The 144,179-nt window shown below is 40.5% G+C and overlaps 2 protein-coding genes across 3 annotated transcripts; one reads left to right on the top strand and one right to left on the bottom strand.

The window, feature by feature from the left end:
- Nucleotides 1-41,873: 41,873 nt before the first annotated feature.
- GPR12 (G protein-coupled receptor 12) lies at nt 41,874-43,786 on the top strand. The gene is made up of 2 exons (XM_054271894.1): nt 41,874-41,925; nt 42,511-43,786. Exon 2 carries the CDS (start codon nt 42,523-42,525, stop codon nt 43,525-43,527), a length of 1,005 nt encoding a protein of 334 aa, XP_054127869.1. The 5' UTR covers nt 41,874-41,925; nt 42,511-42,522; the 3' UTR covers nt 43,528-43,786.
- Nucleotides 43,787-76,338: 32,552 nt separating this feature from the next.
- On the bottom strand, nt 76,339-140,077 carry WASF3 (WASP family member 3). Of its 2 annotated transcripts, none has more exons than XM_054271584.1 (10): nt 140,017-140,077; nt 121,295-121,385; nt 97,618-97,760; nt 91,450-91,584; nt 87,951-88,104; nt 87,406-87,523; nt 82,737-82,912; nt 79,868-80,131; nt 77,895-78,250; nt 76,339-77,210 (listed from the first exon to the last, which is right to left on the bottom strand). In XM_054271584.1, exons 3-10 carry the CDS (start codon nt 97,748-97,750, stop codon nt 77,053-77,055), a joined length of 1,494 nt encoding a protein of 497 aa, XP_054127559.1. In that variant the 5' UTR covers nt 97,751-97,760; nt 121,295-121,385; nt 140,017-140,077; the 3' UTR covers nt 76,339-77,052. The 2 variants fall into 2 exon arrangements, with proteins under 2 accessions (XP_054127559.1, XP_054127560.1); XM_054271585.1 differs by lacking the exon at nt 82,737-82,912 and adding an exon at nt 80,803-80,969.
- Between the last annotated feature and the right edge of the window lie 4,102 nt (nt 140,078-144,179).

Raw genomic sequence — 144,179 nt, 5'->3', positions numbered from 1 at the left:
GGACCAAGGACAACTGATCCAAATCTCAGGCCCAAGAGCATAAATAATGGTGGGCTGAAAAGAGAAAAACAAGAAGAATGGGATTCAATCACCTGAAACTGTAACTGGACAATTAACTCCAATATGCAAATGGACCAAAACTTATAAAAGTGAGACCTCGTGACTGGTTTGTCCATTTTTGTGACCATTTTGGATTTCATCTTTGGTGTAGCCCTGGCTGGGCTCTTGTACTGCCTAAGTTGTATCCACTGAGGCCTTTTAAAAAATATCTACTTTATTCTTTAACTCTGTCTAGTCTCTGTTCTAGGTCAGCCTTCTCGAGGCATCACAGGCAGTGAGATTTTCCACAGCTCTAAGGAAGATCAAAGCCAAAGAGACATTTCTTCAAGGATTAGTAAATACAAAGGCATCACTCCTGGCTCAAGAAGTCAATGCAGGTCTGACTCCTGCTATCCACATCACCACACCTCTGGTTTGGTGATTACACAGTCATGGCTGTGCCTCAGAGCTCTAGGTTCCAGAGGAGATAAGAGATGTTAGAGAAGATGACTTGCAGCATCTGGTTCTACACTATCAGCCTCTGACAGATAAGCAAAGCTTCAGGCTGGCACAAAACCAGTGGGTGCAAATTAACCCGTTCCAGACTTCTGAAGAAGCAGAGTGCTTCAGGGGAGCACCTGACACCATGATGACTATTTTTAGTCTGAGCTAGGATCACTCAAGCAGGATTTACTGTATCCTTGAACCACAGACTCAGCTGCGCTGGTCAAACAAGATCTGTGAAGTCACCTGGCTGAACAAAACATGTGCAAAGTCAAAATTTCTTTCTGTCAAAAGAAACAAACTGTTTTCTTTAAAAAGCGTCTTTTCATGTATCTTTCCAAGCCATAGAAGCCAAAAACAAGGCAACCAGACCACCCTGGAGAGCTGAAATTCCTCCAGGTGCAGGAGGCCCCTAACTGCCCTGCTGCCAAGGGATGTGTGATGAGGAACAGCCCCCTCCTTGTATTACAACTCCTTACTCTTTTCTGGTCTGCACTGCTGTATTTTCCACACTGCTTTCTAGATCCTTAATACCCAAGAACACATCTGCTGGTTTTGTTATTCAAAACCAGATCCGAGAAAAAGCAAAAACCTCTTTTATTGAACTGCCTGCTATTTGATTGAGAAACATAACACTCAGAGATGAGATATTGGCTCAATTGTCTCTCAGGAAATGTGTGCTCTTGGTGCCAGACTGAGTGTGCAGCTGATGGTGCATAGCACATTTGTACAGCTCTCTCAACATCTGGAGTCTGATTTTTTGCAGGTCCTCCAGCTTGCCTTCCACATGTGTTACAGATGCCCCCCAACTTCCTGCTCCCCACAGCTTGCAGAACACCAGAAAATGCAGTCTGACATGGTTTAAATTTTCATCTCTGTGGTTTGCTTTTCTTAATTATGTAATGGATAGATTTAAGAGCCCTGGTGCTGTGAATATGAAGCAAACCTTTGAGGCAGCCCCCACAGTTCGTGGCATAGCTGCTGTAACACCGTGTCAATCACTCCAGCTCCGAGCACAGAAGGCTGCAGTGGCACTGTTACATTTCAAATAAAGATCATTCATGGGGGAACTGGGTAATTTCTCTGCATGGAGCTGTCTATTTCAGATGCCTGGAAGAGAAAATGGCACTAAATATCTTTCATTATGTTTAACTCATCTGATTTTTAAAAGAGGACATTTGCTTCAAAATGGCTTTAAAGCTCTCCCCTCTGGAACTCTGGGTATTTCAGTCACCTGAGGCTGGGAGGGAAGCTATTTGCTTTCCTGTCTTCAATTTCAATTTCATTGCTAAATGGTGAGATGCAATTAAAAATGTCTCCATGTGAAGACACTGCCATAGCTGTGAACCTCCCTGTGTCACACACAGGTTCAGCACAAATGAGCACAGACCATCTTGCCTCATCCAGGCAAGCTCTGTAGAAGTGCTCTGCTGAGCCAAGAAGATGCCTTATCTGCAAAGGCTGGATATTCCCCTAAGAATCTGTCTCCTGGCATAACATTAAGTATTCAGGATTTTTCTGAAAGGTTTGGTTTACTATATATGCTGCATTTGTAATGACCCCCTGGGAATTGTGTCTGATATCAGAAAGATATGTCAAATACCTGGCTGTGCAATAATTTTGCAATAATGCAAATAATTGCACCTTCTAAGGCAGGGAACCTAAGTGGCTATTGAAAACTTTCATTTTCGTTTCATTTAAATCAGTAAAGTTAATTGCCTGTCCATAACAAATGAAAAAGAAATTCATACTTTGGAAAATGGCCACAGGCCTCCAGTTGATATTAACTGAATGTGTTTTTACACATTTCAGAGTAAAATTTTATTTCAGTACTTCATTGAGTATTCTAGGAATTCCTTGACAACATACCACAGGGAAATTGGGTTAATCACACGTTCCTACAAAAGGCACAGGAAGGCCAAGTTTGGAGTCAGAAAGGTGCACATCACCATCCCATGGCAAAGGCACTATTTACTTCTTGGGTTTATTAAAATAACATAATATAGAAAAATAAACATCAAATGTTTATTTAATTAGTAACTAAAAATTACTATTATAACCTTTATAACCCAGCTATGTGCAGAGAAAAATAGATACCAGTTTTTATTTCTCTACCATTCCTCAGAGTGCTGAGACTTTTTGCAGGAAAAAAAACCAAAATCCTGCTCAGCTGAGTATGAACTAGAAGGTCAGGTCAAATTTAAGTGTTACAAGGTAGTGAATCTCCTGTCACTTTCACTCACTAAAACACGTAATCTCTGATTTTAGGTGGTTGCAGGAGAACAGCCTTACACTCAGGAAATGAACTTGTCAAAACCATTTTTGGCTTGAGAGGATCACGAGTCTTGGCTTTTGACCAGATTTTTACTACCCTTTGGGTTTAGCTGAACTGAAAATATTCTTAGAAAAGGAGATAATCTGAATCTCTGCAATCACTGGTTCAAGCAAAGCCAGAACATTCAGAGGGAGGCTGAAGCAAGATGAGAGAGCAGAGGGCTTTGATTTGAATAAAAATGTATTTAACTCAAATATTTGTCACGTTTGAGAAAAAAATTAATTGTATTATAATACTGCTTCACTACTTGGCAAGGTACACACACTCAGGTAGTACAAAGCTGCATCAAAGAACTTTTCTGACAGTGGAACAGCACATATGGAAGCCATGAAGAAGGTGACCTGGGCTTGCACCAGTGTTTTCAGTTGAACCTGTCTTCTCTATGTCACCTGGATGCTCAAGCTGTGAAAGCCTCCTTGATGCTACTTACTAAATTCTGCCTTTAAATGAGCACACACAAAATAGAACAGCCAAAGATCAGGAAATACTCTGGGACTTGGAATTTTGCTTTCCATCCCTGGGGAAGTGTTTTTCCTGCCCTTTGTTTCAGTGCTTCCTTTGTGGAATATAAATCTTGCTACTTCAACCAGCTAGTAAGCCCCAGATATATGCATCCCATCCAACAGGACATGGCACCTCTTTGCATGTGTCCACCTCCTCTCAGGATGAAGCTCTGTAAGAATTAAGTCCTCAGAAGATCATGCTAATATGTAATTGAGTCATGGAGATGGATGAATCACACAAGCTGCATGCCCAAAATGATCACTTTTCATCATGTGATTTCATAAAGGGGAGCTTGGTTGTAACAGAGCGAAAAAGTTGTTCCTGATTCCGAATTATGTCACCCCAGTCCAGCCTATTGAAATTGCATGGGTGAAACCAGAAGGGGGAAAGATTATCCAGCTGAAACCAAGTCCCTCCATTCTGCAATGAACAATCTCTGATTACAGCACTGGTGTCCATAATTAACTAGAATCTACCAAGCTAGACCATTTCAATATTTCTAATTTTATCATTTGGCAATTAATCTATTTTTGATGGTACAGTGTTTACTGCAAAAAGAAACTACTGCCTGCTTTCAAGCCTTGCTAGATGGAGAAGGACCTCAAAAATAGATGAGAAAAGGTGTATACTGTATATGTATTTTTCAGCAGTTGAGAACACTGCAAGGAAGAGCAGGTGTGCAGCACAGGTAAGTATTCCCAGTCACCTGAAATGTCTGGTTATTCATTTATAATAATGTCATTCATAATCAATGACACTCATCATCTCAGGAGGATTTTGCATATCATGAATGCTTACTTAGGTTCTGTTTTGCACAGTACCTATCACAGGGCTCCATTTATGGGCTTTTGAAGAACTATTATGCCAATAGAAATAATAGTGATTGTTATTAGTGGCAGAAGGAAGGGATGACACTCAAAGATCGGATAGCAGTGAAGCAAAAATGAGTTCATCCACCACAGCAATCTCTCAGATACAAGACTGTCCCTAGAAAATTGTTTCATCATCTCTTCAGAATCGGTGGCTTTAAGTCCATTCACTATGCCCACTGCAGTAGCTTCTCCTGAGCTTGCCAAAGATCAGAGTTGTGGTTGCAGAGTGCACAGATGGTGTCGGTACTTGACAAAGAGGGTTTGCTTATTGCCCGTTCAACGTCATATGGAGAAGATGGGAAAGATGCAGTCTAGCCAAGGCTGGGCAATACCCACTCCACCCCAGCTCACAATCCCAGCTCAGCCAAGCCTGACCCACACATCCCTGACAGACACATGGAGCTCAGCCCCTGTACTGGGGATTGTGCACAGGAAGAAAACCTCTCAATGGCTGGCCTGTAACTGGAACTCAGGCACAGAAAGGTTTTCAGCTCACCATTGCTCAACAATAACCTCAGGGACTTGACTCAGAGATCTAAAGGGCAGGCTTTAAATGACTAGTTTTCTTCATGCCACAAGCAATCCCCATAGAGAGTTTTCATGTAACCATCCTGTTTTGGAAGCTGAAAGAATTTATTGGGATAATTTCCAAGTTGATTTAAGTTCCAGAGAACCATCTTCAACCTGTTTAATTTTGGAGCTTAGATGAAGCTAAAATGTCCTGCTGTATTCTCACTTCCAAAAACCATGGCCATAGAAAGGAAAAAAATTTCTCTTTTTCAGTTCAACAGTTCTTTTATTACAATATATTTTAAATATACCTTTGAGCCAGCAGGTTTTCTAAGATTGTCACCTTTTTCTTTTTTCCTTCTGCTTTTAGGTCTCGGATTCCTTTTCCATAGAAGCTATTAGCTTTGCACTGAGAAATAAAAGGGGAATGTTTCAATGACAGCAAGATGCAGCACTAGGTGCAATGCTATATTCTGAGTAAATGATACCATTCAAAGGGCAAGCAGAGCATGAATAGCATTGATTTCCAGAAGAGCTATTTCAGTACTTAGCAAAGTTTGATAAGACTGCTCTCCTTCTCTCCCTGAGTTGTTAAGAGGCTGTGTCCCACACCAGGAGGCAGCAATATAGTCTGAGCTAAATGTAACTCATCACCTCCTGTGGGGCTGTCAGCATTAAACTGTGCCTGGGCTCACCACCCCAGCCTCGTGGAAAACTCAAGAGCATCCCACAGTGCCACTGTGTGCTAAGGCAGGAGTGCCCAAGCTGCACTTTGCACTCTAGAAAGGCTCACAAAGCAGTTTTGTATCATCAAAGCACTCAGTGACCTACTCCAGGGGTATCTGAAATGGCCGGGCATCCAAGGATGAAGGCCTGACTGGTGGCTGAGAGCCCCCAAGGGTGAAGCTGAGAAGGAGGAGACCCTTTGGAACCAGCCCAAGCCAATGGGATGCTCTTTAAAAACTTCAAAACCAAAAGCAGCAGCATCACTTCAGAGAACCATTAGATTCCCTAATGGGTTTCATCTACCTCAAAGTGAACTACAACCTGAGAGTGCTGCCTTCTTTGCTTTAAGTGGGGTCTGGAAAACCAGCTCAAGTGCAAAAAAAGTACATCCACAGGTTTGAATACGTAAAGCCATCTCCAAGCAAGGAGTTGCACTTTGCACAGCCATACAAATAGCTGCAATAAAACCAAAAGGTTTGCTGCCAAAATCCATAAATTTATATAACTTTTCAGGGCAAGTTATATGAAATTGAAGTAAAAAAGTTCTTCAGGTGATGTGAAAAGAGAAAATAACCTAATTTTTGCTCAAACAACCTATTTTGTTACTGCATAAGATTTATTTTTTAACAAATTTTGAAGTTCCATATAGTATCTTACTTCAGCTAAAATACCTCTGGTTTTGAAAGCTTTTTGAAAATAACTTTCAGCTACTTTACAAGCATAAATGTGTCAATATGATGTTGTCTTGTTAGAATGCCCTTCAACCACCTGAATAACTCAATACTGGCAGCAGTTCAGACCACACATCTTGGCAGGCAAACAACCTGGCTATAAATCCAAAGCTATCACTGAGCACACTTTCTGTGGCATGCCAACCTTGAGTACCTTGAAAGTGTATGAGTATTTTAAGAAGGTTAAAATGTTGTTGTCAGTTTGTCAATTATATAATTTCACCAATTACCACAGCTTCAACAAATCCTTAGATGTCATAGGTCTCCTGAAGCTGCTGCCAAATAAGAAAAGGGAGAGGGATGGATCAGCAGAGCCATTGAGGGAGTGAGAGTCCGTGTGTCACCATGTCTGGAGGTTAGAGGCTTGTTTACTTCAGTTTTAGCCTGTTTACTGAACATTGAACTGGGAATCTTGATTGCTCCTGAGGAAATAAATAGAAATTGTTGTCTTTTTGAAGTTCCAAATTCTTCATGCAGTGCTGTGGAAATTGACATTGTGAGCAGGAGAGGATTGTGATGGGATTGATCTTTCCAAAGATAAATTGGTTGTAAAATCACGTTCCTAAACTTCTTGTTGCTTCTCCAGCTCTCCTTCTTCATGGCCCACCTTATCCACCCACAGCTCACACTGTGGGAGCTATCAGGCCCTGGGCAGGTGTTTACAATCACAGCAGTTATCAAAGCACCTCTGATATCAGGATCTGGCTCATGCCTCCCACCATTTCCAATCCATCACTCCTTCTTCCATGCTCTCCCACTGTTCCTCTCAGCTAACCCTCAGACATACACAAGGTCATTACTCCAGAGGAGGAGCCTCCCTAGAGACAACCTTTCCCTTACACATCACCCCTTCTGCTAATGTTTCACCTACATCTTTGCTGTCCTGCTCATCACCCAGCACTTCCCCTGCATTGCCCCTGGATGTTCACCTCCTCCTTGCCTCTCTGATAACTGGGCAGCCAGCAAAAGCAGCAGCAGGCCAGTTAGAGTTTATGTTGTCCAGTCAAATCTCAAATCATGTACTTCCAATCCCAGCTGGTTCCTTCAAGGAGAAACAAAACAAAACAAACTGGAACAGAGAAGCATGAAAATGCCTTTGCAAAGTTTGAACACTGATGTTCAGTTTCTTGACATGATGAATTTACCCAGAAAAGCTGTATCTCAAGCATGCAGGAATCTGTTAAGGAAAAGGCACTGCAAGTAGCTGGCAGGCAGCAAGACATTGTGTCAATGACCATTACCTTTCTCGGGTAATATCCTTGTCAAAGACAATAGGACTATACTGCACACATCAGATGCAGAAGCAGCCACTGAGCAGGCAAATTCCAACTCATTTCACCAGCCATAAAATAAATCCTGAGTCCATCAGTGCTTGTGTAGAAATGAAAGCAGCTTTATGACCAAAGCATAAGAAGAAAGCCCTTCAAATGCCCACTTCAAAGTCTAAAGCTTTCTTATACTTCTGACACTTTCAATCTCTTTAGCTTTTTGCTGCGAGTGCAGTTTTAGCAACAACAGGAACAAGAAAATAACACCACCAAATTGGCTTAGCACCACGTGTGAATTCTTATTTACAAGCTACCGATAGCAGCATTTTTATCCCTGGCTCAGCTCTAGCTGCACAAGCGAGTCAGAAAGCAGCTGCAGAGCTCAGGCTGACAGCAAGAAGGGCACTGCCCCAGCCCAACCCTGCTGCTCTCTGCTGAGGCCCCACACCACTGAGGTGATCAGGTATTGCTATCCAAGTGCTCCTGTGTCACTGGGGGATCAGGGACTCGCTATGCACCAGTGTGACCTACTGCTGCCCAGAGCCCTTCTTTTCTATTTCTGACCTTCTCATTTTCTCACCTCACACAAAAAGGGCTGCTCTTATTGACCTTCACACCATTTTTTTTTCTGCTCCGCAGGGTAGCAAATGGTAGCAAATTTAATGGTGCCTGAAAGAAGAGCAGCCACAATAAAGACTGAGCATGAGTCTGTGCCCAGGAGTCAAGGCACCCAGGAAGGAAATAGAGGTCCTGATTCCCCCTCTCCAGAGCATTTTGTTCTACCAAGAACAGGAGCTCCGGACTCATCTTTGCCCCTGTATTACTCACAGCTCCTGGGCCTCTTTATCTATTCCACTTATGCACAGCTGGTTATAAATATTGCCACATGAAATAAAGCAGTTTGGGGCTTTTTATCTAGCTGACATTCCTCATGTTTTCCCGCATTTCTTATGGCATGTGGTAGGGGAGGAGATCCCACAAAATCCATTATCCTTTTTCATGGATTTTCAGGCGGTGAGGCAATAATTAAGACCTCAAATCTACATTTTGGCAAGGTTTTCAGTGGATTAATTTGAAATACATAACAAGATAATGATATCTTAATGCTTTTTTCAGGTTATTATATAAATCACACCACTCTCTCCAGAATGATGGAGGGTTCTATTTATTACTCCCTCTTCAGTTTCCATCACTCCTTGTTGCCCCAAAACATTTAGAGCTGTTGTAATATCTCTTCCCAATGTACTAAGATACAATTTTCCTGTTGCTATTGCAAGACACCAAAGACCAGATGAAACTGGGTTTTTTGTTTGAATCTAGGAAGGAAAGTTGCAGGAACATAACAGTAAGTTATATGTAACATCCATTCTGGTGCACCTGACAATTGCAAGCCATAAAAAACCAAAAAGGGCTATAACATGGTCCAACTAATTTAAGATCTTTCATCTAAAAGACTAAAGGCCTCAGATATGACAATGTGCATGCACATAAAAAAAGTCAAACAAAAACCAAAACACTCCACCCAAAACCACAGAAGAAATGAAAATAATAATTTTCCTCATGCTTCTGTAGGAACACAGAGTCTACTACAGAACAGAGCTGAGATGACCCTAAAAAGACTCTAAGCCGTAAAAAGAAAAATTGATGGTGCTTGCTAGTTTGACCTGAAGATAAAATACTTCCTGGTCTTAAACCTCCTGACCTCCTGGATCCAGGGGGCTGTGTCTATCTCCATTTCAGCCCTGCTGCATGGTAGGATTTTTTTAGCACAAGTATTTTGTCCATAATGTGAATCAGGTATGTAGATCCATCCTACCCTAGGAAAGCTGCTCTCTATTTGCTTAAACTAAGGAAACTTGACAGTGTGACTGAGACTCTCAAATATGTTTAATTTTACTGTGAGAGTCATTATTAGCATGTAGAAGTCCTAAACTAGCCTGTTAAAATTGGTACAGCCCCTGCCCTGTGATGTGCATATGAGACACAAGAGGCAGGTACAGCTGGACAGAAGGAAAGAGCAGAATGAAACAAGCAGCACTGATTTATTTTAAATGCCCCAGCAGGGAAGATTTTACTGGGGAATCAGAATGCAAGCAGTGAGGGAACTTTGCCACTATTTATCTGGAGTTCCTCTACACACTTAGGGAGACATTCAGCAAGTAAACTTTCATGGATAAGTTCACAAGTTCTCTCACACCTTCTCTTAAGCCAGAGGAGAAAATGTAAAGTTATTTGCAGGAGTAGTTTATCCAAGCTGTCGGACATCCATGGAACAAAATCAAACTGAACTTTGGCAAGACCAAGGGATTTTTCAGAGTTGTATTTATTTCAAGAAACCTGGAAGAAGTCCAAGTAGGGCTGTTTTACTAAAAGCCAGAGTGAGAAAGACCTCATCTGACCCGCAAAATCGGAGTGCTCCTTGTGCATCCTGAATGCCAAAACTGAAATGGCCTGTGGATGCCGTGCCAGAGAGAACTCAGTTTTCAGCCCAGAATAGCCAGTACCCCTTGTGGTCGATGCAAAGGCTGAGTTCCAGCCCTGCTTGTTGCTGAATCAGGGAAGCAGTGACACCTCTACACGTCGCATCCCAACAGAGCACCCTCATCTTTACACCTCTCATCATCCTTAGTGAATGTATTTTGAAAGGCTTGCAGCTTCATTTTGACACAAAATAAAAATGGATTTTGGAATTGCAACATCTCTTCATGGGATAGAGCCCTTTTTTTCCAGCCCAACTGAGCTTTAAGCTTTAGTTTTCAATGCCTAATGCAAATAATTTGAAATTGGAATACTGAAAGGCCTGTATGCATTCTAAGCCCTAGTATTACAAATCAGTAAGCATAAAACATATTTTAAATTCACTCATATTTCATTAATCTAAACTTCATAGGAAGTAAAGTAGAAATCATCCTACAAATTCAAAAGCAAACCACTTTCCAATCTCCCTTCATCTGTTCAAATTATGCTGACTGCCATAGAAAGCATACCCTTTAGAAATAACAGATGATTAAACAGCCTGCTTCACCTGTAAATAAGCATGGAATTTGGTGTGTTAGAAATGTTATTTGCTTTGCACCTACTAGTCAAGCTCAAGTCTTGTGACTATTTATCTACCAGAGAACCTCCAGGATTTTTTCATTTGAAAGAAATGCCAAACGACAAATTGCTTTTGACTCCAGAGATTTGGAAACCGAAGTGCTGCCACACATGTAAGCTTATTGCTGGGGAGCCATCTGCAAGGCAAACACAAAACTCTAACATTATTATTCCAACCCAACATGAAATACTGCAAAATACAAACTCAGCCTCCAGATTCACTCCTACTAATATGCACACAAGACTCAAAAATGTTCAGCTGTGAAAATTCATGGGTCATTCTTAACTCCGTTGTGTTTAGAGACTTAGTACACCTATGGCTGCTTCTCATCCTCCAAACAGACAACACAGAAAGACTTTTTTGTGCCAATCAGATACCAGCATCTGCAAGACAGAAAGAACATGGCAAAGGTGCACAAAATATAGGAAGAGGTTTGCTGGTGCTTGCTGCATTTCAAATGGATATTTAAAAAATATGAATAGTTTTACTGGTTGCAGGATATACTTTCAAGAATCATCAAATTTCTTACAGATTTCTTATGTGTGGTAGTCTAACTTGCACTGTCATGTCTCTAGCCAAAACTGCAGCAAGGTGCCAGTGGGCCCCAGAAATCTCTGATGTTTCAGTTGTGTTTCTCCACCTATGGACATTGGGCAAATCATGCAGTTCTGTCACACAGTTTTCTCTGAAGACATAGGAAAAATCTTTCTGAACTTCCTCATTAGGAAAAAGCACTCCCTGGCAAATCCAACATGCTTATGTTATTAATGGAAATTAAGAAGAAATCATGCCTCTCACTAGCCTTTCAGACACTAAAGTAAACATTCATTACTATATCTCTGAGCATAACTTGACAAATTGCATAAGCTCTGCTGGAAAAGATGTGTAGTAATGAAATAAACTAGTGCAAATGTGATCTGAGCAGTAAAAATTAATTCTAAAAGCAATACATGATTGCCTTTACTAAACAATTACAGTACTGACAAAAATAATGGTTACAACAGCTCAGCTGTCAAAACTATTTCTTAAGGCACCACCATATGCATTAAAGATGTTGCAAAACAACAAATTTTGAAAAACTGAATGTACGCTAAAAAACAGAATCTGAATTCAGAGATGAATCAAGAGAGGAAAGTCTGTGTTTTAACAGCTGCTCTTTCCCACTGATTTGGATGTAAATACTGTCCTGGAGGACACAAGTGTCAAGACACTGCCAGTAAACATGTATCTGATATAATTAAGAAGTAGTGACATAGACAATTTCTCCCATGTCTGACCATGAATGTTGTTCACAGTGGCTCAGATACACTAATTATGATTCAGGGAGGAGACACCAAGACTATCCATACCCTCCACCAGAAGTTTTACATCTAAGCTTTATTGCTACCAGGCACTTCTACAAACCTTTGCAATTCTACTGGATTCAGGGAATCTTTTAGAAGGTTTTCCAAAGAGAAATGCAAAGCTCTCAGTGTGATTCTAGTAGGATTTTTTCCACTTGTCACTGACTCACAGCTGAAGACACCACAAAAATCTGAGGATATGTTTGTCCAAGGCACTGGCAAGGTCCCCATCACTAAATGGGATTATCCAAATGTCTCATGAATTAACATCTTCTAACAATTTGAACATGTTTGACCTCATATTACCCCCACTGTTTCACAGAACATTATTCATATGAGGAATTACAGCACAAAGAGGCCAATGCTTAGATCCTGGGAAAGGACACTGACAATAATTTACCATTATGTGCCATTGCAATGCCCAGTTTTCAGCATCCTTGTTCTCCTGATGGAATATGGACCTCTGATGGTCTGATCACTTGGATACTTCGTGCTGGGGGGCACCCAAGGCAGCAGGGAACTGCACAGGGCAAGGACTAGCAACCTATTCAAATCCTGCCATCCTTCTACGGCAGCAGAGAGGCACCCCCAAGCTGCCCTGAAGGTGATGATGGATACACACTGAAGAGAAATAGCAAGAGATCTCCATAACAGTAAGCTGCAAAGATGGGCAGCCTTTCAGGGAGCTGTAGAGAGCAGTGTTTTGACAGATCCACCAACCTGGTAGCAAAGCAAGAGTGGTGTAGTCATGTCATCTTGTGTGTCATTTGAAGATGGTATTGTCATGTTTTAGGAGGAGAAGAGATCTTTATGGAGTAAAAGCAAGTTGTTCCTTGACCATGCAGCTAGACTCATGCCTTTAAACAGGTATTTAGTATTGTCCTTCAACATTTTCCTCAAGAGTTTAATATTGCAAATAGGAGCACATTTTAGGACAAAAGGAACTGTTAGATACTCAGATGTGCATTACCTTGTTTATCATAACTTCTAGGGGTTTTTTCCCCATGATTACCCCTGCAATTAGCCCAAAGTTTAATTTTGTTTTAAGGAAATATTAGGACCCAGACAAACTGTCAGTGACATTAAAACAGCCATGCATGGCAGAGCAATGGTCCATCCAGTCCTGTGCTCCATCCCCCTTCCTTGTCTGGATCAAATGCAGGTGTCCAGGGCCAGTGTTTGACAACAATGCAAGCACCCATCAGCACCTGCCCTGCCTATGCCCCTGGTTGTATTCAGGTTGTGACTCTGGGACCTCCTGGACCAGGCAAAGCATAAACAAACAAGTGATAAAGATCAACATCAAGTGAGCATCCAGGACTAAAAATGCCCTTTATATTTCTCATTCTAAAGCATTACCTTCAGAAAAAGTATGTGACCTTTTCATAATTTCTGCGAATTTTTTTTTAATGTATAAACTGGGTGCAGCCTTTGAGTACTAATCCTCTCAATGCTAAGTACAGAATTTAGCTCCCTTTTGACTCAGAAATATTTCAGCTATGTATCTTATGAGCATTTTTTGCTGTAGCACAAAACTAGAATTTCATATTCAGGTACACAGTCACTGGAATTCTTAAGCTTTAATCAGCACCACTGTTTTTCTATGAAAAGCATTGGTTTGATTACACTGAAATAAAAACTTCATGTAACAAGGCCTACTTATCCAGCACTCCAGACTTCTCTGTAGGTCTGCCTCCTTATCTCTGCAGGTCTTTCTACAGTCTTTGTGTGACTTGTAAGTTTTCTTCTGGCTTTGAGTTCAGTACCAAAAATATTGAGTAGTGCTGGTATTTGTATGGAGCCTTGAAGACTTTCATGAGACACACTTTAATCTGGCAATGACTTCCTATGACAAGCTTCTAGACTTACACAAATTCAAGACAATTCCAGGTGTTCTTAGGAATATTGCTCCAAAAATATATCTTATATGCTACTCATATCTTGCTTTCTATGAGCAATCCAGAGCTGTGTGCTGCAGAGTCTGTCTTTAAGTATGGCTGTCACAAAACAAGAATGGACTGGGTTTGAGATGTATCAAAATAAAGTGAGCAGGAGTTGAACAGGGTGGGAGTGAGAGCTTTTACACATCCAGTGAGCACCAATTAACAGACATCAGAAGTTTGTGTCAGTGTGAGGCAGGCACTCCCAGCCCCCCCACCCATCACAGGCTCTGCTCTGCAGGGAGTCTTTACAAATGTGAGCCAGAAGCAGTTGGGGCTGTGGACACAAGGGAGTGCCAACCTGAGACTATCAGGAATAGGAAAAGACAGTAATTAGAATGGTGGGATCGATTTGGGATTCTGGTCTGTGAACATGGGGTGAGAAAAGAGGATGGAACTTCATATCCAAGCATTTAAAGGATGGGTGATGTGGGAAGCACCGCTTTGAGGATGTGGCACAGCAGGAGTGGGACCTCCTAGTATTCAAATCTAAAAGCTTTTTCTCATAAATATTTATAAGTCTTTCTCCCGTCCTTATTTTTTTTTTAATAAATATGATTCTTTTTCACTTCCACCAATTAGCTGGACACTAATCTGTTAAATGTATATATTCTTGGTAATGTAAGGGTACATTTGCAATCCAAACATCAAGTGGCAGATACAAATGCCTCTCAAAATTTAAAGAAAATGCACGTGCTCTGTTTCTTTCATGTGCAACATTTATAATCTCAGCAAAAATGAAAGCAGATTTGCCCGACGAGATGCAGCATGAAACATTGAAATCCCCTATTGCCCTGGCTTGCCAGCCAAATAAATCACAGACCACTTCGTTGAGTCCCTGTCTGAATACATAAACATGACAGGACAGCTTTGGGAACATCTAGTAAATCTCATTAAACACTTCCACTGATAGAATAATAACATGCTAAGCATATTCTAGCTGCCACACTGCACTGAGAATCAGAGTGCCTCTCTCCTGCTTTTTGTAATGCTGAGCCTTGCTTCCATAAAAAGAAAGATACTATCATAGTTTTGTTTTAAAATACTGGCTCACCCTGCAGGTTGTATATTTTCAAAACTCAGCTTTTCTCACTCTCATTTTTGGGACACATCATTTGTTAACCTTGGACTGCTCTCCTGACAAGGTGAAAACTCATTAACCACCTCTGTATAATTTAAACACACAGCTTTGTTACTATGCTGGCACCAGCCCACAGGGATGGCTGGGTTCCTGTAGAATAGCTTGTTCTCATGGCAGGTACGTCCTCAATAGCTTTCTCTGGGACAGAAGATAATTATCTGCCCAGTAAAAGAATCACAGTGCCAGAAAATCCACAAAAATGCTGTATGAACTTGCAGAAGGCCAGATCACCTCGCCCAAGGCTGTCATAGAGCAGAAAAAAATAATGCTGCTCTTGAGTTTCCCTTTTCATGTCATCTGAACAGTCCCCATGGGAATGATTCCTCTCGTTGTCTCTCCCAGTACCTGATGGTACGAGAGAGAGAGAGAGAGGCACACACAAACACTTTCAGCTCTCATGTCAAACACTTTTCTTCCCTCAGCAGCCATTTCAGTGGTAGGCAGCTTTTCCAAAATGATTGTTCTTAATAATAGCCCAGGAGAACAATTTCAATGCTGGGTATCTCTAATACTTTATATCACTGTCCCCTGTAACAGGCAAAGAAACACTAACATTGCTGCAGGGACTTCAGGGAAGTGGCAAATGGATCCAAGCGCAGGGGAATGGCCCCACCAGTTTGGAGCCACCTTCCTCAGCACCAAGGCTACATTCAGATGATTTCTAGTTATATTTGCTTAGTGTGGGCTCCTTGTGATTACCTGTCACCCCTCTGCCAACCTCCCAAGTGTTGTTCAAAGCCTCATGGCACCAGGGATAAAGGCTCCTTCAGTGAGGATCGCTGATTTACATTCACTTTACAGAACAGGTTTTTATGCTTGCTCATTGCTCCAGGGACTGGGTGCATCCAGCGCCAGCAGACTTCCAGAGTCACCAGAGACCCACCAGGCTTCAAAGGCTTGTGGTAGCAATTATCTGACAGCAAAATCAAGACTGCATCACCTAATTTACGATAGTGTGGGAAATGGAAGAGAAGCAGCTTAGCATGGTAGGCACTGGCTGAAGGCATTAGCAAATGAAAGCCACTGGAACCCTTATGTCAGATTTCCCTACATACATTTATTTCTGGGCTGAATGCTAAGCAGGATCTGTCTACTTTCCAATTTCAGTTTGAATGATGCCAAAATCTTTTGAGCACAACACAAGGAAGTCAAAGTGGCAGATACTCATTTCACGAAAGAAAAAATAGTCTAGGAAGCTTTCTAGAGTAAATAAAGGCCCACACACAGAGAGCTCTGAGATGTGGTTTGGCATTCACATTGCAGAGGGCTTCTGCCATTTGGCAAGTCCCCCACACTGCCACTTCCCATGTCTCAGGTGCCACCTAGAGCTGCTTGCTATCCACTCAGAGGAAGAGACAGTGACAGTCCAGGGGCAACAGCAAGAAAGCAAGAAGAGAAAAGAAAATTTAGTCTCTCATTTAAAGAGCCAAATTAATGAAATTTTTCTCAACATACTTAAAATGGCATGAGACAATTTTGAAGAGATCAAACGAACTTTTTTACCCCTCATATCTTTCTTAATTCCATTCTCATATTTTTCCACCACGGAACAACTGAGGCCTTGCAAGTCCTTGCCTTTCCACCAGAACCTTTCCTGACTTTTCTTTCCTGATCCTTCAGATCAGGACCTGACCACCTGCTAAAGGGCTGTCAAGATAGAAGTAAGGTTTGCAACCCCTAGGAACCTAATTTCTCACCACGTTTGCCTGTGTGTAAGGCTCTGGGTGGGAATAAATCCACAGTTCTGGCCCACACCTGGAGCACTGCACCAGCCCCAAGAGCAGCACAGCCTGTGGTCCAGGGAGATACCTGGGCCTGACTCAAACCTCCACAAGTTAGTGGCAGCACTCCCATTGACCCAGATGGAGTCTGGATCAGCACTACAGTGGGACAATTACAGAGATAATCTAACTGGAAGACTCCAAGTAAATGACTCCCAATGAATGAGGAGCTGATGAGCAGAAGGGAGAGATTCTGGCAGGAGGGGAAAATTTTAACAGAAGGATCAACCAGTCAACAGTGGTAAAGTAGAATAAACAAAATTCCTACAGGATGGTACATAGATAACTTCTCACGGATTTCTCTCTGTAACCCCCTCCTTGCAAATCTCTTTTATTCACAAATAGTTTACATGGGCACTAATTTTACCTCCAAATCTGAACTAATACAGTTCAGATCCATGCAGCAAGCACATTTCATAGCATAGACAATAGAAAGAAAAGTCTCTTTCTCCCTCCCTGTTCCTTCCCAATTCACATTTGTGTGGATCCTTCTCCCTCTTTGGGATAACAAAAGCTGTCTCTATAGTCACAGCAGCAACTTTGAAATTAATTCTTAAGGAAGTATTTAGTGCTGTTTATTTGGCATCAATTTAGAAACTGCCCTTTTATAGGAAGGTGACCAAAATCCTAGGCATAAAATGCCAGTGAGGCCTTTTATAGCGAATCAGTGCACAGAAACTGCTGGTGGATCTACATTGAGGCTAATGCCAGAGATGTATTCCCCAGATCCAGCTGTCGACACTTAAAGGAAGAGGCTGGAAACCTACAGTCCAAGGAGAAGGAAAGAGAACTCCAAAGGCATCCTAGACTGGGTTGAGCCCTCTCACAAAGTACCTGCCTCCTTCCCTCACGGTGGAAACCAAATTTTGCCTAATACAGACCTGTGTTTAGAGGAGACCTGGAAATGGATCTTGTGAAATGGACTGGCTGCTCAGGTAACACGAGACTGAGCAGATGAAACCACTGGGATCATTTTTCCTTTTAATCATCTAGTTCTGTGGTGTTGGAAATAGTTGATGTGGGCAGTTGCTCATGCAGGGAAACAGGGAAAACTTTGGAGGGCAGCAGGGTCAACCAAGCACCCAGGTTATCCAGCAGGTTTGTCATGATGGGGCAGGTCCTGCAGGTCAGGACCACGCTCCACAGAGGCACCCAGGATCAGAACTGCCCTGGGATGGCCAAAGCTGTGGAGAGCTGGAGACCTGCACTGCTGCTGCATGGCCAGGGCAGGGGCTGGAATGGTGCCCTGGCCCATGGGCAGGATGGGGGGAGGTCCTAGAGGAGGTCAGGCACGGCCATCAGGGCCTGTTAGTGCACTCAGGACCCTGGCAGTAGCTTGGCTGTCAATGTTCAAGGACTCCAGCTTTATCAGATTTCATTAAAACTAATGGGATGAATGATACCTATTCATAATGTGTCTTGCCCTCCTTTTTTAAAATTTAAAAGTCTCTCACTGTAAGCAGAGCCTTGAGAACAGCTGCAAAAATGGCTTGTTACAAGGAACCCAACTTGCAGTGCTACTGCAGTTGCCTAAATCTTTACTACTGGCACAAATTACTCCTGTTTGTCAATGGCCCATCCTCTCCAATCCACAATATGTTGTTATCATTGCCTTTGCATTTGAATATTCCACAATGCTGCATTTGTTGCAGAAGGAATTTATTAAAAAACATGAAATTTAGAGAAGACTTTTGATTACAGATAGCCTGTAATACTACATTAACACTCATCAGTCTTCACTAATTTATTCTTGCTGCCTTGTAATATGCGTGCAGACATTGTGTAAACAGGAGCTCTATCAGAATGAATGATGCAGTTTCATTCCTCAAGCGCAGTAGACAGATTCTTACTCCATAAATTGTTCCACTTGTAAATTATCCTATAGGTTAATAGATTTTAGAGCCCAAAGGGACTTCTAGCATCATCTAGCCTGTATTAACTCTTGCATAACCACTGCATGTATCAGGTGTATCATTTTATCCAGTGACTCCTAGCAAAGAAGAAATTACTCTCCCAAACAGTGCAGCTGGGGATCTCTGAGGAGAAAACTATGAATGAGATAAATAATCTTTTGCCCTTAAAAATGATTTCAAAAATTATATTTCCTTGGTATATAAATCACCAGTAGTTATAGGCAGATTACACTTATAATAAATGATAGATGTTAGATGTTATCAAAGTGATTTCAGGCTTCATTCCACAAAGGCACTTAAGACTGAATAGCTTTAAACTCGTGAATTGCCTTGTAGGTGTCTGTGGGATCACTCCTGGGCTTGCAACAGAACCTGCATGCAAGAGCTTGCTAGAATAACTCTTGCAAATGCTGACTGAATACATCTATAAAACAGCACCAGGTGAGCTTCAGTGTGAACTAAGACTCCAGACTCGAATAGCTGCACTGCAGCAAAATGTCTTCAAGGCAGGTCTGGAAACATTATGGTGTCTATATATCACACCCAGCTGATTTCAACTTCTCTGTGAGCATGGTGATATCCCATTTTAAAAAATCAACCCTGGTACATGACACTCAGGCTTGAAAATCTTGGGTTTTGCTATCAGTAATCACAAAATGATGCTCATTTCTGCAGCATATATCAAGAAATAGTTGCTGTCTGTGGTACATACTGAACAAAGACTGGCTTTTAAATGGAGACTACAGCAGCTGTGGATGTTTGTTTAGCTGAAGCCACCTTCATTTACCTGCCTTTCAAGAAGCCAGTATTGTCACAACAGCTGTGTCATGTCATAAACTCAACTTCAAAACAACAATAATTGGAATCCATGGGAAGCACCTGATACTTTCAGGAAAACACAAAATTGTGTCAAAGCACATCAAAGTAAGTTGTACAACAAGAAAGATGTCAAAGTAATATCGATATAGACAACTAAGAAGGTGAAAGATTAAATGCAACAAACATTATTGCCAGCTTTTGGAAATAACTTCAGAATATCCAGGTGACTGAAAAAAATTAATTGGGACACCGGGAAAAGAACAAATTAGCTCACTGGGTATGAGCAATGGAACTAACTAAAACTAACAAGACTGAGTAATACTGCTTCAAGGTGTACTTTATAGAATCTATACAACAGCGAGCTGATTTTGGGATATCTTCAGGTAGACCATTATCCATTCTATATCTTAAAGAACATCCTTTATTTCCTTGATTTTTTTCCACAGGTCCCCACCTCTGATGCTAAAGATTCTTTTATCATGAGCTCTGAATCAACTACTTAAGCCTCTAAAGAGCTCCACTCAGAGCAGACCCTGAAATAAAACTATAGTACCTTAGCAGTACCAATGACAAAGCTCCTCCAAAACCAATAGAGCTATTTGTATTACCTCATCTCCTAAGGTGGCAGTGAATGGTATACTTGCACTAAAAATTATGAAGCAGAATTCTCATTTAAGACTTTATCGGCTATGGTACTTCCCTATACCTTTGTTTTTGTGGTTATAACTTGAAAAGAAATTATGTTCCAAATGTCTAGAAAGGTTTTTTAGTGGCTATGAAGACAATAAAGTGATACCTACAGTTGGCATACTGAGGAGCAAAAGGAATGCCTTCACTGAGTGAAACAGCTCCATGCCACCTGCACAAGCCACCTACACTCCACAAGCAGCAGCAGGGCACAGGGTGCTCCAGAAAGGCATCTTTGGTTTGGTTAAATTTGAAGGGCATTCAATCTGTGTGCTCCAAGACCAATTTTTGATGTGAACCAAAGCATGCTAAGGGGGCAATTGCTGCTAATGCACACTCTTACTTTGCACGAAAATATCACTGGCACATTGCCTGCGGGCACCAGCCTGCTCTGCTGGGTTCAGAAGCTGAGCAGCAAGTTAATGCTTCTGGCAGGACTTGAAAACAGGTTTACTAAGGCTCTTTGGGATTTCTAATGTAAGTTCAATACTCAGAGGGAAGGATTAGGCCTTCAGGTGTTTTACTGTAGCGAGCTGCTGTTGAGTTCTGAGTGCCAAGGTAGGCACAGAAGATTTCTGCAATATCTTTGAAACTAGAAAAAGAAATCAATCCCCTTCAAGTTTTGTACAGAGACTGAAAGTCTCATAAATTATCTGAGGTGAAAAATTTCAAAAATGAGGATGGAGACAAGAGTGTGAGATTGAAGTACACGAGCAAACAAAATATTAGGAAAACTGAGGAAACCACTGCAAGAGCTCACTTTCTCACTATAAAATGCAGCAGAATTTGAAGGACTGAAATCTTTGGCTGAAGGATACAAACACAGTGAAGACCAGAGGTGCAAAAAACCATGATTGACCTGGTTTGAACTTTGAATTCCAAAAGGGAAATCAGCAATACAGAACGGAAACTTCTCTAGTAACAGTAGGTCCTGCAATCTTCTTGGTCCTCATCTGTTTCCTGCTGTTCATTTCTGTTCTGGCACTGAAGCATTCCAACTGCCCAAACAATTGTTTTTTGCAGGTACAATCTAGACACAAAGAGAGTTATAAACGTTTTGGGGTTTTGTCATTTGGTTGCCTCTAAGAATTATTTTCCTGGCTTAGCAAAGACTAGTCCATGTCCAAACAGGTGGCACATAGAGTAAAAAAGACAGAGCAAGTTACATACAGAGCAATATCACATCAGTCCCTCTTGTCTGCCTTGTCCTGTACAGTTTCCTGTACCGGGACTGATACCCCACATGCTCTGTGCAGCAGGATCAGACCAGCACATTTATGCAGTGGGTTTCTAGCTGCAGTTCTCTGAGACGCTGTGTTTTCAGGACATGTTTTTAGATACAAACATCTCTCTCCTACATGGTTAACTCAAATGTACCTTAGCAACATGGCCAAAAATGAGAAGCCTCAGGCATACAGACAAGTTACCAGGCAGTGACAAGTCGCTGTGTGTCAGCTACCCTGCAGTGACTATCTGCACTGATGCTGTTCAATGTCTGCAAGGAAAGACTTGTGGCTGTGATTTGCTTCTGCCACAGACTGTGTGCACAGTTGCAGCACATCAGCTGATAGGAGGTCACTTCTTTCCCACTTTCATCCTGCCTGTGCTGCCTGTAGTATTTTGCTGGCTGATTTGACAGGCCTGTGCAGACACAGGCTGTGGATGGCTGGAAGCTTGTTTCTATAATTTGCCACTTTGCTCCTGTTTGAAGGACAGCCTGGCAGGGTGTATACACAGGCGTGGGTCTGGCAGAGGGCCCAGGGAAGCACCCATGGAGTGGGAAGAAAACATTGGCTATGAATTAGTGGTTGGGCAGAGGTAGGGAAGAAGGCATAGAGAGAAAAATTATGCAGATATTTCTCCATGGAGTGAGGACAACGAGGTTTCATAGAGGATGAAAGATAATAGCTGATAGAGTGATTGTGGTTCTGAGGGCATTGACTCAAAACAAAGTAAAAAGGTGTCATGTCAAGCAAGACCCTTGCCTCACTCCTTACAAAAGCATAAAGATATTGGGAAGAGAGAAACAAAACCTGCTTGTTCTGTTCTGTTTTCTTCTTTTTCTCTGAAGGCTGGTACAGTACAATAGGAAATTTAGAAGCACACTGAAAAAAGATTTCAGCAAAATGCCTTCTCTGAGAGCAACCTGTGAATTAACTTCAAGACTGAAGTTCAAAACTACTTTACTGCTATATCTTTTTTTACACCAAAGGCATCCTACAACTACTCAGTGTTTCAAATCAGCTTATTTCATAGCTTACAGTATTACCTTGTTACAGTTCCCATTTGAGCCTAGTTAATGTTTGCAACAATAAGAAAATAAATTGTTTCAGTGAGAAAATAGCTACTGCAGATATTTGCTTGCATTGTAAAAATGATTGGGTCAAAGAACAACTTCCCCAGAGGGAAAAAAATAAAGAGATCCAAATAAAACCAGAGACATAAACAGAAACATGCATCACATCTCTATCCTGGCAACCAGCATGAGGGTTCAACAAATCTGCACCAAATGACATCCAGTTCAAGGTCCAGCATTTTGCCTTTATTATTTAGCTTTTTTGATTAAAGCGTTGGAGTTTTTTCACTGTCACCTTTTCAGTGATTGAGACATGCCTTTCACAAATTAAAATGTCCCTTTTTTCTTAAAAATGCTGGGGTTTGATTGCTGGCAGGTCACATGTATTTCAACAGAAAAACTGGCACTCTTTTCTTGCTCAAGTTGACTATATAAAACAGCACAGATCAAACCAAGCAAAGTCCCATGGGAACAATATACAGGGAAACACACACTCCAGAATTTGCTGGATTATTTATAAATTATGATGACTTTAAATAGGTGGTTTCTGTAGCAGTTCATGGATCCTCTGTATACCTGAGATTCATGTTGTTACTTTTTTTTTCCCCCATTTTATCTCCTGGATTTCTTAAAATATAAATTGGATATTTCTGGTTGTTTGCATTCCCTCCCCAAACACCAACAAAATTTCTGGAATTGGCACTAGCACTCTGGATGCATAAAGAAGCAACTTTTCAAATTAAACCATGCACAATTTAATTTCTCTTGGGGTCTTAATAACCACAATATCTTTCAAACATAAGATACAAAGCTTAATTTCAAAAAAAGAAGAAAAAAGGCTTCAATTTGTACACGTCTGCCTTATTCCCCTACTAAAGACAAGATCTCATATTCTCAAAGCAACAAAGGTAGAGGCAGCTATTTAGTCATCTGAATTTATCATCATTGTTTACTATTTATATCCCAGTGGCATTGTATTATACACAGTGCAGTATAGATGAAGACAGTCCTCTGCATCACACAGCTTACAGAGACAACAGTAGCTAATAAGAAAAAGGAAGAGCAGGATGATCTCAATCTCTCAGCCTTTGGTGTTCATCATCTTTAAAAGAATGGCATTTGTGCTCAGAATTTTTGGTCATGCGTCTACCATGGAAAAAAGTGATAGTAAAATATTTAAGCAGCTAGACACTTTTACAGACTTCAATGCAGACCTAATTTCAGCACTTCTAGCTTCCCTGTTGTATGTGGAAAACACAGAACACTGGTTACAAATGTGGGCAGCATGTTTGTGGGAATCCTAAAGGCTGAAAGACAGTGGAAAAATAAGACAATCACATTTTATTAATAAATAAACTGGAAAGTATCTTGTATTATGAAGGCTGTTCTCACAAACTTTAGATGTACAAGTCATGATTTCAAATATTTGAGGTTGCAGGCTTTGCCCCTGCATTTTTTACTGCTGCCTGTGAGTAGAGCAGCAGTCTCATCATTAGCACAGCTTTATGTTATTCTGCAATATGTCAAGAGCTGTATTCTTAAAACCTGCAGATTTGGGAGTATGAATCAGCAAAATTCTCACCTTTTACTGTTAGAGAATGGCTAAACAAACCACAAGCGTAATCCAAAAAAACCCAGACTATAAACACTCAATTGAACTGGTTGGTTTCTGGTTTACAGGCTCTTACATTCTGCTCCCAGCAGCTGGAGGATCAGATAGGGCATAGATAAAAAAAATTATTTGGAAAAATAATTCACAGTTTATTTATGGAGGGAATCGTTTGTTTTTTACCCCTCAGGAGAAAGGTTGCTTAAACAAAAGAGGAACAATTCTTCTGGATATAGGAAGATATTCCCTTTTTACCTTTGCTATGTACCACTCTGTCTTGTGGGCTGCTATTTTGGTAAGAGATTATAGATATACTTTGCTGCAGAATACACTACTATGAGGAAAAGCCACATGAACACTAACTGTGTGGAAGAGAGGACTGAAGAAAAGCAACTCAGAGTCAAGCTGTGTAATGAATCTCCATGGGAAACATATGTAATTAATTAAACATTGAACGAGAAGAGTAAAAGCTGCCAGCTGGGTCATCAAGTGACAATAAAAAACCAATAAAACAATAAAAAAAGATCCAAGAGGGCAACTCACCAACTCAGTGATTGAGGGCAGCTTCTCTGTTCAGCTAAACCAGAAATAACTTTCACTGCAACCCAATACATCTCAAGAATTTTCAGGATAAAATCTGCTCAAAAGCTTAATTCCCCCTCCTGTCAGAACTTTCTCAGATTCTGCCTTTCATATATGAACTGGTTCCTCCCTCACCAAGCCACTGTGGCCTTAAATGCCTCCAGACTGAGCTCTATTATGTACTGTAGCCGAGCATACCTAGTAAACAGATACATGAGCCAAACTAATGATCAGGTTTATAAAAACCTGCTGCACTGTCATCTCCTCCCTTCTCACGCATACCACCTGTTCTCCAGCTCATCTGGTTTGGAGTGTTTTTTCCCCCATCCATCTGTTATGCCTTCCACTGTCTTCACTGGTAAGCCCTGTGCTGCATCACTGTATAGTAAGCAGCACAAAATCATACTTGCCAGAACTATTAATTAAGTTAGCAGTAGTGGGATAATAACATGACCCTGGCTCAGTACAATTTTCACCTGAACCAGCTGAACACGTTTATCTAAAGGAAACAAAGGCTGCTCTTCCGGCCTTTTATGTATTCACAATTTTTATTCATGGCACAATTAACCATTTCTACCATTACATACAGTGCTGGACAGTTTTATTTCAACAGCAGTCTGTTTTTCCTGCACTGAGCAGTAAAGCACTGACATCTTGGTAAGGAACAGCAGACAGGCTTGCTTTTGCTCTATAGTGCCAACAGCTCCCTGCAATGCTGCAATAAGTAGGCTGTGACAACCAGTAATGACACCAGCCAGAACACATCTGAAACATACTGCAGTATTGTTGAAGTGAACAAAATATTTAACTCTGCAATTTCTTTACAGAAAACCTGGCATTGAACCCAGATCAGCTGCTTGCTGAGAGCAGGAGCCTGTGCAGCAGCAGAGGGCTGGATTGGGACAGTGACCACTTGGGTGTGCAAAGAATTGTGTGTAAAGACTGGGGGTTTTGGTTCCTCCTAGAAAGCAGAAGACTGTCCCTTGCATGCCACACATGATGTATGCTTGCACAGGTATGTATTAAAATATGTATGCATAAAGAAACCTGCCTTTGTCCATCTCTCCCAGTCAAGAGAGATGGAGAACGTGTGTTCATCACACAGCCAAGGTGCCAAGTAAGCAAGTGGAGTATTTGTAACCCTCCTTTTTTATCTAAAAATGCTTAAGCTATGCAGATTTTCTTTGTTTTATACTTCAATGCTACATTTGCAGGGAGGAATTTCTCCTTCCCTGTGTCTGGAAATCTTGATTTATGAAGGAATTAACAATTTCTCTTAACTTTGACCTTAATTCTAAAGCAATCTGACTGTTTGAACAGGGGTTGAAAAAGGCTAACAAGGAAAACACAGGAGCTTTCTAGAACCTGTGTCCATCCAAACATTTCACTCAGCACTGGCAATTGTCACAGCCAAGTAAATCCCAGTTACCTACTCCCTTACCAGCTCAAGAATGTATCCTACAAAAGATCTATAATCAGGAAAATAACAAACTGCTATGTTTAATCTCCCCATACATACACTTTGTACATACTTATCCAAGGCACTGAATCCCAAGAACCTTAAAGTTAAAAACTACTTCTTGATTTCTGGGTTTGATGTCTAAGGCTTCTTCATCAGGAACCTGCTCAAAATTATATAAACAGAGGGAATAAAACAGAGGGCCTCCAGACTCCAAAGACTGGTTGAATTCTCCCTTACAGCAAATTTGTGATCCATGTTTACATTTTTCATACAGAGCTACTGGCACTTTTGGAAGTTCAGTTTATATCTTGACAGCTCCAGCTGTCAGGTCAGTGCTACAGAATTTGAGAGGGTCAGGGCCTTCTCTCCAAGTCTTGGTTGTTTCAAAAAGTCTGTAGCTAGTTATACAGAAACAGAATGCTCCCTTCATGAAATACAGCAGTACAGATCATTTCCTCTTAATTAGTGAGGACATACAGACTTTTGACACTTTCTTTCTCGTATATTCCATCCTGTTTGTATCAGAGATTTCTGTTACTTTTCACAGGGCTCTCACTCAAGCTTTTCAGACTTCTTTAATTCTCAGTGTAAAGACAGAAGAGCAGATTTCTCCGTAGGAAAATGCACGTGAAATAAAATGTGCTTTCCCTGAAGCACACAGCTTGATCCATGGGGAAAAAAGCTAAATGCCTCTGCACTGCCAATAGGTGCCTAACACAAAGCAAAGCATGCAAAAGAGAAGTAACCTGCTCTACAAACTGCTGGCACAGATGCAAGTATTACTCTGTGCAGGTATCCAAAGTGCAATGCTAGAGTCAAACACATATCAGCCTGCAGCTTTGCCAGAGTCACAACAGCAATGCTTTTGTCTCCTCTGCTTTCTTTAATTAGTGTCACATCCATTACTGAGCTGCAGCAAAACTGACATTTCGGGAAACAATGTCTGGCTCTTGCTAATCAGAAGGAGAGCTGTAAATCTTACAAGGAGAGTGGTTTTAATTTGTGCCTATGGGATTCTGATATTGAAATACTGGCCTTAAATATCTGCTCTGTGGGGAGTTACTGCTACACATTAATTCTGAACTTACCAGTTGCTGAGCTGCAATAAGAACAAAAAAAAAGAGTGATGAGTGACATAACAACACTAAGTGACATGGCACCAGAAATGCTGTAGCAAATGCAGGAGTGCACTCACCCATGAAGCACACCACACCAATATTCAGCCCCTACACACAGCCTGTACTATCCACTTGGGGAAGGAATTAGCTTCAGACAGCCCAGCTTCACCAGAGATCCAGTCCTACATACACAGAGAGACAGTTACATGGACCAGCACACAGCCCATCAGAGAGACTTGGGAGGTCACCATCCAATGTGCCACTTCATGCCTTATTTTCTTTCTTTGCCTATAATGATTCATAGCGGGGCATTTCATTGAGTCATCTTCCATGCAGCCTGCTACCAGAAAAAAAAAAAAAGAAAAAAAAAAAGAAAGAAAGTCAGACTAACTTGGGAAAGTTTTCTGAAGTGCCTCTCTCCAACTTAAAACGCTTTTTGATTATGCAGCTTCCTATTGTTTCTGTGAGGTGACATGAGATCATCATGATTCATTCAAGTTGTCCATGTTTCACTACATTTATTGCTGGAAATGGCACTCCAGAATGCAGATGCCCTTCAAATTCCACAATCAAAGGAAAAACTTCTGCACCATATTTAGCATGTCTCAAATCCCTCTTTGCTGTGGCCCTTCATAGAGGAACTTTTCCCAGGGATGGCTGCAAAATGTATTGCTGCTTATTTTTGAAGGTGCAATAAGACAGTTTAAGGATCTGTCCATTCTTTAGAAGTCTTGGTAATATACATACCATTACATTTTTGCTTTTAAATAAGCCTGTAAAAATATGCAAAAATTCAGATTTCCCACATTTTATATGCAAAGTCTTTCTAATATCAAATGGTAGCAAAAATATATTTGGTAAATGCAAAATTACAAAGATGTCTCAATTAGATGGAGACAGAAGCTCTCCTTTTTGCATGAGATAAATATTTATATTCATATAAGCTTCTATTATGATTCATAAACATCTCAGATTTTTTTGCATCCTTGTGGCAGCTTCCTGAGGCACAGTAATGCTGCTATGTCTGCTTCAGAGAGGAGGAGCTGAAACACTGAGGTTCATCTCATAGAACTTCTAGTTTCTTAATCTGAATTATTAACCTGAGTTCCTCTCATCACAAAGCAAAAGAGAGCAATCACTTTCAGAGTGACTGGTCCTTCCTAAAGTAAGCCAATTGAAATTACACTCAGACATTATCTCACCCTAAACTACATACATGGAGAAACTGGAGGGCTAAAGGATATAAGACAATAATTTTGCTCCTGTGCATAGGGACTTTGTTAACAAAGAAATTATGCAACAAAACATTATTTTGACTTCATATTTCTCAAAAGTCAAGCCCACGTCTTAACTATTGAGTAACATAAAATAGTGGGCAAGACAATAAAATAAGCATTTGCTAAAATTCTTCTTTGATGGATGTGATGCAACAAGGAAATTACAAGATTAGTTTAACCTAACAATAATTCCATAGCACGGCTATTACAGATGCAGACCAAAGTAGCTTGTTTGAAAATGCTTTATAGGTACAATGATGTATGAAAATATTATTACATATGAGAATGGTAATCTAGTGACAGGGCTGAATACCACAAACAACTCAAAATTGCATGCAGCAAGTCATCAAACACATAGATGGATCATGCAGTTGTTTTTTCTTTTGAATCCACTAGAACAGGAAATTAAGCAGTGAAGTCAAAAACCAGTCTGGATTTCTGGACTAAAATGTACCAACAAATCAACTAAAAATGCGGATTTAAGGAACCATGTTGTTCATTTGTCAAACATAATTTTATTTGTTTTTCTTTACTTTGTTTCTATTTCCTTGAAATATTCCCCTGTCACAAATTTTTCCTGGAACTTCAGCATTGAAATATGTCAGCTTTCAAGTAATACAAGGGCAGGAGAAATAAGCTAGCATTCAAAGAGAAAGGAGAATGAAGCCACAAGAGCATAGTTGAGTTTTAAGTGTGTTACAGTCATCTTATAAAATACTCATCAGTTTGGCTAGTTGCACTGTAGTTTTTCCCCAAGATTTCTTTTCCAGAAGAAATGAAGTGTGATACTGTGGGTTGTGTTCAAAGTCAACTGCTATCACTGATTTCAGTAGAGCTGTTCAGAGTCTAAAGCTAAGTGCAGAATTGTGGTCCATCTTGTATAGCTAAATGAAAACAGGTGTTTAGAGGAGACAGAAAAAGGGTGGCCAAACCATAGGTCTATTCAAACTAGTATTAAATGTATTCCACATTTTGGAAGCTGAGCCACAGCCAAAGTGTTTTGGGTTTGACATAGTGAGTGATTCTATTTATTTCACTTCTATAATGATTTGACAATAACCAAGGTAATCAATTATGAATTTCAGGCAAAATTCTGGTTTCTGCTGGACTTGTTTTTGTATGCTGTGGTACAGCTGAGAAACACAATGAGGAACACTCCGTCTTTTTCTTTACCAAACCTGGCTGGTTTTCAACATTTGTACTTATTCTGAAATCAATTCAGATCAATTCACTTCTAATGAGCCTGTTCCTATGTCTACAATTTTAAAGAGGAACCAAAATTCTTTAAAATAAATGTATTCCAAACCTTCCTTACTCTGGTAACCAGGGTTTATATAGTGCACAGGCAAGGAAATTTCAAAGCACTGAAATAAAAGACCAAAGAAGTCACTCTGTAGAACGGATACACAACTGCACCACAGCAGCTACAGAATCAAAAAAAAAAAAAAGGCATTGCAGAGTGTTCCTATGGTTTAGACAAGTTGTTCCAGGCAGCCTGTCAATATACTGGCTGTAATATCTCTTGCACTCTTTCTACGTGATGGAAAGGCACACATGAATATTTAGGTCAAATACATAATACATATCTCAGAAATGTATTATTTCATACACAGCAGTGGGTGTGTCCTTGGAGGTTTCAGTTTAGTGGACAACATTTGTATCTTGAAAATGGATGCAAGTGTGCTTTGACCTTTTGTATCAAGATGTGCTGGTTTGGGCTGGGATAAAGTTAATTTTCTTCACAGCAGCTGGTGCTGGGCTGTGTTTTGGATTTGTGCTGTAATAACATGGGGATGTTTTGGTTGCTGCTGAGCAGGGCTTACACAGAGTCAAGGCCCTTTCTGCCTCTCACCCCACCCCACCAGTGACTGGGCTGGGGGTGCACATGGAGCTGGGAGGGGACACAGCAGGGACAGCTGACCCCAGCTGACCAACGGGATATCCCAGACACTAGAGGGAAAGTTGGCTGGAGGCTGCTGCTCAGGGACTGACTGGGCACTGGTCATTGTTTTTTATTTGCATCACTTATCTCTCTAGGGTTTTATTAATATCTTTTTTTTATTATCTTCTTATTCCTTACAAGTTATCAATATTAATATTATTATTTTATTTCATTTCAATTATTAAACCATTCTTATCTCAGTCCAGTCGTTTTCTCACTTTTCAAGTCTCCTCCCCACCATCCTTCTGGCAAGGGTGGAGATTGAGGGACCAGCTGTGTGGTGCTTAGTTGCCAGCTGGGGTTAAACAACAACACAAGAGCCCTGGTGATTTAGTGATTTATATAGTGTTCCTCTTTTTTTTTTTTTTTTAATATCCATATCCAGAAGGACGCACCTAGCAAAACAAAACAAACAAAACAACAACCAAAAAAATAACAAAAACAATCAACCAAAAAGAGCCAAAGGAAAAAAAAAGAGAAAAAATAAAAAAACAAACAGGAAAATAAAAATCAAGGAGACACATTCCAGGCATAAATGAAAATATACTGAGTCAGTTACTGGTTGCTAGATAATTTTCTCTCATAAATAAGTCTCTTACCTGCTATTGTCTAGCTACTGAGTAGTCCAGAATTTTCCTCTTTCATTTGCACAGGTTTGAATTCTGAAATATAGACTAAAATTAGGACTATAAGATTAATCATTTATAGAAGGGTACACAAAATCATAGCAAATTAGAAATCAAAATACAGACAGAGATGTGAAACCCTCCTGAGACCAACAACTGTGCATTCCAGCTTCTATTATAATATGTATTTATTTTTTCTTTACATCACATCACACATTTTTGTATTCATTATCCACCAGCTACTATCAGGGATGACCATGTGATCTCTAACTCACTGCTTTGCTTAATAATGCACTTGCTATATCTTCTTGTCTCACTTACTACACTTGTCACATTTCCAAGCACCCATTTCAAGCAGCTAATTACAGTCATAATTGGGGCACTTTCAGACCAGCCTATATGCCTCGTGTTTGCCAGATGGTGGATCTAGATCTCCCTGTCTTGTGTGTACTCAGCAAACAGATATAACCACAGCCCAACATTTTGGAAACCTGTTTTAGATCAATGTTGCATCAGTATGTCACTGAGAACTGACTTGGCCTACATCTACAGAAGGTAGTTCTGCTTAACCTGTTTCATACTGAATTTCCCCAAGAGCTGCTGTGATACTAAAAGACATTTAACAAAATATTACAAAGATTCTAACCCCCAGAAGGTGTAATCTTCTGCACCTTGCCTGAATTTTAAGAGTGCTATGACAACTAAGGGCAATAACAATTTCAAGGTCCTGTCATTGGATGCATATGCAGCTCAGAGTATCACAGCTTTTGTACTCACAGCTTGTCCTGCTCAGCACAGAAGTAATAATGCAATGACAAGCTAATATCAAGCTGACAACAAATAGCCATAGAATTAATCAAAAACATCTAAGAAGAAGAAGAAATATTTAAGCTAGAATGCTTACAGTTCATGGCTTGGAGCATTTCTGCCACAGGAACTTTCCAGTTGCAAGGATGTAAGCACAGGTATATTTACTTTTTCCATACAATAGCCACCACACAGGAGTTCAGAAACTTCTCATGTTACAGTTGGTCAGCATTTTACTCCTTCTTCTGGCCACTTAGCTAGCTTCTGTCCTGTTCCATGTGCTATAAACCATCCCTGTGCCACAGAGCTTTAGGAAGAAAGATGGAAAGAAGAAATGTACCAGTCACTGCACCCATAAATGAGGACAGAGTATTGTTATAGCTTCTGGTCGGGCCATTTCTGCAGTGGTTATTGGCACATACAGCAGTTCTCCTGGAAACAGCTGAAACCTGCAGGATTGCAGCAGTCTTTGTGGCAAGACTGTTAAAAACAGAGCTAAACAAAGCAATAAAGATACAAATAGCAAGGCTAGATTCTTCAGTGCTGGGAATGAGTTTGCTACAGTGTTAAGCTATGAGTATGCACTAATTTTACACAAAGGCACTGGAACAGCATTACTTTAGATTCAGAAGTGGTGCTTTACTTGGGGAAGGCTCCCAGGAGAATCATTTCCAATGGTTTTTGTCCCACCCCCCTTTCCTCTCAACCCTGTGAAGAAACGCTGTATTTCCACCCTTGCCAGAGAGAGAAAAATGAGAGAAAAATCATTCTACCAGGCTCGAAATCCCCAAATGCTTTTAGTGGTTGTAATTTCCCCAGTGAGCAATTTTTAGCAGAATGAGCAGATAAAATTACACTGCAAACCATCAGACTGAAGGATAGAAACTTCATCATAATCAGGCATAATTCTAGCAACCGTTTCATCTCAGGAATTCCTTGCATATTCATCCCTCTTAAAGGCAAGGGGACAGAGATGTCTGAATAGATGCTGTAGTCAGGAGTTCCTCCTATATTTTATTGCAACAGAAACAGTGGCTGTATTTACAGGGACTGTATTTGCTGTTCCAGGAGGGCAATCCAAGGCAGCCCAGTGTTCCCAGTGGACAGTTGCACTGTTTGCACCATCGCTGCACCAGCCCTGGGTTCCCAACCAGGACTGTGGGATTATTAAATACCAGTCAGGCACTGACCCCAAATATGTACAGGTGACATCGAGCAGTTACAGATTTGCAATCATGTAAATGAAATCATGATGAACCACCAGCTCTGTCCATCACACTTTTCCTCCTGGTCCTCAATCTGTCTTTCAAGTACCATTTTTTATTTCATACGACTGCTGTGAAAAATGATTGCTCTTATAAATCTTCACAGGTTCAGATACTTAATCACACACCTCCGGCATCTATGACCAGGGTGGCAGCTCTATGGACCTGGATTTATAATGCCACATTTCAATTATCAGCTCTATGGTCATTTATTTTACCATTCCTCTTTCCTTCACAGTTTCTAAATGTCAGAGGTATAAAATATTTGACATTTAGGGAAACACCAGCATTATAACAAATATGACAATATGCTAATTTTCAGACAATACATGCTAGTAAGCATGTAGTTTCCAAGACTTAATTTCAACCCTAGTATGCATATTTTAAAATCACCGATTTTAAAATTTAAATTAAAACAATTGCAAATATAAAAAAATTAATTATAAGGATGATCACTGAACCAAAAATAGGAGTGAGTTACAATTAGCATGCCAGCATATAAATGCCATAGTAGGAACTGATACTGGTTACAAATAATTGATTTGTGAATAGATATGTTCTTTGTGAACTTCAGAAATCTGTAACTCAGAATTATTCTCATTACAGAAACTGGTCGTCTTAGGTGAAAGTACTTCTATGGATGAATGATCCAAGAAAATCAATCACTTTTATGGCCACAGAAAGAGGTTGTTCTGGGTCACTGTCCGGATAGTAAAATATTAGAAGCCTGTGATCTAGTTTATAATTCATGATAGGCTATAGTTAGGCCTACAGATATTAAAAAACCCTTTATTCTCCTGAAACAGAAATTGCTCTAGAGACCTCTGCAGCTTTCATAGTTTAAACACCCTGTTTAATGATTTCGTTAATATGTGTCTGTAAATCACAAAATTTTTGAAGAAATTGTTTATTCGTATTTCAGATGGGCATCCCAAAAGAAAACAAACCTAACTCTTAAAATTTCAGTATTGCTGTATTGTCTAAAAAGTACAATGGTAACTTTATTCTATCACTATTTGTTTAACAGAAGAGTGGGAGTGAATGTAAGATGAGTCAATAGCAAACACAGGCTCAAATTTTTACCACAGCTTTGTTTCAAAAGGGAATTCTGAAAGCAATCAAAAAGAAGCCCATGTGTTGATGTTTCGTTATGTGTCACTAGGATCATGTCTAATATCCAGCACCAGCAATAACAGTAATATTATTTTTTTTCTGTGTATAAATTTGGTCTGTATTAGCCAAATGGAAAGACGCTGCATAGTCAGATCAGTAGCAAAAGCAGTCTAAGGAGCAGAAGAATTCTGAAGAGGCTATTTCTTTAGATAGCACATAATTTAATTGAAAAATACAGAAAGGGCTCATTAAATACCTGTTTTATACAAAATAAGAACACTTTTAGAAACATGATACACAGAAGTAAAATGTAACAAGTATACCCAGCTACTTACATGACACAGAGCACACACAGCACAAAGATCGAATAAAACTCAGAAATCATTGAGATTCCTAACACTGAGAACCAAAGTGCATCTTTGAATCAATAAGTCTGACCTCTGTAAGAGCACATCTAATAATTCTTACATTTGAATTAATCAGTCAACAGCTTAAACAGCCATTTGAAGGCGGATAATGAGGCGGTTACAAAGATGTTTTACAGGACACACATGCCAAGGGTCAAAGCAGGTGATCAATAGGTAGCAGAGGATGGCTCCAGAAGCTCATTACAGGTGGTGAACACATCTCAATACTAAATTTAACGTTTCCTGAAGGGTATTGGAAGCACATACTTCATATTTGAATATAACTTCATATTTCAAGTTTGAGAGGCCACAGTCAATGGAAGGTTGTTAAAAGAGCATTAAATTGTTAAAAGCACTGCTCTAGGTAAGTGGCCTCTGCAAGGAGAACTTTGGAGGGATATCAGCTGGAGAAGGCTCCATTTGTTGAGGTTGGATAGAATCGTGCTTCAGTGATGAGGGACTGGGCAAGACATCACCATGCAGGGGGTCAAGAAAGGCAGTGTCATAATCTAAAAGACACAGCTTGAGTCTGAATGCAAAGAGACAGGGCTGAGTTGGAGAATAACCTATGAAAAATAAGTAGGGTGGTGACCACTAACCAAGGCAGGAAATTACTTGGAAAGTCAGGTAAAGAGGTGAGACAAGCCATGCCACTCTAGGGAAGTTTCATAACATGACTAGATGTGTTCCCTTTTAATAAAGTGGGGTGAATAGCTCCTGCTCCTGCTGGAATGCTTTCTTTCACTCATGCATTCCCTACGGAATACACACACACACACACACACACACACACACGTACACATATTTCTTTTTTCTGAAGATGACTGGCTGAAAAAAAAAGCAATTTTTAGCTTGCCTTTGTTGTGATGTCTTGATAGAAAACTTAGAAGCGGTTCTGCTACTGCTACTTTATAGACATGGTCAAATGTGGTACCCATTGTTAGTATTTCAGATTTGAGAGGTCTGGCTAAGAAGCTGATAGTAACTAAAATAATATTCCTTTCAAGTAAAAAACTAACAGTGATGGTTTCCAGCTCCCCATTTTTCCACATCATTAACTATGATCACAGATAATGAAACTTCTCTCCGACCTGTCCTAAATTGCACTTGCATTACTACACACTTGGATTCTCCAGATTTCTGACACTATTATTTACAAATAAACAATTCAGAAAGGTGCTGTTATTCAGGATGGAACTGCAAGACTTTTCTTTTGGTGGATTTTTCCTAGGGGGGAAAAAACCTCTACCTTTAATTGATTACACAGATTGGAGTGAAGCATCACGTCTATGGAAGTGATAATTCTATGAAAGACATGTTGGATCCACAAAGAATTACTGACATTTTCTGCTTTGACACAGAAGAGGAAGTCAAACTCTTCCATTCAGTGGATTTTGCCACCAGCCAAGCTCACAGCTAAGCCCCTCCCACTGAACATCCCATGTAATACAAAGCAACAATCAGACAATGAAGCTAATGTTTCTGCAGGAGGAGTGCATGTTGCTGGACATGTAAGGGTCTACATCCAGCCTCCTCACACAGCTAACATTTCCCATGTCATGCACAGAAACACCTCTGACTTCAATAATTTTTAATGACATTTGTAAACTTGATAACATATCTTTAAGCCTTATTACCACAATTTCCACCAAGGTGCAAGCATGAACATTCAAATAATCACTTACCCTTCAGAGAACTATCTAGTATAACTGGAAATGCATTTCAGATTACTCCCAGAAATACGCTCCATGCTTTTAAGAGCCATGATGCCCATTATCTCCTTATAAAATAAGCAGAATAATCAACGTGCCTCAAACAATTTTCCACTTTGGGATACTACTTTGCTGGCCAACAGAGCAACCAAATATAGCTGCAAGCCAGCCCTTCTACATAAGCATGGTCAATATAGGAGTTTTTAGCATTAACTTTTTCCAGGACAACATACACCTTTCAGTATCTTTAATAAGCTGCCTTATTTTCTCTTCCCTGATGTCCTCTGTGGTCTTTTGAAGAACTCCAAGTACTTTGTGGGGCTCTAAAAAAGCTCAGTGCTTCTCACTCATTCACCCCATTCTTTATGCCCGATGAGTAAATGAAGACTGTAATGAAAACAGGTTTTGTAAAGAAAAACTAGCAAAAAGCTGCTTATAAAAGTGCACTTTCTTCAGTTCCAGAATAATCCACCCATGACAAATCACCACACCTCCCCCACCCCCCCCCCCCCCCCAAAAAAAAAGAGAGAAGGAAGTTATTTAAAGTACCTAAGAGAAGGAGAAAAACAGTTTGTTGTGTTAAAGGGAGCAGGAAAGAGACACTAGATACCAAGAAAAACATGAGATAGATTTGCAGGGAAACATGCCCCCAAGACAGACAATTTTTAGGACCGTTTTTTCAGCCATTATAAATTTTCAGCCATTTATCAGACATGGGCAAAGAGCCCATCAGGATAGGACAACTCCTCAGAGCAGTTCTCAGAGCAGCCCAGGCTACTGAGAACCCAAGGGAAAAGGGTTTGTTTGCAAACATCTCAGACCATCAGAGGACTGTGTTCTTTCATCTGAAGAGAACAAACGGTGAGTTATAAGAAATTTCTCCTTGCTATAATGGCCCATGAAAAGGAAAAATAGGAAATTACTACTAATTCACTCTCTTTTCTCAGTACTTTTCAAAACACACTGGCCTGGGCTGTACAAAGTTTTCAAAGATTGATTTCATCAGTTCCCTGTCCAGAAGAAATAATTATTTCCCTGCTTCTGATCATGATTCTCCTTTTATCACAGCAGCCCTCTGTCACAGCTCTGCTTTGGGAACTTATCTACAACCAGCTACTTCCCTTTCACAGTCAATTCTGTCCTGTACTTGGACCCAATAATGTAGGAATGATTAAATCATTTTTTTTTTTAGATACACAGTTATGCTTATAGCTGTATATATTAAAAAATAAATTGCCTGAACAAGCTGTGTGACAAAAGCTCTCCCCTCATCCCGAATCCTCTGCTGTCTTCTTTGTTTACCATGATGCCCACCTGTCTTTGTAACATGTCCATTCTTTGCCTGTTCTGGGGGTTATGGAGTAAGTGCAAGTCTGGCATAGGCTCTGTTGGAAGCTGGTGTTTTAAGAGGTTGTAAGAAAACAGGTATTAATATCCTTCACAAGAATTTTAATGAAAATTGGCACTTCTGTTATAATGGCATATAAGACAAGTGCCTTTCAAAAATCTGTTGCATCTGTGGAGGAATAAAATATGTCTTCCCATTGTAATAATATCTGTGTGACAAGACTTATTTTCTTTTAAATTGATATAAATTGGCAAGTATTTTTTTATGCTCCATTCTCTTTCTTTCCTTTGGAAATGGGCAAAGACTGATTTAGAATAAACCTAAAATATTCTCTATATAACCCCTGCTGTAGTTATGCTCTTAATTATCCCCAACTTGCCAAGCAATTCAGAAAAATAAGTGAAGATTTCAACACTTGAATCACTTGGGAGGGAAAAAAAGAGAAAGTTAAAATAAAAAAAAACAAAGGTTAAATGGGCTGTGTGGTGCCCAGTGTATGCTGGTTCAAAGATTGTGAAAAATCTGTAATAACTGCACAGTTCTGCACATGGGAAGAATTTGGTTCATTACATGGTCTGAGTGTCTAAATGACATTCATGTAACACTAAAGATTAAATCAATGTGAAGATGAAATCTCCTGAAAAGAAATTCTAACAAAAGCCATTTCTACAATGCACACAGCCTGCTGTCATATATTTAGGGGTTTCACACTTCTTTTGTACAGCAAACCATCACTATCTGCAAGAGTTGTTACCAGAATATAAACTTTGTTTTCTTAATTTTATTTAAATTACTGTAAGACTACAAATGGGGAAAAATAAAATCCAAAGGAAAAATAATTCCAGGTAATGAGGACTCACACTTGAGTAGGTGCTCCTTCAGGGTGGTTTTGATTATATGGATGAAAGACTAGGAGTCAAAACACAGAGATTAAGAATAGAGAGAAGATGTTTAGGAAGGAATAAGGGAGGCATGGGACCCTGTTGGATTTCCTGAAGGGAGGCCTGCTAGATGGTAGAGACCCAGACGAAAAATATGTCAATGTGTTATTTCGGGATGATTTTTCTATTTGAACAGTACTGTTTAGTTTCTGTGGATAGCTCTATAATTTATTGGCTGGTAACTCAGGATGCATCCCAAAGCCTGATGCTCCTACTGTTCAGACCAGTAGGCAGTGCAGCAGATGGCATTTTTCATCCCTCAGCTGTATGAAGAGGCTCCCCATCCATGGCACATGGGGTGCTGGAAGCAGACTGGTCCCTCAGGACACGGCTGGGGCATGACCCTGGAGAGGAGATTGCCATGTATTGCCAGTCACAAATACCTGAAGGAAAGAAGGGCATGTCCCTGAATTCACACCCAAACCTCCTGGACACAGCAGGTCACTGCCTGCCTGAAGAGTGAGAAACTTCCAGACTGTGACCAAGACAGATAAGAGCACTAGACTCCACAGGTATATTTTTCCACACAGGCATATATATTCCTCAGAAAATGCCATTATTATGCAAAGTCGTGTTGTGTTACCTGAGCTGGGCCAGACTACCTTTGTACGTCACCATGGCAGTCACAGTGTCACACACAGAGCCCAGGATCCTGGGCCCAAAGCCAGCACAGCCCGACCTCTGCTTCCAGTTCCAGCACTAGGCTGTTCTGTGCCAGCTTGAGGGTCAGCAAACATCCCTATCAGCAGCTTCATGAGAGACAGAAATAAACGGCAAGGTAGTGGCACAAAAGCTCTTTAGCTATGACCTATCACTAATTTTTGCATCTGGTAATCTTCATATTGCCTAAAGAGAGATTTTCCTCTAAGTGACAAGTGTTCTGTTTCACTGGGTGAAATCCATGCCAATGCCATTTGCCCTAATGACGACAGTCCACCATCTCAGGAAAAAGTGACAAACTGGCAATATCCTGCAATACAGGATACAAACATTAGCTTGTTTATAATGTGTTATAATTGGAATGGAAATCATTCACAAATTAAATAAGTGAATAAACACAGCTCTCCAAAGTCCTAAATTAAAACACTCAATTGAAACGCTTGTCTTTGCCATTTGTGAAACAAATGTTAAAACATTTGAAGAAAAGCTTTTGCATTTTTATTGCAACTGCTCTAAATGGAAGAGTGACAGATGATGAAACACACCAAACATATTCAGTCCAGATCACAGGAAAGTATTTGTCACACTGTCATATAAGAAATCATTGCATAAAACTAGAAGACAATGATCAGCAGCAAGGTGATATCCATTTTTAGTCCTTGTTATAAAGCAGGAGGGGCACCAGAAATATGAATGAATCATCTTGACTCATCCAGCAAAGTTTCACAAGGCTTAGCACAGTGACTGAGGTTGATCTGAATGAAGGATGGCACCATGCAGACTTGCTGAGTCCATAACTCAACAAGGGAGAAGGAAATCATCCATCCAGATTCCAATGATTCCCCAGGGCCTGATCTTCCAGAGGGTTTTAGGTGTATTGTGGTGTAAATGAGGACAAAGTATGTTTTCCTAAAATTTCCCAGGCTCCTCTGTAGACCGACTTATCCCACTGTTTTGACATGCCCTGGAGGACACACTTCTCTCCACTGACTGCACAGAGGACCTTGGGAGACTATTTTCTGTGCAGGAACCATCTGTATCTGGCATTTAAAGCTGTTTGGAGTGGCTCCTCTGACCTAGTGGCCTATATCTGAGTTTAGTTCCAACTCCAAGTCCCACTGGCCTGCCTGCACTTCTCAGTATCTAACACCTTTGTAAATATGCCCGTGTATCCCTAATGTCACCATCCAGAGATGGCAGGCATCCCCATGCCCATGCTACCCCAGCAGGCTCCCTGTACAAGCAGAAGCTCCTGCTTTAGACCAGACACTGGGCATCACTCTTTTAAATCTTTTAAACCATACTTTCATTTTCATGTGGTTGTAGACCACAGAATCAAAGAATGGCTGAGGCCCCAGGGTGCCTCTGGGGGGGGGTCTGGTCCAGCCCCACTTCCCAAAGCAGGGGCAGTTAGAGGAGGTCATTCAGGACATATGGGAAAGGGGGTTGTAGCCAGGTGGGGGTCGGCCTCTTCTCCCAGGTGACAAGGATGAGAGGACATAGTCTTAAGCTGTGCCAGGGGGAGGCTTAGGGGAGGCTTAGGTTGGACATGAAAAGGAATTTCTTCAGAGAAAGAGTGATTTAACATTGGAATGGGCTGCCCAGGGAGGCGGTGGCATTGCCGTCCCTGGAGCTGTTTAAGGACAGACTGGCTGTGGCACTCAGTGCCATGGTCTGGGTGACATGGTGGTGTTCGGTCATGGCTTGAACTCAAGGATCTCAGAGGTTTTTCCAACCTAATTGATTCTAGCATTCCATGATTCTAGCAACCATTTCCATATGGTTGTAGAGCAGATCACAGCAAGGTTAGGCTCCAGGGTGCCTCTGGTGATGGTCTGCTCCAGCCCCACTGCTCAAAGCACTGCCAATTAGAACAGTTGATTCAGGACCGCAGAATCACAGAACTCGAAAATGGTTTGGGTGGTAACTTTAAAGACCATCTAGTTTCAAATGTCCTGCCATGGGAAGGGATGCCACCCACTGGATCAAGTCACTCAGGACCCTACCCAGCCTCGAACAGTACCAGGGACGGCGATGTCATCAGCTTTCGAGTTACCTCCAGAGGCAGGGACACCACAACCCCTCCGGGCGTGCCGCCGGCACTTGACCAGCCCCACAGTACGGGGATAATTTTCATTTTAATAATTTCAGGCGGCTCCTGCGGCAATGGAAAAGCCGGGGGTGGCCGGGGGCCGCAGGGCCGGGCGCGGCGGTCCCTCGGGGGCGGAGGAGGAGCGGGCCGGGGGCGTCCGCCCCCTTTTCCCCCTCACCGCCTCCCACGCGCGCACCTGCGCAGGCGCGCGGGCACGAGGCGCGCCCCCGCCCCCTCACTCCCTCACTCGCAGCCAGGCGCACGCACACGCCCTGCGCGCGCGCGCGCGGGGGGCGCGCACCTGCGCTGCGCCCTCAGCTCTCCCCCCCCGCCCCCCCCCACCGCGCGCGCGGCGCCGGCCCCGCTGGCGCCTGGAAGGGACCGCGGCGACCCCTCCGAGCCTCCTCCTCCTCCTTCCTTCATCCATCCTGCCTCCGAGCCGCCGGGGGACAGCACAGGTGATCCGCCGCTGGGGGTGCGTGGGGATCTGTCTGTGTGTGTCTGTGTCTGTGTGTGGTGTCCGCGTCGAGTTTGTAAGTTCTCGGCGGATACCGCCCTGCTCTCCCCCCAGCCCGGGCGGGGTTTCCTCACTGGGGGTCGGTGAAAGATATTCCGCCTGCTCTGCTCCTTCCCCATGCTGTCCGCTCCCTCCGTGCCCGATAGAGCCCGCGCTGGAACCACCAGCGGCTGCAGGCTGGCGGGGTTTGCACCTCCCGCAGCCGCCCCCACCCCGAATTGCGGCGCTTGGAGCGGCTTTGGCTGCTCTGGGGGCTGCCTCCCCTGCCGCCCTCCCTGGGCAGGTTACCCTCAGGAGCGCTCAGCCCCCGTGCATCGGCCCCTTGGAGGATAATCTCGGGCAGTTTTAAATAGCCTCCCCCCTCCCCCGCTTTTTTGTTTTTATTTTCTATTGTCACATTTATGTAACAAGTGCCTGCCCGCACATCAGGCTGGTGTTGCTGTCTAGGGCGTTGCATGCTCCGGGGGGGGCGATGTATCCAGTGCTGTGGCTGAACATTAAAAACAATGTCTTTCTGTTGAAGAAGACAGGGGTTAAAATGAATGAAGATCTGAAGGTTAATTTGAGCTGGCTGCCTCAGGATCATGTAGAAGCCAGCTCTACAGAGAATGCCTCAGCTGCAGGCTCCTCCCTGGTTCCTGCCGTTGACCCTGAGCCAGAGCTTTTGGTAAACCCCTGGGACATTGTCTTGTGTACTTCAGGGACCCTTATCTCCTGCGAAAATGCCATTGTGGTTCTGATCATTTTCCATAATCCCAGTCTTCGCGCCCCCATGTTCCTCCTGATAGGCAGCCTGGCGCTGGCAGATCTCTTAGCAGGCATTGGATTGATCATCAATTTTGTTTTTGCCTACCTTCTGCAGTCAGAAGCTACGAAACTGGTTACGATTGGACTGATTGTTGCCTCTTTCTCAGCATCTGTTGGCAGCTTGCTGGCTATCACTGTTGATCGTTACCTCTCCCTGTATTATGCTCTGACTTACAATTCAGAGAGGACTGTCACTTTTACCTATGTCATGCTTATATTGCTCTGGGGAGCATCTATCTGTATTGGACTGCTGCCTGTGATGGGCTGGAACTGCCTCAGAGATGAATCCACCTGCAGTGTTATCAGACCACTCACTAAAAATAATGCAGCTGTCCTTTCGGTCTCTTTCTTGCTCATGTTTGCCCTCATGCTGCAGCTCTACATTCAGATCTGTAAAATCGTGATGCGCCATGCCCATCAGATTGCCTTGCAACACCATTTCCTGGCCACTTCCCACTATGTGACCACCCGAAAAGGAGTGTCTACTTTGGCCATTATTTTGGGGACCTTTGCAGCTTGCTGGATGCCTTTTACTCTCTATTCTTTAATAGCAGATTACACCTATCCTTCTATATACACCTATGCCACCCTCCTGCCAGCCACCTACAATTCCATCATCAATCCTGTGATATATGCTTTTAGAAACCAGGAGATACAGAAAGCACTTTGGCTCGTCTGTTGTGGCTGTATTCCTTCTAACCTGTCTCAGAGGGCAAGATCACCCAGTGATGTCTGATTGGCAGCCACGAGGACGCTCCTTAACATGTTACTTTCCAGACATTCTGTCTTTGGTTTAGATGCATTCATTAAATGGTGTGTGATGGGTTCACATAAAAACCGCAGGATGGACTGACCTTTTTGTAAACAGGAAACCCCAGCGACCGAAATCAATCGAGTGGTTTGAGGAAGATTTCCAAAATCAAAATAATCAGTGTTCTTAACAGATTTATAATGTTGCTCAGGGTCTTTTTGTCATATTACCCAGACTTTGCCATGTTTGCCATGATTTTGCATTAAGTTTTCTAATTAAAATTAGATTGAAACAACATACTTCTTTAAAATTGTTTATGTGATTGACTTTAGTCATACTGCATGTTACAATCAGTTGTTTGGATTTTTTTTTCTCTTTAATTTTTTTTTAAACAGAAAAAATAACCCCAAACCAAGTCCTGTTACCCCATCTGTATATCATCAGAATACTCTTCAAAATAATGGCCAATTGTACTGATTTATATGGAATTTATTGTAATGATATCAGTGCAATGAATTTGCTCGAAGTGAGAAAGTACTTGTGCAGCTTTTTATTTTACATCTCAGCATGAACGAGGTTGACAGTTGTGTTCAAGAGTTACCTGTTCTCTCACGTGTTCTGGCTGGATGTTAAAGCAAGAGATATGCATTGATTTCCTTTTCAAAAATCAGACATACGTTTTCACTTGCATGTGGGACATTGGAGCTGTGCTGTTGATTTCAAAACTGACAGGGGTGTCTTTGAAATTGATGAAACAATATGGCCTCTTTCAGCTATGCATTTGTAATAGATTGAAAACTAGGTTTCTCAGACAAGTTTATCTTTTCAGAACAGTATGAGAAATGTTTCATAAAACAATCTGTAGATTGCTCACAGCAGATATTTAGCACTACATCAAATGGTTCCCCTACATTTTTTACCAAGTCAATACTATTACCATTTGTTTTCGCTGTTCTCCGATGCAATTTTAAATACTGACATTTATAAATTCTCAAAGCATATCTGGTTCATAATTGTATGCAACCAGGACTGCAAGATGAAACAGTGTTTTCTCCTTTTCTGGCAGTTTCATTCTTTGCACTGTACACGTGTCAGTTCACTTCATTATAGAACTTCATTATAGTTCTGGTCTAGAAAGCTGAGCTTCCTCTCGTGAATGGTTAAATTTCAAACTGCTTCTAACCTTCCACTGAAGCCACATTAAAATGCACTAGAAATAAAGCATTGTTTTCTGATTTGAAGACTACTTGATTGTCAGAGAGAAAATCTTCCTGGCATTTGTCTTCATGAAACTTACAGTGTACCCTCATGACAGTGCATGGGATTTAGAGTACTGCTTCCATTAGTGTTGATGGGAGCTCAAAGTGTTCATGCCCTGGCATCAGCAGGAGGTTATGCTCCCTTGAATGTCAAAGTCAGCATATTGTATTATTGCTTCAGTACCTTCCATTAAAAAAAATAATTCCAAAACTCAAGTGTAAAAATAGCAATATTTACAGTTCAATAAAAAAATATACCTGTGTAGTAGAGATAGTAGAGACAACTGCGCTGCTGGTCTGGACTTTCCCAAATGGAATCTGTCCTTTCCACGTGGACGTTTGGATGACTGTAGCTTTTTGTGGCAAAGTTTCTGTGATGTTAAGAATCATATGCTATACACAAAGCTGAATCTCAAATGTGAGTTGTCTGTAAACAAGGCTCTGTAGAGATTTTTATGAGCAATAATTAATTTTAGTTGCAATGCTGGGCTTAAATTCCATTATTTATTTGGTTCAGCCTTCATGATACTTGGTTCTTACTTGGTAATCTGATTAGTTTAATAATAATTGCATGGCATGACCCAGTAGAGCTGTGAATTTGAAGCTCCCCTGGCTTCCCTGTGATTTACAGATGCTCAGCAAGTTAGACTATGACCTCTGCTCAGTGTAGGGTATGGGTGTTCTTTATCTGAATGTTGCTGAAACTCTAGTCATTGAATTTTCTTACAATTTTTTGTATAAGAAATACTCACTTCATAAATATCCATGATACATGTGTGTGCAGTTTTGCAAGTATGCAAACTATTGGGAAATAATGGCAGTAAAAGTCATGAGATTAATAATGAAGACAGGCTGAATATGTAGGATGGCACTTTAAAAAAAAAAGTTGAAGTCATGCAAACTTTGCTCCCCCTGCTTTTTCCCATGTTTGTTCTTCTGTATCAAATTGCTAAAAGTGTGATGAAGATGAGCAGCTACAACTGTGACCAAAATTCAGTCCTGAGGGCAACTGTTGTTTTCCTTATGCAGATGTGTTCTCATGCTCTTGGATAACCTCACAGGCATTAGTGCTTTTCTCTAGGCAACACCTGTGTGGTAGGGAAGCCAGAGAAAAACAGCACAGGGGGAGATAGTGTCATTCCCTCTTCTCATGTGGTTTCACCTCGTGTCCTTGTCATCTTCCTCACTCCACAGACTGCTCAATTCTGCAGAGGCTCTCCAGTGTGCCGGGGGAGCCGACCTCTTCCATGTGCCAGAGCAGAGAGATTTGTAATTGGAAGCTTCTCTCCTGAGGAGCAGAGCAAGTCAAACGGAGGAAAGAAGGATTAATTATAGCAATCCCACAAAGCTGGCTCATAGGGATGTGATTTGCCCTTGTTTGAGGAGTTGTGCATGGTTACCTTCCACCACAAACAGATGAGGAACATGATTCTGCCTCCAAAGATGCTGCTGTGACCTTCAGTAAGGATTTTATCTCTTCCATAAATATGTTCCAAAACTGAGGCTGTGCAGCATAGGCTGGAAAATCCTACTGAGCATAGGTTTGCCTGCAGCTGTCAGGCCAAACTTTCCTATAGTTTACAGCACCAGGATGGGTGCTACATAACACACCTCTGAATGAGCTCTGGGAAATGGGGGCAGAGCTGTGGGTGCACAGCTGCCTACCTCACTCACACAGAATTGCTTGACAGGCAGCCACCTTTCAGACCCTGCAGAGCTAAGCAGCTCTCTGCTGTCCCCTCAGAATGACAGTGGCCCCTGTGCTGTGTGGTGAGGTGCCAGTATCCATCCAAGGTTCTCCTGCAACTGGCAGAAATCCAGCCAACTTGCTGTTTCTCATATTTTGTTGTCCCATCAAACGACAGCAGTGCATAAAGACCAGGGGGTTAGATTCACCATTCTGTGTACAGTGAAGGACTTTTCATATCTCCATTGTAATGACAAAAGGTGGTTTTTCCTTAAGACATAATTTAGTTTAAAGAATTGAAGTTCATGTTTATTTATTAACACACTTGACCCAAAGCTAGTAACAGGTTGTATCCTGATGGGAAAAATGTGTTGTGGTCAGTTTTTTTCATACATTCATCCTCAAAGCATAGGAGAAGATTTTTTGTATCATCTTCTTTTTTTTCTTTTTTTTTCTTCTGTTTTTTTCCTAACCATTTCCCCCAATAGTGGTATTTCAGCAATAAGGAGAAATATGTTTTTAGCACAAGAGCAATAAAATCCTCCATGATGTGGATACTATAAACTGCTGAGTAAACTCAGAGCAATAGAGAGGAAGCAATATATACTTTAGACAAAAAAAAAGTAACTTGCATAAGGACTTTTAGTAAGCATAAGTCTTCCTTTGTTAAGCAGATACTATCAGACCAATGTAAGACATTATTTCTGATTGATTTGTTTTATAATCATTGAATTCCTGAATAGAATTACACAGCAATAACATTTTACCTAAATTCTTGGATCCTGAATTTGTGCTATTTGCTGGAAGAATTATGTACTGCATTGGGGAGTTTTATTCTTTTCATTGTTTGGCATTTAGTTGTACAGCACTCTGTGGATAAATGAATAGTGTTCAAGATTTCCAGTTATAACTTGATCCCGAGAATCCCTGAATTGGTCATGCTCATCAGGGTGACTGAGAAATGGTGCAAGCCTGTTCTGAAGGCAGCTTGATTATGATACCAGTGAGGAACACCCCTGCCAATAGCCAGGCTCTTTGGAAGCAAGCTCTAAGGACTGATACTGCTTCTGTGTCTCCCTACCATGGACACTCAGTGACAAAAGCAGTTGCACCCATCCTTTAGTGTTCAGGGACCAGCCTTGAGGCATCTTGGGGTTGCTAAAACTCCTCCATGGACAGCAGTGAACTTTGGCAGAGACCAGTGCTCATGCTGTCCCCAAAGAGCTACTATTCTCTTGCCTTGTTTTCTTAGGGATTTTTTAGCTTTTAAAAATAAAATAGATGTGACTTCATTTCCCCAAGGTCATAAGCAACCTTATAAAGCAAGTGTGACTGGAAGTTGGGATAAAATAGCATTGCTACAAATCAAGCCCATGAAGCATAACTACACACTCATTACTTGAAAAGAAAAAAAGTGATTCTTTAACATTCAGAACAATGTTTCCAAAATGCTGGCCCTGACTTTTATGACAAGAAACTAGCGTCCGTTTTTTCTATGTAGGGTCTGTTTTTTCTATATACAATAAATAAATAAAAATAAGAATTGAACAGAGCAGTTGCTATTTAAAAACCCAGCAGCAATCCTGTCAGTTTATCTGAGGTACAATCCTGTCACTTTATCTGAGGTACTGAATGGTTCTAGATTGGCTTAGTGATAGTCCAGAGATGTTCCGTGGAAAAAAAATAAGATCTCTCAATCTCTGCTTATAGAGAGCTAAAAGGAAGGAACTATAAGGAGTGGTATAATTTATATCTCATGAATAAGCAATAGGTCAGGAAAGATAAATTAGGCATATGTATCTCCCTCATCTGTCAGTAGAAGAATGATGGTACTCCCAATAAACTTGAGAGGTCTCCTGACTGGGAATACTTCTTTGGTACAGGAGGAAATTACCCCTTAAAAGTGGGTGCTGCTGTCTGTCTTCTTCAGTTCAAGAAAATGCAGTTCCTTATAATGGATCAGAAATCTGAATGAGCTGCAGGGATGTCTACTTTCATATTAAGTGGATGATGAAAGATGAAGGATGGAAGTCTTTATAGTTTGGTGAATCGGCCAGATTCAATCACTCGGCACTTGAGCTTGGCTGGGAAGGGTGCTTGAATAAATGCACCCCCTGTAGGAAGGGTGTTTAGAACTGTTCTAAACTGCCCATTTGGAGCCTTACTCCAGGAACACAGAGCCCCCAGGAGGGCCCTGGGGCTGTGGTGCAGCAGTTCCCTGTCCCTGGGGCTGGCAGTGTGGCTGCCCCTCGTGAGTGCTGTTCAGAGAGCAGAGAGGAGGAGATATGATCAGAAGTGAGGTATCCCTGCCTTGAAAATGTTGCCCCATATTTTATACTGATTATTACTTGTCTTGTTGGCACAGTCTTGGGTGGCCCCACTTGAAATCAGAAGAGGGTTTTTGTGGAAGAATATTGAAAATTCAAAGTAGGACCACCAGAAGATTATTTTACAGTAAGTCATTATGTATTTCTGTTCCTTTTGGGGAGCAGCTAAGCCTGTAACTTTGTAGTATACGTTTCTTTGAAAACAGCATGCGTTTGCTCTAAAAAAGTCCATGCTGTGGTTTATTCACAAAATTGTTGTGACCTTGTAAGCCCCACAAGAAGAAAGAGTTGCACATTTCACTGTTATACAAACTTCTTATAGAAGAGAAGGGAAAAATCCAAACTTGAATGTAGGTTAGATGAAACCATATTGCAGTTCATTAGTGTGTCACTGCTGTGATGCAGACTAATTCAGTGCCCCTTGGAAAGGATGGGGGAGATTTTTTTTATTATTATTATTTTAACTGATGGCCATAGGATTACAGGTTGGGTTATTTTCTTTTTCTCCTTCACCTCCCCACCACCCCAGCCCCCAAGATGTCTGGTACAGGTCTTTTTGCTTCAAGGCAAACATTGGTTTGCAGTTGGACTCAATGATCCTAAAGGTTTTGTTCAACCTAAATGATTCTAAATACCTGTCTCTCATAAGTACAGTGGTGCATTCCTAGGTAAAAGCTGATTTACAAAGTTTTTAATAGTTTATTATAACCATTTCAAACATATCAGCAGCCCTTTTTCATTGAACCACTTCAGTGAGTATTTCCCTTATATAGGAAACGTCTGATTCACCTGTGGGGAGGGAAAGCAAGTGTACTGGTATTGGTAATATTCTTTTTCCTCTAACCACTTGATCCCAACCATATGATCTACCATGATGCCCAAGCACAGGCCTAGTCCTGGTTTCTCAAGGAAAAAATAAGCCAATACCAACTGCACATGCTGAAGACTGCATCCTGCAATGATTTACCTTAGAAAATGGAGGGGGCTTTCCCTTTTAAGAAATAGATACCAACAAAATAGATTTTTTAATTTTTTCTTTTAAGTGTAAATTCATTCTTAAAAGGAAATACCTATGTTGAGGTTTAACATACTACTTATATTACATGCTGAATAGAGAAACGGTTTCTTGGAGTATTTCAGTGTGCCATTAACTTGATTAAGTGTGATGAGCTATCATTTTTAAATAGCATAATTTCATACCTAAATATTATATATGTATATATATATACATATATATATATATACACATATACATAATTATTACAATTATTTAATTTAGATTCTATATGTATGACATGCCATGTATCATGCTCTATACCTTCACTGTGGATGTGGTTAAAGTGTAACTTCTTTGCTCAGCAGTTTCTTATAATCAAAGAAAAATATTGCCCAACTTGTATGAGTCTTGCAAATACTGAAAGATTCAGCAGTAATTGATATTTCAGCAAACAAAGAGAGGCAAGAGGTTTTGGAAGGGAAGAAAATTCTCATGTCTTTAATTTGGACAAATCCCGCTGCCATCTTTGAGATTACAGGAATGTTTTCCATGACCACAGACGGTACAGAATGCAGGAAGGGTACTTGCATGGGCCTATAAAGCAGTTATAACTTTTCCCACACACTGCTCCCTTTTCTCTCTTGCTCTTTTTCTGTCTTCTGTAGGTGCTTTGGTAACAGGACTGCACAGATCGTGGTTCCACACAGTCGTGGGACACACGTGGACATTTTGCACTGGCTGATGTTAACCTAGGGAATGTTATAATACCTAAAAGAATTTATGCATTCATTTTTAAAGGGCACATAAAATACATATATGCTTCAGAGGTTTTCTGGGAAAAGACTAGGACCTCTAAGATTTAGAGCCAAGGCATAGAATTCTAATGCATTGACTGCTTATGGTCACCATAGAATTTTCCTCTTACTTCAGTGTTCACTAAGATTAAACCCATCAAAATAATGAGGAATTTGGCTTCCCCTGCTTTCAGGGGAGAGATATTTTATAGTATGCAAATGAAAGCAGCAGGACCTGGCCCTTCGAAAATTGAAATACCCACATCCAGAAAAGGACAGAAGTGTTGTGTCCCCATGGAGTGTGGGCAGTTATGCCCCATCCATGGGTTTTTGTGTTGCCACTCTTTGGTTGCCCTCTGACTATGTAGTCCCTCAATATATGATCAACACTCAGTCCACCTTGTGGTGCCTCTGCCCCAGAGGGCTCAGGAGAAAAGAGCACAGAGCTGAGGCTTTTCTGATGGGTTTGGAAGGGAGCTCTGCTCTCAGCACAGAGCTTTCTGCAGACGTGGTAGAAAACAGGGAGCCTTCTTCAATCCCATTCCAGCCAAATCTTTCCTTTAGTATAGCCCTCTCAGTGTAAGCAGAGACTTTCCCTGGTCCAGGGGGGGGGAGCGAGAGTGGTTGCTGGGAGTTGGCACGCTCCAGCACACAGCTTATTACACAGCAGCTCTCCCAGAGCTGAGCAGCTGAAGGTGCAGAAATCTGGTGCTGAACTCAGGCTGGTCCCTCTAGGAGGAAAATGCACTTTTCCAGAATGCAGGAACAGCGTGTGTGATTTGTGCCAAAAGTGTGGAATGAGTATTGCAGCTGAAGAGGCAGGTAAATTGCCTGGATTACACATAAGCAAAATAGTCAGGCAGTCTCTAGGGTTACTTGCATGTGCTCAAATATATTTTTTGTTGAAGCTGATAGTAGTCCCATATATGTATGGAGAAGAAGGATATGGACTTTCCTGTTGGGCCTCAGCCCGAGGCAACCAAAGGAAATGGGCATTCTTGGTTTTGTCATTGTTTCTGGAGAGAGACACATTACACCTCTGTGCATTTTCATGTCTATAGCTTTTTACTCTCTAGGGCTAAAGCCCTCCTTTGGTCTGAGCTTTACTGTCACAGCCAAAATCTACAAAAGTTGATTGTAAATGTGTTTACAAATGGAATTTCATAGGATAAGTGCTATAAGTGTGCCTCTGAAGTAAAGCTGTAAACTCTGTCTTTAATTTCAGGCCATGAAATTTGGAATTCCTGGGCTAGTAGAACCACTTGTAATTTTCTAGATTTACTAACTAGACCCCCACATTTTTTGTTGCCAAATGCAATTAAAAATAACTTGTAGTTTACCGTGTTCATGTCATCAAATCCTCAGAGAGAACTTTTCCTAGGAAACATTGTACATTTCAGGTAGACACCTGATACTACTGACTGCAGTGTAGTTCCATTCTGAATTCTAAAAGCTTTAGCAAAAGCCTCTGCATGGAGGATGATTCTCATGCTGTACATCCCACTAGGAGCCAGGTGGATTGAAATCCTGCATGTTGTGCTTTTCATATGAGAACCAGTTACTGGTTTCATACATAAAGGCCTGTGGTAATTTTTGATACTAATTTAGGATTTTGTTGTTTGTTTTGGTTTTTTTTTTAATTTAACTGTGGTTGATGTTTGAACCATGGCTTGACAGTGTATGAAGTGATTTTTAAAGGAAGTAAAACATCTTTGCCTCAGTTTCCCTTAAGCTTAAAGCTTTGAATTGCAACTACAGAGCTTCTTGTTGTATACAAGATAGTTATTTAATGCACTTTATTTAAAAAAGGCACAAATTATTTTCTTTATAAAATGTTACAATTGCACTATGCTGTAAGAATTGGTTATTAAATATAAACTGTACAGTTTTGTAGTCAACATTGTGTTTAGTCATAAATGATTGAAACAATTACATGTTTCAGTTAAATGTTAATTTTATATGTGGTGTGTGTAGCCATAAATAAATTTTCCTTTTTAAAAAAAGAATGGTTGTTTGTTTCATTTCTTTGAATTCCCCATTCTGTTTCAAATAACAAAATTATATCCTTCTACAAATGGAAGATTTAAGCGTGTTCCAGTGCAAAGAGATGACGGATGACACTGACTAAACTTGGGGGATTCAATTCAGATGTGCAAACTGAAGTTGAATTTCTGTAGATCCCCTGCATTTACAACACTGCAGAAGGAAATACCAGGCAAAAACTCTGAAAGAAGATCTGAAAGGAGTTCTTGAACACAGAGTTCCAAGAAGCCAGAGTAGCCTTCCAAGGCTACTTTTCTTATTCAAGTTAATTTATCTATACTCCACTCCCTTCTGACACGCTGCCTTTTATTATCATTGTACACACTCAGTTTTGGGGAACAAAATGCACTATGGATTATAAGAGGGTCTGCATTTGGTCATGCTAAATGGGTCTAAATATTTGTGTTAGCAGTTATTAACTGGAGAGGAGAGGTAAAAGTTACTATGGAAGTAAGCAGCTGTGTTAACCTAGGTTTTTTTTTTAGAAGTTTGGTCCTAATCCTTGAATTAAGTAACTGAAAAATCAGATGCATGATCACAGTTCTGTATTTCCAATTTGACGGTTTTAGACAGGCTAAAAGAAAACAGTGGATTGTCTCATTTTCCAAATTAAATTTTTATATAAAATGTACAACTTAATTCCTCTGAATAGTTTTCTTGCACACCCATCTTATTTTCCGGGCACATAAATTGATGGAATGAGTTACATCTCTAACCATAGGAGTGACTGTTGTACACCATAGCCATTGAAATGTGGCTTTTGAAGGAAATGGGACAGTGACTGACAGATATCCAGGAGGACATCTTGGGGGTGTTTACTTCCACCAGATACAGCTGTACTCTCCACCTCTTACATCAGCATTAGGCACCACCTGTTTTGTCTAGAGAAGAAGAAACTGCTGTCATGGTGCAGGAGTAGACCCAGTTTGTTTCTCTGAGGTTAAACTATATCCAAAAGGACTGCAGCACAGTGGTGACCAGGATGTATTTGATAAAAGTAACAGAATTATGAATAATGCATATGCAACCTATGTGGCCAGTAATAAATGGTCACTGTACTTATAAGGATGAAACAGTTGAAAGCTGTCAGGACATGGAATAATTTCCATGTTACAGTAAGCAACACAAAGTTTCATTGTATGAGGCCCACAAGTGGAAATTAAAAAGTGTAGTTTCAGTGTCCTTCACTTGAAGAATCCTTGAGTGCATCATTCCAGGTGTGCATGCCTGTTCTTAGGCTCATTTAAGTGTCTGTAAGTCACACCAGAGATGAGCTGCTGAGTTGGACAGACTTTTGGACACATCTTACCTTCTTACTAAATTCTTATGAATTGTCTTAGTTACAGCAGGATGTCAGAGAGTGTCTACTACCTCACCACTGTCCTCTACCATGAATCTTTGCTGTCCATGCAAAGTGTGAGGCCAGTGCAGTTTATGGAGATTTTACATTTATTGCTGAAAACAATAGGAGAAATCATCAGTCTGGCATGTATGACGAAGAAAACTCAATTTGCAGATATTTTAAAAATCCTCCATTTTAAAGTTATTTTGAAATTATCTATAATCATACACATCCAAGTATTTTTTCTCTAAAATTGCTTTTAAAATTAGCAGCTCAAATCTAATTTTTCTTTTTAGTTTTTTTTTTTTAAATTGAAATGTCATCCTCATAACAAAAATGCTCCATAGGGTTGGTACTACTTTGCATTCTTCTAATGTGGATGTGAGCTGAGCAACCCCACTGCTGTACAGAACGTTCCAGGCAACACTTGGTTGCTGCATGCAGATCAGCTGTTACCTGAGCACAATCTGCTTGTGAGTTTTATTGGGATTTTCTTTCATATCTGCAAAAGCCTTTCATCCCCATATTTTGCACTAATTGTGAAGCTGGTGGCCCTTCAATGCAGACATTCTTTATCTGACAACAAAAGATATTTTAATGTAACCAGGACACTGCCTTCCCACCAGTGGCCTAGCAGAGTTGTTTTCACCTTCATTGTTATCATGATGTATGGCATTTAAATGGTGCTTGACTGAAAGCCTATATAAACACATTTTCTAAGATACATGGAGTTTGCCATCATCATCATTTTGAGCTGTCAAGCTCAAAAACACACGATTTCCAGAACAACATTCCAAATCATTCAGCTTGCAAGGGGAATACAGAGGATATAGCAAACCAAAGAACTCCAGTTTCAGGCATTAGACAGGTCTAAATGGCGACAGAAGATTCCAAAATCTCAAACTAACCTCAAGATTTCCTTCACTCCCTAGGCTATTCCTACTCTTTCCCCTTTGCATGAGGGATGACAAAGAGGGGGCTGGTTCTTGTTCCCCCTACCCCCCCTTCACACAGCATCAGTTACTGCAGCCTCCAGTTCCACTTTTGTTTTTTCCAAGGGCTGGAATTCCTCAGCGGTGCCACTGGTGATGCAGTGAAGGACTTACATGGAAATTACTGTTAACATGGCAAACCATGAATCTGCGAGGGCATGAGGCTGGAGAAGGAAGTATTTGCTATTTGCCAGTTTAGCCCAACCAAAAAAACACTCCCTGACATCCAAGCAGGTCGGATAGCCCCACTGCTTTCAGTGCTTTTCCCACTGGCCCTGGCCTAGAGGCAGGGCCTGTTGGGGTGGAGGGGCTGGTCCCTGCCCAGCCTGCAGACACTCCCTTTGCTCCATTGCTGTGCAGATTCCCTGCCTGCCACGGTAGGATACATTACACTGAGCCAGGGCCACATGGCTGCAGCTCCCTTGATGCTTTGGATCTTTCTGCAGCTTTGTTTCTTGCTCAGATGGGCTCCAGGATTTATTGTCAATGCTGGATTCCCAATCTCTCCTCAGCATTTTGTGGGAACTAATAAAAGAGATCTGGTTTTTGTTGTTTAATTAACCAGCCTATATTAGTGTCCCTGGAGCTCTCTGTGCTGAGGTTGGTTTTGGTTTAGGTTTTTACCCTCTCCTAGGAAGATGTCACAGAAAAATTGTGAGGTTTCTTAATGTTCAATCCGTTTTGTTCATCACTCCTGTTCTGGGAAGTGTTTGTTTGCCTTCCACCCAGCCACAGCTTGTGCAGAGCCTTTACAAAAACACAGTCAGCCTTACCAATAGATGAGTCTGGTGTTAGATCTGCAGAGCCCTGTGTCTGCCATCACAGGGTCCTTCAGGCTGGCTCCCCTTCAGCAGCTGCGTGTCAGCTGTGGAATCGCGCTCAGAAGCCGCCCCCTTCCCCAGGAGTAGCAGCCGGAGCAGCCACCTGCCTCTGCTAAAATCAGGTGTTTCTGCTGGCAGAAGGAGCAGCCAGAGAGTGTTCCTTGGTGTGCTGTTTGCTGCTGCTGTGGTCACCACATCCCTGGGGCCTGGGGAGGGTGGGTGTGAAGGACAGAGAGCAACAGGCAGTGCTCAGGGAGGCTGATTTCCTTCCCTGGTGATCCCAGGTTGTGAGCAGCTGTAGGAACAGACATTTACCTGTCCAGGATATGTTTGCTGCTCAGCCATCGGTGGTGCACCTTCCCTCTAAGACTCACCTGGCTGGCTGGCTGGGTGCTGATAGCCACCAGCCCTGCCCTGTGGACGTGCACTGAGGCTGTGCTGTAGGAGTGTGTGCGCTGCAGACCCACAGCAGCTTGTTGGCTTCCATATCAATTCAATGTATTTCCTTGCCTTACCAAGGAATGTTGTATTCTTCTTCAGAGATGACATAACACATTCCTCAGAGCTCGGTACTTTCCCTTCAGTGTTTTTCTGCTTCTCCTTGATTCTGTTAGAGGCTGTTTTAGGGAGCAGTCATTGATCACACACATCTGTCTCCAGAGATCTAAACAGCAGAATCTCCATGATTTCCTGTGCTTCACAAAATGATACAATGTTTCATTAAAGACAAGTTAAAAACAGAACAAAATGCTGCTCTATGTCCCTTTCAATCACCTCACCTTCAGCAGTCATTTGCAAAAAGGCTGTTCCTTCTTCCTCTGCTTAGAAGTTATTTTTTATACCATTTAAATGACAGCTTAATCATATGATAAAAGGACTTCCCTGAGCACAGGTCTTCCTCTTGTGTCAAAACATCAGTGGATTCCATATTTAACACCAGACACAACTGCATTGCAGCCGTAGTTAAAGTTTCCCCTGTGAATAGCTTGCATGATATTACATCACTGTGGAGAGTGCTTCCTGTTGGAAAGCTGTTCAGAGACAAAAGTCAGCAGGGCTCCAGCCCCCATAGTAGAAATCAGCAGCAAAAATCCTGAGCAGCGCCTAAGTATGGTGTAAAGATGTCCCTGTTCCTGGAAAGATGTGGCCATGTATAGAATAATTCAGACCTTTTATGATAAAGTAGCAGTATTGTTTTGAAAGATACAGAAGGCTTGACAAACACCCACAAAGTGCTTCACAACAGATGGCAACTTGAGCACAAAGAGGTCATATCAAGCATGTGGCAAACACAAATATCTGCTGCTCTTCCTTCTTGCTTCCCTAAGTGTTTGCTGTGAGAATGTGGCAGATAAGACTAGTGCTCTCTGTCACTGTGCATTTGTGGGATTAATGTCTAAATGAAATCATTACTGTGAATTTAACATTTACTTAAAAGTTCTGAACAATTTCCACTCCTCAACTAGGCTACATCACATTACATCACCTGTATGTCTCCCTCTCAGTAGCTTATATCATTTAAAAGAGTGCACCACCACACAGCAGTTGTAAAGCTTAACATAATATTGCCTTGTTTCAGGCTAAGAGTGTAAAACAGGCTGGCAGCAGCCTTCTGCTGATGCAGAAGCAAGTAGCAGTGTAAAAAATGAGATGGCAATTTGAAAGGCTTCCATAATGGGTCAGGGGAGAGATAGGGATGCTTCACAGATTCTGTAGAGCTTTGGGCACTGTGCCTCCCTTGCACGCTGCAGACATGCCTCCAGTCTGAGCCAGGGAAAACCCAAGGGGAGAGGCAGCAACTGAGAGTTTCTGGGCAGTGCATCAGGTCAGAACCCATGAGGCCTAAGGTTTATTTGACCCAGTAAAAGTTACTAAAAGCCTCGCTTACAAGAGGGTTTTACCAGATGCTTTTCTTTCCTGGTGAAGCTGGAGCCCTAGAGATATTTTGCAACCAGCATCCAGCAACTGGTTCACCTGCAGCAGAGGTACAATTTCCTGCAGAAAGGTCACAGGCCATTTGCAGCTTTCCGAGTCAAAAGCACTCCTTAAAACTCCATCTAAAAACCACCTGGCAGCAGTTGTCAAGCACTGTAATTGCCCCTGGGTTGTAGCAGCTGACTGTGAGAACCAGAACTCGAAACAAAATCCTGCCCAGGAGAGATTATGGGTTTGTTACTGATGGTAAAAGCAGAGCAAATGTGTGAGTGAAAGAGCAGGATGTTGCTTCTGAGTGCACAGCATCACGACTGGGATACGGTGTTCCAGAAATAAGTGGGGTAATGAGCTGGTGTTACGTGAGAGCTCATCTTATCTACAGTGAGCATTGTAAAAGAATTCAGGAAGCAATGCAGAAACTTTTTGATAGCTCTGCTTTCCCTGTTTCAGCATCAGGAGAAATAGGTCTGGGTAGCTGGTGAGGTAGAGAAATGGTATTTCAGATCACTGCAAGACAAAAAAGGTTGGAAGCCAGCAGGGCAGCTGAGAGGGACGCAGCTTGGACCAGCCTGGAGGAAAGGATTTTAATGTTGATGACTGAGTTTTGATATAAAATCAAATTTAGCAGATTAAATCACCTGATGGGCAGCTCTGACATTTATGTAAAACATACAGACATCTGTCCTTTAACCTACAAGGCTTTATAATACCTAAATTGTCATCAAGATAACAGAGGTCAGACTGCTCAACAAATTGACTTCTGCCCAACAAATTGACTTCTCAACAAATCATCTTGTGCTGCACTTGGGTGTTAAGAGGTTTGTTTTATAAACAATCCTACAGGTAAGTCAGAGGTTGCACAAATAGCCTGTGAGGAGACGCTGGGGGAGCTTGGCTTGTTCAGCCTGGAGAAGATCTGGCTTCACAAGCAGCCAACAAAGCTTGTGGAGGTGTTATCAGGGCAACAGATCCAGGATCTTCACATGGTGCATGCTGAGAGCCTGCAGGCCCAAGTGAAACAGTGAGGAGGAGACTGGACATAAGGAGAAACTATTTCCCCATCCCAACAGGAGGCAGTTGGGCCAGAGAGGTGGTGCAATCTCTCTTGGAGGTTTTCAAGACTCCACTGGATAAAACCTTTTGCAACCTGGTCTGACCCTGCTTTGAGACAGAGGTTGGACCAGAGACCTCCTGAGGTTCCTGCCAACCTGAACTATCCTGTGATTCTCGTGGACTGTGAGTGTCCATACCATGATCTGGAAGGCTTGGACCTTGACAGAGCATTATCGTAGAATGTTAAGGGTTGGAATGGGCCTTAAAGATGATCCAGTCCCAAGTCCTTACCATGGGCAGGGACACCTCCCACCAGACCAGGTCGCTCAAGGCCTTATCCAACCTGGCCTTGAACACTGCCAGGGCTGGGACATTGACAGCTTCCCTGGGCAACCTGTCCCTGTGTCTCACCACCCCCACAGTGAAAATTTTTTCCCTAATATCTAGCCTAAATTTCCTATCTTTCAATTTGTACCTGTTACTCCTTGTCTTATTTTTAGGTCATAACAAGGAGGTAGATAGAGATCAAGCCTTGGAAGATACTCCCAAGGAAATGGGGGATCTCCATCTCCTGCCATGCAGATCAGCTGCTGAAATGGCTTGAACCAAGCACAAACTACTGGATGTAGTATAAGAATAAATGACTGACAAATTAAAAGAGCCTACAAAATACTGGTGGTCTGGCTCAAAGATCTAGTTGACATTTCTGGAGTTAACTATAGGAATCAATGACCGTGGTCACAGCAGGGGCATTGACACAGCCTCCACAAGTTACATATTGGATCTTCCTCCAATACCTCTTGGTATCTGCTGCCTTGAACAATAATAAACATCTTTGGTGCCTTCCAAAAGGGATGGCCAGAGAAAGAATGGGGCTCCAGCCTTTTTTTTTTTCTTTTCACTTTTTACACCATGCCCTTCATAATTTTAAGGATTTCCCCTATTATTCATAACATTGGGTGCTCACAGCAGGTAACGCATTTTGAAATGTCAGACATTACAAAAAGATCTGTCTTGGGGCATGAGCATTGGAAATAAAACTAATTAAAATTATACCAAGATCTTCATTAAATACTGCCTTCATCAGAGGCAGTATTTAAAAGACAAAGTTAACACTTGTGTGTCAGTCTACTCAATAGATAAACCAGAACAGCAGAAAGATCAGAGTTACAGCATGAGGCAGCATTAGCATTTGGATTCTGAGTGGGGAAAAAATTCCTAATACCATTAAAAGCATGTTCTTTGTCAAACCAAACAGCTCACAGTCACTCAACTCCAGCCCAAGCTGTAGGCACAATTCAAGTCTGCAGGGCCATATCATCTGCAAGAGTTAAAGCAGAACCTTGTGTCTGCAGAGTACCTGGCACAACATACCTTGGTCCTCACCTTAGAATCATGGATAATCTCTGTTTAATTCAAATAAAAAAATATGACTATCAATCACAATTATGAGTTCATTATGATTTATTTATCTACTAGAAATAATTTGAGGGTGTCAGTCTAGTTGGTGGTGACTGATCCATTATTCCTTTGATGTTTGACTCTTATTCATAGCCTGGAAAAAACCCAAGAGCACAAAAGTAACTTAAAGATGTCCTGTCCTCCATAGGGCTGAGGTACAAGGAAAAGCTTGCACAATTTCTGGATTGAGTGAGCCTTCCAGTCACCAGGACTACCAGTGCTGAAGTCACAAGGGGAAAAAAAGGAAGGAAAAAACTCCTGCCTCTGCCAGCATTACTAATCAAGTACTAATGGTTATGACATGAACATTTTCTATGGCAGCTGGTGCTTTGCTAAATTAATATCTAGTCCTTAATACTATTTTCCATATGATCATGTCTGGCATTATCCTCTAGATATAATACAATCTTGCTGCTCTAACAGAATACAATCCTACACATCCACAGTTTATAGAAATATCCGTTCCCTGCTCTGTCTTTACAGTGGACCAAACCACCTAAGGGAAGTAACAGCTCATTTGTCAGTGTCCCAGCCACCTGCAAAAACCCCTTGCTAGGGATCCTGGTCAAGCTGCTTTTAGGCTTTGGTCCTGTTGAAAAGATTCATTGAAATTCTTGAATCTGCAACAAGAACTTTTTCCTGACTTATATTGCATGAATGTTTAAGAAATGTTCACATTTAAAATATATCTGATGGAAGTCTCCATATCAGCCATCTGGAGCAGTTACAATGGGCCCACCACCATCCTGCCCAGCCAAAACTTGCTCACCTGGCAGCTTCCATCTCCATCAGCCACAGAAAGAAACATGTCCCCAGGCCGTTTGCAGTTTGTCACTAAAAACCCCCAGTACTAACTCCTGAGTGGCATTCAGGGAGCCCACCCTGAAACAGCAGAAGGTGCCCTACAAATCCTCAGCAGCTCAGCCTTGGAGGGTGTGAGGCTGCCAGGGAGAGTCATCACTTAGCCTGAGGATGAGGGAGGATGGGGGAAGGCTTATCTTTAGGAAATTGTGAGTTATAAACTGTGCCAGGTTTCACCTTAAAAGAAAAACATTATTTCCTAACTTTTCATATAGGAGAAAAAAACATACCCACACAGAACAGAGTAAAAAAAAATGTCCCTCCTTGCCATTGAAACCTGGGCTCTCTGGCCTGGGTTACTCTACTGACCACCAAAGGCCACTGAACCTCCTTGCTTTGGGTAGGAGGGAAGTTCTCAGGAAGGTGTAGAAGAAAGTGAGACTTGGGGGACACATGCTCACATCATTCCCTGAACACTTGTGGAAATGAAGGCGTGTGGAGAATCCCTTCCACATGGAGTGCATTCCACAATGGAGATTAACAACAGAGAGATCATGAGGCTTCAGATGTGCCAAAAATAATAGTGCCACACATTTACACCCATCCATAAGGTAAGGCCTGCCATCACCACTCTGCTCCCTGACAGGAGAAGGGGCAGCTGAGGAGAGTTCCTGGGGGAACCTGCGTGGCATTGGCATTTTCCCAAGTGGGGTCTGAGCAACAAAATGAAGTGAGTGGAGTTCACACAGCCCAGCAGGTAGGGTACCTGCCCCCTACCCTGCTACAGCACAAAATCATGCCTGAGCCATGCCAAAAAGCTGATCTGAGGTGCATCAGAGCACATTCTCACTTGAAAGACAAAGAAACTGAAATAAACAAAGGACGAAGTTTTGTCTTTATGAGTACAACTCCCAGGGCAGCAGGGCTTTCCCTCAGCTCTATATAAGCAATAAAAAGGAATTACAGAAACCACATTACTGAAATTTTCTTAGGCCCATGCATATTCCTGCAAGCATTAGGAGCAGGTTAAAACCAGAGCAGCTAGTAAGAGTGCTTTCTCATGCAGAAGATTTGCCTACCAATGAGAGACTGCTTGTGTAGTGCTCTGCCGAGGAGAAGGCAAGCCCCAGGAGCTGAAGGATCCCAAAGCTGCTGCAGGGCAGCCCTGGGGTGAGCAGCAGGCCAGAGGGGCCCTGGCCAAAGCCCAGGGGGATGTGCAGGACAGGCTGCAGTGCCACCTCCCCTTTTGTCCTGGTTTTTTATTCCCTACCCCATTCTAGCAGATATTCTCTTCTCCCCTTCTGCCTCCTCTCTGCCTCCTGCCAAAGTAGCTCAGGAATTAGCAGGGGATGCTCTTTGGCCTCCTTGTCATTACATTTAATTAGAAGACACCCTCATTTGCTTTGCTTTTGCCCTCCTACCTGGCAGAGTAATTTGCATTTCACAGGCCATTCTTGAGTCTTGTTCTTCCTGTGCCTGAAGTGAGCAGCACAGAGGGTCACACTGAGAGGCTGAGCAGCAGCAGCTGTGCACAGCCAGAGCCAACAGCTGAAAGAGCACCTGGGAAGCCTACAGGACTGGTTAAAAATTAATGAAAAGGGAAAAATGCTGAACATGCAGTAAGCCTGGGCTGTCTAAGGTCAGTGCAGACACAGAGAGCATCACAACTAGGTGGCACAAAGACAGCAAATTGAACCCTAAGCACCTCTCCAACACAGAGTGATAAGAAATTCATAGCAGTTGTATGATCTATGCCCTCTGCATGTGCCTGGAATATCTGGACAGCAAATATAGCTCTGGAATGCCCATCTCCTCTTCGAATGGCTCCACAGGGAGGCAGCAGTTCTGTTTCCAGGCCCCTTTGTTGTCAAGCTGTGCCAGAGCTGCTACCAAGAGCAGCAACTCATACCAGATCCAGTGCTGAGTCACTTTTTTGGCTTCCTTGCATAATTTGCATCAGCAGTATCATAACAAACCATCTGCTTTCGGAGACCAGACATCTTTGCAGCACCATGCCCCATACCATAAGTTAGTAATACAGCAACTCTCATGGCTGCCCGGATGAAGATAATCACAAACACTTCCATAATGTATGAAATAAATCCAATCTTTCAGGAACGGTCACCTTCTCAGTGGATGCCAAGAGCTTTTCAGATCTCTGCTATAACAGCACAGATTACACTGAATCATTTCAGATTGCTCTTGACTTTGTTTTTGTCCCAGATGTGCTTCCATGGCTGAGGCTTCCAGCCTTCAATACTTTCAAGTGAACTTGAATACTTCAATAATTTCAAGTGAAATTTGAAACTTTGGATGTGCATAAGCTTTTCCTCAGGTCCACTCTTAAACCAGCCTGGAATTATTAAAAATATTTGTGGGCCAGAAAAAATATGTATGTTGCTACATCAAATCCTAAAAGAGATTCACTGCTGAGGAGGCAATCTAGGAACAGAATGATGAGAAGAATCCTGTCTGCTCTATTTCTTGCCACCTGTTCACATGAGGCTTTTTTAGTCTGGTTCACTTAAAGAAACAGCAATCATCTGGCAGAGCTGAAATGCAAGCACAAATCAAAATGCCAGCCCTGGAATTTGTTTTGGCTAGAGATCTACAGAGATAGGAAAATATTATAACTGTACAATTTACAAACTCTAGGCATTTCAATAGAATTATCAATAAGCCACGTTAATTACCTTGAAAGAAATAATTCAGAATCTGCTCTCTTTCCTAGAAAACATCAATATGTTTAATAAAATTTGCAGTATCTAAAGCTTTCTTCCTTTTTTTTTTTTGCCTAGATAGGGCACAACCAAAGAAATCAAATTAATCCCTCATGACAGCATGGGAAATAAGGAATGCATAGTAGATACAGGCTTCAAATGCTGCAGTAGAGACGCAGTTTTACAGAAAAAAATTGTCTGTCTGTACATGGCTTTGCTGTACACACAAAGGCAGCTGCATTACAGAAGGTTATTAATCAAATAGGCTCAGCACTCTAATTTCTAATCTCCAAGAAATTCTGAGAAAACCTCAGTCTAAAGAAGTCACAGTTTTAAGTAAACTACTTGGAAGTCATTACATGTTCTCTGGAAAAGGTAATTTTTCAAGCTATTAAATCAGCCCATCAGAAAAGCCACCTATTTTCCTCCCACTGCCACAATTTTGTCATCCTCCTCCCCTACTTCAGTCCTTGTGCACCTGCTGGTTCTCCTTGCACCTTTGTAAGCATAGAAAAATTAAGACAGACCTAACTTGGTTGTGCAAGCTGATTAAAACCAGAGGAGAAGAGGTGATGTAAAGAACCTGAATAAAGTTAATCTTGGACTAATGGCTGTAATTATCATACAGAAGAAGAGAGAGCATTTGCAGGGGGGGCAAAGGGGGTGAAAGAAAACTAGCACAGCTCGGAGAAGCTGCAGAGAAACAGCCAGGGAATATCAATACTCCAGCACATCATGTTCACTGTGCCCTGCTACTGTGAATCACAGCACAAGGTTTTATGTACCAACCATGGCCATTCAGTCAATTTAAATTGTATTTCCTGTTGTGACATGCCTTTGAAAAGAGACATTGTTCTGACTGAAATGTTTTCTTTCACTCTCACTTCTCCCATCTATTCAGAGTCAAAGCAAATTATAGCAAATAGAGCCTTCAGAATGGCTGTAGCAGATTGTTATATGGCTCCAGTCAGCTCAAAGGAAAAAACAAAAAAATATCAAGTGGTAGCAATGCCTTTCCAAGACACAGCAGAGATGGATGCTGGACTGGAAATCACACCATTGCTGTAGGAATGTTGCACTAGCAACAGGTTCTTTGCAAAGAAGGCTTAATCTAAATAATTCAGGGTTTAATCTGAATCCACTCCCTGCTTGGTATCAGTACAGTGTTAAATTGAGTACAGCTTGTCCACAGCAAATGGGCAGGCTTTGAATCAGGAAAAAGTCAAGGTTCCTGTTCAGATAATGTGGCTGCCCACCAACTATCCTTCAATTTCAGTTTAGATCGCAGGGACCACCTTTTCTTTCTGTGGTTATGCACCACCTGCATTGCAAGCTTCTGGCCATAACTTCAAACAGTAATAAAATGATGAAGCCTGCAACACATTTCTCATTCTGAAAGAACAAAAGCCCCATCTGGAAACAGCAGATATATAAAATTTATTAAGAGAGGATAAAATGATAAAACCTTTTATGCTATTAGTACTATTGACTTGTAATCTCTTGATGCAGTTTAGATATTATGGAATTTCAGACTTAATATTCTACCCAGAGGATGATATAAAAGCCATTATTGATTTCTACTCCCTGTAAGCAGACTTCATCTCTATGTAAATTAAAGATTGTATCATATATTTCACAATATGTCATTCAAGGGTTGATCAATTCTCATACCAACAGGCAAGTTCCAGGCAATAACCAGTGAACACCCAATTCTTTCTTCTTTCTAACACCCAGTGAAATCTGGTTAGGCCTTTGCCCATTAACACTCACATCTACAGGCACATCATCAAACATCACAAAGAAAATTTGGGATGTATTCCTTGTGAGAGGAGTGGTGTACACAGCGGTGCTGCAACAAGCATCACTCACCATCATTGTCCCGAGGGAATAATCTCCCCCTTTCTATTCACCTGAGGAGGAGAGGGGAAGACAGCAATGTCTTCCAACTACCAACTACTCAAATCCTTCAGGTATTTGGAGAACTTCCAGAAGAGGGAAGGTAAAGCAGCAGCATGCACATGGTAAGGTCTCCCACCCAGCACCCCAGCCAGCCTCTCCCCTAACATACTCACGGGGAGCAGGGAACGTGAGCACTGCCAAAAGCTCTCTCGGTACCACAGCAAGGTGTTTCCTATGTGCTTGTCCCTTAGTGAGCAGGAAGGATTTCTTTTCTCCTCCTCAGAGCAATTGAGACTGTGGTCTCAATCATTTAGCAGGGGAAAGATAACCCCACCATGAACGTCCTTGTCACACACCGGGGGAAAAAACCCAAATGTTGTTGTAGGCATTGGGACCCACATCAAGCATGGAGCAGCTTGGTTGGACCCTGTTGCAGGCAGGACGCTGCACAGGAGAGCTCCTGAGGCATCCTCCTGCCTGGACTACCCTGTGATCCCATGAAAGAGCACTGGAAAGGCTTTCTGCTAAGGGTGGCTTCCACCACACAAAGGAGCAGCACTGGAGTCTAAGGAAACAGCAGTAGCTCTTCTTGCTGAACATACTTCCCTTCCTGACTAGGGGATGGGTTTCAAATCACCTCTCCATCCAAACCTGCGCTTGCACACAACAGAATGGGGGGAAACTTAAGTCTGCCAAAACCTCGTTCTGACCCTCCAGTCCTTTTCTAAAAGGCAGCCAAAAAACTCTCACCTCCTTGAAAAACAACCTTACCAAAACCAGCAAGGCCCTCAGATTATTTCTCATTAGGCTGCTGATAGGTTTTAGAAAACCTTGCTGGGGTGGTGAAATTCAAAGCACATTACCCAAGCAAGGCTGGAGAATAATCAAGGTTTTCTAGTTTTGTATTAGGCTCAGCTCCAGTCATTGATGATGAAACTTGCTGTGCAACTAACTTTTTCTTTAGTGATTTCTAGTACCTTGTCACTCAGAAGCTGAACAGCACATCCATTTCTAATCACACATCATTTTCCCTGTAAAAAGAGAGACTCATGATTTTTAATTCAAGCATTGCATTTACAGCAACACAGTTATTAAGCATTGAGGGCAGCATCTGTAGAGCTCAAGCACACAGCTGAAAGCAATAGGCACAAAACGACACACAAGAGGCTCCCTCTGAACATCAGGAAATGCTCTTTCACTGTGACCCCGACTGGGCACTAGCACAGCTTACCCAGAGATGCTGTGGAGTCTCACTCCTCAGACACAATCAAAAGCCATCTGGACTTGGTCCCGGGCAAACAGCTCTAGGTCACCCTGCTTCAGCGGGGTGCTGGAGCACATGACTTCCAGGGATTCCTTCTCACCTCAAGCCCCCTGTGATTCTGGGAATGAACAGTTTAAAATATCAAACATTAAGCAATTTATATCCCTCTCACAACTTCCTTGGAGGCCTCTTCTTCATCATCTCACAGCCAGGGCAGGCTCAGGGGACGTGTGAGGACATTCACAGGTGGGAGCTCAGCCAAGGCGCAGTAAGTTCCTCAGCTGTCAGACCTTGTCGCTTCAGTGTTTTTTGCTTCATGGCAGTTTTACATTTCAGAGCACTTTGTTCCAAGTTTGTCAATGACTGAGACTCTGAGTCTCCAGCAGTCAGCACAGTTGCACACGTACAGAGATTTTGCTGTACATCCACTTCTACCACAATACCACTCGATAACTGGGAGAAAAATGTCTCTCTCTCTCTCTAACTCGAAATTCATCTTCTCCCTGTTTTCATACAGCTAAGTTTTAATCAGAACAAGCTCTTATGATTGCTCCGTTTGTCCACTGGAGGTCAGTCTCTTGCTACGGAAAGACTGTCCCTCTTACCTGGTGGGTCTGCAGGGCACAGAAATCTCACAGCAGCACCTCATTTTCCTGTCACACGATTTTGAGGCTTTGGGTACAAGATGAGGAGAGAAGCCTAGTGCAGTCCTGGAAGGTTGCTCCTGGCTTGGCCTTTCGCATCTAAAGTGACACAAAGAATTGCTGGAACATCAAACGCAGTGTTTTCCCGGCTATTGAGTAGGTTCAATCCAAAAGCTGCAAGTGCCCTCCTGCAGCTCCCCCGCCACCACTGCAGCGTTGCAGGAGCCAAGTGCCAGACTCCTCCCTTGGGTAAAAAAGCATCTCGTTGGGCAGGGAATTTGTAACTGATGAATGAGCATTTTGAAACATTTCAACGCTTTCTGCATTACCTGGCTTTGTATATAAATCAAACCCTAAAGTGTAATTACCAGCCAACAGATTTTTACTATCTAGTAAATCCTCCCTGGCTCGTGTGCCAGGCTAAGCTCCAGAGAAGGCGGCTGTTTCGGCTGCTGCTCAGGCTGCGTGGGAGAGGTGCTGCACCACGCTGCTTTCAGCCACACCCGCTCATTAGCAAGCCTTCCTCAGCTACTGCCAACACTTTGCCAGACATTCTGCACAAAGACAGGGGTGTTTGCCTCTCCCAGGCTGAGCAACAGATGATGTTGAAGGATGGCAACAGCAGCGAGCAGGAGCCAGGGAGCGTGGCAAGGAAGGGTGAGCAGCCACAAGAACGGGGCTGTTTGGCAGTCACACACAGAACACAGGCACTGGGTCCATGCCAGCGCTTTAGCTTGGATCAGAAGCACTTTGGAAGCAAATCTGCTCACTCCATCTCTCCATGCTGTAATTCCCACCATGGAACAGCATGTGAATTCCATTCCTGTCAGATGCAGGCAGGCACAAGACCTGCTCTCACTACAGCTCCAGGCATTTAGTTTGCATGAGGCAGAACTGAAGCCCAGCACCTGCAGTGCCCTGGTCCATAGGCTGGCTCCCTTGGAGCCCCACTCTGGGCACCTGGACACGATCTCACTGCCAGCTGACATCAGGGCTGTCTGGGCTGCAGTTTCAGGCATTAAGACTGATGAGATGAGACAGTCTCCATGCTGTGGATTGCAAGACCTGGAACTTTCAAGCTTCTACTTTATTTTCTTTAATGCCATGCTAAGAAATTAATGATGTCTGCTGTATCTTCAGTTCTGTCCTGCCAAGATCGCTGATGTTCTCAGAGGGAAATTTTGTTCTTTCCATCCCACTAGCTCTCCATTTCATTCCATACATGCTTCCTAAGACAACAACATTTTTCTGCATCCTTTCTACAGCACTGATGCCCCCTGTTAGCATTCAAGCAGCTGGGTGAGAATAAATGGTTGCAGCCCAAACCCTGAAAGAAGCAATACCTGCAGCAGGCTGGTATTTGCAACAATTGTGCAAAGCTCACATCTGGAAGCCTTAAAACAGAGCAGCACTTTAGAGCTGTGCTTTATCCACACATCCTTTTTATTGTGGATAGAGCTGTGCTTTATCCACACATTCACCCTGAGTATAGTATGTTTTGCTTTTTGAGCAGAACACATTACCAGCTCACTAGACTACTTAAGCAGTTTTTGTATTCATGAATTTTAAAAAAGACCTATTTACTGTTTAAAATGTCAGCTTAAGTCTATTCATCCTAATCAGGTACCGAGGCCAGCAGCGCTGCCAGTGCCATTTGTATCCTCATGTCTCATCTGATCAGTGAAGGAAATAAAAGCTGAGGCAGGCAGATGGCTGAATCAAAGAGAAAGATCATTGCATATTGCAGCTGATAAGGTGAAAAGAATAAAATAGGGAAGGTGATCTTCAGGGAAAAGGTTAAAACGTAGCCTCACCATTTGGAGGCTTCTGTATGGAGATAAAACACAAAGAGAAGTATCATCAATTTCACCAAAGCACTTTCTCCTATTGTTTAGAACAGAAAAAAATTCCGGACCTTTTTCTTCTTCCCCATCTCTGTCGTAAAATCTTTATTTTCTACCTCCCATCTAAGAGACAGAAGAATGCCACAGATCTGTGCTGTTATCCTCCCCATGTAAGTGAGGCATCCATGCTTAAATGCTTTTTTACTTGGCTAAAATAGTAAATAAGCAGCAATGTTACAGAGAACTCCCACATCTCTTCTCAAATAATTCTAGCTGTTGGCAGTGCCTCACCATTTGGTGTATTTAACTAGGTTTGAAAATCCCTAAAGTAAGGATTTATTATCTCTTTCAGTAAAGTATGAAGTAAATCTATCAAGCCATATAAATTATTCACATAAATTCTAGAAACACAGCAAATAATATAGGACAGGAGGGGCACTACAGGAAGCGGATGGGGCATCCTTTACTTAAAAACCTGTGGTAGACCTAAATTCAGTTTTCTAAGCAGACCATGTCAACTTATAAAGATGGTTCTTAAAAAACTTTAAAAGCACTGGTTGTCATGACAGTCACTGGGGGTTTTGAAGAGAGCAGAGGAGATGATAAAAAATGGGATACTCTTTCAGGTAAGCATTTGGCTGATGGCAGTTGGTTGTGTACTGATGCCTCAAGTTTTAGCTTTCATATCATCCAGATTCTGTCCTGCATTAGTATATAACTCTGAACGTCATATAAAGTGTTAGCAAGTTCTCCTCACAATTTAGTTAGACAAAACAATCCTTTTCCAGCCCAAGAACCAAGGACACCACTGCAGCTTCAGGTCCAAAAAGTACAAACAACAGCAAATTGAGAAGAGCAATCTGGGAGGATGGGACGTCATAGCCTGAAGCTGTAATTGGACAATGAACCCCAATATGTAAATGGACCAAAACTTATAAAAGTGTGAAGATTCGTGACGGGTCATCCATCTGTAAACACTTGTGGAATGTCACAGTGGTGCTTTGCATCACTTATGCCAAATCAGTGACTGGTACTGGGAGGAGCAGTGAGCCAGCAGGATCCAGGTATTTTAAGGTACACCCCACATGCCCCAAGAACTGCAAATATTTATATAACTAATCAAGCTCACATTGCAGCACAGAACTGCACAGGTTTTTCATCTTAACAGTCTCAACACAGTCAGATTAAATATTCTGATGAACCTATACAAAAGTTCTTCACAGCAATACAAAAAGTTTACCATCTGCTGTAAGCAAAGCTTCTAAACCTTTGTTACAGCAAAATGTGCCATAAATACAAATTATGTAGAAATAAATTTGTGGGGAAACATTAACAGCCATCCTTGAAAGCATTACTTTGGCTGTCATTCTGAGCATATGAAGCAAACAAAAATCCTTCTTCCTCAAAGACAGAAATAATGATTACAACATAATGGCAACCATAAGCCGTGTACCCAGCTGTGTGAAGGCAACCTAAGAAGAGTTTTAGGAAGCATAGTAAATTTGGAACGAAACACAAACAGAACAGGAAAACAAACCACTGTAGGTGATGCCTCCAGAAGGCTGACCTAGAACTGAGGCTAGATGGAGCTAAAGAATAAAGTAGGTATTTATTAAAAGGCTTCAATGCATACACCATGGGCAGTACAACAGCCCAGCCAGGGTTACATCCAAGATGAACCCAAAACAGTCACAAAATGTACAACCAGTCATGGGATCTCTCACTTTTGTAAGTTCTGGTCCATTAGCAAACTGTCCCAATATAGACTTAGGTTATGAAGTCCCAGCCTTCTTGTTTTTCTTTCTTCAGTCCACATTGTTTATGCTTTTGGGCCTGAGATTTGGATCAGTTGTCCTTGGTCCCAAGTCAGGAAAGGAAATTGTTTTGTCTACCTACTCTGTGAAGAGAGCTTACCATCCCCTAACATGAAGCTCATAACTACACACTAAAGCAGTAGAGAATCTGAAAAATATAAAAGCTAAAACCTAAGGCACCACAGGTACAGCTGAAAACACCTCAAAACCAGACCAGAGAAAATTAATACAAACAAGCATGAAAGAGTGTCTCAAGTGAGGCTAAGGTGAGGCCTCACATGGCTGGGATAAGCAGCAACTTTAGAAAGGCTTAGCTTAGTGATAAAGTGTGACTCTATGATAAACAATCCTACTACCATCATCCTCCTCTGTGGAGAGGAAAAGCTTGTGCCCTGAAGCAGCACTCCTTTAACACCCACTGGTACCAGCACACTCACACAACAAGGATCCACCCAAGGGAAAGACACAATGGCCAACCAACCAAACCCCTGGTCCTGCTGAAACAGGGAAGGGGAATATCCTTGGCTGGTAATGTGCAAACCATCTACTGAAAACCAGGAGGACAAGACTCAGGAGAAGAGGAAGCAGAGGGACAGGCTACAGGTGACGGCCCGTGCTGAGCTGTGGAGTTCAGGAGAGCAAGGGCACTGCCACCATGGCTGGTGACTGCATCCAGTTCGTGAAGGGTGACAGGCCATGGTGGGCACGGGCCCTTCAGAAAGTAGAGAAGGTGACTGGTAAGGGACTAGAAAGTTAAACTCAGTAGAGAAATCAAACAAAAATTAACAGCAGGATGACTCAGGAAAACTTGACTAAAAATTTTATCAGCACTGGCAGCTAGCAAAAGAGCACCTGATTTCCAGGAAGAGATGAGTCCTGCAACCCCCCTCAGTGCAGTTGGCAGGACTTCTGTTTAGAGTTGCTGCCCCAGACAGAGAGGACTGGCTGTCCACTATTAACTGGCATTAGGGTAACTCAGGCAGATTCCCAGGCCCCTCTTCCCTCCTCTACACTCGACTGCAACAAGTGACTGCTGGACAGAGCAGTTTTCACGTGGTGCCACAGCACAGAGCCATTGAAATGCTGAGTGACTCAGAAAGGCAACAGCTTAAGACAAGCTGCTGAGACATCTCAGAACAGTGGCCCTCAGCTCTAATCTCCAAATCGCTCTGCACATAACCCCTTGACAAGAGAAAAGCACAGAAGTCCACCCTACTTTGGCTAATCAGATAAGTTCTCTATTTATCTGCAGCAGTAGGAGTAATCTCCAAGAGACTACTATATTTAGCTAAGATTCTTAGGGTCAACTTGTCTTCTTAGGTAGCTCCAAAGCTCAGCCCAGCACAAACCTGAGAGTACTTTCCTCTTGTAGGAGTGCACATCTATGTCACCCACAGATGAGGACACATGGCTCCAGAGAAACCTACACAGACTTGACAGCACATGAAAAGAGATTGTTTGCCTGTTAGTAAAGAAAGCGAGATTTGAAATTCCATCCTTTATACCTAAAGGATTTATTTTTCTCAGGGTTCTTGTTCTTTCTCTTCATCTTTTTAACGAAAGATGGGCAATTGGGAACCCACAGTCCTTCTGGAGTAGCCTAACTTATTTTAAAGTCCAAGGAAACTGGGAAGGGTGTTCAGTGATAAGCTCAAATCTCTCATGACTGTTCTGGAGCGGACACCTGGGCCTGAGGGATTCTAGCAAGGACCATAATTTATTTTTATTCCCTTTGTATCACCCTCAGTGTTTTAGTACCTGAATGCAGATCTGCCTCAATATGCTAAAATCCTTGGACTTGAGTTCATGTATGTATGGACTCTCTCTTAGCAGGAATGCTTCAGACTCAGAAGTAAAAATCCACACCCCCACAGGGCAAGCACTTTTCCCCAAAGCAGACTACAGCAGGCTGAATTTCTGCGTGGTTTTCCAGAAGGAAAAAACATGTAATATCACCTTAAAGAAAATTTACTGTAAAAAACAGTCTCTGGATAAGCTGTTCTAATATTTATTTTACTTCTTGGCTAGGAACTAATACCTCTGCTCAAAATTTAATTTGTACAACTTCAGCTTCCAGCCATAGGATTCTAATGAAGTCTTCATTATTATCAGGTTTACACTTAGTTCAGTTCACAGTGAGATTTTAAGCATTTTTAGAAATTACATCTTTGCTGTACCCTTAGGTATGTTGTTTCAAGGGGAAAAGAACACTCCACTATTAAAACAGTGCCCAGCACAAGAGAGAGAACATAGCTGAAAAACACATCAAGCACCAATGTCCTAAGGAGACATTTCCCTTCCTCCCAACTCCATCTGCATACTGCAAATGAGCTCAATTTGGAGCTTGTTCTCAACACCATGCACTCCCTATTGTAATAAAGGTGTTTTTCTTCTCCATTCATCTTAGTAAAGAGAAATCTCAAATACTTAAAAATTCAGTTCGGTTTAGTTCCATGAAAATGCTTTAAAATTCAAAGGGCAACCACAAAAGCTGTAGAAGTAGCATGCTGAGTGACCATCAGTCCTAACTCCAACCGAGCTACAACAAAAGTTGTACAGTTATAAATGCTTTACTAAGAGAACCTTTGAACCAAAAAATTTCAAGCTTGCATATTCAGTTTCAATGTAGAATTGGTGTCTAAGAATTCTGGTCTAAATTATTTGAATTAAGTTCAAATCAAAAAGTGGAAAATTTGAGAGAAGTAAGAACTGAGAGCCAAAGGGACTGGGGTTTTCAGTTGAACAGCATAAAGATTAATTTATTTTCCCAAGAAACAACCGCGTCTAAGATGCATAAACAAATCTGTTTAATTTACAATTAACCTACTAAATTATACAATTGGTTTATGTAAGTTCTTCCCAGTAGGATGAAAAGCCTCTCCTGTCTTTAATCTGATTACAATTAAAAGATTAAATTTAAAGTATTTTTCTAGTAGGTCTACTTGGGTTTGTATTTTAAAGTATTGTGCTGGGTGTCACAAACCTACAAACACAACTTCTTATTAAAAAAGTGGGCAAGAAGATTTGCTGATATAACTTGTATTTTCTGCCTTGTTCCTTCTGGAAGAAAAGCTGGCATTTAACGCATTTCACTGGAAAAAAAAAAAAAATCCCTAAAGCTACCTGTAGGGAAATTCATACCTGCTTAGACCAGCCAGGAACTTGGACCTTGAATCAAGGCTGCCATAGAACCAAGTAGGGATGTTAGCAGGAGCAGCAGTACCTCAAGGGAATCTGGTTTTGTAGACTCCATCCTTCATCCCAGGAACATCATGCCTTGGGATCAGAGGTAGCATTTGGAAGTCTTACGTTTTCCCTTCTGTTATTGGTAAGTTAAAATAAAGATTAACAGCAAAATCTTACCCATCTAAGGAAAGAAACACAGGCTCAAAAGTGAGATTTTATTCATATTTGTTACTTATGCACAACCCGAAGTATGATAAAACTGATAAAAACAGCCTAGAATAGTGTTTACATCACTAAATTCAATTCACATTTCGTCCATAAAATACCAAAAGGAAAATTGACAACATTGCAGGTTCAGAAAAACAGGTTGGCTACTATGACTGAAAAATCTACACTATCTTCACTGGTCACAACTGATTGCTTGTTTAATGCTTATTATTTAAAATAAGCTCAAATTACAAAATTTCAGACACACCCAACTTCTGTGCTCATAAAATATATCTTCTGTCATATCAAATTTCAATAGATTGGAAAGAATTTTCTGCTGAGACATTTAACTTCAGCATGTATCAAAAGAACATCGAGAGTGCTCTCACCACCTATGCAGTGATGTAACACTGAGGTCCCAGCTGCACCTTCAGCTACCTCTCCAAAGAACCATTTTGCAGGCCACTGTGCAAGCACACCGTGATGGTAAGGACAAGCCATGTCCCACACGGTGATGAAAGCCACCATCAGGCTACAGCCTAAATTCTGTCCTCCCTGGTGGACACACAGACCTCAGACTCCAGGACACAAAATAAAGCACACTTCAGCTCTGCATTTTAAGGCAAAGACAAAACCAGCTCCACCTGGGACAGAGATCAGCAAGTACCTTCAGCTGCCCCTGGTTTACAAGAGCTGTGGTTGCTCACCCCTACGCAGAGATTGGTCACACTTTGTCATACTTTGTGTGATAAATTCTTACACCGGCCCTGAGGCAGCATATTATCCCTCTACCATAAAGGCAGCCACCACAGATTGCAAAATCATATGCAGATTAAACAGCAATGCAGTAGCCAACAGTTTGCATGCAAACATCATGTTAGACTGTTACATTCTCAGGACTAAAACTGTTAATGGTGTAAACACAGGTTAGATAATCACCTTCCATTTCTCTTATTATTTTACATACTTCTTTTAACAGATGGGGGTGCCTCACAGAACAAAGGAGGTTTACCAAATGTTAGACCTGGAATTACAGAGACTTCTGTTACAAAGATTAAAACTGTAATCTAGTAAGGAAAGAAATCTTCCCCTGCTATGAAGAAAATTTAAAAGCCTCATTAGGCAGAGAAGCAGCCTGACTCTTGGTCCAGAAAAGAAAAAAAACAAAACAAACCAAACCATTTTAATACCGTATGGCTGATAAAAAAATGGAAAACAAGGAAAACAGGGACAGTCAAAGCAGGCTTTATGGCAGCAACTATGCCTAGGAAAGGACCAAGAAAGTGAGTGTATATGTATATATGGCACAGTACCTCATCAGCCATCAAAACTGCTCTAACTGCCCCTGTTTTATCCATGGGATGTACTGGGAAAGAAATACATTCAAAGTAAGAGTTCTGAGTCAATGTGCTACACAATTACACATGTACAAATCAACAACAACAGAACTTATTTACACACATTTATACCTACAGGCATAAAGACCAAGTTTAATACTTGTGAAATGTATCTGATTGCTAGATCCAAACTCTAGCAATAACAATAGCATTTCTGCACTGTAACAGCCACAGGGTTTCCATCAGGACTATCCTGCATCCAGTTGATCTTATATTAAGACTGAAAAGCTCTACAGGTATTTTCATTTCCATTTATAACACAGACATGCATCTGCTACCCAGTAGAGACCCTCCCAACACTCTTCCCAACAAGCAGCCAGCAACTTAGAGCTGGTACGGTTACAGACATATCTGTCTGCTCGCCAAATGTTCTTTTTGGATCATGTGGGGTCATTCTTCAAAGTATACATTTCAACATCTGCTACATTTTTAAGATAAAAAGGAAGATAGTACAAAATCAATTCTGTATGCATAAAAACTTAAGCCCAGAAGTGGTTAAAAATAGACTAAGGTGGGCATAATTAGTACCTAATAAAAAAGCTAAAAGTCACATTTATGGAACTCAACACTTCACTCAGCCATACAGTTAGCTGCCCTCAAAGACTAACAACCAGACCAATTCACAAGTATCTAAGTTGCTTACATAATTAAAAGAATAAGATGTAAAGTCAAAAAAATATATTTTATCCCTTCAAGAACAGGAAAGTAAAATAAAATGCTGGTTCTGTAACAGTGCAACAACTGCATCATATTTTGCACGCAGCACAAGAGTTGCTACATTTAGTGGCACTTAAGTATTATGCTGTAAATACTGAAAGTAAGACAAGTTTCTGATCTGCATAAGCATAATCACATCATTATTACCAGAGTTGCTAAGCTACAGCATTCTGAATAATACCAATTCAATTTCAGCACTTCCCTCACTAGCCTTAATACATGTCAACGTCCTGCTTTACACCTTGCTAAGAAAGCAATCACTGAAGCCAAGTATTTAATGCAGTTGCCAGCAGGCCTGGGCCACGTTCAGTCTGACCAGTCGTTCTCGTCAAACTCGGAGTCGTCGTCGGAGTCGCTGTACTCCACGGCGATGCGCCGCGACAGGATGGTGGCCACGTCGTTGCCAACGGGCTCGCGCTTCGCCTCCTGCTCTCGCTGCTCCTGCACCTTCTTCAGCTGAATTCCTGCAGAGACAATCACCCTCAGGCAAAGCTTTCCAGGCAAGAGAGTTCGTGTTTGACACTGTGGTTGGTGAGTTTGTTGTGTCTTAGAAAATACTCAGGAAAAAAAGAAAGCAAGCATTGAGAGAAGAGAGCCTCCTTGAGCAAGGAAGAGGGAAAGACAAAAAAGGCAGCTGGGAAATAATTCTCAGAGACTGAATACTTCTGGACTTCTAAAACTGTCAACAATATGCTGAAGCTAAATATTCAAGACTGTACAGGTCATTTTGATCTGTATTTGGAAATACTGTTAGACCTACAGCTCCATATTGTAAGTGATGTCAGGAAGAGCTGTAAGTCACTGGTTAAAAAAAATCAGTGGGCCAAAGCCTGGTGTTGGGCAATTCAGTTCTTTGGAACAGAAGCAAAAATCCATGTACAGTACTAGCACTTCACATAATGAACACAAGTGCTGTGTTCATTAAATTATGTCCACACAGCAACACTAGGACATGGTTGACAAAGCTGTGCAGCTTTAGGTGCTAGAAAATGATCCAACCTCATGGCTGACAAATGTCAGAACAGGTGTGTGGTACCTGTGCTTAATGAAATCTTCCCAGCTGGGAAAAGAAGCCATAAACTCATTGCAGTGGAAAACACTGTGCTCCCACTGAAAGAAAGGAATACCTAAACCCAGTGTGCACTTACCCATCCTGATGGCAGCCAGCAGATCGCTCCGCGCATCGCTCATCGGGGCCTGCTTCGCCTCCGACGCCGGAGGGGCGTGCATGGGGGAGGAAGAGAGGGATGCACCTGCAGCAGGAGGGCCTGGAGGGGGAGGAGGTGGGCCGGGAGGAGGAGGAGCAGTGACAACAAGCCCACCAGCAGGAGGAGGATGAGCAGCTGCATATGTAGAGCCAGTCACCAGTCCGGAATGGGAAGGTGGCACAGGAAGCTGAAGAGGACTAACAAATGCAGTTTGTGCTGAAGGAATCATAGGAGGGGGAGGAGGTGGGGGCGGACCTGTGGGGTTGTAATAATCCACCATCTGAGCTGGGAGCATCCTATATAAAACAGAACAAAAACATTTAATGCATTCAAAGTCGGAACTTCTAAAATTATTGCCCCTTCAAGTGCACTTATCCAACCTCAGATAAAACAAAAATCAAAGGCTATTTAAACTGGTGACTTAATTATGCAAGTGATTATACATGTAAGAATTGTCAAATATTGCTGATATATTGAGATTTAAGACAAATATTGAAGTTAAAAGCAATGTCCTTTCAGCACTCGACAAATTGAGCTTCTTTATCTTAGTTCTCCTGCCCATTTAAGTATGAAGCTGCATTTCTTATTAAACATCTAGTCTGTGGGACTGCAAAGTGCAAAGTCATTGAAGAAGAAGGGACCAAGAAAACTGCAGACTACACCCTTCAATTCCATAGAAGGCCAAGAGGTAACAGAGGACACAGACATGGAGAACAATGGAAAGAAGGAAAGATTTACCCAAAGGTAAATGTATGTCATGTGCTTCTGCGGTCAAATTTATCAGTTTAAATACCATTTAATTAAATTGATACATTTGATAAATTTTTTAAATCAGAGGTACAGGGAAGAGCTCATTTCTTCGTTAAAATGTCATTGAAAGAAATCTTAATCAGAAAAAAATAGAGAATTTATAAGAGTTGTGAAGTATGTAAAGAACTAGATACAGGAGATAGGAACTGAAGCAAAGAGACTGATGACACTGAGTGACACATGCCAGTGTGTGACAACTGCAACATCCCAACAATGGTCATGGACCTGAGGGCTAAGCACAGTGGTATCTTACACACTGGAAACAACAGAGAAAGGGCAGGCTGGAGCAGTCCCTCCTAACTGAGTCATCTGCAGCACGATAGCCATGAATCAGGCAAAGGCTATCCCAGGCTGCATCAAGCAAGGATGACAAACCTTGGCTTGCATAGTAAAAAACAACACAGGCAAGAATGACTACAACTTCCTGGGTTACAACTTGAAAGTTTAAGCTATTTACACAAAAGAACAGACACAGAGACACAGACATATTGGAAAACAGATGTTTTCTTGCTACAGGAGAACCAGAACTCTGGAGCAAGCCTTCCTTCAGAATGCATTCAGGCAAAATATCTACACAGGCATTTGATAAATCTCCGTCTTGAATTAAAAAGTGGCATTCCTCCTGTGACAGTATGGAATTTGTGTCTGAGGAGACCCCTCCCAATTCCATTACAAGCTTCTCTAAAAAGGCCTTTCAGGGATTTCAGGGATGCAACAAACACTGCCAGATTAATCACAATCACCAATACTCTTTCTGCACATTTCCTGAAGTTTAAAATCTTATCCAAATTATCCCATAACTACTTTCCACTTTATAGGAAAATTATCCCTTCTTCAATATTATATTAGGCACCCTTAATATTTTACAATCATATGACTTCACCAATACACACTTCATTTAATACAGACGTGGTTATTTCTGCTTTCACTATTTCTTCACTTAAATTCAGTCCATACATAGAAATTATACCAATTTTCTTCTGTCCTCCCCAAGGAGGTAACTAATGTATTTGGGGTCTTTCTCCGTTACACGTTACGATGGTTACGGAAAACATGCATCCCTCTGGTTTTGCCAAGAATCCACTAGAATAAATCAGACTTACCCATATTCTGCTGGTACCACAGGTACTGAGCTGTGCTGGCCATCTGAAGGCTGGGGTGGAGGTGGAGGTGGTTGCTGAGGTCTGTTTAAAGTGGCATGTCGTACCGTGGTGGAGGGCGGTCTGTACTCGTGCTCGTGGCTTTGGGATGCTGCCATGTACTGTGGACCATCTCCTGCTCCATAGGAAGGCATTGCTATCTGCTGATGGAGGGAATGATTCGGAGTAGCAGGATAAGAATAATCTGTAACATCGGATGCATGGGACCTAAAATTAAAGTAAATTGATGCAGAAGAACAGATTATGTGAGTGCAACAGGGCATTACCTAAATAACTGACAAAACAAGCAAAAAAGAATACAATCAGCATTATTTGTCTTGCAAGAGGATTCCCCGATTTATCAGTTATCACTCCCTTTTAAGTCCACAGAAAGCACAAGAATTTTAGTAGCCATAATGAAGCTTATGGTTTTTGTCAATGATTTTGACAGTCCATTGTTTGAAATGGCAATACTTACCAGCCTGCCTCAGGTTAACAGTGGCAGCAGAAAAAGAAAAGCAATACTACAAGCACTTGCAATTATGCAGAAGAACAAACTTTACCAATGCAGAGAAAACCAATTTTGAAAGTTAGAAAATGCTTTTTATTTTGTTTGCACAATTAATTTTGTTGGAAAGGCTTAAAGAAACTGGGAAATGTAAGTATTAGTTGAGCAGAGAGTTCATAAAGATACAAAGTCTAGGATGTTCTGTCAAATAAGCCCAAGAGAGGGAGCAAAAGGATCTTTTCATCCCATTACTGTGAAGACTTGTTTTAGTAATGAACAATGGTGCAGCCTGGCTTTTAGTGAACACAGTGAACTGATGCACTTATCTGTGAGACTGGAAGCAAGGTAAGCAACAAAAAGCCAGGGCTTTGAGCAAAACAAAATAACAAACCCTTTGGGCATTTTGTCCTCTTTCATGCTTCCTGCCTGTTCCATTTTCTTTGCGTCACTCATGAACTCAATGCCCATTTTCCTTCTCTCCCACTCTTCTTTTCTTGTTCTTACTTTTCTCACATTAATTTGCTGGTTTCTGTTTGGATTCAGCTTGTGTTTCTCTCTCTAAAGTACAATAAGTATAACAAATACATTGTAAATTGCTACAGACCAAACATCAGGATGTCAACATTTAATGCTTAAGTCTTACAAGTACCAAATGTGAATATATGTGACCAATTTTTTTTTACTTTAGCACTAGGAAAAAAAAGACAGTATAACCAAATACATTTATTTGGGATCAGACTTACAGGACACTGCTCATGCAGTAGCTGGCAGCATGAAAAGGTCTCTCAAACCAGTACACATTTCTCTATGTATGGATTTTTTATAGCTTAAGATTACTCCAAGGTGAAAAAATAGAAAGCCCTCTCTCCACCTCACATTCTCAGAATTAATGCTTCATGGATGTAAAACAGATTTCAGGATTCAATGTCAGATATTTGATTCACTGAAATGTAAAATATTCCATAATTTATAAAATATTGTAAGTAAGGCATATGTAAGTACAAGGTATCTGTCACACAAACAACATCAAAACAGAGGCATCCTACAATTTCTGCTTTAAAAAAATCCCACAGATTGCAAATACCACATATCTGCAAACAGCCAAATACATGTTGACATTGCTGGGAGATAAAAACAAGTAACTTCAATATGATAATTTAAACTCAGGAATCCTGGAAGCAAGGAGTTAAATCTGAAAAAAAATACTCAAAAGGTGTGAAATAGAAGTTCTGATGAAAAAATCCACAGCTTTTGCTACATCAACCTATGTAAAGCTTTGTCAGTCTGCAGTGTTTCATTAAGACCAACAGGAGACAAAGTTTTGCATTAGAAACTGTAAAATAAAACTAAACGAACAACAGTTTTTAGGCAGTGAGGGAGTCTGAATAAGTAACTGAAAGACCAATAGCAATATCAAATACTATGTTTCAATTACAAGTTCATTACTTTTCACAAAGACCACAACATTGCAAAGTTCTGAGCAGATTTCTTTTCTTTTAAATTAATCTCCACTGTACAGTGGGCTAAAGGTATCATTCCACACTCTTGCAGTGGTAGCTGCTTTCTCAACCTAGCCATTCACCAATTTAAACACTTTTTCCAGTGGACCCCATTTATTTCAATGCTTATTGCTTGTACTTAATCACAACAGACACAGGAAATAAAGTAAGTGGGAAAATCCTCTGGTGAGACCAGCTTAGTGCAAAAACTAAGACTTCATTGCACATCAGGTAGCTCCCACTGAGCTCAAAGGGAATCTCAGTCTCAATGAAGACGAATTCTGCTGCACTATCTCTAAGCAGAGATATTTTGTTATTTCAAGCAGTAACATCTCATCTGGTTTTGTAGCTTGGTTTTTTGACTAATACAACATCAAAAAGCTGAACTCTTCCCCCATTGAAGTATTCCTTAAAGGCAACAGTATTCTTGACTGAGTAGATCACAGAAAAATATTTATTAAGCTACCAGCAGGGCACCAAACAACAGACTAGACACTAAGGAAGAGCTACTGACATTATCTAGAAGAGGCTTAAATGCTTTGTAACTACAGCTACTGAAGATAAAATACAAAGCATACAGCAAACACTTCGGTCTCTGCAGTACATAACATTAAGATGACAAAATGCTCATGTGAAGCTGAGGAAGAAAAAAATCATTACAGAATCTGTTATGTCATTTATGCTTAAAAGTAAATTTGAAAAGAATGTTTTAAACATGCATTGTATGTTGAGTCTAACTATTCCCATCCTGTAAAAACAGCTAATTCTACTCAGTATTGCTGAACATACAACTGTGGTAGAACAAACAGCTTTGCTGTAAACAGACCTAGTATCTGGGGACAGTGATCCCTCGGAAGATGCTCCATGGTACACACTTTGAGACAACCTGTTGTCAGGTCTAAGCTCTTTGTCATATGCCATCATATTCCACTCCTGGCGTCTGTTCCTGGCTTTTCTAACCTTTTTCACCTCACGGGTGGTGCCATCTATACGCTTTTGCTCCTAATGTCCAAACAAAAGAAATAAAGCATGCAAAGAGAGAGAAAAAAGGAAAGGAAAAAAGCTGGTTAAAATGCAGTTAGAGTGCATGAAAATAAGACCAGATTTACAGATGAAGCCAAGTCTTCATAAAATTTCTCTGCACTAAAATAACCTCATTAGTAGCAGGACTTTTGATCTGTAAGGATGCATGCGCTACTGTGATGCCAATCTCCTGGTTTTCCTAATACAGAAATGGGACCAATTTTAAAAGCCAGAAAGTTGAACTTCTTCTGACATCACTTCTGGTCTTCAACTTACACCATCCTGAAGCACTTGTAATTTTCATCTCCTGAAAATCAAACTTCAGAGAATGTAAAATAAGCTCAGGCTATTCTGGTTATTCATTATGGTCACAATGAACTGGGCCAGGGGAAGTATGGAGAAACTGGACACACTTTCCTATTCCATAGGCTATGTGAAATTATTTTTGTTGGTTTTAACTTTCTCTCCCTTCTTAGATCTAATTAACTACCAAAATTCCTCCTAGTTTCTTCTCACCATTGATATAAAAATGAATTGCACTAATTCTCTCTGCAGTGAGTCGGCAATACTCAGGCCAGCAGTATATTACAGCTTGATAGGTCCATGACAAACTTGGGTGCTTTTATCTTTCAATAAATATAACAACAGGCTCAACCAATGTCAGTGTTTATCATACCTATTTATCTTTACCTCACTGACAGCAAGATTTCCTAATATTGGGACCTAATGCTTTCACACCTTGGAAATGTTGTATTCACCTACTTCTGACTACTCAGGATGAATATAAAACTCATACTGGTGCTTCTGCACAAAATATGAATAAGATTGCTCAATTCAGACAGAGAAGGGTCTGCTACTCCTTTTCTCAGTATTTATGAGAGCATAGGGGTCTTTTTTCAATCAGCTCTAGATCCTACATCTTAGAATATATGGTGTTAGGCTTTTGACTGCTAGAAAAATAGTTTCTCAGAAAATAATTATATTGCTATACTGAGAATGCAGTGAGTGAGTTATACTGAGAGAAGAGCTTGGTCAAATTCTGGTAGGCAAGCCTTCTACTGGGGAATCTAGACCCATAAAATAAGGGATAATAGTTGGAAAGCCAGTTTAACAAAAAGTCCATCACAGATGAACACAGGTTTTTTACTCCAACTGTCAAACAGCACCAAGTAAATAATTCTGAAATAATGTGTCTGGCATTACATAACTAACAAAAACCTAACAAATGGCTTCCTTGTCCTTGTTTTGGATCTCTTGCTCATTCATGCATATTTGCATGAGGGACCTGCTGACCCTCCTACCATTCAGAATGTCAGAAAAGACTTCTTGAAGTTCAACACCCAAATGTTTTGACAACTCCTGCTTATTTCTACAGTAAACAGATTTTTGGTCTGATTTATGTTTAATAACAATGATCATTTTGGTTCTTAATCAGTTCTCCCCAAGTATTTTTCCTCCACAAACTTTTTCGAGTCACACCCTTTTTGTCTGATAACCACTTTTTCACATCAAATTCTGCCAAGAGAGGATTTGGAGCAGAAAGGACACAGATTTAGTCACACTTTATTTTAAATATATATAGTTTTGCTAATTGCCATGGTTGAATATATGTTTATTAAAAGCTTTTCATCTGTCTTTTTCAATTATTTGCTGTAAATATTTTGGGTTTTTTTAATTTTTGACTTTTATCCTCGTTCCTGAGTCATGTTATATTTCAGAAGAAAGATCAAGTAAGCATTTTCAATGAAAACACTTTGTTTTGTCTTCTTTCAGAACAACAATTTGCCATCTGGGGGTCACAACTATATATTTCTTGCAAGATTCTAAGTAAAATAAATATTCACCTTTTGACCAATATATGATGCTACTAGGAAGACAATCATTTTGATACAATTCCTGTACAATCATGACTGCATACATGACTGCTTACAGTTACTGCTTATTATTTAGACATTTAAAGAGATCAGCTTTTTTTTATGGAAAACAAAAGTTTATAAAAAGTTTTTAAAAGTTTAAAAAGTTTAAAAAATGTTTATACATGTGGATGTGTAAACACCAAAAAATAAGCACAAAGCTTAGCTGGTTTTAATTGGATCAGATTTCAGCTGGCCAGGTTGTTCCAGATCAGCATCTGTAAGCATGCTAATGAATAAATACACTTGAATCCTTTTTACTCAAACAGTACTAAACCCTACTGGTAGCAATATTTTTATTAAATATTATATCAATACATCTCTGAAACATTAAATGTCTTCCAAAACAGTGGGGCAGCCAGCCCTATTAGTAGCAGCTGACAAAGCTACATGTACCTCTAAGAGTAGTTTTAAGTTGTTTCAGTAGCAGTTTCATTCCCTTGATAATGGAGACAGCTCTAGCTTTACAACCCAGGGCAAAGATGACAGACTTGTAGGGGAGCTAAAGCCTTTATAGATAATTACAGCTGGAAATATTTCTCAGAAAAATTAAAGCAATATTCAGAGGAGTTACTTTTTTTTTTAACTAGCTGTAATAGAAGCTGTGGCAGACAAGTGGGTGCTGTAGATTAGGCCAGAAAACAAGTCATTCATGTTGGCAGCAAATTATTTCAGCAAACACAAAACATATTACAGCCTTCAAACAGGGTTGAGTTAATTGTAAGTTTGATATTTGCATCAAGAATTAGCAAATGATATTTCAAGCATCTGAATAAAGAATTAAGAGCCAGTGATAAAAAAGCAGCTTCAGCAAGTATTTGCAATACTTTCAAAAAACTGAAAGCACAAGCCTAGAGTATTTTCCTCACCACAAATTTATAAAATCCTATCAAAACACAAGTAATCAAGAATGATTTCTGAAATATAAGCTTTCCAAATTTAGAAATTTTTACTTGCTTGAATAGCTAATTATTCCCAGATAAAAAGCCAGCACAATAAAGAGGAAATTCTAACAGTTTATCCTTTGTTTAATCACAACTGCCCTACCTACAGCCATTCAATATAAAATACTATTGGTATGTACCAAGTCAAAACTACACTGAACTCTCAGACACTGATCTACAGAAAGAAAAAAAAAATAGACTACACAGATTTTAAACTTAAAGAATTAAAATTACATTTTTCTTCAGTAAAAGTTTGCCTGAAAGAGTCAAATCAGAGGAAGCCTGTCAGATATTTTCAATTAAACTGTATACAGAAATAAAAAGCATGATATTTGAGGGAAGAAAATTAAACAGCTCATAAACCTCCTGCTGCAACAGCGTGAGCACTTCGGGCAAATTATCAAAATAATACTGAAAAACTGATTCTCTGGTGCAGGGACTACTCTCAGATTTCACTGAGCACCTAAAAAATTGAGGCTAAAAATTAGCTGTATTTGGTCAGCTGAGTAGGATGGCATTTAGGTGTCTAGCTTGTACTTTGGTAAACAATAAACATTTATTTCACCTGCACAGTTTCTCAACAACTATCAAGTTTTGTGCTTCTGTAGAGCACAAATTGAGCAAAGAACTCTCATTTAATAGACTGAAAATTAAGGTTCAGCTATCGAATTGTCAATAAATGCTCTGGATTCATTCCTGGTTACTGCAAACATAAGGACAAGAATAAAAGAGAAAGGACATTTGGTTCAGCAACCTGTGGAACAAAGTGTGCCTGGGACACATCTCACCCAAATCATCTTGCTCTCCAAAGGACACAGATGATGAAATGCATGAAAATCATCTTCTGGAAAGCTAAACCTGAGATTTCTTCCCTTCACAAACTGAACTTTATCCATGGAAACTCAAGTCTATGCTGCTTTCTTCTTAGTTGGACTTGGCATATATTTAACCAAATAAAATAGTACTTCAGCTAGAATTTATCAAGGGGTATTTCTGTGATGTATGGCTATAATACTACATGACTGGAATTGAGCATATTTGCATTTGTAGACTGTAATAAGACAATTAAAATCTACAGAAAATATACCATGGATGGAAATAAGCAGGATGTGTTGCCTAAGCTGAAGTCTAAAAGTATCTTACAAATATTTAAAGTAGTTTTGTAGAAATTGTTCTACAGGAATAAAGAAATGCTCAAGTGATCTTTTAAATTCTTATAAAGGCACCTGTATTTTTTCCTTTAAAATCAGAATGGAAAGAATGGGACACTAGAATGGAAAAAACTCTAATTCAAATTCCTTTCGTCTCCCATTACAGGGCCTTTTCCTGGAGCATAACAGGGCCATTTTTCTGGTTATCAATAAACAGATATTGGCAAAGGATTCAAAACAGCATCTTGGAAGATAACCACAGCACTCCTAAAATTCAATTTGCTGCCTTCTTAAAATAGACAGGATAAGCTATAAAAATGGAATGTACTGAATCTAAGCCACACAAGAGGAACAATCTTCCCATGCACACAAACTAAGTATGACCTGGGAATTTTTATGCCTGGACAACTGCACATAAAATTGTAATGCACAAATTGTTTGTGCTATTATGTTTCTGTTTTTACCTTTTGTCTCCTCTTTTCTTTTCGCTTATCTTCAGTATCCTGTAACATTTTTTCTTTCCAAAGATCAAAAAAATAGGAAGGATCGGTATAGAACTTCAATCCATCTTTCTTATCATCCCTGGAAAAGCAGCAGAAGAAAAGATAAAAATACATGAACTAGTGTGCTTTAAATCTAAAAAATTCACCTTTGATGATCATCCAAGCCTCAAGCTGATCAATAACAACCCTTACTAACATGAGGTCCATAAACAAATACCAGCACTGTCTGCAGCAGCAGCAAAAACACATCCCTTGGTCATAAATCCTACACATTCACATTTCAGTTAAAACTCCTTATTCTTAAAAATAAAATACACTGCAAATGCTGTGCTATACCATTCTTAAAAAAGAAATAAATTATTTATTGCAGATTGAGTTTTATCAATCTTGAAAAATCAAATCTCAATAATCAATATAGCTTTTCCCCTCTGCTGTAATTATTCTCTGCATACAGTTAGGAAATAAAGGGTCAAGTACAAGAAGGTAAACAATCAATATTTCCTTACCTATAAGGTGAAAGAATATTCAGAGGTGGTGGTTTGTCACTTTGATTATAAATATCAGCCACTGGGTTAGGAATGCTGTTCTTTGAAACTACCTGCTGGTCTTGAACTGTTGAGCTCTTGAATGCTTTTTTCATGTTGATGTCCTGTAAGGATACTGTTAGAAACAGAAACACATTTACTACAAGTCTGAAAGGAATTAAAGTGGATACACAACATTCTTTTTTCACTAACTATTTGAAATATTTTCAGCATGTTAACACAAAGACAGGTTTTCCTCAGTGGATAATTCTGATAACTAGGCACAAAGGCATGTAAGAATTCCCATAATAAAACAGATGTTAGTCTCACTTGGTCCAGAACCTCACCTAAAATAATGGGACCATGGACTGTATCTTGGAAAATGATGCAAGAATGCTGTCACATGCAGATGCCCAACCATTTCCCCTTTTTATAGGCTTTATCCTGGAGTTCTAACAGCAGAAAGACTGGCTTCAAGACTGAAACAAGGTATGGTATTCCTCTGACACAGAGTGTTTTATAATTGTACGTGCTATCTATACACATATTCCAGCCCATTCTAAGTATAATTAAATTACAGCTGCAACAATCTCCTGTGATAGACAGAGTTCCTCTTATTTTACTCTCTTTCAACTCCTATGTCTTCCCATGTAACTAAACACTCCTTGCTCTTATGTTTTGCTTATGTCTCTACAGAGAGAAATACTTGCACTCTCGTACTTTCATTTTATCTTTTCACACACGCAGCTCTGAGGAAAATGACACCAGGTTTTTCATTCTTTCTTTTCAAATGAAAGGCTGAAGTTGGCTTTAATTGTTCCTGTCACTTTTATCAAGGCTTTCTTTCACTCTTAATACAAGTTTTCATGAAATGCAGCAATCATTGTTAAAGAAGATCCAGTTAAAGGCCAATCACAATTTAAAAGTGACAGTAAGCTCTTGATATCATCTTCCACCCCTCAGCACCCTGAAATACAGGTTTTAGAATGAAGTTGAAGAGGATGCTGAAGTCTTCACTAGGTTCTCTACAACGACACTGACGACTTCTGGATTTAATCCAAGTGTTTTATAGGAGGGTAAGCTGCAGGACTTGTGCAAACAAAATACACTGGCTTAGTCTCCTTTTATTCCCATTGATATTTCATCTAATACTTCTTGCCCATTCATCCAATTTATTGAGTCTCAAGGACAAACTGTGAGAAAATTCACAAGGCAAATGAACAGTAATGGCCAAAAATGCAGTATACTGATGACCTGAAAAAAGACAAAGGGATGAAATTTTACACTGTTATTGTCTGTCATGATGGACACCCATCCCACTCAAACTTCTCTGCCCAACTATTTTTGTTATCTGTGCTGAGGTCTTGCTTCTCACTCCAAGAATTACTTAGTTTCTTCTGGAACTTCTACAATAACAAAAAATTAAAAATGTATACAGTGCAAATGTATAGCATTTGCAAATAGCAAAAAATTAAAAATAGAATATTTCATGTCTAATACTCATTCTCCCATTCACATCATCTGAATCAAAATGTAATTTCTAAAAGTACTTTCTATTTAAATCTGCCTGTAAGTAAAAGGTATTTCAGACAGATTTTTTAGATGTATATATCTGAATTGTTTCATTCTTGTTTGATGGGAGACATTCAAAGAATCAAAAAAGCCCCACCATTTTTCTGGAGATTTTTGGAATAAGTTATTTATATCTATTTTTAAAACTTTACCACAATTATTTTTAAATGTTTTTTCAACTGTAGTTTTTTATATATAAAATATTTTTATATACACTGTATTAGTTATATCTAAGAATATAAGAAATCACTGATGCAATCAAATCTGAAGGGCTTTTTTAAACAACCTTGCAATTGACATTTTGCTTAAATGCCAAAGCTATCCAGAAACATACTATTTCTGACAGTACAATGAATTATTATCAAGACTTCAACTCCTACAGTGAAACAGCTAATAAAATTTATTACTGACACTAAGGTGACAGCAGTTTGTATATACAGCTTATTAATATGAAGCATGATTAGCAATGCAAGAATAACAACTGCTGTCAACTTAAAATAAACACTGATTAAATTCTCAGACCATACACTAGTTTCCCCTTCCAAAAGATTGCTTTTAATTATCCTCCAAACTCTGAAAACTAGCTGGGTGCTACTGCATAGCACTAATGAGACATTAATGAGGCATTAAAAAAAAGGGGGGGAAAAACAAAACCAGCAAAACCAAGATGAGAACTGCCATTTCCAAAAGTACAGTATATTAATATCATCTAGTTTGCTCATAGTACCAACACAATATGCTTCAAAAACTAAGCTGAATAGTGATCCCATAGGAGGTTAGTTTATGTTCCCACATAGCTCTTGACTCCTAAGACAGCAAAATACAGGTGCTTGTACCAAAAAATCAGAGTGGTTTGGTTTGGAGAGGATCTTACAGATTATCTCACTCCAATCCCCCTACCATGGACAAGGACACCTTTCACTTAATCAGGTCTCTTTGGAGACAGACTATCACAGTTGCCCAGAGAAGCTGTAGATGCCCTAACAGTTCTTATGTTCCAAAACTGTAAAACAACAGCACATAATAATTTCCAGACAGTAACTAGCTAAAAAAGGAAGGCTAAATATTACACCCTTACACTATTAAATATCAACACTAAAATTTAATATTGGTACTAATAATTGGCACTATAAATATGTAAGCTACAAAAATCTGAATGGCACATGAAATATACAAGCCATATAAATAGCACTATTAAATATATCACAAGTAGCATTAACTACTACTGAGTCAATATTACACTACTGTACTGATATAAAAAGCTTTTTACATTTTAGTAAATGTCAGGAATCATCTAAACAGGAAGTACAGGCATGAGCTGGCTCAGACATGTAGCATGGAGGCCAAGATGCACGTTAATAGCCTTTAAAGCTAGACAGAGAAATGCTTTATCTACCCAAATAAGCTGATAAGCGGGAAATATTTTTAAAGGAAATACAGTTTCTAGTGAGTAGAACCCCCTAAAGATTTTCACCTGGTTGATCCAAACACAGTGCCTTGTTTAAATACAGAGTATTATAAGATCTTTGATGATCACAGAACAGACTAAGGTACTAATGTAGTTTGTGATTATCCTACTCTGAAATTGATAGGGACACCCAGTCCCAATGTTTTCTGACTTACCCCCAGTAAAGTCTATATTTATTCATTCATGATTTATTACACTCACAAACTCAAAGTTTTCCTCATGAAAAACGCAGCTTAATGGCTCCATTACTACAGGGGCTTCTTGACTCAAGAATACTTTCACTTGCTCTGCTAAAGTGATTATTCCCAGCTTGCCTTACTGAGACAACAAGATGAAATATCGTTACACGATTACTTTGAAAAGACAGAGGTTATTGTGCAATTAAATACTGTGCTCTTGTCAACATCACTTCTGGCTCAATGCTTTCAGGCAATTACCTACCCTCTTCCACTGTTGAATCCAGCTGGGTGACTTTGACAGCAAGGCGATCAATTCTGTCTTGGAGGGAATTTGCTCTGATGTAGAAGCTGTTGGCCTCATTAAACAATTCACCAAATATGTCTTCAGCATGTTTGCCTATGTAAGAAAATAGACAAGGAAATCCCTTTTCTAGTCACTTACAAAACACAAGACAAATGGCTTCAAGATCATGAAGTATAATAAAACACAGTAGCTGTAGGATTAGAACAGTGCAGTTTGTCATTCAGCAAAATTCAGGGTAACAGATTTGCACAAAAAAGTCAATATATACCATAAATTCTGCCTGAAGTCTATTCTTCTGGACATCCTGGTTAGCAGTCTTCTTAAAAACACAGGGAGACTTACAAATTCTAATCCTTATGTAGCTGAGCTAGTGCCAACTGACAGACAACTGAGCATTAAAACCCGTCTCTGTGATGAAAAGGCCTGAAGTTACTGCAGTCAATAAAAGCTTCTGAAGTAAATCTTGAAATTAAAATCTTGCAATTCATAGTGGCACAGGCCAACATCAAAATTAAAACAGCGTTTAACAGATAAAAACAGCAGCCCACTTACCTCTACAAATGCCAACTGCAAACGTTGCTGTCCCTGGAGTCATTTGAGAGAGAGTCAGAGGCCACTGACCACATTTACCCACGCCCACACTGGACTTGGTGCACAACCTTTTCAGCTTCCCTTTCACCTGCTCTATGTTCTCAGTCACTGTGACAGTGGACAATGCAGTGCAGATCACCGAATCACAGAATCAATCTGGTTGGAAAAGACCTCTGAGATCACGGAGTCCAACCAATGTTCAAACACTATCACATCAACTAGACCATGACACCAAGTGCAACATCCAGTCTTTCCTTAAACACCTCCAAGGGATGGTGACTCCATAATCTCCTGGGCAGCCCATTCCAATTTCTAATCACACTTTCTGTGAAGAAATTCCTCCTCATGTCCAACCTAAACCTCTCCTGAAGCAGCTTAAGACTTTGTCCTCTCATCCTGTCACCTATCACCTGGGAGAAGAGGGCAACCCCCACCTACATCCTCCTTTCAGGCACTTGTAGAGAGCAATAAGGTCCCCCCAGCCTCTTTTTCTCCAGGCAAAACCCCCCCAGCTCCCTCAGCTGCTCCTCAGACTTGTGCTCCAGACCCTTAACCAGCTTTGTTGCTCCACCCTGAATCCACTCCAGCACCTCAATGTTCTTCCTGAACTGAGGGGCCCAGAACTGGACACCATACTCAAAGTGTGGCATCACCAGTGCCTAGTACAGTTTTGCAGCCTCAGGCCCTTCCCTGAAAGTGCTACAGTGGACAGAAGGTGCCACATGATAAAGCAAATCCCTTCCTGATGCACAAATCATTGTACATGGCCATTCCTCTCCCAGTCCTCCCATAGGACCAGGCACAGTCATCCATAGTTTGACTCTCTTTGTGCCCCACTCCACAACTCTCATCCACTCCAGATCAGTGGTTCCGGATCCCCAGTTTAATAACTGGCCTGCCCCAGAACTTCCCCTACAAATTTCAGATTCCACCCAAACTCATTGCTCCCACTCACTGAACTGATGGTTTGCCTACCCAGATGCTGATATTTCATTTAAGATGTCTCCCTCTACAATTTCTGCAGCCCAACCTCTTCAAGAAATCCTTGAAGAAAGAAAAGTCCTGCCTCCTGCACTTAACCATGCTTTTCAAACAAAAACAAACTTTAAAACCCTACTTCTGATTCAAGTTCATCTTGATACGACCTGCATCAAGAAGAGTCTGAAGAGCAGAAATGGAAGGGGGCAAAGTAAAACTATCTAATTAGTTGGAAGAATATGGAATATGAATTAACCACCTAAATGACAGGGACTTCCAAAGCAGCCATTATTGACATTTTAAGTTGGTCCAATAACCAACCTTAATACTTCACAAAGAAAAGTAAAAATACAATGAAAATTTCAGCTAAGATCCCATTCTGTGAACATCTGGAGATAATATATATTATACTCAGTGTAAAAAAATAGTCACACTTAGGTAGTCAACAGGACAATCTGGCCTCTTCTTGGTCACTTACCTGGAAGGGGAGAGGAAACAACAAGTAGACCAAAACATTATCTGAAAACACTGTGAATCACAAGAAAAAAAGTGATTGCCACTGAATTAAGGACTTTACCAGTAATAGTTTTCATTACTGTGTGTAAGATCAGCCAATAACTAACCCAAAATGTTAAGATATGTCAGTGTATGCAAGCTCTGCTTTATACATATATGTGGAAGGTGGGTAAGAAAGGTATGCTATCTACCTGCTCCTGATCTCCTCTCCCTCCAAAACAGAAGTCACACACAACCACAGAACAGTTGAAGTTCACAATCATCTGCTCCAATTCCCAGCTCAGAGCACAATGAGACAGGACTCTGACCAGCTGGGTTTTGAACACTTGCAAGGATGGAGGCTCCACAACTCCTCCAGGCCACCCGTGCCAGTGTTCAACTGCCTGCACACTTAAAGTGTTCTCTAAGTGTTCCCAGCATCTAGTTGAAATTTACTTATAATCCCCACTTGATTTAGTTGCTCCAAATGAAGATGTTATTCCAAGCTATGGAAAAAATAAGCTTTTCAACTCTTCAGTTAAATAAAGCAGTAATTACATTCTTCAGCCACCAGTATTCAGAGCTCAATCAATTTTAATAGATGTTAGTTTATGTTAATATATTGAAATCAGCCTGCTGAGAGAGGACTGCCACATCCTAGGATTAAACATATTACCCCCAGAGAAGTCAAGGAGATGGATATTTGTCAGTTATCTTTCAGAAGGCAAAGTGGGAGCATACTTCTTTTAATACTTGATTTTTTTTCAACACTTGCTAGCCCAGACCATGTGAAAGACAGATTGTCAATCTCCTGTCTGTGAAAACAGTGACATGGCAAAGCAGTATTGGACATGCTGTTGTGATTAACATGATGCAGGAAGTTTTAGAAATAAAATAAAACAATACTTCAAGTGTTTTTTATGTTGCCGTTGTTTAAATTAGATCTTTATTAAAACAGAAATGAACAGGAAAAAAGCATGTGTCTTCTAATTTGAGAGCTGACTTTGGCACTGTAAGACAATAATTTAAAAACAATAGGTGTTGCCCAACATGTGGCCAACCTATATATTCATTTAAAAACCCATCTAAGAAATTATGCAGTCTTTCCTTCTAAGGTTCCCTGCAACTACAGAATACAGTGATTCCACCCACCCATTTGTAACTGCATTAACTAGAAACATTAGAATCATACTTTACCCCCTTCTTTTTTTAAAGGTGCAAAAGTGGTAGGCTGTTACTGACTAGATCTTGATTCCCATCTCCTTTTTCACTGTACCTCTAGCATGATACTTAATGGCAAAAAAGCAACCTTTCCAACCCAGCCTGGTTCAGCAGCACTACAGAGAGATGTAGTGTGCTCAGGCCTGCATGAAAATTAGTGAAACTGAGCCAGTGGCCAATCTACCCAAGAAAATACTAGGAGGCAAGTTGGTGAATGCTGTTCTCTGCATGAAAAAAATGTCTTCCAAGTCTCCACAGATTATACTTCCTCCATGCTACTTAGAGGTACAGGCTGCAATAGCTCCCTGTCCTTCCCCTCCAGAAGATTCTCTCTTCCCAAGTGGAGATGAATCCCCTAGACAAGATTCTGCCTTACATAAAAGTGCACAGTTTCACAGAGAATGCTGCTCACTCTGCCTGTGCTCTGAGCCAGCTGGCTGGAAATGAACCCAAATCTGAAAACATAATACAGAAAAGGCTCTCCTGAGAGCACATTCCCTTTGGATAGGAACTCGTTCATGTCTCCCAAAAAGAGCAGAGGCAGAAGCACGCCAAGCTTGTATGCAACAGTACAGACCTGCCAGTTTTCAAAATCCACACTGAACTCACAGCGCAACATTAAAAAATCAGTGTGACTGCAAGATAGACCTGAACTTGCTTGCTCTATGCCTCAAGCTGTGAGAACACCAACCAGCTCTGATGCAGTCAGCAGGACACACTACTTCAGCTCCAGCACAGCATTTTTCTGTGATCATTTCCTTGCTCCCAGTTGGCTCAAAAGACAGGCAAAGCAAATGCTGTCTGCAGAAAAATCCTCTGCAAACGTGACATATTTCAGACTGTGCATGAGAATGGTGGTACATTTCACTTGTTAAATACCACATATTCATCTGTTAAGACTAAGGACACATCATTTATTTGCATAGATCTTTAACTTGACACTACCAGAACTTTAGGGGCTATCTACAAAGACTTCAGATGAAATTCGCTAAGGGAAAACTGCCGGATATGAATATAAGTAGTCAGTTCCTCAACAACAATCATAAGAGGATCTAAATACATTGTATAACAGATTAGCCCCAAGACCAAATCTGGATAAATGAAAGCTGTACACATTCCAAGCAAGTCAGACAAGTAAAAAGTGCATTATCCACACTTGGACAATAATAGCACAACACCAAAATGAGGTCTTATCATTCAAAATGAGGTCTCCTTCAGTACAATTAGAATATTAGCCATTCTCACCTTTCTGAAACTTAAGGATGGCACTACTAAGCAACTGTCTGAGAAAACAGAAGATGAAACTCAATGACAATGCAAACACAAAGTAACTCTAAATAACATCAGACACTAAATCGTCAGCTGCTGTTCAAGAAAGATCAGAGGATCACTTGCAAGCTTATCTGAAAATAATAATTCAACACTTAGTAACAATCAAAATTCTACAAATTCCTAGGGCAATAATGGTAAAACAGAAGTCTGTTTTGAATATGATCTGAAGTCCTCAACACTCCACCTTAAAAAACCCACAACATACCCTAACTTACATATCCAAAGCAAAAATAACAGTGATCAGAAATACAAAATGGTTTCTGTTCAAAAAGATCACTTACAGATCAGGACACTTCAACCTGGGAAAGATATCACCAGGAGAAGAGGATAAAGACTTAAAATCACAAATCATGATGGAAATGCACAAGATGAAAGCACCTTTCATTATCTTTCATCACACTAGAATGAGAAGGTATCAAAAAAAAGAAACAGGTCAACTTTCATTGTGGGACATTGTGCCAAAAGTCATTGGTGAAGAAGAAGGTGCAATCCCTATTTCAACATATCTAAGCAATACCACAGATGATAGTTTTACAAATGCTCATTACATAGGATGATTCAGATGGACCTCCAGCTCAGAAAAATCCCTAAATCCCTGACTACTGCAAAGAGGAAATGCTGTGTCTCTTGTCCTCTTTCTCTAAGCAAAGACTTTTTCCTATCATCATGAACTGAACACCAGTGGGCCCCATAGTCTGAGCTCCACACAGACTCTCAGTTTGAAAACCACGTCCATTTACAAAGAGAAGCAACTGATGAAGCAGTAATTTCTTTTCTAGGAGCAGCGTTATCAGCACAAACAACAGCTGCTGATTGTTAAAGACTGTCTGAAAAACATCTCTTATCCCTTTCATCAAAAACATTGTGCATCTTGCAAACACTCCAGTCATGCTTCTAGAATTGCTAGTGGCGGTGTCACCTGACAGGTGTGGTGTGTAGGCTACTCGGTACAGAGCTGATGTTAGCCTGCCTTAACAGTAGCCTGCTCAGCAAATGGCATCCTTTCAATGTGCCTAATTTCATTCATATGAATTGAGCACACATATATATAAAAGAGAAGGCTTAAGAAATACTAGCACACTACAAAAAACTAAAATTTCAGTCAAATGTGTCATTTGATTCCAAGAGGCAGAAGAGCTTGCAGGCTCAATCCAGTAGAACTCAGATGCTGGTCTTGTTTCTTGCACTAATTTCTCTCACCTTAGAAAATTTTCTGGTCCTCTATGCTCCGGTCTTTTGGTTGGGGTTTTTCTTGGTAGTGGTTTTTTCTCCCTGCTTGTTTGGTTTTTTGTTAATTTGTTTTTTGGAGTGGGATTTGGGGGTGGAGGGAGGGTTGGGGTTTTTAATACACTTCAAAATATAGAAGAGCATAAAGACAATTATTATTATAGCATATTATTACAATACATAAATGGTACTGTCCCATACCATACTTATGCAATTTAAAACAATCCATCTCAAAGCTTTTCATCATTAATCAAATACTTGCAGGAAGTTACAGATACTTACTTAAGCTGCTTAGCTGGCGTATGATAGCAGCAAGGGTGCTATTTGTTACACATTCCAGTTCACTTGTAATTCCCTCTGGCAGAGCTCCTCGGCAGAGATGCCGTGGTTCAATGTTCCTTTTCACCAAAGGCATGGCTCACAATCTGGAATTTACAAACAAATACATATGACATTTACAAAAATGAAATTAAGAGCTCTGAATCAGTGTAGCACACATTCAGGCTTTTTTTCTCCAAAAAAGTACTTCACCTTTCTTCTTTAAAAGCCTTGCTTCAGCCTTCCCACTGTAAGATACTGTACAATTCCTACCAGGGCACCAGAGCTGTCCACTCCTGCCAGAATATGACAGGAGCATGCAGAGCAGCAGAGAGCAAAGGCAATATAGGCAATGTAGGCTTTTTGCCTCAGATTTGGCGTAAGATTTACTGTATGCACAGACTTGTGCTGCAGTTCCAGAATCACTGGACTTGAGTGCACATTTGCATTTAGAAAAAACTGGCAGTCCCCACAGGAGTGGCAGGAAAGGTCACTGTCTGGAGCAGGCTGGCATCCTGTCTTGGCAAGCTGGCCACCAACAGACCGAGCAAGCACCACAGCCCCCAGTGACGTCAGACACCGACCTACCCCAGCCCCGACAGTTTCCAGCAAAAATGATAAATTCATCTGGCACATAAGGGCAAGTGCCTCTCAGAATTAGACTGCATGAGGAAGAAGATGGTTTTCCACAGGGGGAGCTATATGGCATTCTGAATGGGATAAGGGCATTCACTGGACAGCTTTTGGGAACATGCCAGATGCAGGAAGACATTTATCTGAGAAAACTAAGGTTGTCAGAACTGGTTTTCTTGGAAAAATGAAATAAATGAGGATGGTGTCTTGGCTCCAGCCCAGACCAAGGGGAGGGTCCAGAAGATTGTGTTATTTGATACCATCTCATATCATTGCCAGGGGCAGGAAAAGGGATTCCTCTCTCATTTCCAAGAAGCAGTGCATTCCTCTACAGTCAGGAACAACCTGGCTTCTGTCAAGTCAGGCTCTGCATTTTTTGAGCATTTTTGCACGTGAATCATTCTCTCTTTTTATATGCTTATTAATATTGCTGCTGCTAGTTTGTTTTCATATCTCATTGCTGTTTCCAGTAAATTGTTCTTATCTCAGGCTGTGATCTTTGCCTTTTGTGCATCCAGTTCTCCTCTCTGGCCACCCTGAGGGCTGAGGGAAAGAAGAGGGGGAGAAGGGGAGCAAGTGGGTGAGTGTGGTTTGGAAAGTCTCGAGGGGAGAACTAAAGTGTGGAGTACCATTCCGAAACCACAACAGATGGGGAAAAAAAACACAAAAAGAGATCTGAAAGCATCACAAAAGGGCACAATGGCATAGAAAACACTGTCCTGCAGAGAGCAGCTTTGAGAGCAAGGATGCCCAAGTGAGACAGAATTCACCCAAGAGGGAAGCGATATAAAACAAAAACATCTAAAGCAGTTTTCTTTAAAACTATAGTTAATTCAATGTCCATGTACTACTCATGAATAATATTCGGTTTTAAAACCATGTGGCATGGAAATTTTCTGGAACAAGAAGTTACATTATTACCAAGGACACAGTTCATTTGGGAAAGACTTAGCTGAAAATTTCTTTTTTACTGTACTAAAGCAATTAAAGTAGCCTTTCAATTTCTCTAAATAAAATTAAAAATAATTAATTTCTCTAATTAGTAAATTAAAAAATCCTTTTGCCTTTCAAATGTTGCACAGTAATTTTTGTAATTACTTCCGCCTGAAAATTTAAAATATTTTATTCTCGAAAACATTTCTAAAAGCTTAAAAGCCTTAATGAACAAAAAGAAACTATTTAACTGTAAGACTATTTCATAACAAGTCAGGAAGGAACAAACTCATGACTCCTAAGCAGCAGTCTTGAATTATATTGTACGCCTTTCTTAATATGAGACAATTTGAATATGTCAGAATTTAAGGTTAGCTGAGTTTGCTAAATTTTACACAGCACATCAGAGGTAACAGAGGAACAATTTCTGTATTTGATTAAAAAACCTTCCTGTTTCTACTCTATGTTTTTGTATCCCTCTACAAACATATATATTTCAAAATACTACTTCATACCCATTGCAGACATTTTTCTGAACTTGATCAAAAATAAGTCAAAACTGGAAATTCGCTATTACTGAAGAGCAACATCTAGCACCAACACTCTGCAAGCAGGCTAGTGCACTGGAGCTACAAAATAGGAATAATTATGAGGAATTATTCCACTCTAATGGAAATGCTACAGTGAAAATGCATTTCATATAAACATAATTTGTAAGAAATAAATCAAAAGGAGCACAAAGTAGTGCTAAATTCATTATATGATGAGGCCTGTTTTTCCCATGGCTTTCTGTCCAGCACTCTCAGCGCTGCCCCATGCCCTTGCCTTTTGCAGCTCATCCACCTCCCTCACGAGCCCACACAGCCCTCTGGCCCAGCTGGAAGCTGGCTGAGCACTGCCCAGCTAATCACCTCTACCTCTTGAAACACCTACCACACTGAGTACAATCAGAATGCCTTCCACCAGGAGCTCTTATTAAAGTCTCTTCTCCACATAATGTTCCTTTTTGCCTGTAAAAGCTAATTTGAAGAAAACATGCAACTGCAGTTTGAGCTTTTTGTTTTCTTGTCACTTACTGGCGAAATGGTCCAGTGTGTTCAAGAGCTACCAGGGGAGTGACAGACCAACACCAGAACTCCCATTTCTCTAAAGAGCAGGCTAAAGCACACACCAGGGCTGAGGGTAGGGGAAAATAAACAACTTTCATATTTGAATGCATGATTTAAATTATTATGTAGCAATCTCATTTCAGTTTGAAGTTTAATTTCAAAAGATAAACTGAACACCAATGAGTAAATATATGCAACAAATTAAGCAATCCACTACCTGCTCTTAATCAGAGGGAAAAAAAAAGAACTCTGCAACTGCAATAAATTTCTTCTAATTTAAACCCTTTACCTAAATGAATTAAACACTATAGACCTATTTAGATATTAACCCATTACTAAGTAAAAAGCTTGTGTCCTTACTACTAAAGCACAACCACCTTTTTCTTCACCACACACAACTCAGATGAACTTAATCCTTTTTAAAGAAAATGCATGAGAAGTGAGGCTAAATTCATTTCAAAATCTATATAGCAAGAAGTTAGACGAGGAATCAAGACAAAACAGGCCTCTGAATTACAGGATCTTCCTTCATAAGACACAACCAGGCTGAAGGGAATGTGTTACCAGGAGCAGAAACCAAGAATTTGCAATGGCAATTCCATTGCCTTCCACATTCATCTTCCACCTGTTTTGAGTCACACTCAGTCCCAGGTTCTTTCTAGACAAGAAATACACTGTGATGCCACTGTATTAAATACACTGGCATTTAGAAATCATATTTAATTTTGCAGTAGAAAGGTTTAATAACTTCCCTTCTGCCATGGTTTAAACCCTAGCCAAGAGGCAAGCCTCCCAGAGAGTTGCTCTCTGTCCCCCACCAGCTGGATTCGGGAGAGAATCAAGGGAGTAAAAGATAGAAAACTCATAGGTTGAGATAAAAACAGTTTAATAGGGAAAGCAAAAGCTGCCCATGCAAGAAAAGCACATCAAGGAATTAATTCACTGCTTCCCACAGGCAGGCAGGTGTTCAGCCATCTACAGAGGGCTCCATCACACATCATGGTGATGTGGGAAGTCAAAGTACTGCACCATCACTCCAGACATTCCCCCTTCTTCCTCCTTCTTCTCCTCACTTTATCCACTGAGCATGATGTCACATGGTCTGGAATACTCCCACGGTCATTTTGGGTTGCCTGTCCCAGCTGTGTCTCGTCCCAAATCTCCGAAGCACCCCAGTGTTCTCCTTGACAATGTCAAAGTACAATAAGCAAAATAGGCTGTGGCTCTGTGTAAGCCCTGCTCAGCAATAGCACCTCTAATTCATCAACCCTGGGTTGAGCACAAATCTGAAACACAGCTCCCTGCTAGCCCCTGTGAAAAAAAATAACTCTACCCCAGCCAAAAACAGAACACCTTCCATCAACAAATAACTGAAAAATCTAATGCAAATAAATTAATATTTTCAAAAATTATGTCAGTGGAGTAGATTGGCCCCAATCCTAAATTGGTAATTTTTTTACTCATTTTACCCAGGTAAGTACACAATGAAACCAAAGACTTATAATTTGGATAAAGGGGTTCATCTCCACTGTGAGGTCATCTATGCCTGACAGCTGCCTTTAAGCCATCAGCTGCATCAAGCAGAAGAGAGGAAGACTCTAGAAAGATGCTCTGTTGCATATGTACAGCTGGCTGAAGTGGAAATGTATGACACATTAGTGTCAGACCAGAAAAACCAGAGGAGTCAAAAGGGGAGAGAGGAAAACTAAGAGGGCGAGATGTCGCTTAACATCTCACTAAACCCATGCGTGCCTCACTGGACATGGATCAGATTCGACATCTGGCTGGACTGAACTCCGACTGCAGTACAAACGGACACTGCTCTCCAAACCCTCCAGGCATCAGCAACTCGATTTCCACACACATTCTAAAAGGACAGGACGTCAAAAGCTTCAATTAGCTTAGATCAACCCTTTAAAATTCAGATTTTGCATGCTTCCTCCATATTCTCACCTCCCCTCCCATAAAAACTTGCATAACAACTCCATAACAACTTGTCTTTTGTCTTACAATTAAAAGGCATTTATCCCAGTATTCACTGCTGCAGAGGCAAGTGTGCTATGGAAAGACTTAATCAAAGCATTTTTGCTTTTCTTTGCATGCTTCCCCCGCAGCCACAGAAGTACCACTCCAGGTCACCTCAGACTGCCTTCCCCTGGACAGCAGCTGCTAAACTGCTTGCAAGAAGTCTGACACTGCCTTGGCAAGCCAGATTCTTAAAAAATCATGTAGAGAGCAGATGTACAGAACAAACTTGAAAGATGACAAACACCATGTGCAATCTTTCCAAACAACAGCAGAGCACAGCTATTACAAGAGACAAGATGAATTTTTCAAATATTTGAGCTACTGGCAAAAACTCGAAGTACCAGTTGTTCCCCAAACCTGCCTTTTGTCCTTTCACATCCCCCAAAAAGCACTGCAATTTACATGAGTGCTAAGAATAGTGTACCTCAATTCCACAGTTCTTTATTTCAAGTTCTTTACATATTCACTAATGCCACAAAACAAATTCCAATTCATTAAACAGCCTCCCTACTTGTGAATGTTTACTTATTACATTTTCTCAAAGACACTGTTCAATCTCTTTCCTAAACTCTTCAGAGATTTCTTCTTATATCCTCTAGTAAAATATGACAAAGCTGAACATTTTACATGAAAAAGAGCTTACTATACATCAATTCAAAATTCTCCCTGAATATAGCCTATTCTTTCCAGAGAGCTTTGGAGCTTTCCATTGATGAATCTCCCAGCTCCCTATACATACCATAATTATCTTTCTATGGAGAAGAAAAATGAGACAGACTGAATACACAGCTTGCCATGAGTAATGTACCAGATGGGATTCCATTCAGAATTAAGCACCTAAATTTGTATTACTACATATATGTGAGCTCAGCAAAAGCCCAGAGAGCAACCAAATCCCTGCATCTCTTGACAGATATAAGAATGACACGGTGTGCTCAAACACCTCATGTGCAAGCTCTGATAGGCACTCACCTAAATTTCAGTGTCTGAATCTGCAATTGCATTTCACCTCATCAAAACCAGAGAAATACTGTTGTATTGTTCACATCAAGCCACACAATCAAGTTACACCACCTCCTAATCACAGTCTCCATGTCTAGGGCATTTCAACATTTAAAACCTTTACAGACAGTTAAGTTTTCCCATATCTGATGTCCTAACGGTCAATTCAGCACACAATTTCCATCTCTAAATGACACCCAATTTGGTAACACTGCCCATTTTCCTGTTCAAGTTTGTAATTCTAGATTGTCTGCCATCACCCACCTTCAAGATTCAGGTATGTGCTAAAGTGGAATAGAAGAGAAAGCAGAAAGGTGAAAGACCCCAAGCACCAGTTTTCGAGATGCTCTCCCACGCCCATTTTTTTCCCCCCACAGAGGTGCCATTATCACAGATCTCCATGTCCTCCAAAGGCTCTTCATCCTTCATGAGATGAAAGAAAACAGCAACATGGAGAATAAACACTGCTATTCCTCCTATCCTAATGGAAGGAAAGGAATAAATATGCCTTAAATGCATGCTCCTTTCTGGTTTTTCCTTAGTGACCGAGAACCTGATGTTTGTGAACCTTTCCTTCTTGTCATCTCAAAATGTCATTTACTACCTGAACAGTAATGACAAGTTAAAAACAAACCACAACTAGCATATATTCTGGAAATTATTGAATTCAAGATTCATCTAATGTCATTCTTCTGTACAGTTAAAAGTTTTGTGCTTTTTTTCCTTTTTTTTTTAAACTGGCTTTATTCTAACAAGAATGTGAATCCACATTTTGTATACTGCAAAACAATACAGAATATTTAGCCATCAGTTATTGTCTCATAGTGCTCTCTAATACCACAGAATTATTTTTTATCAAAAGGCATCCAAACAAGACTAATCTTTAATAGTCTCTTCTATCTATTTGAATTCTATCAAGTATGCAATTCATCTCTCAGCCGCATTACTACGTAATTAGTATCAAAACAAAATATTGTTTTACTAAACCACAATCATGCTTCAAGTACCAAGTACTTATACTTTACTTTTATTACAGCTAACCCAATCTAAGGGACATTGTATTTTTTAGTTAATATACATATTTTTTCACATTTCACATAATTTTAGTGCAACTCTCTTGATTTTGATAGGAGTTTGGAGATGCAAGGGCAGACTTCTGATATAACTATGCACAAAATCTAACAGAATTCTATTTCCTAAGGGTAATTAAAAATCAAGAACATTTCTTATCCACAACAAACCACATCTTTCAAAAATAAAGTGAAATGCCTAGAAAATGTCCTCCTCGCTAAAAGTTAATATATAGCCAATTCTATCACCATTGTTTCCACAGATCTTCCTCCTGATTGCCAGGTCTGAGTGAAAGGGATGAGAGTCAAGGCTGGAATGAAAGCAGGTTTTTCCTCTCAGTATCAGACCACCACGTCTCATCTTCCTCTCGCATCATACCAATCTAAGTACTAGCAATGATGAAAAGGGCACAGGAATTCCTAAAGCTATTTTGTTTCCTTAATAGAGCTCTTCAATGTCTGTTGCAATGAGCTGTTTCTGAAGGTTCACCAACTTGGACGGTTGTTTTGTTGTCTTTTCTTTATTTGGCAGAGTTTTTATCTGTGCTGAGATCTTCAGGGCAGATTTTATGGTCTAGTGATATTATGAAGGAAATCAAGGCATTAAGTAATGACAAGAGAAAGGACAGCAGGAGAAGGGATGGTAATTAGTTTTGCTTATCTGCAATCTAAAATTGTATGGATGTACATTTTCCTAGTCATCCCTTCATATCTCCAAAAGACTTGTAAGAAGCACGACAATAGCTACCTCTATTAACAGAGTGGGCCTGGAACACAAAACTTTGCAGAACCATTAAAAGGTGAATGTATTAATTCAGGAATTTCCATTAATTAAAAAGTTGGGAGAGAAAAAAGTGAACAGATCTTCACAGTAGTGAACATTTATAGTACTTTACATTTAGTTCTCAATATTTCAGACTGACTATAAACATGCATAGAAAAGATAACATTCTCAAACGCAGGAAAAGAGGCCCTAAGGATGATTCACCCTAAAATTAAGTAGCTCTTCCTTCCTTGACACTATAGACTGTAATATAAAAGGCTTTAAAATAACATCAACAACTATGATGTCAGAAATTTACCTCTTTTCTCTACAGCTTTCGGGATGAGTTTTTTGGGGTCTTCTTCCCTTTGTTCTACAGCCCCATGTTTGCATTACCTGCCCACTGTAGCTCAAGATGATCTCTGGGCACCTGCCATTCTTTGATAGTGTCAAAAGTCTCATCAACTTATACTTAAATACTTGTGTCTACAGTTTACTGCCAAGTAAGAGTCCCCCAGTGAAGAAAAGAAGACTGAGGGACCACTTCAAAGTTATTGCATTAACTTTTTCCTCTCAATAGAACTGTAGTATTTCAAAGCCACAATCCCAAGAATAATTTTTCCCATTCACAATACTTTTCACAGCAGTTTCTAAGAAAATAAAAAGCTTATCATCAGGAAGTACAGACAGATTATGATGAAGTTTCATCTCCTGCTCAAAAATAAGGGATCACATACATCTCAACCAATTAAATGGCTTTATCATTGTTCAAGGAAGAAACAAAGGTATTTCTCACTCTCTGCTAATGAAGCCACTTAGCTAAAGGTTAACACTGGTTTATCTCAATTTCCAAGTAGGCAACTTTTCAAGCCCAACTGCAACATACCTGTACAGGAATACAGAATCTATCTCCTGTACTAAGTTTTTTAACTGTTCAAATTAATAGACTTTGTCATTTATACTCACAGCATTTTTTCCACTGCCCAATACGCAAAACTCTTTGCCAGTAAATTGCATTAGATTTTTAAACCCCTGTTACTTTTAAACATGTCTTATCATTTTCATAAAAATACAGGAAAAGCATATACATAGTATATTTGCCATGCTGAAGTATTTTTTTTTAAACACTAATATTTACTTAATTCCATCACCCCATTTCTTCACAAAATAACCTTTCCCCAGAACATCTATGCATATCCCTTAACTAGTTTTACGCTCTCTTATTTTCTCACGCTTATCTTTACCCTGAAAATGGAGATCTGAAACCTGATATCTTGGATTGTGTCACTTTCTTCTGATTATCTTCTCCCTTTAGAACACCTTACGGGCACTGCAATAGTAGTTCCAGACTTTAAGCACCAAATTTTCAAATAACCTTCCTGAATCTGATTTCAAATTTCCATTCCTTAAAATTCCCTTCTTTGAAGGAAACACAAAACTATGCAAGAAATACACTGTGGTACCACTGAACCATTGTGTTAAGCTTTGAAATCCAATTTCTCCTTTACTAACACATTTTAGTCTTCCTTGACACCCAGTGTTACTCAAATATCTATTCAGAAACAGATTTGCTTACCTGAAATCTAACACAAGTTCAAAGAGCGCACAATACAATAGCTCGCTGCACTGAATCCAATCACTCTGCCAGCATCATATCCACCCACCCTTTTCCACTGATTCTGTTTCAGAATGCAGATGATCCAGGGCACCTTCACACATGACTAAAGTCCCTCGCTTCTAAACCACAAGCTGTCCTTTCTCCAACCAAAATTTTGTTCATTAAGCCAGAACACTTAACGCTCTATCTCAAAATATGTAAGGCTGAAGGGTACTAAAGAAATTCAGCTGAGTAAACTGAAAGACATCCACAAATTGTATACTTGTTTCTGTAAAAAAGAAAAATTCAGGATAAAAAAAATAAAGTTTATTAAGAGCATGAACTGAAAAAATACGCACAGAAGCTTCTTCCCAAATAAGTGAATTTGAATCTGTTTTAACAGAATGCTATTCCCTGACACTGTGCTTAATGGTGAAAGTTGGCCAGCCACATCAATACAGCTGAATGGGGAAAAAGTTGTTTTCTGCCTGTATGGGTCTAAGTCCAGCTTGACTACTATTAAATTTATTAATTGTTCTGTATAAATCACATTTTCTATTCTGCCTTCTTTCCATAGCCACGTGAATGATCTTAGCACACAGGGAGTCATGAGACATCCCATTGTTTCCTTCTGCTGAACAAACAGTGACCAGTTTAAAGTCTCAACAAAAGATGCCGACACGTTAATCTTGTTCTTAGCGTGATGGCTGCTCATCCTGCTCCTAGTCCCTTCCAGATGGCTCCGTGTGAAAGAGATGGTGGGATGGGGAACAAGGAATATTCCATGCTGTTCTGAACATCTGTTCCACTGCATTCATACATCTAAAAAAAACAATAAAAACCTTACTGCCACTATCAATTTTACAATTTCAACCTAACACTGCTAGACTAACATCGAACAGTGTAAATGTTATGCATGCACTTGAAAAAGGAAAAAACATCTTTTCAAATCATGTAAGAGCATTTGTTTTGCTTTTGCTATCTTAAGAACGGACTTGTTTCAATCACAAAGTACTTATGCTGCGCTGAAAACACGGTTTTCTTTCATATGACCTTTCTGTATTATACCCCAAGAATTTATTATCATTCCTTCTCCTACTCAAGCAAGCAGAATTGAACTGAGTCACCATTTGTTTCCCTTTGGTTTTATTATTTGTCTTTATAGCAAAGATGCACAGTATGTATTTGCTGGAGCTTGTTTAAATTTCATTTGTTCAGTTTGGTACAGCAGCTAAAAATACTTTGCTTGTGTATATAAAGAAATAGTGGTAGCCTTTTGTTTTCTAAGCATGGCTTAAAGAAATGAAAATATAAATACCTTACTACACTATATTGTCTACCTCTCAAGTGGCATTGGCCCCTTAAAATACCACCTCTTTCTTGAAAAGAAGCACCCAGGCAGAGCTAGGAGAAGCTCAGAACAGAAAGAGGAGGAAGCAGTGCTTTGTCCTACAGCACAGCAAAGAAGACTTAGATTGATCATCCTCCCCTTTTGTATCATCTTGACATGTGCGAGCCATACAGCTGCTGAATTATTCAGCTCTTTGTACTTGGAATACCTAATGATTACATGTATGAAAATTTAGAAGCACTGAAACACTGACTGGAAGAGCAGCAGATTGTAAAATCTAATTTTGTTTTGACCTTTAGTACCCTACGCGGTAACATTCAGTGAGAAGTGTAAACCAGATGAAGTCAAAAGGAACAAAATCACAAAGCAGCAGAGAGCTGGTTATACCACCAAGCTAATTAGGTCAGGAACAGCCCTCCACTAGCAGGTCGAAATGCTTCCAGATGTCATCTGGAAACAGGCTTGGATCTTAATCAGATGTGAGCAGAGTTTGCTATGCAGACAGAGCCACACAGTTCTCACTTTCCACAGCAAAACTCAGCAGCCCAGACAGCTGAGAAAATGTCTACAGGCCACTATCTCAAAACTTAGAAGTATTCCCATGAAACTGGCTAAGATTAATTAAGCCTTAAAAGTAAATCATGGTTCAAGTAACTTGCTGTGTACTGCAACACTAGTCATTCCCACCTGTTTAGTACCTGTTAATTTTTCTAGCATAGTAATACTACAAAGCAACGATAATAATTTTTTAAAAATTAAATATGACAAAACCAAGAGAACTGCTATTGAATAAACATTAGTACTTAATTAACAATTAGCCATACCAGGATATTTCCCACCTGAAGGAAATTTCTTTGTTCTCTATCCACCTACTGCAGTCCAAAAAGCATCATTACAAGTAGATTCCTTCTTCAGCTATCTGACAATTAAAATAAGACAAAGCACAGCTTTTCATGTCCCAGTTTAGGATACACCACTGAGAAGCTACTGTAAGTATGACTCTTTCAATACTCTCTTGAATGATGGCATTAAACACCTTGCAGTGCTTACTTTAAGCCTGTTTTGGTTATCTGATGCATATTCTTTTAAGAGTTTAGTTATATACAGTCGCATTCTATCTACCCTACAGAAATGGAAAAACTCTGTGACAAGAGCCATTGTCCTATAATTTCTTTACACTGCTTCAGACAATTTGATGCTGGAAGAACTTGTGATAGAATATTGAAACAACTGTAAACAAGCCTTTTCTTAGTGTTTCAGACTACAATAATGTACAAATAACTCCTGCAGACCATTTAAAGTACATTTGTCCCAGCCTTCCTCCTTCACAAATAGCAAGGGTTACCAGAAGCAAATGCCTTGATTATATAAAGAAAACCTAAGTTGCAGCTAGGCTTGCTGACTTACACTGATCCTATTTAACAGAGCCTTACTGGATTTAAAGTGCTCGAAATAACTGTCTGGGTCACAGCCCATGTGATAAAGGCCACCTGGTGAGGCCTCAGGAGCCCTCCTGAAGGGACAACATGCCATTCAGATCCTCCAATGACCTCAAGCTAAACCAAAAGCAAATTCAGTAATTTGTTTCTCAGAACTCCAATTAACCTTAAATTGGAAGGGAAAGTAAAAAAGGGATCAAGGATTGAATTTTTGTCAAATAATATCCATTTTATGGCAATACACAGTGTTCCCCATTTCCCATATCTAATATTCACGATGAAAAACCTTTTAAAACAGGATTTTTCTGGGAAAAAAGTCTGTTCTTAAACTGTTTTTACACTCAACAGTTGATCTAAAATGTCACATGGAAGTGTTAAATTTTCACATAATTGAGTTAATCCAAAATTTAAAATGTGACAGGGAATTGTCAAGTTTTCTTATAGTTCTTTTATGTACAAGAAACCCTCTGGACATCATATATGTATATACACACAAGTACACTTAGTGTACATTCATGTTCTATATACACACACACAATTTATACACATTTATTATAAATATGACACGCAGAGATGATGGAAGAGACCAATAATGTAGGTCAAACAGCAAAATAAAAAGCACTTAAGATTAATGTTGAACTTCCATGATACTTTCTCCACCTCTACTCCCAACAAACCTCCTCCACTCCTAGTTCTCACCAGGCAGGAAAGATTACCACTGGGAAACACCTGCAATGATGCTTTTTCAGGCTACCACACTATGTATCACAATCCTTAAAATACTTTGCAGTCAAAGAAACTTCAATATCCATCTGAACAGCCATACTACAGCAGCAGCAATTTCCTCGTGTATGCCAGGAACCACACGGTCAGCCCAAGAAGCAGTGTAAAGAAATTACAGGATAATGGTTCTTGACTTTACCTATATACCAGAAACCTGGAAATGGCAACTAACCTATGTGAGGGAAAACCAGATTTATTTTGGGTGCTTTCATGGAAAAACTGAACTAAATATTTTGTGTCTGGATCCAACAGCTGAGTCTAAGTGAACTGAAAATTCCCAACTATTTTTATCCTGAGCCAAGTGTGCCATCTGTTCCCACAAAGTCCATCTTCTGGTAGCTACTGTACTACAGCATTATCACAAAGTGCCATGTGATCGAGGACTGGTGTATAAATCAAAAAGATACTATGGATGACAGAAAGCAACACTCAAGACAGTAGTAAAAATAAAAAATAAAAAACAAAGAAAAACAACACAAAAAAACAACCCACCACCCCCAAAAAATCACCACAAAGCTCAAGCAGCTTTATCAAGGTCCCCTGTTAATACAGCTTTTTCTGTTGTGGTTATTTCACTCTGGGGCCTAAAGAAGGCTGAGCTCTGGTCAGAGACTTTCCCAGGGTGGGGACACATTTTATGTCTTTCCTATATCATCTTTCCTATGTGATCTGCCTGTGCACAGTAACCTGAGCACTAAGGATGCTATTTCCCTCTCCCAGCTAATCTTGCTCACTCTCCTCCACACAGTTAACATCTTCAAGTTAATCACAGAAACCATTCCCACTTGACACATGAGAAATAAGCAATGTGTAATTTTTCAGTTCATAAAATGAACAGTAACAGTTACAGATGACAGCAGAACATCCAGTTATCAGAAGTACAGGAGCTCTCTGTACCCCAACAACTGAATCACAAGTGAGTAACACAGGGTCCAGCAGAAATCAAGACAGACTGTACTCCTTTTTCCTGATCTTATCAATACTGAAGACATTTTTTCAAACCTAATTTACACAGGCAAATACCCATTTGTACCTCTCACCAGAAACAGAATACTAAGAGAAATAAAACCACAGTAAAAAAATTAAATCTAAACACTCTTGATATATTTGTTACTGATATGTAAGGCACACTGAGATTGTAAGCAGGTACAAAGCATCACATCCTCTCTTGATTTTTCTGGCTCTTTTGTGACAGATCTCTCCTGCTAGGATCACAAATTTAGATGTCAAGGTTCTGCCCACCATTACCTTCTTAATAATTCAACTTATAACGTTGGCCTCAGATTTTTCTTTTTCTGCTGTTTTGAGGTTTTAGTAGCATTTTGTGTTGGAGTTTTGCGGGTTTTCTAGTGTTGGGGTATTTTTTTTGTTGGAGTTTTCTTGGGGGGGGTGGTTAAAGCTAAAATCAGTGTCAGGCAGTACTACAAGTAACATGCTTTGATACAGTAACACTGACAAAACCTCATTCTCTGCATTAAAGAGATTTCCTCCTTACACATACAGTAACTCCCATTGTGAGACAAATAAGCAACTGTAAAACCATAGTGAGTCTCAGACAGAATTCAGCAGTTAGTCTTCTGTAAAAATCCCCTTTCAACACTTGAAGGCTGGAAAGAAAGTTGTGTTCCATGAAATCTGGCATTGTATCAACACATCTCCATGGAGCTGGCAGGACAGAAGTGCTCCAAAAACCAGCTTCAATGAAAAAAAGCATTCTTACTACATACAAATAATCACTAAGAGGACGCTTAAGCAACTTTTTCTCCTAGCTAAAAATCATCAAATCACAGCTAAGATTACTGGGGACGCAGAGGATATCAATGACAACACTAAATTCTTTAAATCTACTTCATTCCTTTTATTCCTATATTTCAAATCAGTGCATTAAAATATTCCTTGTGGAACCTTTTGTCTGTCTTTCTTCAAGGCATATATATATATATATATATATATATATATATATATATATATATATATATATATATGACTTGAAAATGTAAACTTAGCTTTATAAGGAACTATGAAATTTCAGAGCCTAACACTGAGTACTTGAAAGCATCACACTGATTTATAGCTATGTCTGTAATGCTCTTCTTTTAGTCAATGCCAAGTGTGGATGAATGCTAAGTGTGAGCTTGGAGGAAAACAGTCTTACATAGAATAATAAAAGCACAAAATACAAAAATACTCCATGAAAATACATGGAGTCCACAATAGAGAACAGCATGAGCCATCAGGTTTTTCACTTGTGAGCCTCTGGGGATGTTCAAAGACTTCAGAGACTGCATTAGCAAGTTGTGTGGTACAATAAGAGCATAAGCACCTTCAAAGCTGCACAGCTGCTGGTGATGACCCTGAGTCCAGCCTGCATACACTCTTTTTTGTAGGGAAACAGGAATATTTGTTCCAAGCTAGTGGTCTCCCAGTCCTTGGATCAACAGATGCTGACACTGTCCCATATGCCCCTACAGACAATGTTTTGGTTTTACACTCATCCGAAAGAGTTCATATAGCTCACATCTGGGGAATTTGCATCATAAATATAATGCTGGATCCAAACCAAACCTACGGCATAATATATCCTACAATGCTGTTTCAGCATGCTTTAATTTACTATATAAAGGCTGAAAAAGACTAGTTTTATTTTGTTTTAATTTTGTCAAGACAAGATGTAAGAAGAGAGGCAAACACAGGTTAGAAAGAAAAAGAATCATCTTAGGGCTGAAAATAAATCAGTATTTTTTAATTATGCTTCCCTCCAATGCTTACAAATGAATATTCCCTGGAAAAGGGAGGAATAAGACAAAAAATATGTACAGGAGTCAGAGTTATGTCAATCCTCTCACTCCCTATTAATGCACTCTGCCTCCCAATCCTTTGGGAAGAACTTTATTTTCCTTATTGCCAGTCAAACACGCAGCAAAATCCTGGCAATACAGCCAACTAAATCCCACTGAAAGAGGAGCAGACCGCCTAAATCTAGCAAGGCTGCAACTGTCAAGAAGCATCCCCAAGCCTATTACAGTAAGGTGACCCAATACCTGCACTCCTACAGTATCTGTACACCCTGACATTAAATTTACTCTCCAAACATGAGAAAGGCAAGAAGCAGCATCTCATTGACACTGCTGAGAGGCACTAGAGCTACTTGTGCGCTGGTCAGCATCATCAAGGCCTGTAGAAGGATCAGAAATTGGACCTAGACCACATCAAAACTTAGCAACAAATGCTTCAACCACAAGATGAGTTATGGTTCCTTCTCAGAAGCAAAACCCTGTCATTGCCTTAAGATCTGCTCCATTTAAAGTTGTGCTTTTTAAGACAGCTGTAAGCAAACTGCTCCTTGATTTAATTAAATGGATTCCTTTTCCCATTCCTGTTTCAACATTTGTGCTATTATAACTGCTGTTCCTGGCTGAGCTGCTTCTCGTGCTGGAATCAGATTGGAAGTCAGCAAAAATCTAATCCAGAGGAAAGAAGTCAAAGCAGTTTATGGAATTACTACCCTTATATCTGAGAGCATGGAAGTGAGGAAGTGATAGTGAAAGCACTCAATCTGCTGCTTCAGGACAAAAACAAAACAAAACAAAACCAAACAAAAAAAAAAAAAAAAAAAAAACAAAAAAACCACACAAAAAAACCAAAAAAACCCCAAAAAAACCCCAAAACCAACAAACAAAAAAAACCCAGAAACCCAGAAACCAAAAAACAAAGCAATTCAAGCTGAACTCCCATTTCATACCCAGTTACAGTGTTTAGTTGTGTAAGTGAATAGCAAGCTAAGCAAAAGTGGCTAGACAACAAGACTGAAAGACTAGCAACTGCTTCCTACAAGAAATGGCAACAATATTGTCACATTAAAAGTATTTGACTTGAGTCATAGGATATGCTGAGTTGGAAAGGACCCATGAGGATAGTCCAGCTCCTGACCATACAGGGCAACCCCAAAGTTAATCCAGGTACTTAAAAGTGTTGTCCAAATGCTTCTTGAACTCTTGACAGGTCTGGGGTCACAACCACTTTCCTGCAGAGCTGGTTCCAGTGCTTGACCACAACTCCCAGTGAACAACTCTTCCCTAACATCCAGTTTTTGTGATGCAGCCTTACGTCATTCCCTTGCATCTTGTCACTGGACAGCTGACACGGGCTGGATCGGCACCTCCCTTTCCACCCCCTCACAAGGAAGTTGTAGAACAGAAGGCACCCTCTTCCCAAAGATTACACATAGTACTCTCAGCTGCTCCTCAGAAGTGATTCTCTCGAGTGCCAGTTCCTCTTACTAGTAGGAACAAAAACCAATGACACTAACGAGCTCGGAACTCTTGCAATTTTCAGGAATTTTCTGCTGACACATTTCCCAAAAATCACGTAGGCATCACAGCAAACTCTGAGTAAGTCAACAAAAAATTTACTGAACAGAAGAAAAACAGATATCCCACGTGTGCATTACAAATTCTGCTAATCATGTTAGCCACATAAGTTGTTTATGTCTGTATCCTTTCCATCTCTTTGTGAAAAACATGCTTTTAGTGAATGCTAACCTGGTATGGTATGCATTGATTTCTGTGGTTTGTTTATAAAAAGAAACAAGCAGCATATACTTATAAATATTTCGGACCAAATTTATTTTTAAAGAATGAAATATTAAATATGTACTTTTTAAAATAAATACACAGTAGTTATCCAGCAGCGTGGATAACAACTCAAGACAAAAATTAATATCCTCTTCTCAGGAACAAGAAGTCACTTATCTGATGAAAGGTACCATCACATCTCAAGAAAAGTAGTTGCCCTTAGCTCCTGGTAAATTGTGAAGGTCCCTTTTTTCTTTCTAAGAGACTAAGGTAGAATCAAGGACAAACCATTAAAAAAATTAAGGAATCATTCCCCCTATGTTTTCAATCTAAAATCCAAATTTAATCCAAATTGATCTTGTATTCGTAGAGAACAGAATATTTCTTTAGCTGTTTACCATTAATCACTAGTCATAAAATGCAAACAGGCAGACTGCATGTTGAACTGCTCACACTCATATTTCCCAATTGCATTTATCAGCATTCCACAGCCAAACACCTGAAGACATTCAGTTTTATACTGATAAAATGCTCAGCCCATATTTTAGAGCCACAGTCCAACCTTCTCCTCCTTTACAGAAGTCCTACTGCTAGTGCTTTATCTCCTCTTCACATCCAGCCCCGCTGCTCCAGCTGCCAACACAGCAACCAAGGTTTGTGTCCTTCACATGCCCTACAGCCACTTTGCTCTCCCCACCTGGACTCTGCTCTCCACACCTCTCTTCTGCAATGCCATGTCTCGCTGTTTCTTTGGACGTTGCCAGCTGCTCCAACAAGAGTTGGAGGCATTGGTAGCGAAGAGGAGAGATATAAACTAATCCTTTTGACTACCCTTTCACCCCTGCAGTTTTACAATCCAGTGTTTGCCCTATTTGTTACAAAACATTTAATTTTCTAAATATTGAAACTGTTTACTATTCAGATACAGATTGTAAAGACTGTTTCTTACTCTCAGAAGAAAGAGTCCAGTAACTAAAATAAGGAGATGGGGTAGCTGCTCCTCCCCCTTTCCTATCCACTCCCCAGAGACATTCCAAACTCCCCTCCCACTGTCAGTTCTACTCAAAGGCTGTGTTCTTATTTGAACATGAAAACTCTTCCAACACGTGCCATAGCACGTCAATTCTTTCCACAAACCCTTAGAAGTAAATGCTGCTTCTTCCCACACAATAAGGAAAATGCACCTAGCTTACTAAATGCTGACAGATTACAGACCAGGCAGCTACCTGCAAAGGCTCAGCGCTCTATTTTTTAAGTATAAGGACACTTTTTAACATTTTAAACTGTTTTACTGCATAGCTGAGGCTACATTGGAGTTGCAACCAGATAATTTCAGGGGAGCTTGTTTTATCTTGAAGGCTCTCCTCAGTGGTGCCAAACAACAAGGCAAGAGGCAATGGGCAGAAAGTGATGCACAGAAGTTCCACCTGAACATGAGGAAGAACTTCTGTAGTGTGCAGTGATTGCACACTGGAACAGGCTGCCCAGGGAGGGTGGGGAGTGTCCCTCACTGGAGATGTTCAAGAACCATTTGGACACAACCCTGTGCCATGTGATCTGGGATGACCATGCTTGAGCAAGGGAGGTTGGACCAGATGCCCCCCTGTGGTCCCATTCAACCTGACCCATTCCATGAAATGCACAAACCGAATAATAAAGGAAGCTTTAATGTTAGTGTTTTATTTACAAGTATAACACTGCAATGATTATTGGTGAAATACGCTTTAATTTTATTCCTGAATCTAAAAAAGAAAGGGCATCCATCTAGATCCTGATGATCACAGCAGCCTCTTGTAAACTTAAAGAAAGCAGTTGGAAATCAATTAGGGCACCTATTTCCAAAGAAAGAAAAACCCAAATGATGCTTTTCACCCCTCCAGTTCCACAGTGGTTAGTATGAACTTTGCCATGAGTTTGCCTCAAAATATTTTGCATAGTGGATCAAAACACTTTCAATATTTCCTATCATTAAATTGCTTTGAACAAGAAGATTTCCTAGACATTAATTCTTAACACTAGTAAGTAGATTTTGAACCTAAACATGTTGAAGTGAAAACAATGGGGGGGGAGGGGAGGGAGAATTAAATCCTGGCATGTAAATACTCAGGAAGCTTTTGTTTTTCTTTAAATATACAACAGAAGCAAAGAAAGATGCTGAATTCTGAAGCGAACCTACTCTAAACTTGCCTCCCTCACAGCAGTGCAGTTGCTGTTCTATTGGTGATAAAATCTTCTCCTGTGAAATGCAATTATTAGTTTAAAACCCATTGAGCTGATGAGATCCCCCAACCCAAGAGGAATAGATTTCTTAACTACAGCTGTGACCAGCTGGCTGCTAAACAGAAAAAGGACTGCTATTGCCATCTCTGTGATGAGGCTCCAGGGGCAGTGCTGTGGTTGCTGGCACCCTTCCTGAGGCTGAGAATCACATCAAACCAAGCAAAACCCTTTGTGACTGGAGACCAGTTTGTTTTTGTGGACTAACAGGGTGACTGTAGGCACAAACACATTGATTCCAGCTCTCAAAGACTGTAATTTAAAGTTATCTGTGATTATATGGATCTTCCATCCACCCCACCAAATTATGCAACAAACCTATCAATACTTACATTGCTCTTAACTACACTTTAAAATAATCAGTGTAATCTACATAGACTACAAGCACATACGGAAAAAATCAAGCCATTAGAGACTAATCTACACACAGTTGAAAAAGTAATTTAACTACATCAGTTAAATTTAGAAGCTGATTTATTTAATCATTGCACAGGCAACCAAGATTTAAACCTCATCTTCAAGCAGATCCCTGTGCACTAGCTGCATAATTCAGAGAGAAGTTATTATGATGCCAATCACAGAAAAGTTCAGAGAAGAGGCCAATGACTGCATTTATTTGCAGAAATGAACATTTCCCAGTCTCAGACAGTGATAACAAAGAATATTTCTATATGTGATGAGCATGCTAAGGCTCTCACAGTGCAGACACCAGTTTGAATACACAAAGAGAAGAAATTTGCTAACATCAAACCCATTTTGCCAGGCTGCAATTTAATCCAACTCCACGCAGTCAAGTCCAAAATGTAAATAAGTGCATACTGAAAAGAGTTTAACCCCAGACAGGCAAGAGCTAAGCCCAAAAACTCAGCCTCTCCTAACAACAAAATCAGATAGGAAACAAGAAAAGGCTCATCAAAAATGTGTGTACCTGAAGATGGAAAGCTGTGATCACCTCTCTACCATGTTTTAAGTTAGTCTCTCCCAAAACCAGTTCCACCTCATTTTGGCTTTACTGTTTGTAATGCAAGAATTCTGCAAGACTTCTGCCTTTCTCATAGGTCTTTTTCCACCCCAGGAGCCCACTGGGAAAACACTGTCCTGCTACTCCCCCCATCCACTGCCACACAATTGGTGATCCACAGTTTTTGGCTGGTGAAGTAGTCCAAAAACCCTCCACCATTCTCCAGAGACTACTTCTCTCCTGCCCAACCTACTTTTCACATTCAGTCTGTCCCATTCTGAAAAGCTTCTTTCTTTCAGGGGAATATTCTTAACAGTTTGTTTTAAATAAAACATTTAAGTTACTAAATAACTGTATAATTAGCAGCCATGAAGGTGAAAGGATACAGATCACATGACTGAAAAGTCAGACAGTACAGGCAAAAAAGTCTTGGCACATAAATTTGGTTTAACCCTGACTGAAAATATCCAAGCTGCTTTCCCAACAGAAGTATTTCTAAAGACTGGAGTATTATCCACACAGCAATCACAAATTTAATTTTAACATCTTTTTTCAAAACATGTAACTGAATACACTGTATTTTTATCTGCCAAAATAAGGGTAAAGGTCTATTTCTTAGAATTGCGTGTATATGATGACAAAAGAATTCCTCTGGTAGTCTACTGAATTGACAGCTGGGGCTAGTAAGCATCAGAGGCTGTTTTCAAGCCCTACATCTGGTATTTCACTCCTCACTGCACGTTCTCTAACTTTCTTTGTGGAAGACACTTTTGTACTGTAGTGTTGTAGGTTTCATATAATATTTAATCTAGTGTTTTTATCAATCTGACAACTTTTGGGGGCATTTACATTGGCAAAACACAGTAGGAAATCCAGAGAAACAAGACAAGGCACAACTATAATCCAAGTGACAAAATGAGTGACAATTGCAAATTCAAATGCCTTACTACACATACATGCAGGTGAATTAACCTGTTGAAATTTTTTATTGACTTGAAAGTGAAATTCTTGGAATGGAAATTTTAAAAGAAAATATATTACATTTCTGTAGAAATCAATCATTATTTTAAATACAAGTTTCTCATTTTATTGGTCAGGTAGTTTCCAAATTTTATGTCCAATCCAAATGTTTGTGATACATGAATGATCAATGTTCGACCAAAAATTAGAATTTGTTCACTAGAATAAGGTTTTAATATTTTTTAAAAAAACTTAAAGGTTGATATTTCCAAGTATGTTTAGCATTGTGCTTAGACACCCATCAGTTACATTAAATTCCAGACTAGTTAAACACTTGACACTTCAATTAAACTCTACATGAAAGCTGGGCTTAAACTGCACAAAGAAGCACAAAATACTTTATAAAACTACACTAAGAATGAACAGCAAATAGCTCAAAATAATTTTTGAAGCTTTATTAATAAATATAACCCAGGTTAAATATTCCAAAACCAAGGTTTTTATTCCTGTAGTAACTAATTTCTATAGCTTCCCATAAATAAAATCAATGATGTTTCCATGCACATGATGCTTTTCATTTCAATTGAAATATAACAGTGCTGTAACATTCACTGCTTCATTAAATAATAAGCAATGTGCTAATCTAATAATCTAGTAGTGAACTGAGAAAATTTTCAATATGTATATTTAGTTTACCCTTTTTTTTCCTACAGACTACTTACTTTCCTTGACACACTTCCTCCACTTTTGACCATTACAGCAAGACACCTTTTTTCCAAACAATTTCAGTATATAACCATTGATTTACCTTTCCATTTAATGGGTAATGCAAGAGGGGTAAAGGAAGAAAGAGTGGGTTTTCTTTCACCCTTCTCCTTCAAAAGCTGTTACAATAACCCTCCCACTCCTTATTGCTTCCTTATTCCTTCATTCCTCAAAACAGTTTCCTAACTTCAAATTGTGAATGCACACATTTTCCAGAATTCTTCTTTATCTTAACTTAAAGTACAATCTCTTGCAGAACATGCACGCTGAAAATCATCTCGAGTATCATCAAGCATATTCTCAGAACACAGAAATGAAGCATAAGTGAATTTCAGCTGAGGGGGAAAGTGTGGCAAAGGATCATAGTCAGGGTTATAGACAGAGTCTATAGGACACAGTTCTAGGACACAAGAGAATAGTATCCTGAACAGTCTCCTAAATCACTGCTGCATACTTTACTGTCTCTCAGAGACCCTGAAGCAAGGCTGGCCGTGGTTTCTGCCAAAGGCAGCACTGCGGTGTGCAATGCCGGAAGAAAACAGCCTCTCCTACAGGTAGCTAATACTACTTTTAACCTCATCCTCTCAGAAGGAAGAACAACAAATCTGCTCTTCAGCTTCTTCCCCTGCTCAAAAACTTCCTCTCTCCCACTGCAAATGCCAACAGGCTGCAGCTCCCTGTAAATACACACATGCATACATTTATCAGCTTTACTTATCGTAACAAAATTGTCTGCACCTTGCCAGCAGTCCTCCATTAGCACCCCCAGGGGTGTCCCACCTCTTATGTCACACATGAGGGAAGTGCCACTCTTCCAGCAATGCCAACAGATAATCCTTATCTAAATTTCCCTGGTGTTGAGTGTGGCAGTGAGACAGACTGGAGGCAGGGAAATATTTCCCCACACAGCTAGTTTAATATCAATAAATACAAATCTTTTATTATCCATTGCACTTTGATGCCAGCAAACATTCAACTTCAGCAGACTTAGTTTAAATCTCTTAGACAACACATCAACAAAGTACAGATTATACAGGGTAAAAGTATTTAACAGATGCAAATTTATAAATCCAGTAGCTCACGAACAACCATGAATAAAGTAAATTTATTTCAGTTTCTACACAATAAGATTAGTATTTAAATGCTACCAGTCTCCTGGGTGAGCAATGCTTTTGACATTTGTTTCAGGGCCTAATACAGCACATCTTCAATATCACAAAAATATAAACCTCCTTCCCAAGGCTAACTCAAAACCTTCTGGAAAAGTTTCTAAAATTCATCACTGATGTTCAGTTTGAGGGACTTATCACAGTCGTCCAAGCTATTTGTAATAGACTCACACAAATGCAAAGTAAGTGACAAGGAATTTCAGCAAGAGCTCTCTTGAACAACTTACCATTTAAAAAGGAGCGTGGAATATCCGTACTGTTTATGCCTTTGAGAAGACAGCTGTTCTCTGACTTCCTGGCACACTCAGGTGGCTTTTTCTGCAAACAAAGACAAATCTAACTTAGTCTTTCAGTAACAGAATAATTAAAAATATGCATTAAAAGTGGGGCTCGGTTCAGTAATCAGCTAAAAAAAAACTTAGTAAAATATGCATGAGTAGAATCCAGACAGTTTTAACCATTTTGTGCTAAATATTTAATGATACAGCTTAATTTTTGTCAAGGTAACAAAATAGCTTGTGTTATTTTATAATCAATTTTTAAATAGAAATATCAGCAGAGAAAGTAACATTTACTCACTTGAAGACTGCGGGGATGGAAAAATGATGTAACACCCTACAGTAATGCACAATAAAACAGCAGTCTTAAATCCCTCTGAGACCCTTCACAGCAAATTAAATATTACTGAACAGAAACCCACTAAAACAGACTAAAATAAGCAGTGAGGATCTCCTGCAAAAATGAAGTAATGAGATGTTTTCATGAAAATATTACAGTTCCTAGCATCAAGAGAACACTATCACTTATAGATTAGCATTTAGTCATACACGAAATTTTTATAAATTTAGGGGTTTTGCAGTTAAGATATAAATGCCCTTTCTGCAAGAACTATATAAAAATGATCTCTAAAACAGATCACTTGCTTAGAGGAGGCTGATACTATTACCAGAATTTTAAAGATGTGCATCTATGCGGTTTTTGCCTAAATATTTTAGACAATTAAAATTTACAAGAGGAAAAAAACTTCTTTATCTCAAGGACACAATTATAAACCGTGATGTGTAAGAAAAAAAAAGCATTTAGAAGAGCAAAACACTGTTAAAGTCACAACAGATTTCTCAAAGGCAAGACAGCAGTGTCCTCCTTGCTCACTGTCACTACCTGCCTTGCTCACATTCCTTCATTCTCCCTCTGAATACCACAGCTTTAAGGTGCCCAGACCTTGATTCCACTAACCACTGGTGCAGTAACCACCTATTCCAAATAAAATATTGTCCTCTAGTTAACTTGCTCACAAAATCTACCAGTTGGCCAAGGTCTTGGTCCTCACTTAAGGGTTTATATGCTTAGAGAAAAATTAAAGAGACACATTACAAAGGCTCCCATACATACAATTCATTCATGTTCTCATTACCAGGACAGATGTACTAGATGGGGAAAGCTATTTGCCTAAGTTAACATAAGAAGGATGTGGACCTGCTGTAGGGATTCCAGGAGGGCCACAATGATTATTAGAGGGGCTAGAGCACCTTGCCCTATGAAGACAGGATCCTAGACAAGAGGAGGCTCCAGGGAGATCTTTCAGCAACTTCTAGTACCAAGAGGAGACCAACAAGAGAGCTAGAGATGGACTTTTCACAAGGACTTGGAATGAAAAGGCAAGAGGGAATGGCTTTAAACTGAAAGAGGGTATGTTTAGGCTATATATTGGAAAGAAGTTCTTCACTGTGAGGGTAGTGAGACTGGAATGGGTTGCCCAGAGAAATTATGGAAGTGTTCAAGAGCATCTTGGATAGGGCTTTGAGCAGCCTGGCCTACTGGAAAGTGCTCTGCCCATGGCAATGGCATTGAAACTAGATATTCTTCCTGATTCCCTTCAACCCAAGCCTTTCTGTGATCCTGTAAGTGACTTCAACCAGCAGTGATTTAAGTATGCCTGTGGCTTAGGAAACAGTACATGTGCTTTAGAGCAAACAGCACTACATTAACAACACTATGGAACAGATATCATCGAGCACTTGCGGTACAAGGTGACTGGAACTTTATAGAGATCTTAAACCCTCCAGTACTACCAAGGTGTCTGAGAATGTCTTTACACATTCCAATATCCTCAGCAGCAAAGGCACTTTGGGAAGTTCTCAGTTCCCCACATGAGTGACACATTTTTGTCCACATGCTACAGTTTACTTCCATCATTTACATTTACACACTGTCTGCAGTGCTGCGCTACATAACTAGGATCCCTGAAGCCATTTTGTGATGAAAGAACTCACTCAGATCAACAATACAGAACCTACAAAGGGATGGAAAGAAAACTGAGAACTACCATGCCATGAAGACAAATCTCAGCTTTCACAGTGAAATCAAATCAACTATCTTGACGTATATTTCAGTATAAATCCTTACCTGGCCAAATAAAAACATGAAGATGTGGTCAATGTCAAGCAGTTTTATATTTACTTTTTTTTGCAATCAGATTTTTAATATTTTTTTAAGTAGAATATTGAAAAAGGCCCAGGATAAGCCAAAGTGTTGGACTCTCTCTGAGTTCCACATTCAAGATACACAGCTATGATGAAAACACAAGATACAGGAAGGAAAATTTGTTTTGGTACACCGCTAACAGTCCAGCAATACCTATCTACTGCCCAACTGTGAAAACACACACATTCCCTTTTGAATGGATTCTTTCTTTCCCATGAAATCCCCAAGAGGGAAAAAACCAAAAGCACTATAAAAAGATTCTTACTCATTATCAAGAACATCACTGACTCCTCTGCCAAGTGCCCCATTTGACACATTCATTGACTAAATTACAGAAAGTACTAAACAGTTTCAACAGGATAAGAATTTAGACAAGCAGAATGTGTAACACTGACTTCTGGTAAGAAATTTACATCCAGCTGAATTTTGTTTAAAATCAATGTTTTAAAGCTTTCTAAACAAAACTCCGAGGAATGAGAATATTATAGGCAAGCAATTTGAAGAACAAGCTATATGGCACACAGAGGATTACTTCAGAAATCCACAGGAAAAAAACATAAAGGATTTAATGCAAGACATAACTTTTACACAGATTGAGGATTAAAAGTATCCAAATGGTAGGTCATCATGAAAATGGTGAAAAAAGGATTTTATTTTGAAGTCTGCTTTCTGGGGTAGGGTTTTTAAAATATATTTCCATATATGGGGACCCAAAGTTTACCACTATAGTTTGAATTCAAGTAACTGCATTACCAATGCATAGAGACAAAAAAGGAAGTGGTTTAAAACTTCAGTACTGGGTTGCCTTGTTAAATTTCTGCATGTATTTAATCTTAAAATATGAAATTCAATCTTAGAAACTACTGTAACTCTGCAACACACATTTGGAAAACCCAGACAGGTTCTGAAGCCTTCAAAGAGTGGAACCACACATCAATTAGTGGCTAGGTCCCCCTTGATCTTATGTTCTTCTACAGTGGGATGGGGGCTTTTCTGTAAAAGAGCCATACAATCAGTTACTTAAAACTGAGGGGCCTCTTAGGAGCACATCTTAGGCAGCTTTTCTAAGATTGATCAAGACAACTCAAAAGTTTCTTATTTTAAACTAGACTATCTTTAAATCTCTAAACTAGATTGCTCCATATCCCAGTCTTAGGTTCGAGCACAGAACAGGAGCAGCATAAAGACATGGCAACTCATGTTTTCCAGGTGGTCTTTAATTAAAGATTCACTCACTGTTGTCTAATCCATGAGCCTCTGCAGCATCCAGAAATGCAAAATTACTTGGGATAAACACTATACTTGGAGTGCAGAGAGCAACCTACCCTTTGACAAGCCCTCAAGGGATACTTTCCCACTCTGCATCTTCTTGAGAACCACTCTGACAATCAGACTTAGTCACCACACCCAGTGTGCCCTTTGCCACCAATTCTGTCCAAGGAAAACAAGTTCAAGTTCTGGAAATTTTTCTTCAGAGCACAGACAGATAAAATAAAAAAATCCAACCTGTGTGGAGTGCTGGTGTCTCTTTTATTCCATTTCACTTGCTGGATTATGGTACAAATATTCCCTACTTGACTGAGTATAGCAGTCCTTCAGTACTGGACAGAGGAAACCCATCTAACAGCAGGCTTGCAAAATCCTAAACATCCTGTGGAATTTATCTGAGGTTAAACACTTGATCTTCAGAGATTTTGCAATCCACAAAAGCCAGCCCATCAAGCCTACAAGCCAGCCAGTAACAGCAGTGGCTTGTCAGACATTCTTTGCTGGTAGGAAGCAGGACCATCCCTACATCTATCACCTCTCTGGTGTCTCAACAAGAGGCCTGCCCAGGACTACACTCTCTTCTTATGGTCAGCACTGACTCTTCACTGCAAATGAAGCCAAACAAAGATTATACCACAAATTACTAGTAGCAACCACAAGAGACAGGAAGCAGCGCTCTTGTCTTTGATCCAAAAAGAGAGGGTTCTTCCACCACCAGGAAAGACAAAAGGCCAATACCTCTGAAAAGGAGCAGATTTCAGATGGGATATCAATATCAAAATGTTTTCAAACACTCGGAAAGGTTTGCTGGCACAATTCACCATCCCTAAATTCTTTGCAGATAACAACCCTAATATCATAGTACAAGTCTTCTGTACTATCAGCCTGCTCTTTCTCCCAGTACAGCCCTGCACTCTTCTCCAGAAGGTCAGAGTACACATCTCTACAGAATAGCAAAGAGCTCCCTCCTAGCTCCACTCCTAGCCTGTAGAGATGTCTCCCTAATGCTTCACAAAAGGAATTCTTATGCCTTTACTCAAGTGGATGCCCTCTCTCATGTAACAACACTAAAAATGGGTCATCCTCAGCAGACAGCATCTCTCATTTCAGTTGTTACCCACCCAGCATTACATAGCACAGTTTTTCAATTACTAATATTTAAGAATATGTTTCTTGAAATAGAAAAGTCCCTTAAATTGTGCTTTCTGGAGCATTCAACCTCACTTCTTGTTGTTAGCAGGCACTGCTAAAAAGCATGAACATCTAAGACAGGTGCTTTATGTAAGTACTCCAGACAGAAAATCTGTGGGTTCATTAAGGGGATTAGTCCAAGGCTAGGGGATGTTACTTTCAAGTTAAATGCTTCATTAAAGTACCTGCATTTGGTGACAAAAATCAATCAAAAAATATTGTCAGGTTATGAACAGCCAACATTCAAATCAAATAACAGATTTCACCTTGTGTTGAACAAGACTTAATATTTTCTTCACTCATACATCTCCAGAAATAGCAGAGGCTCATGCAGGTTGTACTCTACAGTTTCACAGTGTTAGAGAGAAGTGGCAGAGTAAGGGAAGCATGAATCAGCACAGCCCCAGAACCCTGCTGAAAAGCATTAGCCAAAAATACCATATACACACACAAACCACAAATGAGACACCTCAAGATTGAGAAATTAAATCTAGTAGGTTTCAGAATGTCCAGGAACAAAAGAAAAATTAAACAGAACTGATGTGGTTTTTAAAAAGCGGAAAAAAAACCACACCAATAAAGAAGTGCAACAGGGAAGGAGGCAGCACCAAGGTCCTACTAAACAACTCAGCACTGCTGTAGCTGACAGCCAACTTCAATTCCATGGAATCACAATTATGCAGATGGTCACAGCCTGGATCAAGCAAGCAGCTGCTCTCTCTAGCACACCCCACTCAGGGCCAAAACATATTTTTACATCTGGATCTAGCTGAAAGCAGGAACTTGCATCACTCCATGGCTAATTTCCCCACAGCATGGTGGTGAAAGAGAAATGAAAAAACATAAGAGCACTCAGATTTAATGTTTGGAGAACAGAAGACACATCCTTCACCTTAGCAGACAGAATAATGCTTTGTGATCTAGAGTGGGTAGATATATGGAAAAAATTCACTTTCCCTGTTATTATGTCTTCCTAAAAGGCCACATCCTTTGTTAAAAAACCACAACTGAGATATGAAGCTTGCTTACATTGGGAACTGCTTCATGATTCCTTAAAATGGCTTTTTAAAGTATATAAATAGCAAGGGGTCTAAAATAAAACATTGGACTTGTGGGAGATGATTAAATGACTGCTGGGGATGAATTAAAAACAATGTCGTTCAGTGGTTTTTTCCATTACAGAATTACAGAATGGTTTAGGTTGGAAGTAACTTTAATGATCATCTTGTTCCAAACCCCCTGCCATGGGCAGAGACACCATCCACTATCCCAGGCTGCTCAGAGCCACTTGGCTTTGAACATTTTCAGGGATAGGGAAGCCACAACACCTCTAGGCAACTTGTTCTGGTGCCTCACCACCCTCAGAGTGAAGAACTTCTTCCTATCCACCCTCTTTCAGTATAGGGCCATTGCCTCTTGTCCTGTTACAAAAGGCCTTCTCTTCCCCAGGCTGAACAGCCCCAGCTCTCTGAGCCTGTGTTCACAGGAGATGTGGTACAGCCCTCTGATTATTTTCACAGCCTTCCTCTGGACTTGCTCCAACATGTCCACATCCTTCCTAGGTTGGGGGCTCAGAGCTGGATGCAGCACTGCACATGGGATCTCACAAGAGCGAAGCAGAAGTTGAAAATCACCTCCCCCAAGCTGCTGGTCAGGTGGCTTCAGTCACAATACTGATGGACCTGGGGCTGCCCACTCCCAAGATGGAAGACAGTGAGTGTGGGAACAGCAAGTTTCCATTTACGGACAATGAAATTCTAAGGGATCAGCTGAATATTTCCAATTCCATGGGGAACGATGGGATTCATCCCAGAGTTCTGAAGGAGCCAGTGGATGCTTCAGCAGCACCCCTGTCCATCATCTACCAAAAGTCTCCAGAGTCAAGAGGTCCCTGCTGATCCAGATCTAGTTTTACTCCAATTTACAAGGAGGGTATGAAGGAAGATCCAAGAAACGACAGCCCTATTAACATAACCTCAGCTCTTGGAATAATCATAGAAGAAAAGATTATACTGGGTAATACTGACAGGAATTTAAAGAATAATGCAATTGTCAGGTACAGTCAATATGGGTTTACAAAAGGAAAGTCATTACTAATAAACTAATTTAGTAATCTTTTCCAATAAGGTCACACATCTAATAGACAAAGGGAATGAAGTAGATGCCTTTTTCTGGATTTTTTAGGAAAGCTTTTGATACTGTCACAGCATCCTTCTGGACAAGCTGTCCAGCTGCAGGACAAGTGGGTTCATGGTGTGCTGGGTGAAGGACTGGCTGAAGGGCAGAGCTCAAAGGGTTGTAAAGTGAAGGGGGTACAGCTGGTGACCGGTGCTCCTCAGGGGTCAGTTCCAGGGCCACTCCTGTTCCTGTACTTCCCAACGATCTGGATGCAGGAGGGCAGTGCACCTTTACTGAGTTTGCTGGTGATACCAAACTGGGAGGTGCTTTTGGCTTTCGTGAGGAACAGGGGGCTTTGTGTAGGGGGATCTACATAGACTGGAACACTGGGCTATGATTTATAGCATGAAATTTAACAAGTCCAAATGCTGGATTGTGCACCTGGGACAAAGTAATGCCAGACACAAATATAAACTAGGAGAGGGATCTGGAGTACATGGTGGGCAGAAGCTCAGTCTGAGTCAGCAGTGAGCCCTGGCAGACAAAAGGGCAAACCCCATCCCAGGATGCATCAAACAGCATCACCAGCCAGGCAAAAGAGGAGATTGTCCTGCTGCATTCAGTGCTGATGTGGCCTCACCTCAAGGACTGTCTACTGTTCTAAGGTGCACAATTTATGAAGGCTGTGAAGGCGCTTGAATGAGTCCAGAGAGGCTCAACAAAGCTGGAGAAGGGCCTGTGAGGAAAAGTCCTGTAATGAGTGGCTGAGGACTTGGGGTTTGTCTAGTTTGGACAAGCAGAGGCTGAGTGGTGACCTTACTGCTCTCCACAGCTCCCCAAGGAAGGGATGTGAAAAGAGAAGGATTGAGCTCTGCTCCTTGGGCCCCAGTGACAGGATATGTGGGAATGGTTCAAAGCTGCTCCAGGCGAGGTTCAGGCTGGACAGCAGGAAGTGTTTCATCACCAAGGGAGGGGTCACACACTCAAACAGGCTTTCCAGAGAGGTGCTTGATGCCTCAACTCTTGACAGCATTTAAGAGGCATTTGAACAACATCCCTAAGGACATGCTTCAACTTTGAAGCATGAAGCAGTCGGGCAGCTGGACTGGACAAATGCTTCCAACTGAAATACTCTGTCCTTATAAACATCTCTCTCATATGCACATACTCATGTGTGCATGTAGCTAATTCTGCAGTTATTTCATTTATAAAGCCTTGTGTACCTACAGATACAGATCTCTCTACATACATAAAACCAGTATGTTTTATCACTATAAAGATATTTGTGAAATGTGTGGTGTTTTCCCCCAATTTTAAAGTCTCAAAAACCATATAAATTGTTTTCAAACAAGATGTATCATACAGATTAATCACTAAAGACCCACCATTTAGAAAATTAAAGCTCAGTGCAATTCAACAGTTAATGACTCCTTACAGCTGACCTATGGGGTTCAATCAAGGACATTATTATGTAAAGAAATAAGGTGGGTGAGAAGGGAGGGACAGAAATGAAAGCTTTTTAACAGGTGAAACTTATGTATTGAATTATTCCTTATTTCATCCCAGCTGGAAAGCTGTTCTTGAAAGAGACTGGCATACTTTAGCATTAGTTACATGGTTCAGGTCTATCCCAGTTTCTCTAGGGGTTTTTTTCCCTCCCTCCTCCTGTTTTTAAAGGGCCAGATGCAACAGAGTTTTGTTTGTTTCTTTTGGGTCTTTTTTGTTATAAACATTTTTATTTATAAGCCAGTTAAACTAAAGCAGTTTTGCATGGATCTGTGACCTCAAATCTCACTCAATGTAGAGGAGCTTAGCAGTTTAGGAAGATCAAACAAATCACCAAAAATCCAGAAGTATGTGAAATAAAGTCCACTTTTTCTTTTGAAAAGAAGGCTGAAGTGGCTTAAAGCAATCATGCCTGCTGTTACCATGGGATTTTTATGGTTTTAATTAAGACCTCTTTTCATAAAAAGGAATTTAAAATACTTTTTAATATAGGTAATGAAAAATATCGATTTCATTATCCTAATCACATAACCCATCCAGGTCATCTGCCTTACCATCAGATTCAACACCACACAGTTGATACTAAATAAAGAGACTAATTTTACCTGTTCCCACTAAATATTCCCATAAATTCAATCCTTCAGATTACTTCACTATGACATTCGCAGCCATGTTTACTATTTTCTACTGGGGGGAGGAAGAAGAGGCAGTCAGCTGCCACAAATGCAGCATCTCACAAAGTAATTTCCATTAAGAGATTTAGAAACAATAACTAAGATATGATGTGAACACAAAGAAAACCTAAATTACTTAATACATACAATATATACATCTCAGACATCTCCATAATAATGTGATTGCAGGTAAATTATCCTATTCTGGATTGGTTTCTTGTCTGCATCCCTTCCTCAGTCTTCCAACAACCAGAAAATACCAATTTCAATTTTGCCTTCCTCTATTTACATTTTGCAAACTATAAATAATTTAGATTTCCAATAATTAAATACAGATTCACATCATGTAAGATGCAAAATATCTTGACTTTTGGGAAAAAAAAAACATTTAATGCGGCAACTGGTTGCTGAAAGACATGGGCTGCCAGTAAGCATGCAAGAATTTTTTTTCATTTGAAGAGCATCTATTCTGTTTAACCCTATGTAGGCAGGAGTGGAGGCAGAGGATGTTACAGGAAAGAAGGGATGCCATGTCCCAGGGCAATGCCATGCCTGCCCAGGCAGCAGTTGACAGCTCCAGAGCAATGTGTGGCTTACATTTGGAAATGGAAGCAATGACATTCTGGATATTACTGACCACTTCTTTCTGGGATAGGAAGAGATAAAAGACAGCAGGAAACCCAGCACAGCTTCAAATCCACCTCTTCCCATCTCCATATAAAATGCAGAAACCACACAGTGCTTTGAAGAGTAACAACTCCACTTGCCAGAGGGCAGGACCACAGCTGCACAGCTGTGACGCATGGTTTCCTCTTTCCCTCTTTATTTAACAGCTGCTTGGTGCCGGCCAGAGAGCAGCAGAGGAATAAAATACAGCCAAACAGGGAGGCTTAGTTAAAACTACTGATATGCCATGCACGAAGCTTTGTTCAAAGAGCACCAGCACATGCACTGCAGATGGGTGCAGGGCTGCAAGCAAAGCCACAGCAGATGCAGAACCTGATGCCTTTCCTCTCCTACCACACCTGACCTCAGTTTGAAATGCTCATGTAGCTCTTCTGACATCACCTCTACGACCAACAAGTGCCCAGGAGAGGAGGTGTAAGCACCACAACCATTTGAGCAGACCATTCATGTTGCTACAGGTTATAAAACCTCTGGCAAATTCTGCACCAAGCACAATGAACTAAAATGGAACCTTGTTTGTTTGGAGGTTTTTGTTGATGTTTGGGGTTTGTTGGTTTTTTTTCCAAAGCCTCCTTTATGAAGTACCACTTAAAACTATCATCTGATCCCAAATAATACAGTGTTTCCTTCTACACAGTGCAGATGAATACTGACTTTGTTATTTTAGAAAACCATGCTGCAGATTATCATAGGAATCACACTTTTTTTCCAAAAGGTAAGTGCCCTCAACACTTTTAAGACCTAATGTTTTCACGACTACCTCATTTTCAAGTACAACAACAGTATAGGGGTATTTTGCCCTTGAGAAAGGCATTTATTTAGGAGTAGCCTATTACCAAGTTAACATGTAAATAAGTCTGTTCTGCAACAAAACTACTTCTTATGGGCCAGCTGTTCCATAGGTCATGTTGTCTTATATGCAGAATCACCAAAAGTTGTTTCAAGCCTACAAAAAAAACCATACTGCTTAAGGTTCCCACTTTGGCCAAGTTTGTTCTTCTTTTAGCACCCAATAAGAATCTGATTTAAATCATCAAGTCCTGTGTGCTTTGAACAAGAAAAGAGGATGAACACTTCATTATACACCTGCAGAAATGAGCAAAAAAAAAAGTATGGAAGGCATATTTTAGAGAACACTACTAATATAATGTAAATTAACTAATCCACAGCAGAATTCAATTATTTTCTACAGTCTTATCTTCCTAGACTTACATTTATTTTAGTATTCTGTTCAAAGTGGATTTAGAAGCCTCAAAAATACACTTCTGACAAAAGAACACTTGTCCTTCAAGCTCTGTATTTCAGACAAGCTTTTGTTTGAAGGTTTCCTCTATATTTTAGCTCTAAAATATCAGGTTAAACATCTTCAAGAGATTATAACAACTCTCAGTAACCCTCAATTAAATTCACTAGTTTTATTCCTCTAGATTCAACATCCATACTTCTCACCCTCACAGTTCAATCTCCCTGATGTTTCCCAGCCAGTGCTAAAACACGTAATTCTTCTCATTTCTTAGCCTATCCCTGGAACTCAGTGAACCTACACAAATTTCTTTGAGTAACCCGGACTGCTCTGTGCTGCATCCATTGTTCTGTGATGAGGCATGAAGAAAGTTATCTTATCTTTGACCAACAAATCAAAGCTGTTCACTATTTAGACTATCATCCCTTAGGTTCACAAAATCTAATTCAGTATACTTTCTAATGCTTCATATTCAAAAGCATTAACAGCAATAATTCCACCAGAATGAATAAGAGTGGGGATACTCAAACTACTGATTTAGACTCACAGGTCTTACAGTCAACATCACCATTACCAAAGGTATAAAATAAGGCTGCATTTTTTATAACTGAACCTCAACATTTAAGTTTGCTTTTAAAAACTTGATTATTACAGGCTGTCTATGTGCTTCTCTAACTTTCTCAGTTCAATTGGCTGAGAAAAATACTTGCCAAACTTGGATTAGCATTTAGCAGCTTCAGGGCTAACTATGCTTGTTGTTTCAACCTTGACTACCAACTGTATGGACACACTATTATATTTAAGCCTCCAGAAGCATTTAACATTTGATTCTGCTGAAAATACAGTTCTACTATATGTTTTGAAAATAAAACCACTTTTTCCTCTTTTAGAAGTCTATGATGATGCCAAACATATGCTTGTTTTCCAAACAACAACTGTTTAAAAGAAAGAATACTCTTTCTGATGTTCCTGCCAAAACCAACATTCTGTGGCTTAAAGAAATTTGATAGTAAGCAGTTCACTCAGCTAAGGGAAGATGGATTTACATTTGGCAAGGATTTACACTTCATGTCTTGCATCTACTTCTCTCCATTTTAAATTTTTTCAGGGATGCACGTGGCAGCTGGGAAGGGTTTTTGTCGTGGTTTTTGCTGGGGTTTGGTTTTTTTACATCTCCAAGTATTTCACTCTGAAAAAGAAGGCATGAGTGGGTTTTACTAGAAATGACACAAAGCAGAAGTTCATCATAACGTTTGTCTTTTTACAGGGATTACTAGGATATAGGAGTGACTTTCGAAGGGAAGTAAAAGACTTCAGAAAAAATGCATCAGCGAGAGTTTGCAGCAGAGGAAGTGGAACAGAAAATGCAAATGAGGAAGTGGCACACAAAGCATTTAACAGCTTCATTTTAAAGCCTGAAACAGGGAGAGAAGGCAATGAATTCGGGGTTTCAGCAGTCACTGTCACAGACAGCAGTAATACATACTACATACCCAGTAAAGGTGATTATTTCAGAAATATTGCTGCCTCAATAGTTCCACATTAAGAGACAAAATGGCTAACAGAGAGATGTAGATTGGACTATATACTATGTAAGATTTATTTCTGCACATTTCAGAAAGGCAGAGATTTAAGATGAGGATTCAGTCTGCTACAATATTTGACTTTGTCCTTCATTAATAATGCACAGAAATAGTAACTGGACCAATTTACTAAATAATGTAAAATATTTAGTCCATTCCAAGCAGCTAAGACAACAGAAGTTCTGAAATTTCCCCAGCTGTGGAATATCATCACCTCCCTCTCCTCAGTTTTTGCAAGTAGAATTCTAAATCCCATTGAACAGAATCTTGCCATCACCCTCCAAGACAGAGAAATTACAGAAGATTGCTAAGCCTGCTCCAGCATCAAGCCAACTAGACAGACAGTCTGCGTGACCAAGCATGACAGCAAGCTGCAGATCCAAGGCCCTCAGAGTTGTTAGTACAGCAACCAGAACAGCACTTTACAAAGCACACACCTTCTCCAGTAAGGTGGCAAGTATTCTAGAAAAAAAATCAGAATCCCAATGATGTTACATTAGTCTTTCAAATGCAGCTATTTTGGGACAATAAAAATCCTTAAGGCTACCACTTATTAGTCCAACAACATGGAAGCTTCTCTTGTCATTATCAGTGCAAATCCAGTACAGAAACTCAGCAACTAGACATGAAGGTCTGTCTTTACAGCAAGAATAACTTGAGCTATAACTAGGTGTAGCTCCTAATGTTCACTATGTGCTGGTGTGGAGCTACCCACCCTGCATCAAAGGATACCTGAAATTTCAGCACAGTCTACAAGAGCACAAGCAGTGCTTGATGCCTGCTACAGTGAACATGTACAAGACCTGTAGGATTGGAAGGGAAAGCTTCAAGAGAAGCAAGCTGGCTGAGCAGAGGGAGACAAGATCTCCTCCATCCAGGGAAAAAAAAAGAAGCTGCTGAAATGCTAGTTCCTGGTTCCTTCTGCCAAAAGACGACTGGATAGAAAGCACATGGCTTGCACAGCTGCTTGTCTAGCAATGCAAATACCCTTCTCCTACTATTCAGTTAAATAATCTGATACTGTAACCAAACCACTAGTATAACTGTACCAAGACATCCTCTTTAAATATGACTTAAGATTAAACTGCAGCTCCACTCCCGCTCAAGCTGGCATGCAAGAGGTGAGAAGAAACTTCAATATTCCATATGCAAAAAACATTGATACAAGAGCGTCTTCAAATTCAGCATGAAATCAAAGGCTTCACTTGAAGTGATGTATTCTTGTCCATGTTTGCAGCTGTTTAAGCATTCAAAGCAGCAGCCAAGCTTTATAAAGAAAAACACTACTTTCCCAGGAAACAACTCTGCAGTCAATCTGTGCTGATATAAGTTCCAGAAAATTTCAACATTCTATAGAAAACTGATCAGAAGACCTAACTGCTGCAGAAAAACAAACTAAAAAGCCACACTGCCACTAAAGCCCCATTTTAATTCACAAGTTCAAACTTCATTTATCCATTCACATGTAATGAGGCAGAAGAACTTCTTGAAGAAGTGTTTCCAAAGACTGTTTGAAGTCTCAAAATAAAACAAGCTTTGCAGGCCTTGTCTTCCAGCACATTAGTCTCCACAGCTGCCTGTTGCTCTGTTACAACACCACCAAGCCCATAGTAAATGAATGGCTTTCCTCACTCAGCATCACTTGATACTGATCTTTTCAACTATAGGATTTCAAAACCAACATCAAGAAATCAATTCCAACGTTGACTGGATACTACTAACATGTTTTGATGTATTATGCATCACCCATTACATACACAAGCTCTCCAACTATTACTTGTTATGAGCAAAGTAGTTTGCCACTGTGAATATGCCAAAGAAATCTGGGATCCATCAGCTGAAGTACTGAATAACAATTTCAATTTCTCTGCTTCTAAAACATACACTTGAAAATGTAAATCAGTTCAAGCATGAAAGTGGCACGAGTATAATGAATACTCAAAACCAATATATTTAATAAATGTGGCATACTATGCTTTACATTCAGTACAAACACATGCTCTCCCCTATCACTGAATTTGGCTACCCAATCTCTGTTAGAATAAAGAGATTATGTTTTTTAGATAGGAAGGGGCTCCAAGAATTTTGAAGGATTAACTAAAATTCTACTGAATTGAGAGGTCCACAAAAAAAAAAAATCCCCATATATTCTGGGTCATTGCTAGATGCAGAAAACACCATCAGTTCCATAGCAGAATATTTTAGTATGTGAAAGGAAAAACTAATTCACAGCATGTTGAAATTCCAGACACCTATAAATCCTTAACACAAATAAAAACCAGCAAATCCAACAAATATTTACCATACTTAGAAGCCTTCAAAACAATTCTCCAGCTACCTCCCCTGCCAAAAATGAAGAAATCAAAGATAAGCTCCAAGTCTGCAGCTTAAATCAGCATAAAGGCTGCCATTTTGATCTCCAGCTGTTTGTAAAAATTTCTTAATTTCTTCCCAAGCATTTTGATTCTTCTTGTGGCAGAAGAAATTACATCCATCAGTAGCTAAAAATATTTCAGTTATCTGAATTTTCAAAAGAGGGGTGAAAAACAACTGTGCTTCACCAGTTAGGAAAAGAACCCAATGCAACATTTCAACAACTTTTATCAAAGGCTGACTTGGATCTAAATAATAGTTAAATGTGAAGGAAAACATTTGGTTAAACTGTAACAAATAATTCTAGTGTAACTTGAGATTATTGTCATTTTTACCTCTAAAGGCAGACTAAGTTCTCAGGAGAGAATGTAAGTGCTATGGCAGCTCTGCTAGAGCTAAGGCTCGAGATGCTTTGATTTAATTCTCAGTCAAGACACTAATTTTTCTTAGATTACAGGTATTCTGTATGTGAGCCTTCCATATGGAGAAGTTAATAGTCACCCTCTACCTCCACCTTTCCTTTTAAGAGAATAAGCAGCGACAGCCTGCAATTCGTCATACTCCTTGTACGGGGAAGCTTCCAAAGGCAAAGTACAGCTACATCCTACACTGGAAGACATTTGTAATCTGATCCTATCAATGATCTCCATCTACTGCATGCCATTAAGATTAGAGTAATAAGAAATTAGCCTGACAAGACCAATTGCTCCCCATCAGTACTGTATGCTAATGTACTTCTGCTATGGAGATAATTAACAAAACTTAGTATCATAACACACAGCCTGGTCAGTAACTTACACCAGCAGTGTAATTCATGTGATACACTGCCTGTGCTCAGGATCCTATGCAAGCAAAAATAAAAGAAAAACAAGTCAAAAGTAATGACCACAGCTTGTCTAATAATTTTAACTGAAGCCACACATGAACCAGAAGTCATAACACATCCCATTTGAACTGAAAAGTCCAAGAAGAGTTGTATTATACAAGATTGCAGTGCAGTTACAAGACAACATTAAGTACACATCAGCTAAAGACAGGCCTGCAAGAGCAGACTGAAATTACCTGCAGCAGTATTTTTTGCTTCTTCCGCACACAAAGCAGTCAAGAGAACTCTGGAAGAGAGTGCTCTGAGACTGCTCAAAAGAACAAAGAGTACACTAATATGTGACTGTTCATGCAGGAAGTTTAATCAAAAAACAAAGACTTGCAGAGGCATGAAAGCTAATTCATGTCCAGGTCACACTGATACAGTGATGGAAACACCATCAGCTCTTCTGGATTCTTCACCAAAGTATCCTCTTTGGTTTGGTTAGCTTTCCAGAAACCTTGTCTTTCTCATCGCTGTATAAGACACTTCAAAACACTCTATCATCTGTCAGATGATGGCTTTTCTTTCCCTTTCCTCCATACAGCAATACTGCCCACAGACAGTGCTATTCTTGTTTCAGACAAGTAAATGGCATGTACCTTCTCACTGAAGAGTAAAGTAAATAAACCTGAGCTAAAGTAGGCACACTAAAGAGTAGCTGACATACAAGGAGTTTATATTGCTACTCGTAAAATCATGATCCTTTGAGACATGTTTTACAGATAAAGCATATACTGAGGAACAAAACAGGTTTATGTTGTTATTAACTATGAAATGTCACATGTGTTATACCATATCGATCAAACATGAAGCCACAGTAACTTATTTCTGCTATGAAAATACCTTTTTAAAGCACAAGCAATTCTATTTCTGGCATGTAAAGTAATTTTTAATACTTCCATGGACAAATAGGAAGATTAACAAAGACTATTCAATTTCTGTAACTATTGAGTATAATCAAGACTATTGTTTTAGTATCTGATAAAAAAATGTTTTCTATTTTCTCTTTATTTGAGGAAAACAGCCATGGAAAACGAGAAGAGGACTGGCTCAATTATACATTATTTCATTACAACAAAACCTCTGTGTTCACTGCCTAATAACTCCATTCATACTGCCTCTAGCTATATAAACACAAAACTAATCTTCAGCAAGGAACAGAAAAAGTTTGCTTTGCACAACTCATCCCCAGAATTCAGCTGGAAACAAATCAAGTTTCCACATCACTTAAGGGAAACATAGTATGGTCCTAGTCTCAAATGAATAGCTACAGATAAAACATCCTAATTCTTACTAAGAATGACTTGGGGCCCGCAGGCAGATAACTGTCCTTCCATCTTAGCATATTTTCTTCTGATGAGAACTTAAAAGGCAAAAAGCTGTAGCATAACAACTGTCAAAGCTCAGTTCCACTGCTCAAACACAGAGTTTCATCTTCAATCACTGAAGTCTGCAAGCACTGTAACCAGTAACTTGCACAGATTTCCAGCTTGAGCACTTTAGTGCAGCATAATTATTTTGCATCATGTCAGCCTCTATATACTAGAGGCCACATAACTTCACATCTGAACTACAGAGCGCTGTAGTGTGGGACAGCCTGCTGGAGGATAAGAACTGCAGCCTTATTCCATTACTTCATTCCTCTCCTCAAGTACACTCGCTATTAGTTTATGGAAAATACTGTATCAGCCAAAGTCGAAACAACAGTCTGTCTCCTCTAAATGTAATATTTTTTGATTCCCTATGTCAAGTTTTAAAAAGAAGGCCAGTCTTGCATGATAGGCAAGAAAAAACAACCTCCTCATCCCCAGATTTAAAGTTTCATAAAGTTTCTGGCTGCTTTCATAATTTGCCTCATCTTTTTCTAATAGGAACACTGTCCCCTCATTCGCTGCAGTTTACAAAAGAGGCACAAAGAACTACAGCTTTTTCCTATTCCTGCACAGACATCACACACACTACACCATTTGTGCTTTGAAGTGTCTTCTATCAAGGAATCTCACAACTGTATCCAATCACACAAGTACTGGCCCCACTTCACTGATTACCGCTCAACCTAAACCTATCAGCCCTTCTCCTGTTATCTGCAGCGAATACTGAACTATATCGGAAAGAAAGAGAATAAACAAAGCATTTTTAAACTGCTTTTAGTTCTGTGTTAGACATTGAGCAGTTGAGATAAATCCCTGTCTTCACACGCCTGCACTCAGACTCCAGGCTTCTTCTCAGCGACACATTTACTAAAGAGTCAAGTAGGAAAAAAACCAATTTAAAAAAAAAAAAAGAAAAAACAAAAAACCAAACAAATTTGGTGGGGCGGGGAAGGGTTTAAAAGTTCCCGAGCTGTCAAGGACTCCCAGCGCCCTTCAAAGCCAAAGACGATTATTTCTTAAATACTTGAAGAGCGCCGGACATCAGAAAGCCTCAGCGGTGCCGGGGGCCGCTCTCGGGGGGCGAACACGAGCGGGGAACGAGCTCCCCCCAGGGCGGCCCCCGGGCATGGGCGCCGTGCTCCCGCTGCCCCACCGGAGCGCCGCGGGGAACGCGGGGAACAGTGCGGGGGCCCGTCCCCGACCCCAGCACGGAGGGCTCCGGAGCCTCCCCTCGAGAGCGCGGGGGGAAGGGGAGCGCGCCCCGCGGCTCCGGGGACGGGCGAGGGGCCGAGGCCGGCGGAGGACTCGGAACAAAGCTGAGGCGAGAGGGCCCGAGGACGGGCAGCTCAGCCCGGGCCAGCGGAGCACAGCCAGCAGCTCCCGCCGCGGCCGGGAGGAGAAAGGGGGCTCCCGCAGGGCAGCGCCGAGATTATCCCCGCGGGCTGGAGACCGCTAAAAAGCGACTGCTCCCCCTCCGCGCTCCTCGCAGGACGGGAAAGGACCCTCTGAGCGCGGCCCCCCGCCCTCCTACCCTCCCTGCACCGTAGCTACGAGGGGCTAGAGCGGAGCCCCGCACCCACCTGACGCCGCGCTCCGTCCCATCCCGCTCCAGGCGCCGCCGTTCCAGCGCTCCAGCCGCCGTCGCCTTCGCGGGCTAAGCCGCCGCCGCCCCGCCCCCTCAGCCCCGGGCCCCGCCCCCTCACCGCCTTTATGGTTCCTGCGCGAGGGGCGGGGCACAGCCCACCAATGGGAAGCAGGCGCCGGCGGCGCTGAGCGCTGATCGGCATAGGGAACGGCCAATGAGAGCGCCGGGGGGCGGTGTCAGCTGTCAATCATCGGCCCCTACCTGGGGCTGGCGTGCGGCTGGGAGCGAGGGAAGGCGATTCCGTCCCTCCTCCCTCCCTTCATCCTTTCATCTCTCTCCCAGCTGGCGGGCCCATACCCGGCGCTTCGACCCCTGCCCGCCCTGACCTGGGTCCCGCCTGACCCCGTGAGGCCGCCCAAGCGCCCAGGGTGTGGCGGCTGTCCTGGGGCTCCCTGACGCGTCCCTCGGGAGCAGCCGCCTCTCCCTCAGTGCCCGAGCCGTCCTTTCTCCGGCCGGCCCCGGCTGCGGGACAGCGGTACCCAGTGCCTCGCAGTCCCCGTGGCCATCTGGCGCCTCCCTCACGTAGCCCGCGGGGTCGGTGCTGTCACCCACCCACTGCCCCGGCCCCTTTTCTGTCCGCAAGAGGCCTCTGCGGCGCTTCTGCCCTCATTCCCGACTACCACAAGCACACCCACCCCCGCTGCCCTTTTCTTGCCCTTGCGACCCAATTCCTGCTGAATCCAGATCCTGGGCATGCGGGCCCCCAAGAGATCCCTGTTTATCCAGACGGGCTCTCTCCCCGCTAGGCAGGTGCATTGCGGGGCTGCAGCTGCCGGCCGAGCCCCAGCGCTGTGCCCCTTCCAGCTGTGCCTGAGCTGCCGGCCTTTGTGGCTGGCCCTGCGGCAGGGGCTTTTGTTGCGCGCCGCAAAGCCTTTAGGAAAAAAGTAGGTGGGAGTGCATCACGTGAATCCGATTTGGAGGGGCAGGGTGTGTTGAACAACTGCTGAATTTATTTTGATGGCCCGGGCGGTTTCACTTCAATAACTCGTGACGACTAACACAGGACACCCAAAACCAGCGAGCTCATGAAGGTGACGACCAGCTGCTCTGCCCCGTTCAGCAGGCTGCCCAGATCGATAGAGTCTCTTTACATGGAACAAAGAGGTCAGGAAGACCCCCATGATCATGGAATCATCTCTACAGAAGGGGAGCAGGCACTGATGGGCAGCAGCCGATCTAACCAGCTCAGCAGCCTGCCCCATCCATGAGGGCTCGGGCTGCTCCGCTGCAGACACTTGGACCCCGTAAGGCAGTGGTGTCTCAGGCTGTGGAAAGCTGAAGGGGCAGCCACTCTCCCTGGAGTCATATTGAATAAATACTATTTAGTCAATAAAAATAATCACAGCTGAACGTAGAGTTTTTTTAAACACCATCTCCAGTCAATTGGCAACCAAAAGTTTACTGAGCTCAACCCAGATGAACCACTTCAGTTACCCACATCTTGCCTTACAGCAAAGTTGCAGGCTCATAAGCACCTCCTTTTCACCAAAAAAAAAAAAAAAAAAAAAACCAACCAAAAAAAAAAACCAAAAAAACCCAAAAAAAACCCCCACAAAAACTCAGTATGTGAGATTCCTATAATTCTCAGAAAAGATTATTTGCATTTGAGGTACTTGTGTCAGTCGTGGTAAGAAGCAACAGCTGAGAACCACTGCTGTAATCACTCCAGATTACACAGCAAAAAGCACCAGCTTTGAACTGCTGAGGGTGACAGTTTTATGATCACTAGCAAAGTAAACAGAAAAGAAGTCTTTAAGTAACATAACCCTAAAAGAAGGAAGCAGCAGGCTTTTTACTCAGTATTAGGGCTTTGTGGGACAAAACTCCTAAGAGCAAAATAGTCTCAAGGTTTTCAGAAAAAAATGTTCTCTGTCCAAAAGAAGAGTATTTTTCCTGAAATACATATGCAGCAAATGGAAACTCTTCAAAGACTGTAAAACAAAACAGAAGGAAAATTACTTGCTATTGTTAAAATACAGCTGCACTTATACTCATTCAGTGGTCCTTTTTTCATGCTGAAAATGGGATCTTGAGGTTTTAAAAATATTAATTTCAAACAGATCTATGTCTACCAATAGTTTTTTTCTGCTCCATCAATACAAGTATGTAGCCTGTGTGATGCAAGGTATTAATTAACATTTATTTCATTCCGGCTGCTTCCCAGTCTCCTGGATTATTTCTTAGCTTTCATTTTTCTCCTCTGTACTCATGACATTTTTAATGCCATTTCTAATAACATCTAGATCTTGTAAGAAAGGAGTTTAGGCACAGCTTTATTACTGCTGCTTTGACCTTGCTTTTGAATTTGCAAATAAGGCAAATCTGCCAAACAAGTCGTGTTGAATTGGTATTGAGTTTTCATTAAGAGAAAAAGAAAGGTGGTTAAATGAAATGCAAGGAATAATTGAATCAGCATTTGTATGAACCAATATTATTTTTAAGTTAAATTGTGCTTCAGATAAGCCCTCTGAATGCAGTAAATAGAGGTTTGGACTGGCACACCAAGAGTTATCCAGGATTGATCTTCTATTAATTTCACTTGAAGGAAGAACCAGACTTCAGAGGGTAATGAAAAGGGAGGGTTATTGGGGACTGAAACCAAGATGAGTTAGTGGAAGTGAGCATGACATTTTCTTAATGTCTGCATATAATATCACTGGTGTACATCAAATTTATAAGGATCTCCTCTTCTTGAATAGTTAATTTCCCACACACAAAAAAAAAGATACAGCGTAAGAAGAAACAATATTTTGAAAGCCTGTTATACAGCTTGTTGCTTCCTGCTGGAGAGCATATTTCATGATATGAAAACCTTTTTGTCTTTCAGGAAACACAAAATTGCTGAATAATGTTAAAATAAATAGTGTTGTGCAAATGATTTACAACACCTCTGATAATCATTACAGCATCTCTGATTATTAATGGTACATTGATAGGCCCCTGCAGAGTTTTTTGCTGAATCAGCTTTTGAAATAAATTGCTTTCCCTCCATCCACAGCCGCACCCCAGAGAAAGGGGAACCATGTCTTGACTGAAGTAATTGATTTAGGATAGCCAGCAGATACAGACACTGCACAACCTAAGATGCTCTCTGAATTACTACATCTCTGTCAAGGGAGTTTATTTTCCTTTATCACGAAACTGTTTAGCCTTGACAAGACTGCATATGTATTTCTCATACTATTCTTATTTTCAGTGTTACTGATACTACCAAGTGACTCACATTTTTCAGGAATACTTTCTTGACACTATTAATTGTTTTGCTTTTTCTTTATTGTTTTCCTTCTACTATCCCTGGATTGCTGGAATACTGAAAGGCTAACAAAGGATATGAAACCAAGATGCAAGTAGATCCTCAAAGGAAACATTCAACATAAGTTCAAAGAGTCACTGTGTAATCAATCTTGAGAAAAAAAATGCAGGGAAGCAAGAACAAAAGGAAGCCTAATAACTTTTCAAGACAGCTACTTTCATCAACTAAACAGGAGTTGTAATTCTGCCAATTAATAGTAAGGCCTATTAACTGTAAGCCATAAAAACTATTTGCTATGCAAAGCACTCGTTTTTCTTTGCTGGCCCTGATATTTTGGGAGGGCAGTGTAGCAGGATATCCTATGAAGCAAGGACTGGTGATCTATAGCAGGAGTGCTCAGACTCTCTCAATGGTTTTACAGCGTTGCCAGTTGAACAAGCTCCCTTTATAAAAATAAACACAGGAAAGACATGATGCCAAGTTCCCTGAGAGATTAAAAAATTATCTGCAGAAAGCTGTATTTAGTAGTGCACTGTTGATTTAGTGTGGCACGGCTAGGACTAATGAGATGAAACTAAAAACTGGGAACCAGGGGGAAGGGGAAGGGGAAGGGAAGGGAAGGGAAGGGAAGGGAAGGGAAGGGAAGGGGAAGGGGAAGGGGAAGGGGAAGGGGAAGGGGAAGGGGAAGGGCACAAGGAAAGTTGGGTTTCTGCAAACAGGACAATGTGAAATGTTTCAAGGAGTACTGTAACAAACACCTTCCCATCAGTTAAAGATGAGCTCATTTTTTTTTCTTCTGACTGGATTCACTATAGCTTTTTACAAACCCAGCAGTCCTTTCCTAA

Source organism: Melozone crissalis, unplaced genomic scaffold (assembly GCF_028551555.1).
Source record: "Melozone crissalis strain CALT ecotype California unplaced genomic scaffold, PUWL_Pcris_2 ptg000013l_1, whole genome shotgun sequence".
In the NCBI taxonomy this organism is placed as follows: domain Eukaryota; kingdom Metazoa; phylum Chordata; class Aves; order Passeriformes; family Passerellidae; genus Melozone; species Melozone crissalis.
This window is presented reverse-complemented; position numbering and strand designations above follow the sequence as displayed.

Bases quoted from the DNA above. Each gene is read 5' to 3' on its own strand.
- GPR12 (XM_054271894.1), top strand. From the start codon at position 42,523: ATGAATGAAGATCTGAAGGTTAATTTGAGCTGGCTGCCTCAGGATCAT.
- WASF3 (XM_054271584.1), bottom strand. From the start codon at position 97,750: ATGCCTTTGGTGAAAAGGAACATTGAACCACGGCATCTCTGCCGAGGA. The intron at 80,132-82,736 runs GTCTGTTTACAG...CTTTAATTTTAG, and splicing joins TCACTGTCCCCAGATACTAG to GTCCCATGCATCCGATGTTA. The intron at 77,211-77,894 runs GTAAGTGCACAC...TTGTCTCTGCAG, and splicing joins GCTGGCTGCCATCAGGATGG to GAATTCAGCTGAAGAAGGTG.